At 40.9% G+C, this 144179-nt stretch overlaps 2 protein-coding genes, 1 long non-coding RNA gene and 1 pseudogene across 20 annotated transcripts in view; 2 read left to right on the top strand and 2 right to left on the bottom strand.

Moving 5' to 3' along the window:
• Positions 1 to 1079, top strand: part of LOC129657569 (tropomyosin alpha-3 chain-like) — a 4076-nt gene extending 2997 nt beyond the window's left edge. For all 4 annotated transcript variants that reach the window (XM_055587893.1, XM_055587894.1, XM_055587896.1 and 1 more), the window contains exon 2: positions 1 to 1079. This exon is cut by the window's left edge. The gene's annotated coding sequence lies outside the window, so the exon portion shown is untranslated.
• Positions 1080 to 26029: 24950 nt separating this feature from the next.
• LOC129657567 (ragulator complex protein LAMTOR5-like) lies at positions 26030 to 26299 on the bottom strand (annotated as a pseudogene).
• A 7247-nt stretch (positions 26300 to 33546) lies between these two features.
• On the bottom strand, positions 33547 to 114377 carry NPNT (nephronectin). 15 transcript variants are annotated; one of them, XM_055587889.1, is made up of 16 exons: positions 114240 to 114258; positions 111959 to 112059; positions 94579 to 94825; positions 94412 to 94500; positions 94065 to 94115; positions 73752 to 73844; positions 63676 to 63795; positions 62242 to 62361; positions 60255 to 60389; positions 59826 to 59948; positions 57964 to 58353; positions 45358 to 45444; positions 44681 to 44779; positions 37706 to 37962; positions 36232 to 36322; positions 33547 to 34848 (listed from the first exon to the last, which is right to left on the bottom strand). In XM_055587889.1, exons 7-16 carry the CDS (start codon positions 63746 to 63748, stop codon positions 34604 to 34606), a joined length of 1620 nt encoding a protein of 539 aa, XP_055443864.1. In that variant the 5' UTR covers positions 63749 to 63795; positions 73752 to 73844; positions 94065 to 94115; positions 94412 to 94500; positions 94579 to 94825; positions 111959 to 112059; positions 114240 to 114258; the 3' UTR covers positions 33547 to 34603. The 15 variants fall into 15 exon arrangements, with proteins under 15 accessions (XP_055443864.1, XP_055443865.1, XP_055443867.1 ...); XM_055587890.1 differs by lacking the exon at positions 114240 to 114258 and adding an exon at positions 113510 to 113710; XM_055587892.1 differs by lacking the exon at positions 114240 to 114258 and adding an exon at positions 113144 to 113161.
• A 921-nt stretch (positions 114378 to 115298) lies between these two features.
• On the top strand, positions 115299 to 133372 carry LOC129657568 (uncharacterized). Its single transcript, XR_008716804.1, has 3 exons — positions 115299 to 116019; positions 125366 to 125427; positions 132754 to 133372. It is a non-coding gene; the product is annotated as an uncharacterized LOC129657568 (long non-coding RNA).
• Positions 133373 to 144179: the final 10807 nt, after the last annotated feature.

Genomic DNA, 144179 nt, shown 5'->3' with positions numbered 1-144179 from the left:
GGAACGTTTAAGGGAATGTGAGCACAATACAAAGTGTCTTTAAAAGCATGTTGTGATGTACACATTTTGTAATTACCTTTTTTGTTCTTGATGTTACAACCATTTGTAAAAAAAACATTCCAGATAATTCCGTAGAACTGAAGCAGCAAGCAGCAGTCTAATCCTTTTCTCACTTTTGGAAGGTAACATTTCAGCTTAATGCATATTGCCTTCTCCAGAGAGAAAGGGAAAAGGTTTGGGCCTGCCTTACTGAGAGCCTAGCAGCCCAGAGAAAGGCTCCATTTGGGGAAACCTCATTGCCCTGTAAAAAGTACCTGCCAAACCAGAAAGATGATTCCGGGAGGAGTTAACCAAAAAAAAAAAAAAAAATGCTGTTCAGGTTTTCAGCTTTACGGTATCTTTGGAAAACCTTTTTTTTTTCTTTTTTCATCAGAAGTGACCAAACAATTAAGATGGTGAAACCTGAGACCAAATCCTTGTCCCAGCTCTACCCTGTTCCCAACTGCTCACAGAATGGATCATGTGCCCCTTATATTGAAGTGACCACTTATTTGTTCTCCTGCCTCCTTGAAAGAAAGGAAAGAAAATTATGTTTTGCCACTGATTTAGCCATATGAGACTTGTCTCATCACCCTTTTCTGGGTCTGAAGCTGCTGTCTCTAAAAGTGCCGTCTCACCGTGCTTTGTATCAGTTAGTGCTGGAGAAATCTTGAAAAGCGTATGTACAAAACTTGTAAATTTTTATATTTTGGAACGTTGCTTCTTTGGGGTTGAGGCACACTGGTCACCCCTCTGCCTGTGAGAGCTCTCTACACTCTGTGGGCTAGCAGTGCGCTGATCTTTTAAAGTTTCTTTCCCTACCCAATCCCCCCTTTTTGATGAGGTTTCAGTGAGGTCTGTTAGGGGTGCGTCCTGCAGCTTAATTGGCTTAAAATGTTCTCTCCTTTGGTGTAGTCTCTTTGGGGACCAACTGGGAGAAAAAAAACAATAGTGTAACTGTTTTGATACTGAAAATTGATAAATGTCTTTTTGAAATAAAGAACCAGTCCCTCCAAAATAAATAAATAAATCCAATCTGACAATCTGTTTTTTTAATTTATTTATATTAATTAGAGGCTAATTACAATATTGTATTGGTTTTGCCATACATCAACATGAATCCGCCACGGCGTACACATGTTCCCAATCCTGAACCCCCCTCCCACCTCCCTCCCCATACCATCTTTCTGGGTCATCCCAGTGCACCAGCCCCAAGCTTCCTGTATCCTGAATCGAACCTGGACTGGCAATTCGTTTCTTATATGATATTATACATGTTTCAATGCCATTCTCCCAAAACATCCCCCCCACCGCCGCCACCCACCACAGAGTCCAAAAGACTGTTCTATACATCTGTGTCCCTTTTGCTGTCTCCCATACAGGGTTATCATTACCACCTTTCTAAATTCCATATATATGCATTAGTATACGGTATTGGTGTTTTTCTTTCTGGCTTACTTCACTCTGTATAATAGGCTCCAGTTTCATCCACCTCATTAGAACAGAGTCAGATGTATTCTTTTTAATGCCTGAGTAATATTCCATTGTATATATGTACCACAGCTTATCCATTCATCTGCTGATGGACATCTAGGTTGTTTCCATGTCCTGGCTATTATAAACAGTGCTGCGATGAACATTGGGGTACATGTGTCTGTTTCAATTCTGGTTTCCTCAGTGTGTATGCCCAGCAGTGGGATTGCTGAGTTGTATGGAAGTTCTATTTCTAGTTTTTTAAGGAATCTCCACACTGTTCTCCATAGTGGCTGTACTAGTTTGCATAAGAGAGTTCCCTTTTCTCCACATCCTCTCTAGCATTTATTGCTTGTAGACTTTTGGATCACAGCCATTCTGACTGGCGTGAAATGATACCTCATTGTGGTTTTGATTTGCTTTTCTCTGATAATGAATGATGTTGAGCATCTTTTCATGTGTTTGTTAGCCATCTGTATGTCTTCTTTGGAGAAATGTCGATTTAGTTCTTTGGTCCATTTTTTGATTGGTTCGTTTATTTTTCTGGAATTGAGCTGCAGGAATTGCTTGTATATTTTTGAGATAAGTTGTTTGTCAGTTGCTTCATTTGCTATTATTTTCTCCCATTCTGAAGGCTGCTTTTTCACCTTGTTTATAGTTTCTTTTGTTGTGCAGAAGCTTTTAATTTTAATTAGATACCATTTGTTTATTTTTGCTTTTATTTCCAATATTCTGGAAGGTGGGTCATAGAGGATCCTGCTGTGATGTATGTCGGAGAGTGTTTTGCCTATGTTCTCCTGTAAGAGTTTTATAGTTTCTGGTATTATGTTCAGACCTCTAATCCATTTTGAGTTTATTTTTGTGTATGGTGTTAGAAAGTGTTCTAGTTTCATTCTTTTACAAGTGGTTGACCAGTTTTCCCAGCACCGCTTGTTAAAGAGATTGTCTTTAATCCATTGTATATTCTTGCCTCCTTTGTCAAAGATAAGGTGTCCATAGGTGCATGGGTTTCTCTCTGGGCTTTCTATTTTGTTCCCTTGATCTATATTTCTGTCTTTGTGCCAGTACCATACTGTCTTGATGACTGTGGCTTTGTAGTAGAGCCTGAAGTTAGGCAGGTTGATTCCTCCAGTTCCATTCTTCTTTCTCAAGATTGCTTGGCTATTCGAGTTTTTTTGTATTTCCATACAAATTGTGAACTTATTTGTTCTAGCTCTGTGAAAAATACCATTGGTAGCTTGATAGGGATTGCATTGAATCTATAGATTGCTTTGGGTAGTATACTCATTTTCATGATATTGATTCTTCCAATCCATGAACATGGTATATTTCTCCATCTATTAGTGTCCTCTTTGATTTCTTTCACCAGTGTTTTATAGTTTTCTATATATAGGTCTTTAGTTTCTTTAGGTAGATATATTCCTAAGTATTTTATTCTTTTCATTGCAATGCTGCTGCTGCTAAGTCACTTCAGTCATGTCCGACTCTGTGCGACCCCACAGACGGCAGCCCACTAGACTCCTCTGTCGCTGGGATTCTCCAGGCAAGAATACTGGAGTGGACTGCCATTTCCTTTTCCAATGCATGAAAGTGAAAATTGAAAATGAAGTTGCTCAGTTGTGCCTGACTCTTAGCAACCCCATGGACTGCAGCCTACCAGGCTTCTCCATCCATGGGATTTTCCAGGCAAGAGTACTGGAGTGGGGTGAATGGAATTGTTTCCTTAATTTCTGTTTATATTTCCTCATTATTAGTGTATAGGAATGCAAGGATTTCTGTGTGTTGATTTTATATCCTGCAACTTTACTATATTCATTGATTAGCTCTAGTAATTTTCTGGTGGAGTCTTTAGGGTTTTCTACGTAGAGGACAACGTCATCTGCAAACAGTGAGAGTTTTACTTCTTCTTTTCCAATTTGGATTCCTTTTATTTCTTTTTCTGCTCTGATTGCTGTGGCCAAAACTTCCAAAACTATGTTGAATAGTAGTGGTGAAAGTGGGCACCCTTGTCTTATTCCTGACTTTAGGGGAAATGCTTTCAGTTTTTCACCATTGAGGATAATGTTTGCTGTGGGTTTGTCATATATAGCTTTTATTATGTTGAGGTATGTTCCTTCTATTCCTGCTTTCTGGAGAGTTTTTATCATAAATGAACGTTGAATTTTGTCAAAGGCTTTCTCTGCATCTATTGAGATAATCATATGGCTTTTATTTTTCAATTTGTTAATGTGGTGTATTACATTGATTGATTTGCGGATATTGAAGAATCCTTGCATCCCTGGGATAAAGCCCACTTGGTCATGGTGTATGATCTTTTTAATGTGTTGTTGGATTCTGATTGCTAGAATTTTGTTAAGGATTTTTGCATCTATGTTCATCAGTGATATTGGCCTGTAGTTTTCTTTTTTTGTGGCATCTTTGTCAGGTTTTGGTATTAGGGTGATGGTGGCCTCATAGAATGAGTTTGGAAGTTTCCCTTCCTCTGCAATTTTCTGGAAGAGTTTGAGTAGGATAGGTGTTAGCTCTTCTCTAAATTTTTGGTAGAATTCAGCTGTGAAGCCGTCTGGACCTGGGCTTTTGTTTGCTGGAAGATTTCTGATTACAGTTTCAATTTCTGTGCTTGTGATGAGTCTGTTAAGATTTTCTATTTCTTCCTGGTTCAGTTTTGGAAAGTTGTACTTTTCTAAGAATTTGTCCATTTCTTCCACGTTGTCCATTTTATTGGCATATGATTGCTGATAGTAGTCTCCTATGATCCTTTGTATTTCTGTGTTGTCTTTTGTGATCTCTCCATTTTCATTTCTAATTTTATTGATTTGATTTTTCTCCCTTTGTTTCTTGATGAGTCTGGCTAATGGTTTGTCAATTTGATTTATCCTTTCAAAGAACCAGCTTTTGGCTTTGTTGATTTTTGCTATGGTCTCCTTTGTTTCTTTTGCATTTATTTCTGCCCTAATTTTTAAGATTTCTTTCCTTCTACTAACCCTGGGGTTCTTCATTTCTTCCTTTTCTAGTTGCTTTAGGTGTACAGTTAGGTTATTTATTTGACTTTTTCTTGTGTCTTGAGGTATGCCTGTATTGCTATGAACTTTCCCCTTAGGACTGCTTTTACAGTGTCCCACAGGTTTTGGGTTGTTGTGTTTTCATTTTCATTTGTTTCTATGCATATTTTGATTTATTTTTTTTATTTCTTCTGTGATTTGTTGGTTATTCAGCAGCGTGTTGTTCAGCCTCCATATGTTGGAATTTTTAATAGTTTTTCTTCTGTAATTAAGATCTAATCTTACTGCATTGTGGTCAGAAAAGATGCTTGGAATGATTTCTATTTTTTTGAATTTACCAAGGCTAGATTTATGGCCCAGGATGTGATCTATCCTGGAGAAGGTTCCATGTGCACTTAAGAAAAAGGTGAAATTCATTGTTTTGGGGTGAAATGTCCTATAGATATCAATTAGGTCTAACCGGTCTATTGTATCATTTAAAGTTTGTGTTTCTTTGTTAATTTTCTGTTTAATTGATCTATCCATAGGTGTGAGTGGGGTATTAAAGTCTCCCACTATTATTGTGTTATTGTTAATATCCCCTTTCATACTTGTTAGCATTTGTCTTACATATTGTGGTGCTCCTATGTTGGGCGCATATATATTAATAATTGTTATATCTTCTTCTTGGATTGATCCTTTGATCATTATGTAGTGTCCTTCTTTGTCTCTTTTCACAGCCTTTGTTTTAAAGTCTATTTTATCTGATATGTGTATTGCTACTCCTGCTTTCTTTTGTACTCTATTTGCATGGAATATCTTTTTCCAGCCCTTCACTTTCAGTCTGTATATGTCCCTTGTTTCAAGGTGGGTCTCTTGTAGACAACATATGTAGGGGTCTTGTTTTTGTATCCATTCAGCCAGTCTTTGTCTGTTGGTTGGGGCATTCAACCCATTTACGTTTAAGGTAATTATTAATAAGTATGATCCCATTGCCATTTACTTTATTGTTTTAGGTTCGAATTTATACACTGTTTTTGTGTTTCCCGTCTAGAGAATATCCTTTAGTATTTGTTGGAGAGCTGGTTTGGTGGTGCTGAATTCTCAGCTTTTGCTTGTCTGTAAAGCTTTTGATTTCTCCTTCATATTTGAATGAGATCCTTGCTGGGCACAGTAATCTGGGCTGTAGGTTATTTTCTTTCATCACTTTAAGTATGTCTTGCCATTCCCTCCTGGCCTGAAGAGTTTCTATTGAAAGATCAGCTGTTATCCTTATGGGAATTCCCTTGTGTGTTATTTGTTGTTTTTCCCTTGCTGCTTTTAATATTTGTTCTTTGTGTTTGCTCTTTGTTAATTTGATTAATATGTGTCTTGGGGTGTTTCGCCTTGGGTTTATCCTATTTGGGACTCTCTGGGTTTCTTGGACTTGGGTGATTATTTCCTTCCCCATTTTAGAGAAATTTTCAACTATTATCTCCTCAAGTATTTTCTCATGGTCTTTCTTTTTGTCTTCTTCTGGGACTCCTATGATTCAAATGTTGAAGTGTTTAATATTGTCCTGGAGGTCTCTGAGATTGTCCTTATTTCTTTTAATTCATTTTTCTTTTTTCCTCTCTGATTCATTTATTTCTACCATTCCATCTTCTAATTCACTAATCCTATCTTCTGCCTCCGTTATTCTACTATTTGTCACCTCCAGAGTGTTTTTTATCTCATTTATTGCATTATTCATTATATATTGACTCTTTTTTATTTCTTCTAGGTCCTTGTTAAACCTTTCTTGCATTTTCTCAATCCTTGTCTCCAGGCTATTTGTGATTCCACTTTTATTTCAAGATTTTGGATCATTTTCACTATCATTATTCGGAATTCTTTATCAGGTAGATTCCCTATCTCTTCCTCTATTGTTTGGTTTGGTGGGGATTTATCCTGTTCCTTTACCTGCTGGGTATTCCTCTGTCTCTTCATCTTGTTTATATTACTGAGTTTGGGGTGTCCTTTCTGTATTCTGGCAGTTTGTGGAGTTCTCTTTATTATGGAGTTTCCTCGCTGTGGGTGGGGTTGTATCTGTGGCTTGTCAAGGTTTCTTGATTCGGGAAGTTGGGTCCGTGTTCTGGTGGGTGGAGCTGGATTTCTTCTCTCTGTAGTGCAATGAAGAGTCTAGTAACGAGTTATGAGATGTCAATGGTTTTGGAGTAACTTTGGGCAGCCTGTATATTGAAGCTCAGGGCTGTGTTCCTGTGTTGCTGGAGAATTTGCTTGGTATGTCTTGTTCTGGTACTTGTTGGCCCTTGGCTGGTGCTTGGTTTCAGTGCAGGTATGGAGGGGTTTGATGAGCTCCTATCGCTTAATGTTCCCTGGAGTCAGGTGTTCTATGATGTTCTCAGGATTTGGACTTAAGACTCCTGCTTCTGATTTTCAGTCTTATTTTTACGGTAGTCTCAAGACTTCTCCTTCTATACAACACCGTTGATAAAACATCTACGTTAAAGATGAAAAGTTTCTCCACAGTGAGGGACACCCAGAGAGGTTCACAGAGTTACATGGAGAAGAGAAGAGGGAGGAGGGAGTTACAGGTGACCTGAATGAGATGAGGTGGAATCAAAAGAGGAGAGAGCAAGCTAGCCAGTAATCACTTCCTTATGTGCACTCCACAGTCTGGACTGCTCGGAGATGTTCATGGAGTTATACAGAGAAGAGAAGAGGGAGGAAGGAGACAGAGGTGGCCAGGAGGATAAAAGGGGGGAATCAAAAGGAGCGAGACAGATCCAGCCAGTAATCAGTTCCCTAAGTGTTCTCCACCATCTGGAACACACAGAGATTCAGAGAGTTGGGTAGAGAAGAGAAGGGGGAGGGAGGAGACAGAGGCGACCTGGTGGAGTAAAAGGAGAGTCCAAAGGGGAAGAGAGAAGTCAAGCCAGTAATCTCGCTCCCAAGTAAAATTGGGTAAGGAAGATTGGGTTCTTAAAGGTACAAAATTGATAACAAATACCAGAAAGCAAAGATTAAAATTCTACAGCAGAGGTTGGATTTTCAAAAATACAATATTAAAGAAAAGATGAAGAAGAAAAAACAAAGTCACAAAAGTTATTAAAAAATATATATATGAAGTTTGCTTTAAAAAAAATTTTTTTAAAAAGTAATAGTAGGTTATAAAAATGAAAATTAAAGGAGTAATAGAGGACTTAAAAATTGTAAAAAAAAAAAAAAAGAAATGAATGATCATAAAAATAGTAAAAACATATCTAGGACTTTCTCTGGTGTTGCTGTGGGCAGTGTGGGGCGAGTTCATTTTCGGATAGTTCCTTGGTCCGGCTTATATTTCTCAAGATCTATAGGCCCCTTCCTATGTAGTCGGTACTAACTGCTGCTGCTGCTGCTAAGTCGCTTTAGTCGTGTCCGACTCTGTGCGACCCCATAGACGGCAGCCCACCAGGCTCCGCCATCCCTGGGATTCTCCAGGCAAGAATACTGGAGTGGGTTGCCATTTCCTTCTCCAATGCATGCAAATAAAAAGTGAAAGTGAAGTCGCTCAGTCGTGTCCAACTCTCAGTGACCCCCTGGACTGCAGCCTACCAGGCTCCTTCATCCATGGGATTTTCCAGGCAAGAGTACTGGAGTGGGGTGCCATTGTGGTTTTAATCTATTGTACCTGTCACTTCCAAGGCGGTTCCCTCAGTTTTAGCTTCTTCTATTTGCTGGTCTCTTCAGTGTCTGATTTCCGCCCTGACACATAGCGGGCAGTGGTGGACACTTTTTTTAGGGTCACTTGTTTAGTCGCGCTGTGGGGAGGGAGGAACGCTGCAAACAACTAACACTGGCGTGTGCTCGCAGTGTCTCAGCCACACTGGGCCTGTACCCGCTCACGGCGTGTGCACCCTTCCTGCCCACACTGCTCAGGCTCTAGGTTGCTCCGCCGGGAACCGTCTGAGGCTGGCCCTGGGCTGCATGCACCTCCCAGGTCTAAGCCGCTCAGGTTCAGGCTCTCCGGTAGTCCTCAGAGGTGCAGACTCCATTGGGCCTGCGTTTTGTGCCCTTCCCAGCTTCGAGCAGCTCGGGTGATGAGATGTTTGGCGAGTGCGGTCACTGTGACTTATCGCCTTTCCCGTCCCTCGGTTTTCTGGGTGTACAACAGGCACACCTTCTCAGGTGGATGATGACTGTTCAGAACCCCAGGAAGTCTTAGTTAGCAAAGAAGCCTGCTTGTAGTTAAGTAGATAATGTCTCTCTGGGGCTGTGATTGTCCACTTCCGGCTCTGGCTGCCTGTCACCAGAGGGGGATGGTTTGCAGCCGGCTAGTTCTGTTTAGCCCATTGTTCTGTGCGTGGGCCTGGCGGTGTCTTAGGGCTTTTCGCGTGGTAGCTATCCTACAGTCTGGTTTACTAGCCCAAATTATTTTGCTCTGATTAGCCTTGGGGCATTCAGGCCAGATCCTTACTCTAAGCAATGCAGCCCGCGCCTCCCTGCCCAGCCCCTGCTTGCTAGTGGCGGGTGCAGGCATCTGCGCTGCTTCTCTGCTGGGGGAGTTACTGTTGGGCTCGTAATCTTTGGGCTTTCATTATTTACTTATTTTTCCTCCCTATTATGTTGCCCTCTGTGCTTCCAAGGCTTGCCACAGACTCGACAGTGAGAGTGTTTCCTGGTGTTTGGAAACTTCTCTCTTTTTAAGACTCCCTTCCTGGGACAGAGCTCCGTCCCTCCCTCTTTTGTCTCTTTTTTGTCTTATATATTTTTCCTACCTCCTTTTGAAGACAATGGGCTGCTTTTCTGGGTGCCTGGTGTCCTCTGCCAGCATTCAGAAGCTGTTTTGTGGAATTTACTCAGCGTTTAAACATTCTTTTGATGAATTTGTGGAGGAGAAAGTGGTCTCCCCATCTTATTCCTCCGCCATCTTAGGACTGCCTCTGACAATCTCTTTAAATGGGGTGTTTAGGCCCATTTATACACAATATGATTGCTGTTAAAGTTCCCATTTAGATCTATCAGCTTGCTCTTTGTTTTCTAGTTGTTTCATCTGTTTACTGTTCTTTCTCTTTTTTTTTTCTACTACATTATTTGAAAATTTAAAAAATATTTTATAAGGTGAAACACACCTGACATAAACTACCCATTTTTGAAGTAAACAATTCAGTGGCATTTATTACACTTAAAGTATTGTGCAAACATGACCTCCAGTTGATTCCAAAACATTTTAATCACCCAAAATAAATCCTTTACTATTAAGCAGTTACTCTCCATTCACCCTCTGGCAACCACAAATTTACTTTGTTTCTGTGGGTTTATCTATTCTGGATATTTCACATAAGTGGAATAATAGAATATGCAACCTTTGTGTCTGACTCCTTTTATTCAGCGTAGTATTTTTGAGGTTCATCCGTATTGTAGCATGTGGCATCACTTCATTCCATTTTGTGGCTGAATAATAGTCCATGAATTGGTGCACAACTTGCCTATCTATTTATATATTAATGGACATATGGTTATTTCTATGTTTTGCCTATTGTGAATAGTGCTGCTATGAAAATTTGTATACAAGTATTTGTTTAAGTACCTGTTTTCAAAACTTTGGTCAGAGACCTAGGAGTGAAACTTCTGGGTCGTAGGTTAACTGTTTAACTTTGTGGAAAACAGTTTGGCAGTTTCTCAAGATGTTTGCACCGTTTTATATTCCCACCAGCAATATTCAATTCCTCTACATCCTCACCAACACTTGTTACTTTCCATTTTCTTGAATATCACCTACTTTGTGGGTATGAAGTGATGTCACATAGAGGTTTTAATTTGTATTTCCCTAATGATGAATTGTGATATTGTGATTTATAATAAATATATATATATATATATATATATATATATATATATATATACAGTCTTTGTCCTGTTTCTGGTGCAGAGCTTCTAAAACTCTTGAAATTTCCTAAGTGAGGTGAGCAATAAATGTTCTTTTTCTATGAGGTAATTTCTGGACACCCCCTAAGGATGGGTGTGATTGTCAGGAGAACCAACCAAGTGATTAAAAAGTTGAAACTTTCAGTTCCACCTCCTGACCTCTGGAGAGGGGAGAGGGATTGGAGGTTGAAACAATTACCACTTGCCAATGATTTCATCAATCATGCCTGTGTGAGGAATGCTCTGTAAAACCACACAAGGTCAGGGTTTGGAAGGCGTTTTTGTTGGTGAGCACCCGCTGGACTGGAAGAAACACGAGCTGGAATCAAGATTGCCGGGAGAAATATCAATAACCTCAGATATGCAGATGACACCACCCTTATGGAAGAATGTGAAGAGGAACTCAAAAGCCTCTTGATGAAAGTGAAAGTGGAGAGTGAAAAAGTTGGCTTAAAGCTCAACATTCAGAAAACGAAGATCATGGCATCTGGTCCCATCACTTCATGGCAAATAGATGGGGAAACAGTGGAAACAGTGTCAGACTTTATTTTTGGGGGCTCCAAAATCACTGCAGATAGTGACTGCAGCCATGAAATTAAAAGACGCTTACTCCTTGGAAAGAAAGTTATGACCAACCTAGATAGCATATTCAAAAGCAGAGACATTACTTTGCCAACAAAGGTCCATCTAGTCAAGGCTATGGTTTTTCCTGTGGTCATGTATGGATGTGAGAGTTGGACTGTGAAAAAGGCTGAGCACCGAAGAATTGATGCTTTTGAACTGTGGTGTTGGAGAAGACTCTTGAGAGTCCCTTGGAGAGCAAGGAGATCCAACCAGTCCATTCTGAAGGAGATCAGCCCTGGGATTTCTTTGGAAGGAATGATGCTAAAGCTGAAACTCCAGTACTTTGGCCACCTCATGTGAAGAGTTGACTCATTGGAAAATACTCTGATGTTGGGAGGGATTGGGGGCAGGAGGAGAAGAGGACGACAGAGGATGAGATGGCTGGATGGCATCGATGACTCCAATGGACGTGGGTCTGGGTGAACTCCTGGAGTTGGTGATGGACAGGGAGGCTGGCGTGCTGTGATTCATGGGGTCGCAAAGAGTCGGACACGACTGAGCAACTGAACTGAACTGAACCATGGAGGTGCTGAGGATGGTACCTGAAGGAAAGGACATGGAAGCTCCCCAGCCCCTCCCCATACCTTCCCTCTGCATCCCGCTGTTCCTGGTTATATCCCCTTTTAAAACAAGCAGTAATCTAATATAAAATGTTTCTCTAAATTCAGTGAGCCACTCTGTCAAACTGCTGCTGCTGCTGCTAAGTCGCTTCAGTCATGTCCAACTCTGTGCGACCCCATAGACGGCAGCCCATGAGGCTCCCCCGTCCCTGAGATTCTCCAGGCAAGAACACTGGAGTGGGTTGCCATTGCCTTCTCCAATGCAGGAAAGTGAAAAGTGAAAGCGAAGTCGCTGAGTCTTGTCCGACTCTTAGCGAACCCATGGACTGCAGCCCACCAGGCTCCTCCATCCATGGGATTTTCCAGGCAAGAGTACTGGAGTGGGGTGCCATTGCCTTCTCCGTCTAGCAAACTAATCAAACCCAAAGAAGGGTTGTAGGAATCTTCCATCTGTAGCTGATCAGTCAGAAGCACACATAACAGCCTGGCCTTGCAACTAAAGTCAGAAGTGGGGACTTGGGTGGCAGTCTTGTGACACTGAATTCTTAACCTATGGCATCTGTTACTGTCTCCAGGTAAATGATGTGGACATTTAATATCAGAATTGAGTTGAATTCTTGAAAATCCTGCTGGTGTCCAAAAATTGTTTGGTGTGTGGGAAACAACCCTCCCTCCCCCAACCCACATATACACACATTGGAAATTGAATCTTGGAACACCAAAAGACTAATTATGATGAGTATTTTTTCATGTGCTCATTGACCAGCTGAATAGAACTTTTTTTGAGAAATGTCTATTCAAATTATTTAACCATCTTTAAACTGGATTGTTTTGGTGAGTTGTGAAAATTCTTTACATATTCTGTTTACTAGACTCTTATGAGATATGCAGTTTGCAAATATTTTCTCCCATTTGATGGGTTGTATTTTCACTCTCTTAATTGTGTCCTTTGCACAAAGTGTTTTAATTTTCATAAAATTCATTGTGCCCATTTTTTATTTTATTACTCATGTTTTTGGTGTCATAGCTAAGAATTCATTGCCAAATCTGAAGGTCATGATAATTTACCTGTATATTTTCTCCAAGTTTTATAGTATTAGCTCTCACATTCAGGTCATTGATGAGTTTTGAGTTAATGTTTGTATGTAATATGAGGTATGGAGAAAATGTCATTCTTTTGCATGTGGATATCCTCTTGTCCCAGCTCTATCTGTGGCTGTCCTTTCCCCAGGGTTTATTTATGAACTCTTAATCTTCTTCCATTGGTCCGTGTGTATGTCTTTATACCAGTACCACAGTTTTTATTACTGTAGTTTTGCAGTAAGTTTTAAAAATGGAAAGTGTGAATCCTCCAATTTTGTCCTTCTTATTCAAGATTATTTTGGCCATTTGGGGTTCCTTGAAATTCCATGTCCATTTGAACATTGATTTTGTTGGAGAAGACTCTTGAGAGTCCCTTGGACTACAAGGATATCCAACCAGTCCATTCTGAAGGAGATCAGCCCTGGGATTTCTTTGGAAGGAATGATGCTAAAGCTGAAACTCCAGTACTTTGGCCACCTCAAGAGAAGAGTTGACTCATTGGAAAAGACTCTGATGCTGGGAGGGATTGTGGGCAGGAGGAGAAGGGGACAACAGAGGATGAGATGGCTGGATGGCATCACTGACTCAATGGACGTGAGTCTGGGTGAACTCCAGGAGTTGGTGATGGACACGGAGGCCTGGCGTGCTGCGATTCATGGGGTCGCAAGGAGTCGGACATGACTGAGCGACTGAACTGAACTGATTCCAATTTTTTCAAGAAAAGGTCATTGGAATTTTGATAGGCATTGTTATGAGTATGTAGATCACTTTTAGTAGTATTAAGATCTTGATGTTTTTTAATCCACAAATACAGAATGTCTTTCAATTTATTAAAATCTTCTTAAACTGATAGATAATTATTAATCAATAGTTGATATAAGAAAGAAAGGAAAAATTTTATTCCAATGTTATAATCTGGGTGACAATCTTTCAGAAAGCTCTGAGGACTATTCTACCTGTTAAAGGTCAAAGCACAATTATACAAAGTTTTGAGACAAAGGGTTGTATGTCAAATGATGTATTGCTGACAGTTTACATTGTCCAGATCTACACGTAAGAATGAGCAGTGGATCATGGGTTATCATGGCCCCTTAGCAGATTAAAAAGGAAGGTTATCTCCTAAGGAGGTCTGGTTAAATGCACAATATACCCTAAAGGGAAATGAGGAAGCCCAAACAGGAGAAGAAAAATTTCATGTTTAAATTGCTCCCACCTTGCCATAAAATATAAATTTTATTTCATCACATTATTTAAGCAATGCATTTTTAGTTTTCTGTGTACAGTTCTTTCATCTCTTTGGCTAAATGTATTCTTAGTTATTTTATTCTTTTGGATGTTATGGATGAAATTGTTTTCTTAATTTCCTTTTCACATTGCTCATTGCTGATGCAAAGAAAAACTGAGTTGTTAATTTTGCAGCTTGCAACTTTGCTGAATTTGTTTAACAACTCTAGCAGCTTGTTTGTGGGTTTATTGTGATTTTCTATATGTAGGATCATGACATCTGCATTAGAGATCATTTTGATTTCGTGTGGTCTTGGCCTGCAGTGACTTAAAGCAGGGTTTTGGTTCTTGGCCAGAGATTGATGTCAGATCATGGGGGTGAGAGCACTGAATCCTAACCTAACTAGACCAGTGGCTGGTCTAGTGACAAGGCCCTAGTTCTTCGGCTTTGCAGAAAAGAATTTCCACAAAAATGGAATATAGTGAAACAAGTATTTATTAAGAGAAAAAGAATACATATAGTACATGTGGATAGACACACGGGCAGACTCAGAAAGAGTCACAGAGTCATATACTTACGGTAGTTTGAGTTACTTTTATAGGATATTTCTTCCAGGTTTCCCTTGGCCAATAATTTTAATTTGCTGATTCAGAGTCCATAGTTAGTATATCTTAGGATCCACCCATGCGTATGCACACATCTCTTAGCCAACATAGATTCTACAAAAGAGGCCTGTGGGTAGTTGGTATCACTTAGCATCACTCCCCTTTTGACCTCCAAGGAGCCTTTCTCTGTGTGTGTGTGTGTGTGTCTGTGTAATTGGTGAGGTCTCCTGACTTTGAGACATATGTGGTCTCTTACCTTCTATTTGGGCAGAGCCCAGCTGCCTTTCTCAATTGTCCTGCTATTCTCATCTTAGAGAATAGGTCCTCAGGGGCGTATGAGTGCTGCATGCTAAGTCACTTAAGTTGTGTCCAACTCTTTGTGACCCTGTGGACTGTAGCCTGCCAGGTTCCTCTGTCCATGGGATTCTCCAGGCATGGACACTGGAGAAAACTGAAGTGGGTTGTCATGCCCTACTCCAGGGTATCTTCCTGACACAAGGATTGAACTTGTGTCTTATGCATTGGCAGGCAGGTTCTTTACCACTAGCACCATCTGAGCAGCCAGGTCCACAGGGGATGAATCTCTAATTGCTTTACCTTGTGAGGCCCATCTACCTCCTCTCTCAAATACCCACTAAGAGACCTCAAGAAATCTTTATTGGGAAGATGAAGGGCAAAGGTCTCTTTTCTGTAGCTTCTAAAGCATGGCAAGGGGCTCTTAGACCCTACCTAGTTGGGGTCACAGAGCTCTCAACCTGTCTCATTAAGGGGCCCCAGAGTGACTTCTATTGTTATTTCGGCAGGATCTGCTTTGAGGAGTGGCTGAAGTCCCTGCATCATCATTATCTTATGGTGCCCTGGAGAAAACAAACTGATTAGAGAAGCAGGGGTCTTTTACTAAAAACCAGTAAATGACTATTATAATCAGAGGCTCAAGCAAGGGTAGGAATCTGGTTATGCAAGGTCAGCATATCTGTTAATCTCAGGCTTAAAATTTTAATATCTATCTCTAAAATGGAAAGTCTGAACCTGTTGGTCTCAGGCCTCCTTGTTGGACTGAAAGGTCTAAGTTGCAGATTTGCAATAATATGGAGGACAACAAAGCACTAGGCAAAATATAGCATAAATCAGTATGGCTGAAATGAGGAAGGTTATAAGAAAATGGAAACCTCCCATCAGAAAGTTTTTAATACCTTGTGAGATCCAGAAGAACAAGTTAGAAAACCAGTTTTCAATTCTCCAGCCTGTATTGAATAGCGAGGATTGCTGGCTAATTGTTGAAGCCAGGTTGCTTGCTGTTGAATTTTCTCAATGTCCGTCTCTACCTGAGTAGAGGTGTTAATGTAAGTGCAACAGGAATTGTTGGCAACTGCACATACTCCTCCTCCTTCTGCCAACAGATAATCCAGTGTCATATGGTTGCCAAGTACAGCCTTGGCCAGTGAGTCTAGAGACTTCTGTAAACTAATGAGAGTTAGCGGTACTGTGAGCTATGGCAGGAAGAGTATGAGACAAGTTTCGAAGGACATGTTGGTATGCAGCTACTCTCCACTATGGTAACAAGGTTTACCCGAAGAAACAGGTGTCTCTGTCCAGGTAAATCTCAAGTTAATCCAGTGAACAGTTTTGATGAACTTGGCCAAACACTTAGATTCATTTAAAGAGTGTATTGAGAAAGGAGTAATCAGGGTTCCTGGCATACACTGTGTAGGTGTGGAGTTACTGCATAGGCAATTAGTGGCCCGTGGTTTCTTACCCACCTGGCATATGAAAACATATCCTGGTGGGATACAATATAGACTAGTGGGCTTAAGGTTTCGAGGCCCAGCCGTTCAATTCTATTGTTATGAAAAATGTTCTCCAACCTGATTGTTGTTGAGTCGCTAAGTCATGTTTGACTCTTCTGTGACCCCATGGACTGTAGCCCCCAGGCTCTTCTGTCCATGGGATTTCCCAGGTAAGAATACCAGAGTGGGTTGCCATTTCCTTCTCCAGGGGATCTTCCTGACCCAGTGATCAAACCCAAAGCTCCTGCCTGGCAGGCAGATTCTTTACCACTGAACCGCCTTGGAAGCCCCTCCATCTTTTTTTTTTTTTTTCCCCAAGATGTCAGTTCTTTTTTTTTTTTTATTTTTTAACTTTACAATATTGTATTGGTTTTGCCATATATCAAAATGAATCCGCCACAGGTATACATGTGTTTCCCATCCTGAACCCGCTGAGCCTCCTCGGAAGCCCCTCCATCTTGATACCTGTTCCTTAAATGTTGATCCTTCTTCCTTCGGGTAGCAATTTGGACTCTGAGCACACATAGGTAACTGGAATTCTGGTTTAGGAGGAGACACTAAAGTGCTGGGGTGTGTTAATGCCAATTCTTCGTCCTTCCAGTTTGGCTTTATTTTCTCTTTCTATTGCTAAGGGTAGACTTAGGCAAGAGACATTAGAATTTTTTTCAGTAGGAAAATGAACAATTCTGACCCTGTACATTACTGTTCTAAGCCTTTGGATCTCTGGTAGAAGAGCAATTTCCATCAGGAACTTGGTTAAAATTCCTTATGGGATGGGAAGGGGGTCGTTCTGGTGCATGATGGACTTAGCTTGGAGTAAACAAATTCAGCCTTCTGTCAACTGGGTGGAGGAAATGAAAGTTTGTGCATTGCAAACCAGAGAGCTGTATGTCTATCCTGTGGGTAAGAAAAATAGTCATAGAAAAGCTAAAGCAATTATTAGCTTTATAGCAGCACCAGTCAGGATCATATTTAAATCACCCAGCAAGGGCAGAAAAGTTCAGTGAATTCTGAGAGCAAGGGTGAGGGCAAAAACAGACAATAGTTATCATTTACCAGAATATATCAATTTCTCTGTAAGTGGAATGGAGTACCAAGAGGCAAAAGGAAGACTGTAGCTATGGAGACTTAGGCCTAGGGCCTTTTTGAATAGTAGCTTCAGGTCTTGTAGTGGCTCACTCCTCCACCTGAAATTTTCATGCTGTCCTGGATCCTCTGGATCCTGTGGAGTCTTGGAGGAAGGAGTGGATTCACAGGGATGGGCTGGAATGTGGGTCTTCAGATTCCTGTAACATATCAGTAGAAACAGGTTTAATCCTGGACAGATGAACCCAGCTGGTGAACCCCTGGGGTTTGACTACCATAGGGGTTGCTCAGCAGGACTTGGGAAGAACCCTTCCATTTTGGGAATAGCTGGTCACCAAGGGACTCATTTTTCAAGGTCTTTTAAAGTACCCACTCTTCAGAGTTTACAACAGAGCTACTGGAACTGGTATCTGGAGAGGGCTGTGCTCTGTTGCCATATTCGTATTTTTTTTTTTATTTCAGTTCTTATTTTTGGCTGTACTGGGTCTTCACTGCTGCATGGGCTTTTCCCTAGTTGCATTGCACAGGCTTCTCATTACAGTGACTTCTCTTGTTGCGGAGCAGGGGCTCTAAGGTGCAAGAGCTTCAGCAGTTGCAGCTCCCAGGCTCTAGAGCACAGGAGTGCATGGGCTTAGTTGCTCCATGGCATGTTGGGATCTTCCTAGATCAGGGATTGAAACAGTGTCTCCTGCATTGGCAGGAAGATTTTTTTTTTACCACTGAGTCATAAGGGAAGTCCTGTTGCCATATTCTTGTTTAGGCTTTGGAATTTAGCTTAGGTTTATGACACCTAGAATACACTGCTTCCCTAGTGGCTCAGATGGTAAAGAATCTGCCTGCAAGGCAGACCTGGGTTCCATCCCTGGGTTGGGAAGTCCCCTGGAGAAGGAAATGACTACCCACTCCAGTATTCTTGCCTGAAGAATTCCATGGACAGAGGAGCCTGGCAGGCTATAGTTCATGGAGTCACAAAGAGTTGGACATGACTGAATGACTAGTGCTAGGTTTATGAGCTTGGTTTTCTGGATCACCTAGCATGTTCAGAGTAAGGAACCATCTTCCATATGTCATTTCGAAAGGGCTTAACTTAGTCATTGTTTTAAGAGCTTCCCTGACCCTTAAAAGGGCTATTGGCAGCAGGCAATACCATGCCTCTAGCATATCCTAACAGAGTTTGTACAAGATTTTCTTTAGAGTATGATTAGCCTGGTCCACTTTTCCTGAGGACTGAGGTTTGCAGAATGAATGGCTGCTAAGTCACTTCAGTCGTGTCCGACTCTGTGCGACCCCATAGATGGTAGCCACTGGGCTCCCCTGTCCCTGGGATTCTCCAGGCAAGAACACTGGAGTGGGTTGCCATTTCCTTCTCCAATGCATGAAAGTGAGAAGTGAAAGTGAAGTCGCTCAGTCATGTCCAACTCTAGCGACCCCATGGACTGCAGCCCACCAGGCTCCTCCATCCATGGGATTTTCCAGGCAAGAGTACTGGAGTGGGGTGCCATTGCCTTCTCTGCAGAATGAATAGAGGTGGTAGCTAATTCCTAAAGCTGCAAAAATTGTTGAGTTACTTTCACTACAAACAAAGGTGTATTGTTACTCTGAAGATGATGGGGCAACCCAAATCTAGGAATAATTTCCTTTAGGAGCACCTTAGACACTTCAGTCCCTTCTCTTTTCTAGTAGGGAAGGCCTCTATTCATTCAGCAAAGGTATCTATAAAGACTAGTCAGTATTTGAAGCCCTGAAAAGGGGGCACCTGAGTGAAATCTACTTGTCTTCTCTTGGGTAAGTCCCATGTTGCTGGACTTGGTTAACAAGAGGGGGTGGCTTGACAGTGCCTCCTGGATTATGGATGGTATGAAGGGCACAGGCTTGAGTAACTGTCTCCAGGAGCTCTTTGATAATTTTCCATTGGTCAGAAGTATGAGCAATTTCTGATCTATGTGCCACCAACCATCTGTTCCCTTAATTCCCTCTCTGTCTTGTGCCCAGTGCTTTTTGGAAGTCAAGTACCATGTATAATGTTAAAAGGGGTTAGGGACGGGATTACAGCCACTTTGTTTATGGGCATCAAAGCTGCTTTCTTTGCTTCTCAATTTGCCCTGTTGCTTCCTCGGGAAATGTGAGAAGTTCCCTTTTGGTGCCTGCAGCAGTGAATGACTGCTACCTGTTTTGGTTTTTGAACCGCTTCTATGAGATATAAGATCTCAACCCCATATTTTATAGGGGAATTTCTTACATTTAGAAGTCTCCCTCTTTCTAGATAGCTGTGTGGGCATGTAAAAAGAGGAAGGGATATTTTTAGTCTGTGTACATATTCACAATATTTCCTCCCCTTAGGATTAAGGCTCAGGTTAGAGCTATCAGTTCAGTCTTTTGGGCTGAGTTTGTTAGGTGGCAAAGGTTTTGCTTCTATGACTCTGAGTGCTTACTGCATATCCTGCCCTCCTGACTCCATCTTTAATGAAACTACTGTCCTCAGTAAACCATTCTTCCTCAGGGATTTCTAGACCCCTGGTCTGTTAGGTCAGACCTATAGGCACAATTAGAACTGGACATGGAACAATAGACTGGTTCCAAATCAGGAAAGGAGTATGTCAAGGCTGTATATTGTCACCCTGCTTATTTAACTTACATGCAGAGTACATCATGAGAAATGCTGGGCTGGATGAAGCACAAGCTGGAATCAAGATTGCCAGGAGAAATATCAATCACCTCAGATACACAGATAACACCATCCTTATGGTAGAAAGTGAAGAAGAACTAAAGACCCTCTTGATGAAAGTGAAAGAGAAGAGTGAAAAAGTTGGCTTAAAACTCAACATTCAGAAAACTAAGATCATGGCATCCGGTCCCATCACTTCATGGCAAATAGAAGGGGAAACAATGGAAAGAGTGAGAGACTTTATTTGGGGGGGTTCCAAAATCACTGCAGATGGTGCGGTCCCATCACTTCATGGCAAATAGAAGGGGAAACAATGGAAAGAGTGAGAGACTTTATTTGGGGGGGTTCCAAAATCACTGCAGATGGTGATTGCAGCCATGAAATTGAAAGACGCTTGCTCCTTGGAAGAAAAGGTATGACTAACCTAGACAGCATATTAAAAAGCAAAGATATTACTTTGCCAACAAAGGTCCATCTAGTCAAGGCTATGGTTTTTCCAGTAGTCATGTATGGATGTGAGATTTGGACTATAAAGAAAGCTGAGCACCGAATAATTGATGTTTTTGAATTGTGATGTTGGAGAAGACACTTGAGAGTCCCTTGGACTGAAAAGAGATCTAATCAGTCCATTCTAAAGGAGATTAGTCCTGAATGTTCATTTAAAGGACTGATGATGAAGCTGAAACTCCAATACTGTGGCCACCTGATGGGAAGAACTGACTCATTGGAAAAGACCCTGATGCTGGAAAAGATTGAAGGCAGGAGGAGAAGGGGACGACAGAGGATGAGATGGTTGGATGGCATCAGCAACTCGATGGACAGGAGTTTGAGTAGGCTCTGGGAGTTGGTGATGGACAGGGAAGCCTGGTGTGCTGCAGTCCATGGGTCACAAAGAGTCAGACATGATTGAGCGACTAAACTGAATGGACACAGACCTGGTCAAGGGTTTTGAGGCAAGAATGTGTTAGCTATGGGATTTTGGGGGGCATTAATGTAGTTAAGAGTGTGGCAAGTATTTTTTATGTATAATTTATTTCTTTTTGGCTGTTCTGGGTCTTCGTTGCTGTACAGGCTTTTTTATAGCTGTGGAGAGCGGGGCTGACTCTTTGTTGCAGTCTACAGGCTTCTCATTGCCTACTCTTGTTGCAGAGCACATGCTCTAGGTGCATGGGCTTCAGTAGGTCTGGTGCACGGGCTCAGTAGTCGTGGTTCCCGGGCTCTAGAGCACAAGCTCAATAGTTGGGGCACACAGGATTAGCTGCTAAATGACATGTGGCATCTTCCCAAACCAGGGATCAAATCTGTGTATCCTGCATTGGCAGGTGGATTCTTTACCGCTGAGCCACCAGGGAAGCCCAAGAGTGTGGCAAGTTTTGAGGTTTAGTTCTGGAGAGTCAAGGAGCAAAGCCGCTTAATAATGCAGCCTCCTGTTAGCCAATGGTGGCCTTTTATCTCTAGCATCCCTTGTACTTGATGAGTACATACAGTTGATGAGGGGTCCAGCCTTCCAGGGGCTGTCCAAAGGTAAGTTTGTTAGTTTCTTCCACTAAGAAAGTGGTGGCAACTAGTGTCCAGAGGCAGCCAGGCCAACAGCAGGCCATGGAGTCTAGCTGCTCGGAAAAGGAACCTATAGGTGAGGAACTCCCCCTAACTTTGGTATAAGGACTTTCACGTCTGTCCCCTGCTTTTCAGCCACGTATAAGATGAATGGCTTTTTCAAGGTGGGAAGACTGTGAACAGGGGCTCATTATTGTTAAAAATCTTTTCCTATTCTCCGTTCCAAAGTAACAGTTCTGTATCTGGGCCTTTAGTGGTTTCATATAGGGGCTTAAACATTAGCCTGAGCTCTGGAATCCAAATTCTACAAAGTCCTGCCATGCTCAAAAATGTATGGAGATGTTGCTTTGTCTTAGAGTGCTTAGGCCTAACATAGCTTGTTTTCTATCTGGAGATAACTGTCTACTTCCAGGGTTTATAATATAATCCCCAATATTTAACCTGTTGCTTTGAGATTTGTGCTTTTGTACAAGAGACTCTGTAACCCCAGGTGTCCAGGAAATTAAGGACTTCCATGGTATTTTGATCCATGGAGGGACCATATATTAATATATCAGCTACATGCTATAGAATAGCATCTTGTTTTAGGTGTATTTCCCTTAGTTCCCTTCCCAGGGCCTGGGTGAACAAGTATGGGCTGTCTGGAAATCTCTGAGGCAATATCGTCCAGGTATATTGTTGCATTTGGCCCAAGTCAGGGTTAGTCCAGTCGAGAGCAAACAGATATTGTGATGAGAAATGAACTGGGATGAGAAAGAAGGCATTCTTGAGATCTAGTACAGTAAATGATATAGCGTCCTCAGAGATCTGGCTTAATATGTTGTAAGGATTGGCCACAAGGGGATATACAGTGACCATTGCATCATTTACCACTTTAAGGTCTTGTACCACCCTTTGGCTTAACAACTAGCAGAATAGGAGTATTGCAGTCTGGCAGGGCAACAAGAGGCCACGCCTTAAGAATTTATCCATGAGAAGTCGTAAACCCTTCTTCGCTTTCAACTTTATAGGATATTGTCTCCTGCTAGGTTAGGCAGTTTCTGGCCTAAGGCTAATTCTTATAGGATGGGCATTTATGGCCCTTCCAGGGATTTTTTTTTTGTCCCAAACTGACCGTCAACTGCTTGTAGAATATGGTGGGAATAACACCTTGCTCTTCTGGCTGGTCTGTCTTAGAGTCAAGATAAGGGGCTACTTAGGGCCTCCTACTCATAGTGTGGCCCCGAGGGAGCTCAGAAGGTCTCACCCTCGTAATGGGGTGGGACATTCAAGTACAACTGAAAAGGCATGTGAAATCAACTACTGCTCTTACTGGCAAGTAAGAGACCAGTAAGATAGTGGGTGTGAGGCTTTCCATCAACACCAGTCACAGTACAGTTTTTGGAGGAAAGAGGTCAATGTGAGAAATTAAGACAGTAAGTGATTCCTGTATCAATTAAAAAACAGACTTTCTTACCTGCCCCTGCAAGAACTAGCCAGGGCTCCTCCATGGAGACAGTCATCTCATTGTGGGGAGCCGCCAGAATCCCTGGGCTATCTCAGTCGTCCAGCATGGCCATCTTGAGAGCAGGAGCCCCCGCTTCCCCTTCAGGACTGAAGGCAGCCCCTCTTCCAATGACCTGTTTGTTGGCAGGCTGGGCATGGCCCGGGGAACTCTTTCTGGCAATCTTGGGCCCAGTGGCCAGTTGACTTGCATTTGTAGCATTCCCCCTCATTGGTCTTACCGCTAGCCAGATGGTTAGATGTTTTGCCCCCTCAGATTGTCCTGAGGTAGCAAGGCATGACTGTCAGCAACAGCTATCTGTTGTGTGTTAGCCCTGGCCTGTCTTTTCTCACGTTGGATTCTCTTTTCCTCCTGAGCTTGGTCTCGATTATTAAATACCTCAAAGGCCACATGTAGAAGTTGGGGCATGGGCATTTGTGGGCCAGACTGTGCCCCATATCAGGGGCTGCTACTGCTAGGTCACTTCAGTCATGTCCGACTCTATGCGACCCCATAGATGGCAGCCCACCAGGCTCCCCCATCCCTGGGATTCTCCAGGCAAGAACACTGGAGTGGGTTGCCTTTTCCTTCTCCAATGCATGAAAGTGAAAAGTGAAAGTGAAGTCACTCAGTCGTGTCTGACTCTTCGCGACCCCATGGACTGCAGCCCACCAGGCTCCTCCATCCATGGGATTTCCCAGGCAAAAGTACTGAAGTGGGGTGCCATTGCCTTCTCTGATATCAAGGGCAGACTGGTTAATCAGGTGTTGTCCCAGAAAGGACTGACCTTCAGAAGTGGAGGGATCTATGTTGATATACATTTCCTAAATGGCTCCACAAGCTGCCTGTGAAAAGGGGCTGGGTTTTCCTTTTCTTCTTGGGTCACTCCTTTAAACTTTTCATAGTGAACTGACTTTTTGATAACACTTTCTCATCCCTTCTAATACGCATTGGCTCATGTGCTTCTTGGCTTCTGTTCCCTCCCAGGAATTATTATTTCAAGGGGGCTCCTGGCTTTGGACTGCATCTCCACCCATAGTAGAATGTCTAGGTTGGTCTCCAACAAGCTGGTCAGCATGCTCCTGGGCTGCTGTCCGGATTCTGTTCTGCCTCAGGGGTACAGTAAGTAGATAAAATGACTTGAACATCCTTCCAAGATAAATCAAAAACTGGAGTGAGGGCATGAAACCCTTCAACAAACTTACTAGGGTCTTCAGAAAATTGGCTCAGTTCCTGTCTGCATTGGGCTAAGTTGGTTAAAGAGAAGGGCATATGTACTCTGATTGTTCCTTCACCGTTTGCCACTGCCTTGAGAGAGCATAAAATTAGGATCCTGAGTGATAGGAACTCCAATTAGAGTTACCCCAGAGGGACTAGAGTCTGTTTCTTGGGATAACAGAGGTTGTGGAGGAACATAGGAAGGTGGTTCAGTTCAGTCACTCAGTCCTGTCCGACTCTTTGTGACCCCATGAATTGTAGCATGCCAGGCCTCCCTGTCCATCACCAACTCCCAGAGTTCACTCAGACTCATGTCCATCGAGTCGGTGATACCATCCAACCATCTCATCCTCTGTCGTCCCCTTCTCCTCCTGCCCCCAATCCCTCCCAGCATCAGGGTCTTTTTCAGTGAGTCAACTCTTCACATGAGGTGGCCAAAGTACTGGAGTTTAAGTTTTAGCATCATTCCTTCCAAAGAAATCCCTGGGCTGATCCCCTTCAGAATGGACTGGTTGGATCTCCTTGCAGTCCAAGGGACTCTCAAGAGTCTTCTCCAACACCACAGTTCAAAAGCATCAATTCTTCAGCGCTCAGCTTTCTTCACAGTCCAACTCTCACATCCATATGTGACCACTGGAAAAAGCATAGCCTTGACTAGATGGACCTTTGTTGGCAAAGTAATATCTCTGCTTTTTAATATGCTATCTAGGTTGGTCATAACTTTCCTTCCAAGGAGTAAGCGTCTTTTAATTTCATGGCTGCAATCACCATCTGCAGTGATTTTGGAGCCCCCAAAAATAAAGTCTGACACTGTTTCCACTGCTTCCCCATCTACTTCCCATGAAGTGATGGGACCAGATGCCATGATCTTCGTTTTCTGAATGTTGAGCTTTAAGCCAACTTTTTCACTCTCCTCTTTCACTTTCATCAAGAGGCTTTTGAGTTCCTCTTCACTTTCTTCCATAAGGGTGGTGTCATCTGCATATCTGAGGTTATTGATATTTCTCCCAGCAATCTTGATTCCAGCTTGTGCTTCTTCCAGCCTAGGAAGGTGGAGTCTGAGACTAATCAGAGGGATCAGGAGAAGTAGCTGTCTCTGGAGAAGTAAGGGTTCTGTCAGAAGAAGGAAGAGTTGGGTTTTCCCTCCGAGAGACAGGAGAGCTTTGAAGAGAATCATATGCAATGTCAGGAGAGTCTTCTGTTCCTCCAGGTTTTAAATTACATGAGTTGTATCAGGCAGGATTTTGGTAAAGGACCACAAAAGCCTGAATATAGGGACTCTCACTCTACTTTCCCATCCTGCAACAATAAAGATCCAATTGCAGAGTGATATTATACGTTAGAGACCCGTTTTTTAGGCCATTTTTCTCCATCCTCCAACTTACACAAAGGCCAGGCACTGCTACAATAGAATTTAAGTTTTTCCTTTTTTATCCCTTCAGTTAAAAAAAAAAAAAATCCAATTCTTCCCCCCCCACCCCCCAACCAGGCTTATTAAACATAACAAAATTCTGTATACAAGGTGACCTAAACCTGCTGCTTCGAAACATGATACTTTTTTTATCTAGTATTCGATAAGTATTGATAGTATTCAATCCACAGAATGTCAAAAAGCAGTTTACTCTAAAATTAATAGAAAAGTGCCCAGTGCATATTACATGAATGGTCTAATTACTGGAACTCTAATAGTTCTAGAAGATAATTAAGCATGACTGAGTCCCTGTGACAGGATGCTGGAGAACCACTATGAGTCATCAAGAGGCCGTTTTGTGCACGGCCAGTGTGATGCCGTCGTGCTTCTAACGTCCCCATTATCTAATTCTAGACATACCACAGGAATATCAGTGAGGTCTTGAGGTTAGCTTAGCTGCTTGCCAGGCTAAAACAGATATCACCCCATCATGCTCATCTGACAGGGTTCCGAGGCAGCCCAGATTGAGCCATTGTGAATCTGTGCCTAGCACTCCAACAATGGATGGATTCATCGTTGTGTCCTTCAAGTACTGCTCTAAGGTAGCCTCCATCCCACTGTGCATTGCCTTTCTTCACCACTGGTGTCAGGTCAAAAATTCTGATTCTCAAGTACGCACTGTATATAAGAATATACAGTGTTTCTTCTGGCTCAGAGGGGGCTCCTCCTATGTTGAGTAACCTACACCTGAGAACAAGAGAGCACCTCTAGAATGGAATCCAGCATCTCAGAAACATTTACCAGGAAGCTGTAACCTGGATATCAGGGCGTCTCCCAAATTCCCTTTGAATCTCATGGGGTTTCAAGCATCCTCTATTCTCCCAGTGATTTCTGACCAGACATCTCTGGCCCTCCTTTTGACATTGCACAAGGTGCCTCCCCCAGCATAGCCAGAGGAGGACTTTTGAATTAGTGCAGACCAGTTGTCAGGACTTTCCTTAGGAGGTATCCCTTGTCTATAGAGCTTATGTCCTATGATAAGTCTTCCTACACTGGGATGTGGGCTTCCCAGGTAGTGGTAAAGAACCTGCCTGCCAATGCAGAAGATATAAAAGACATGGGTTCGGTCCCTGGGTCAGGAAGATCCCCTGGAGAAGAGCATGGTAGCCCACTCCTTGTCTGGAGAATCCTATGGACAGAGGAGCCTGGCAGACTTTGGTCCATGGAGTCTATAGAATCGGACACAACTGAGTGACTTAGCACCCACTCATGCATGCCCACTGGGGTGTATTCCTCGTGACTGAGCATCCACAGAATTTGTAATTTAGGCTTCTGGGTAGTGGTCAGCCTGATAAACCATAGCAGTGTGTAGGCTGCCAAGGCCTGGGGTGAAGGGAGTCCAATGGATGCAAAGAGGAACGCTTGGAGAAATTGGAGCTGGGCACTATGGAAGATGGGCTTCCCTGGTTGGCCAGATGTTAAAGAGTCTGCCTGCAATGTGGGAGACCTGGGTTTGATCCCTGGGTTGGGAAGATCCCCTGGAGGAGGGCACGGCAACCCACCGCACTATTCTTGCCTGGAGAATCCCCATGGACAGAGGAGCCTGGTGGGCTACAGTCCATGGGGTTATAAAGAGTCAGACATGACTGAGTGACTAAGTGCAGCACCCAGCAATGTGGAAGATGGCACAGGGTCTAAGGCTTGAGGGCTGAGAGAGAAATTGTCATAGTAAATTTCTGAGGATTGAGTGAAACGAGAGACTAGACAGCAGAAAAACCCCAAATCCTTTGCCCTATCTGCCTGGCAGCTAAGATAGAATGGAATCTGTTTGACATAGACAGTACCGGGTTTGACGGTGGGGCAGCAGTTTAGGAATGACATCCTAAACTCCTTCCCTAAAAGGGCTAGGAGATAAAATGTGGAAGGAGACCTGCTTGTATGAGTCAAGTGGGAAAGAAAAGAATAGTGGAGGGTTCCAGATGGGACAGTGAAAGAATGAGAGTGAGACCGCTTGGGTTCAGAAATCATGTTTCCACCATGTTCCAGAGGACAGCGTTAGCTGTCCACCAACCATTATTTGAATCTGCAAGGCCTGGGGATTCCCTTGCCAGCCACAGTGTTGTTGGGGGGGCCATAATGCTGTGAGCAGACACATTACACCTAGCATCATCTTGAAAAGAAAGCAAAGGGGAGAGCAAGAGAAAGAAAGCAAGAAGTAAGTTAGAGGCCTCAAGCCGCAGCCATGTGAAGCCTGCAGTTTACCGTGATTTCCTGAATTCCTAGTTTTCGGCACCAGTTTTACTTCTTCCTTTCCAATACATTTTATTTCTTCTTGTTGTCTAATTGCATTAACTAGATCATCCAGTAAAATGTTGAATGAATGATTGTCTTATTTTGAACCACTTTTCCCTTCTTTGCATAAATCCTTGACTTTCTGGCATAAATCCCGTCATGATATAGAATCTTTGGAATGTGCTTTTGGATTCAGTTTGCTAGTATTTTGTTGAAGATATTTGTACTCATAAAGGATACTGATCTATACAGTTGACACTTGAACAATGTAGGGATTAATGGCATTCACCCCCTGGGGAGATTGAAAATCTGAGCATCACTTCATAGTTGACCCTCCCACTATAAAGTGGTTCTGTATCCATGGATTTAACCAAACTGAGGGCATGTAGTACCGTGGTATTTATTGGAAAAAAAAATCCACGTATAAGTAGACCCCAATAGTTCAAACCCAAGTTGTTTGAGTCAACTGTATTTTCTTTTCTTGTTATATCTTTATCTAGTTTTGTATCAGTAATGCTGGCTTCATAGAATGAGTTAGGAACTGTCCCTCATCCTCTCTTTCTTGGTAGAGTTTGAAAAGAATTGATGTTAATTCTTTAAATTTTGGTAGAATTTACTAGTGAAGACATTTAGGTGGTCCTGGAGTTTTCTTTGTTGGGTGGTTTTGATTACTGCTCCAGTCTCTTTGGACTTCCTTGGTGGCTCAGACGGTAAAGCGTCTGACTACAATGCAGGAGACCTGGGTTCAATCCCTGGGTCAGGAAGATCCCCTGGAGAAGGAAATGGCAACCCACTCCAGTATTCTTGCCTGGAGAATCCCATGGACGGAGGAGCCTGGTAGGCTACAGTCCATGGAGTTGCAAAGAAACAGAAAAGACTGAGCGACTTCACTTTCACTTTCATTACTTGTAATAAGCCTATTGAGATTTTGTTTTCTTGAGGGTTCTTTTGTTTGTTTGTTTGTTTCCAATTTGTAGGAATTTGTTCTTTTCATTTAGAATATCTAACTCATTAACTGTTAACTAACTCGTTAACTAACTGGCATATAATTGTTCGTAACATTCTCTTATAATCATTTTTATTTTTGTCAGGTTAGTAGTAACAACTCCAGTTTCATTCCTGATTTTAGTTATTTAGAGCTTTTTTTGGTTGTTAGTCAACGGTTTCTAATTTTTGTTGATCCTTTCAAAGAACAAATTTTTACTTTTATTGATTCTCTGGGTTTTCTCTGTTTCATTTTCATTCATATATATTTTCTTCCTCCTGCTGTTTTTAAGTTTAATTTGCATCTTTTTTGGCTGGCTCAGCAGTAAAGAATCTGCTTGTCAATACAGGAGACATGGGTCCAATCCCTAGGTAAGGAAGATTCCTTGGAGAAAGAAATGGCAACCCACTCTGGTATTCTTGTCTGGGAAATCCCTTGGACAGAGAAGCCTGGCAGGCTACAGTCCATGGGGTCACAAAAGAGTTGGACATGACTTAGCAACTAAACAACATCAACACTGATTTTAGATCTTTTCACTATTTACTGTGTTTACTGCAGTACCTGAGCACCGCCTTTGTTGCATCCCTTGCTCAAGAAAGACTTAATATTGTTAAGATGGTGGTAATCTCTGAAATCGGAGAAGGCAATGGCACCCCACTCCAGTACTCTTGCCTGGAAAATCCCATGGATGGAGGAGCCTGGAAGGCTGCAGTCCATGGGGTCGCTGAGGGTCGGACATGACTGAGTGACTTCCCTTTCACTTTTCACTTTCATGCATTGGAGAAGGAAATGGCAACCCACTCCAGTGTTCTTGCCTGGAGAATCCCAGCGACGGGGGAGCCTGGTGGCCTGCCGTCTATGGGGTCGCACAGAGTCGGACATGACTGAAATGACTTAGCAATCTGTGAAATATTCTATATATGGATATTCTATATGGATAGATAGGGTGGGTATTCTATATATGGAAAGTGTATCCTCCTCCATATAGAATTTACGAATATTTAGTTTTGTTGTTGGTTAGTACTAATTCTTAAATACTCCGTTTACTTCATTGCTTTGGTGAAGCTCTTTGGGCATTTTCTTTCAGTTGTGAAGTTTTTGATTATTAGCTCATTCCATTTACTTGAAACGTCTGTTCAAGTTTCTATTTGTTCTTGATGCAGTTTCAATAGTTTTTGTCTAAGACTCTATGTCATCTAGGTTATCTTAGTTCATTGACATAAGTTGTTCATAGTATTCCTTTACAATCTTTTGTATTTCTATAAGGTCAGTGATGATGTCCCCTCTTTTATTCCTGATTCTGTTCATTTAAGTCTTTTTTTTTTCTTTTTCATTCTATCTAAATGTGCATAAATTTTAATTCACCTTTTCAAAGAACCAACTTTTAGTTTCATCGATTTTCTATATTGTTTTTTTTCTGCTCTAATTTTTATTTTCCTTCTTGCTTAATGTGATTTATTTAATTTGTTCTTCCTAGTTTTACAAGGTTCTTTTTTAATATAGGCATTTATGAATATAAACTTCCCTCTAAACAAGGGTTTAATTTATCCCATAAATTTTGGAATATTTTCATTAATCTCAAAATATTTCTTAATTTCCTTGTGATTTCTTCTTTTAGCCATTGTTTAGAAGCATATTGCTTAGTTTCCACATATTTTGAATTTCTCATATTTTCCTTTGTTACTGATTTCTGATTTCATCCACTGTGGTAGAAGGACCTATTTTGTATAATTTCAAGCCTTTTAGATTTAAGATAGTGTCTTATGGCCTAATTTATGTCTGTCGACATCTCTATGCATTTGAAATAAACATATATTCTTGTGTTTAGTGGAGTGTTCTATAGATATTTGGTCTGGCTGGTTTGGGCTTCCCAGGTGGTGCTAGTGGTGAAGAACCCACCTGCCAGTGAAGGAGAGTAAGAGAGATGGATTCGATCCCTGGTTTGGGAAGATCCCCTGAAGGAATGGATGGCAACCCACTCCAGTATTCTTGTCTGGAGAATTCCACGGACAGAGGAAGTGGGAGGGCTACAGTCCATAGTGTTGCACAGAAGTCAGACACAATTGAAGTGCATGCATGCATGCTGGTTGGTTTATAGAACTTTTCAACATTTCTATATCCTTTTGATCTCAAGTCTAGTTGTTTATCCTTACTTAAGCTTTATCTTTCTTTTCCTCAAATTGGAAAATCTCAACTGACCAATCTTCAAATTGACTGATTATTTATTCTACCAGCTCAATTCTGCTGTTGAGTATTTTGATCATTTTTTTCATTTTAGTGATTGTGCTATGATATCCATGTTTTTAAAATAATATTTATCTCAGTTCAGTTCAGTCGCTCAGTCATGTCCTACTCTTTGCAACCCCATGAATCACAGCATGCCAGGCCTCCCTGTCCATCACCAACTCCCACAGTTTACCCAAACTCATGTCCATCGAGTTGGTGATGCCATCCAGCTATCTCATCCTCTGTCGTCCCCTTCTCCTCCTGCCCCAATATTTCTCTACTTAATTGATATTCTCTATTTGTTGAGGCTCAAAAGTTTCTTGAAGGAAAGAATACACTGGAACTAAGTGAATATTTGTAAATATACATCTTGCTATCATGGTCCTTTATACCATCCAACAATGAATATTAACAGAGATGAAAGCCCTAGCCACCCCACCCCCCACCCAGTGTATTATCAGTAAGGGCTTGTAATCCAAATTTGATTCCAACACCAGGAACATGAGCATCACCTGGGAGCTGGTTAGAGATGTAAAATCTCAAGCCCCACTCCAGATTCCCAAATCAAGCTGAATTTTTAACAAGATTGGGCTTCTCTGGTAGCTCAGCTGGTAAAGAATCTGCCTGCAATGTGGGAGACCTGGGTTGACCCCTGGAGAAGGGGAAGGTTACCCACTCTAGTATTCTGGCCTGGAGAATTCCATGGACTGTATAGTCCATGGGGTTGCAAAGAGTGGACATGACTGAGCGACTTTCACTTTCACCTCCCACACACATGTACATTAGAGCTTGAAAAGCAGTGAGCCAAAGGTCCTAGAACCCATCACATTTTCAGAGCCTTCAAGGTATACCAGTATTTACAACAGCAACTTTGCATTTATTTGTATGACTCTAATAAATGTCCATCTTTCTCTCTAGATTGAAACTCCACAAAGGGGGTTGTACCTCAGAGCCAGGCATATAGTGAGTGCTGTAAAATCTGTCAAATAAATCAATGAACTAGACTCTGAGATCTTATAACTTATTTGCTTCTTCCAACTTCAAACACTTTAGGAAGAGGTTTTATTTCTAAAATATTTGGAAAACTTCAGTTTTCTCAGATCTCCTAGAAGTGATTAGGAAGGATCTCTGAGATAAGGAAAAAACTGAGATAAGGAAGCTGAAGTTTTTTATTATCTTTTGCTTAAAGTATATATTTATACAAAATTTGAGCTTCCTAGCCACTAAGGGTTCTCTGAGTACTGGAAAGGAAGAAGCTATTAACATATTCTCTATAATAATTCTGTAGGACTAATTTTTGATCTTTAGATTTGTCTATCAGAAAAGATTATTAGAATAGGAGTAAAATGTCACAAATTAACCAAATCAACACGTTTTTTTAAAAAAGGCTCATAATTCATATATATATATTTATATCTTTATACTCCTTTATATAAAAAGATTTAAGACAAATGTTTAGAAGTAAATGAGACATGAGAAAACATAACTAAAGCAATTTGCTGAGGTATGACATGTTATAGTGATTTTCCGATCTTTCTCAGAAAGCATAATAATGTGGTAATATCTTTCAACTAGAAAATTATTCACAACCTGAAAGTTGAGTTATATTCCATTCAGTGGCAATTTTTAGGACTTCAAGCCTGGGAGGCAGCATCTCAAGTAATCCCAAGAGAACTGCTCCAAGAAGGCAAGGGAAGGAGCCAGGTTATATAGAAGTCTTGCATTAAAGGGCAGGTAGTCTGAACATCAAGATTATTGTTATTAAAGAAAATTAGATATCTCAAGTTAAGGAATTTTGCACTTTTTTTTGTATGGGAAGATGCAAGAGTCCGGGCTCAGTGAAATCATTTCTTTGATATGCAACTCAGCTCCCTGGGGCTTCAATCCCTGGGTTGGGAAGATCCCCTGGAGAAGGGAAAGGATACCCACTCCAGTATTCTGGCCTGGAGAAGTCCATGAACTGTATGGTCCATGTGATCGCAAAGAGTCGGACACGACTGAGAAACTTTCCACTTCACTTCACTTCCCTGGGGCTAGTATCCTGTGTTTTCACATCCTGAGTTTCCTCAGGGCTCACCATAGGGAGTGGCTGCAGGCTAATGGCTGCTAGATGGTAGGTATTCTTTCCTTTCTCAGCTCTGTTTGTTTCTCAGGGCTCACCAGCTCAGGTTGGAGGGCTGCAATCGCCGATGACTGTGACATCCTCTGTTTACTGATAATGGCAATATTTTATTTATCATCTTTGTTCCCAATATTCCTGGTATTAAAGTGGTTCTACTATAGATGGCTTCTGTGAAAACTCAAATTACCTTGATAATTCTTCCAGTTAAAAAAAAGAAACTCAAAGAGACGATTGGTATTATTAACTGTTTTTATTTACAAACAATTATTTTTATTTGGCCGTTTGGAAAACCACTAACATTTTTCACTTTTAGAAAACATTAAATAATAAACAAGATGTTATACAGTACTTTGGATAACTTCTTCGATCAGTGTAGTGCAATGTATTATTGGCACCTAAAAAGTGAAATTTTCTATTTTCCCCTTTCATCTCCCGTTGTGCAGTTATATGACCAAAAAGGAAATGAATCATTAAAAATGGATCTAAAGCTGTATTTCCTGGCCCCTAACTCAAAGGCTTACTGATTTATATTCCCCCTCCAGCCCTGCCTCCACCAAGTTAAATGATGAAAGATTCTACAGTCCTATTGTTCCAAAAACAATACCGTTTTGTGGGGCTTGGAGATTCCAATTGATGAGAGAAACTTCTGCTATTAGGTGAAGGAAAGGTCCTGGCAGTGGTGTTGGGCATGACACTCTTTTTCAGTAGCCAGGTTGAGTTGTCACACACACTGCAGGGAGATTGCACCAGATAAAAATCTCTCTCAAGCTATGTTCTTAGCTATAGTCTCTTTAAAAATTTGAAATATCATCCATTAAGCAAGTGAAAGGGTTATAACTTTACTAAGAAAAAAAATACACACCACCACATTAGGCTGTCACTGAGATACTAAAATATCTGCCCATTATACTCTTTGGGAATAAATAGATTTTACATTTTTTCCTATTTTTTGGGGGGGTTTGTTTTTGTAACAGTTCTAGGCTTGCCATAAACAGAGAGACCTTTTCATGAGCTCAGTACTGTGGCTTTCCCCCTTTTGATTCCTCTCTATTCAGAGGCCAAGAGGGAAATACCTCAGTTAGACCTTAGCTTAAGTCCATGTTACTTAGGCCTGGAAGTTTTCATTACATAGTAATACAATCAAGGTATCTTTGGAGAGATTCTGTAATCTATTACTCTACCTTGAGGTAAGAACACTTTTAACCATCTTAAATTAATAGAAAAGAATGTTATCAAATTTTTGTAAAGTCTCAAAAAAATTCACACTTTTTTTAAAAACAAAAGATTCTAATTTAACAATTGTCCCTGCCAGGAAACACTCCCTCACACTCCAGTCTAAGCCTGTTTCCTCTTGTTCTATTCTTAGTGCATGTGGAGAACAGCTGGTCACCATCCTCTCTGTACCAACCCTTTATATACTTGAAAACCAGCAATGGTTTGCCCCTCAGTCTTCTCTTCTCCATGCTGAATAATCCCAGTTCCTTTAACTTTTCATCACAGATCTTTTTTTCCAACCCTTTAATCATCTTTGTGATTCCTGGCAAAAACAGCAGAAAATATTTTGATTACTTAATCAGAAACGAAAGCCTCAGGAATAAGTTGCCTTTTAAAAGTTCGGTATGTATATTTTTAAACCTACAAGTAAACTTTGCAGGGAGGAAATGTAGTCGGGGGCTCATTGATCTTAGAATTCCAATCTTGTCCTGTTGCCCTAGTGTGAGTTTGAAACCCATTCCAGCACATCCAGCGCCTCAAAGCATGAGATTTGCCTCCTATCCTTTCCTGACACAACAGCACATAGGTCATGATCTAGATCTGCCTAAATTTATACCGGTTTAAAAATTAGTATGAAAATCTATTCAATGGAGCTTCCCCCATGCTTCCAAACACCCTGCTTCCACAAACAGAACCTTTTCTTCAAAACAACCCGAACTTTCATAAAGCTTCTTACAGATGACCAGAAAGAGCCATGTTGTTACGGTAAAAGCTGTTGGTTTTCAAGTGTAACCTGAAACAGTGAGGGTTTTATATGTTAACCTCAGTTTCCTGTCTATTACTGAATGGTCTACTGTCCTTTGTAGTGATCAAACTCGATGCCATTAAATTCACCCCCTATGACCACAACCTGACACCTCTTCCAATTTTCTCTTGCTGCCAATATAAGGTCCTGGAACTGGATGCCATTCCACCGTGTATTTTTTAACTCCAGAGATCACAAGCTGCCTTTCCCTTGCAACTAGAGTCTGTAACGATTAGGAACACGTAACTACGTATTACCAATAACACATTTACACAAAACACAATACTACTAACGAGGGATTATGTGCCCACTTTACATAATTGTCTTCAGAAGAAAAATACAGTTAACAAGAATAAATGCATCTTGATATGTTATACACCCTTCTTTTACAAAGAGAATGGCAGTGAAAGAGTTCAGGAACTATCCATACCGAGTGGAGAGCAGAAACCAAATTTCACAAGCACACTGTACAACACATCTTAGGGGAAGTCAATACTACTCGTGGTACAACACTGAACAGATAACAGAATGGCCATTTGCACAGATTTCTTCTGAAACTTTCTCCCATAATTTGCTACAAGAAACACCTTGCAACCAGGATGAAGGATGGTATAGGTCACACATGCCGAAGGCCTTCTTAAGAGACTCAGCATGAAAGGTTAACACCCAAAAATGACTTTGGACACATCTACAGATGCCCTCCTGTATTTCAAGGAGGGTGTCACTGTTCGTTGGGATTGCACAACAAAAGCAGGCCAGCGGGATGTGGGTCACCAACCAGACTTTCCTGACCCACTCTTTTCCTAGGCCTGATAAGAGGGAGGAGAGGACAGGAGGTGAAGGCTGGAAAAAGAGGAGGGAGCAACATGGGGGTTCATTGCTAGTTCTGGAGTTGCTCACGTTCTTCAGAGCAGTGGCCTTTTTTCAAGCTCACATCATCCAATCCAATCTCCCCAGTGTGACCATGCCTTTTTTCACCTTTGAAGATGACCTAGAGAGAGAACGCACACACGGGTCAAGCCTCCTCTGCTCCTGTCCAACGTCTGCTCATTTACCAAAATAAAGGCAACCTTTCCCCAAAACTAAACAGTAAGCTTAACAGAAGGAAAGACTAGAACCGAGTTGCCAGTGTCACTGATGCTTGCCTTTTGGTAGGAATTTAAGTCATCAGTCGACTGTTCACCAGATCGCCTTACCCAGAATCAGTTCCTCTTTGAAAAGTTATTCTAAACAATAGTTACATTTAGGAATGATTATGAAGTGGAGACTTTGTCAAAGATTACCAAGGTCAGAAGAAAAGAGTGGGATGGAATATAATGGTGTAGAAATTAGGAGCCAAAGATCTGAAAGATCACAATCATGCAGCCTATCTTAGATGTTTTCCAAGTTTTGTTGCTTAAAATGGAGCAGAACCAAACACCCTAATGCAATCACAGCCTTGGTCACTTATGTCAAGACCAAAGTCTTTCCTGCATTTTATCTTCTGTAGAGCATCCTTGCTCCTTTTAAAACAGAAACCTATGTTAGGGTGTGAAACAACTTACTGTTTTTTATCTCCAAACAATGTAAATATTGAGAGAAAATTTCAGAAAAATAGTCAAACAAAATCCAATTCTCTGATAAAAGCTGTCTTCATGGACTCCATCCTTTCTTTTTAAAGCAGTTTCTAGAAACTATACCTCTAGGTATAGATGCAGAATCCCCTAATAATTTTTATAAGTATCGCCATAAAGATGACACGTTTCCCAAATACATTCACTATTTCAGTGGGGTGTTAGAGATCTTTTATTGCCACCTATAACTTGATTACTTCAGATAAAATTTATATATTCAATCGAAGCTTTCCCCACATCCTGTCCTGAATAGAATAATACTTTCCAAACATATTGTTCTGGTTCCCACCCAAGGCTGCTTAACTATGATCTCTGAGCCAAAGAAGGGGAAAAAAAGACTTTAAAGAAACATTTAAAAAATAACCCACTTTAGGGTAGCTCATGGTGCTCATAGTTTGAAGTATAAGGAGTTTGAGTAAAAGGAAAAGCAGGTTAAGCCCACCACAACCCCCACCTTTGAAGTTTTTGTTAACTTTTTTTAACTTTTGCAACTCCTAAATTTTTTTTTTTTTTTTCATTAAAAGTAGGGGCTGTTCACCAGGGTCAGGGGAGAGGTGGTGATCAGAGGTGGCCGTGAAGAACATGTATGAAGGAGCACGGGGTTAAAGAAAGAAGCAAGAGGCAGGGTCACCGCGCCCGGAAAATGCAACAGCCTCCTGCCTGAATTCAGGAAGAGAGGAGGAGGCTTCCACTGCAGACCCCCGAGTTCTCCTCTGAAAGGAAAACCTCCCCGGTTCTGCGTCCCTGGCGGGTCTACTTACGCTCTTGATGTCGGCCCCTCGCAGGGTGATGTGCGTTTGCCTCCAGCCATGGCCACCATTTCTTCCCCACAGGGCTGCTCCGTGGGCACCGTGTTTTCTCACAAACACCTGGAGCGTGCCGGAGTGCAGCCCCGTCACCTTGTGCCTGAATGACAGGCACAGGTCCCCTGCATGCAGGAGGTGGCCGAGAGGGAGCAGCAGGCGGGCGGCCCTTCCCAGCGGGCCTTTGGCTGCTGAGACTGTCAGATACTGTCCACCTGCAGGGGAAGAGCAGGGCCGTGTGTGCGCATGCGCTCAGGTGTCTGCTGGCACCAGGGCGGGGACTGGCACTTCACTTCTGTCCTGGTAAGCCTCAGGCTGTGCCAGTCATTTGTAAAGAATTGCAGACTTTTGAAGGAGGAAGACAGGACTTATCTCTATGACTGTCTTAAATTCTGTGGTTTTCTATTAACAGAGAACCTTTGCTCATGAGGGGCACAGATTATGCCAAGAATGCCTGCAATAGTAATCTTAATGCTATAAATATTTCCAGTTGAATATGATCAGACACACACAGCAAATACACACTCACCACCTCTTGATCCGCACACATCTACTGCCCGGCTGGTGTGGTGGTTGACTTAAGTTGCCAGGGAGAATTTTCTAGGTGGATTTTCTACTTCCCGGCAGTAGAGCCGATGGTGATTTAAAGGGACACTAGATCTGATTATTCTTGCTTCTCCCCACTTAAAAAAAAAAAATATCTCAAGGGAGAAGGATCATTTACAAATGAGCTCACTGTGGTTCTCATACCTGACCTCAAGAAGACGCAGAAGTGTTCTGGGAACCTGCCACTCTTCCCAGAGCATCAGTATTACTTGGAGGCAAACAGTTTAAAACATGTTTATATGAAAACAAATCCATAATAATGCAATTAATATATACAATTTCTATTACGTATACATGAATACAAAATGTTAATAAAATCTTTCCCTTTAGAAAGGTCACTTTGATGATCTTGGATCTTCAGGGCTACAGCTTTTGCTTCCCCCTATTGTTAGAGGAACTGCAATTAAGGGGGAAAGATTTGAGCAGCAGTGATGTGGGAGGGGGTGCTGCTTCTCAGGATAGGGAAAGCTGCAAGTCATATTTTGAAACTCAGTCCGTGTACAAATGACATTCCCCTCAGGCTGTTTTATTGCAACCAACTGAAAAACACACTGATGTCTCGACACTGACTTGTCCATAGGAAGAATGTGGTTGCAATGCTGAACATGTGTATCTGTTTTGGTAGAAACACCACTTACATTTCATTGGAGATGATTTCTTAACACAAACTGTACAAGACATGACAAGGTTTGGGATGTTATTCTGCAAGTGACTTCTCCTCTACCAAGTCCCCTCTGGCCTTTAAAGACCCAAAGAGGTGACCTGTGTGTACCTGTGCAAGTGCTCCACGGGTAGCATCTCACTCAGCCTGCTAACAAGCCTTGAGGTGAATACCTCTTAGCTTCTGCATCTGTAGAAAAGCCTGAGGTTTTGGGAGGTGATGTCACCCAAGGTGTCATCCAGCCACTGTGTAGCTGAGTAACAGTTTGAGTTCAAAACTGCCTGAATACCTGTTCAGCATGGGAATCACCTATCTCCACATTTCCCTCCTCCAGGAAACTGTGAACTCTTTGTTGTAACCAACTTCTCCCCTAAACCCCATTGCATTCCTAATACATGGTAGGTGTTTAATGCCATTTGTTGAATTAATGATGTTCCAAGAATACAGCAAAAAACAACAGAGAAATAAGTCCCTGAGTCATGTACTTGAGTCACCAAAAACAAACACAATTTTTTGTACTCCTTCCTCCTCTCCCTTCCCCAAATGAATCCAAACAATATTTTGAGCCAAAATATTTAGATGGATTTAGAATGTCTCCCTGTTAGTCAGCTTTTTGAATCATCACAGGTATTTTGGTCAAGACAAAGATATAAGGTTATTACAGTTAATCTGTAATATTTAAGAAAACAAGAATTATCTTAAGTCCCTGTGGAATGGATACTATCACCATACCAGATACTGCCTACAAACAAGACAAGCTAACAAAAACCAAGGAATCCTATGAAGAGTCAAATAATCCTTTTATATAGATACTTAAAAATCTATAAATGAGGTTACAATTGCTCTCCCCCTATAGGGCTACTCTGTAGCCACTAGGAGTTTATTTTGTTTTGTTTTTTAACCACAAATAATTTTTTCCCTTTTTAATAAATGGAGCTATTACAAACTTAGAAATGGTAGTGAAGGGAAAAGTTGATTGAGCATTCCAAACTACCCTATTAAATATTTTCACTTCTGATTACAAAATACTGGTTTAAATATAAAATTACATTTATTTTCATGGATTCATTTTAAAGCATCACAGTATCTAAAGTTGGTTTTGGTCGATAATAGATGCCAGATATACAAGTGATAAAATTTTAATTTCAAACAGATAGGAAATGATATCTGCACAAGGTTACTTACTACAGCATTGTCTGAACTATCCAAAGGCTGGAAACAACTGAAACGTCCCTCAGTGGATGGCTGCTTAAATACGTTTAAGGAGTAATGGAGTAACCACCATTAACAAGAGTGAGGGTGCCCTGTATGTGCTGATACAGAACAATCCTCAGCAGCAACAGCTAATACTATTTTAATGGTAACTCTGGGCCAGGGACTGCCTTAAATGCTTTACATATGTTTAGCAGACACTACTGAAATAACTTAACTTGCTCAAGATCAAAGCTAGTAAGTGGTGGTGCCAGGTTACAGCCCAGGCTTCCTGGCTTCAAAGTCCACACTCATGTTAACTCTTAAGATAACACTGTTAAGTGGAAGAAGCAAGGTACTGAAGAGGGGGCTGTTGTGTGGAAAAATCTCACTCTGGAAAGGTAACCAAGAAACTGGCTGCATCTGGCAGCCAGGGTTAGGAGGGAGATTTTATTTTCCTGTTTTCATGTAATTCAAAATAATGTTTCTTAATGCTACAGTGGACATACTTGTACATACATGCTAGCATATAATTTTATATTTAAATGAATTCCCTGTAGCTCTCAGTAGCAGGCTGAGTCAGTTGCCCTTAACTCTTGATCCCTAGAGATTAGGGTTCCAGGAAAAGGGCCTCAAGTTTAGTCTTGACACTATAGGAGAAGGACATGTATTCAGGGTCCCAGCGACAAGTCTATAGCACAACATCATATCTGTCAGGAGCACACACTCCCTAGAGGATGGATTAATTTCACTAAGTCACAATTAAGTTCAAGACTGAATGTGATAACAAAATCTAATCAGCACGAGGAAAGCAGCTAATAAATGCACTTATTTTGCAGCTATTTCTCAAAATTGTAAGTTTGTTTAATTAAGGTTTGTCTTAGAGATATTAGTATCTAAGAATATTTGCAAATCTGGATCTTGCATAAGAAATACACAACATAAAAATCAGTCATAACTGCAGAAATCCAAACATATGTTCCCTTACAAATGGTATAATCTAGATAAAAAGAAGCAAAAAGCAAACAGTTTGGTAATTAGAATAATCACACAAAAGTGATTATTTAAATTGCTTATAGTCTTTTTCTGGCCTTAAGCATGTAATATACGCACAACCTCACCTGGACTTCCTAGAAGAAAAGTAGGCTCAGAAAGTAAGCTTCAGTAGTATTTATCATCTGAGTGTGTTAGAATCTGTATATGGTCAGAATTTCCCAATATGTGCTAAAAAAAAAAAAACCCCACCTGCAATTATGCCCTGACATATAAGTTGTATCATCTTTGGTCTTCTAACCACCTCTTTAACTCTGTCATCTTTGGTCTTCCCATCCATTTTCCAAGATAGAACTCTGCTCTCTGATTTCCGTGGATGACCTGGGATGTTCCATTCTGGTTCAGAGGCTCCCAGGGCTCGAATCCAACCCTTGTCCAATTCTCAAAACAACACCTTGTCATGTGTCGCCCAGTCCAAGGTCTCCACTGACAGACCCCTGATCTCTCTTTAGACAGCTCTGACTATGGGAAAGTTCTGACAGTGAGCAAGTCAGCCCCCCTGTAAGTTTTTACCTACTGATCCAAGTTCTTACCCCCTTGCGGTCACAGAACAATTGAGATAGATGTTGCCGGTCATGTATTTGAAAAGCTGCCCTGTTCCATTATTTCTACTCCAGACTAAACATTCTGGGTTCCTGGGTTTCTCACCTGTTTTTCTATAAGCTTTGAGATATCTTTCCATCAAGGTCATACTCTTCCGAGTCACCGACAATTACCTCTTTTCTCTGACTGGTAAGAACCAAAGTGTATTTTGCATTCTAGAAAAAAATACCTATTTCTATGGAAATGACCCAACTTTCTGGCAGCAGTGACACAGGGTTCACTCACATTGATTTTATCCATTAAAACTCTAAGTCTTTCACACTTACTGCTAAGTCACATCCTTGCACTCCCACAGTTGTGTGGGTGGTTCAAGAGCTACACTATGTATTCATCCCCAGGAGATGCCACCTCTTAAGTGTGGCCCACTGGTCTAATCTTTGGAGGCTGCTTGTGTCGGCACACACAGTTGCTTTCTCCCGTGGCTTTAAGTTATCCACAGATTGGTTAGTACAACTTCAACATCCAGTTCATCCAAGCTGTTGGCAGAAACCTGGAGCAACCCCAGAAAAGGGGCCAGAGCCAATGAGCAGGAGCTGTCTAATTACCCAGGCAGCCACCATTCCTTTCCACTTGTTCTGTATTATCACAGCCAAAGGACTGTTTCAGACCTTTTTCTGTCCACCATTCTAACTGCCAATCCTCTTTTCATTTTCCTCTTGGAGGGCAAGTGGATTTGGCGGGGGCGCGGGGGTTGGGGAGGGAGGGGGTTGGTCACAGCAAATTTAAACGTTTACATATGTGATGAATAATAAAAACTATTGAAAAGTACTAAATTGGTTCTAAAAGACAGTATTTAAATTCTAAAAAGTATTTCACACGGGCTGTTTACAGACAAGTGCAATGAATTCTGAGATGAGTGTGAATTACTCTCCCCAGTGTACCTTACTTAGAACAGTTATTCATTATGATCATGAGCATTATTCACCATTTTATCACATCAGGTTGCTAAAGATCCTTCCTTCTGTAGCACACTACTCCGGGTCAGTGGTCACTCAAATCTCCAGGCCTGAGACCGGCTAATCAGATCATGTACACAATCCCAGGACAGGGAGGCCAGACTGGATGGGGCAAGCCTCAGGAATGCTGCAGGGGCTGTGGGCACTGAACTGCTGAGGTGGCTGCATAGGCAGGATAGAGAGGCCTGGATGGGAAGTCTGTTCTGTAGCTCTGTAGCCTTAGGAAACTGATGTAACCCCTGGGCCTTTGTGAAATAAAAACATTACTTCCACAGGGTAGATAAGAGGATTAAATAAAACTGAGATGATGAATGAGTCAGGACTATAGTAGATATCAAATAAATGTTGATTTCTCCCTTATTCACAGTTATCTATGACATCAATAATAATGTCATCTGTCTCAGAGCTAACCTTAAGTGAGAATGAGAGAGATTGTACTGGTATGTGTGTATGTGAGATTAAAAATTATTTTATAGTTAAATCTAAAAACCCCTCTGAATTTATTGGGTACTTATTTTTTAAGTGAAACTGTTAGTCATTCAGTCGTGTCTGACTCTTTGTGACCCCATGGATTATAGCCCGCTAGGCACCTCTGTCCATGGAATTCCCCAGGCAGGAATACTGAAGTGGGTTGCCATTCCCCTCTCCAGGCAATCTTCCCAATCCAGGGACTGAATCCGGGTGTCTAACATTGCAGGCAGATTCTTTACCATCTGAACCACCAGGGAATTTTTTAAAAGCTTACCTCAAATTTCATTTTTTAAATATCTCTAACATTTCAGTCTTAGGGGATCTAATGAATATATTTTGGCCCCCAACCTTTAATAACTTGCTACTCAAAATGTACATGAGGGATGAACCTGAAAAGTATCCCCAGGAAGTATGAGAAATGCATGAAAACCTACATTTTAACAAGGTCTCTGGCTGATTTGGTGCATACTGACCACTAAGAAGAGCTGGTTTTAATAGAGCATATCCTCAAGCTAACCTTTACATGTTCTGTGCTCTATCTCTATAGCTGGGATAGTATTGAGGAACTAGGCTTTTAAAGCAAGTAACTTTTTTTTTCTTTTTTTCATGATTTGCATCTTTCATTCCCGAGTCTAGAATCGGGAGTATAAAAAGGAAAAAAAAGAACCCAAACTTCTCACCCTTCCATTAAGTTTGACTCATCCATGAAAGATTAACTACTAAAGGGAGGAGGGGAAAACCAACAATAATATGTAGCTTTGTTTCCTGAAGCAAGATGACAAAACATGTTGTAATTTCTGAAACTTTAAGATTCGTAGGACATGTGTAATTTAAAAGTCTTTAATTTTCCGAGTGTCTACATTTACATCTACCTTTCCAATAACATTCACTTGTGGAAAAAGTGGTGGTAATTTATAACGAATTTGTCCAACATCCAAATTAGACTGAAAATTAGATTGTGAGAGAGATCCACAACTTCACAGAAATTTCCACTGTTTCCTTCTACTATTTCTTAAAGAAAGACATAATCAAGAAAACAACCAAGGACTATATGATGGCTGCTGTACCATATTTACCATACTATTTTTATACTTGGGCAGGGGGCACTACACATAACTTTATATTTTAGAATGAGTCTACATGTTTTATATTTACATGAAGCTGTTTTGAGAGAAATTAGCTGGCCTTTTAATAAATTACTTGTCTACTTATAATTCTAATTGCTAGCTAACAAATTCAGTTCACCTAAAAAAATGGAAGATGAATGCTGGACACACTTTCTTTTCTACTGAGTAAACAGAGAGCTGTGGCTCAGTATCCTTGAGTAGCGGAACTGGGTCCTCAGATAGGATCCAGCTGAAATGTGTACTAGAGTTAGACGAATGGTTTTACCTGCTGGATCCCTCACTGGTTCCCAGTGCACGTCACTGTCTTTTTCCCGGATCCATCCACAAAGCCCATGGTCAAAATTACAACTGTGTATCAGAACACCTGCAAGGAAATTACCAGGAAGATGAGTAGACCACAAACCCAAGGGCTAACAACAGCAAAAGTCTTGAGAACTAGGAGTATCTGTCCAAGTGTTCTCTCCTGTCCACATTTAAATATCCCACCAGAAGGTCTGTCCATGAGATCAAAAGGAAATCACATGAATCCCTTCTCAGCACAATGGTGCATCAGTGCTCAGCTGCAAAAATAGAGCACGCCACTGCTGCCAAATTATGACCTTGTTACATCATCACTTATAAAATATGACTTCCTCCTCAGCTTAACGCTGCTTCAGTATTTTTTAAAAGAAGATAATGACGATTCACTGTTTTGCTCAACGGATCTAACTACAGGGGAAACCAAGTGGTAAAAAAAAAAAAAAAAAAAAAAGTACCATTTTCTCAGATGTAACCAAACAATCTACAATTTAAAAGCTGCTTTACTTAAAGCTGATTCATGTTGTTGTAAAGCAGAAACTAACACAACATTGTAAAGCAATTATCCTCCAATTAAAAATGTTATTCTAATGAAATAGAGGGGAATAGTGTCATTATGACAGTACTAAGAATACAGGGATCTACCTGGATCATCCTTTGCTTCATCATCTGCACTGACTCCTCTTTCAATTTCAAATATTTCAAACAAGTCATTTGAAGGCTGCCGTGGAACTGCAAGAGAGATGCATTTTGCTCAGTTTCAATGAGGCACTGACAAAGAGGCATTGCCTTTAACAATGGGGGAAAGACGTAGGTATTACACGCATCTGGAAACTCCAAAATATTTCATCACAGTTCACATGAGGATTCATGAAGTTTGTTCTGGAGAGATCTTATAAGATTTTTCTGGGTACAATTTTATAAATGGGTTTCAAAAGCTTCTAAAATTCAACATACATTAAAAAGTATCTGGAAAATACATTTTAAAACAGCTACCAATTTCTAGCAAAATATCTCTATGACATTCTAAAATTTGTCTATGAAAGACACATTATGGACTCGAAGGCTGTTCTAATGGGGGGAGAGGGATGCCTGTAATTGCAGCGAATGGTTTAACTTTCTAACCAAAGCATGAACTCGTCTCCAGTGAACTCCGCATCTGCGATAGGCTTCAGGGCTTAAGCAGGTTCCCTGGCTCCTTTTAGATCAAATCCAAACCCCTTAGCACAGCGTTCACAATCCACCCCCTAAATCACACAGTACTGCCCGAACATGCTGTCCTGTTCACCTCTCTGACCCCTTGCCCAGCCCGGGATGCTCTTCTTCCTGCTAATTAACCAGTCTAACCTCCCCTCTCTGTTACCAAAAAAATATTTTTTTAGTCGCTCAGGCATGTCTGACTCTTTGCGATCCCATGGACTGTAGCTTGCCTGGCTCCTCTGTCCATGGGATTCTCCAGGCAAGATCTCTGTTCAAAGCTCAGCATAAATACCACTGGCCGGGTGAAAACTCTAATGTTCTGAGTGAATTCAACTCTTCCCCACTGTACTCGGAAGGGTCATATTTACATGCTGCTATTCCACTCTTTCCTAAAGAACTGCAGTCATTTACACACATGTGCGTCTCTTCCTCTGCTGGCTTCTGAAGTCCTGGAGGGCATCAATCGCGTCTTATTCATGTGGCATTTCCAGGGCCGCACCAAGTGACAGGCATTCAGTAAATGTTTACTGAGTGAATGGGAAGATCTTGTCAGAAGCCCATGTACACTTTAAAAATGGATTCATATCCATTTATTTACTTCTTCAATGTACATCTAACTGCCACACATATGCCAAGCCCTGGGGGAGGTCCCAAGGAGACAGACTCACAAGAGCAAGAAGGACCTGGCCCCCTTGGAGCCTGCATTCTAATGGGAGAAGCAAATTTTAAATGTAGAATTTAGGACACTACAACTCCAAATTCTAATGAAAACTAGCATGGAAAAGCACCAGATGATGTCAGGGAGAGTAGCTGGGCTGGGAGTGGAGAGTGTGAGAGAATGCTGGTGGTAGTGGAGGGGATTCTTGGCCCAAGACCAGGGAATCCTCCCTTTTCTTTGCCAGAACTTAAATTAATTAGCTCTATTTTTATAAGGCAGGGAGGAAAGATGTAGAACACCATGGAACAGACATCAGTCAAAAGGGTTCTTTTTCAATAATGTTCCAGTGATTTTTAGCAATAATTTTTAAAATTAAGTAACAAACCCATAATACTTGCCCTGATTTTTTTAGCTTACTACTTTTGAAGTTTTTCTTTTCTATTTTTTTTTTGTGGAAGTCTAAACACTGAAGCCCCTTCCTCATCTCCACCCCCCACCCCCGCCCCCCACTCACATATACCCATCTGAAATACAGACTCAGATGGGTGGAAGAAGAGAGGCTAGTTAATGGACAAGATCTCAGGACAAACTGATCACAAGCGCCCTTGGGGAGGCCACTTTTACACCCAAATGACTGACAGCAAAGTCGTCCAATTCCAGCTTTCCTTTCCTCATCTGGGGTTCTGAGAGGCAGTCCGCCTCTTATGACTAGAAATATTACAGGGTTGTAGGCACACATGTTTCATTTCTCATGACATAGAGAGTTTAAAAAAAAAAAAAACAAATCCATAGAACAATTACTTTTTTGTTCCCTTCTCTTGTTATAGAATATACAAATCATCTCTGGACTGGAATAGCTCAAATTTGACACTACCATATTTTAAGGGCATTATGCTGGGAGGGATTGGGGGCAGGAGGAGAAGGGGACGACAGAGGATGAGATGGCTGGATGGTATCACTGACTCGATGGACGGAGTCTGAGTGAACTCCAGGAGTTGGTGATGGACAGGGAGGCCTGGCGTGCTGCGATTCATGGGGTTGCAAAGAGTCGGACACGACTGAGCGACTGAATTGAACTGAACTGATGAAGGTTTATCAGCCCCCGTTTCTTCTTCAAAGAAGGTGCTTGGAAATATGAGAGAAAGGTATTCACAGTGTCTGGAGGATGCTCAGAAATGAAGAAAGTGGGAGGGATGGAGGTTAAAAGTAAGGGATGAGACCACACGTTTGGAAAACAGCCACTCAGAGAATTAGTCATCTAACAACTTGTGAAGTGCCAGATGGTTCATTAGTATTTTAGGCACTTCGTTTCCAAGAACCATTTAATTTAGCAGTGGATGGTCATGCCCACCTTCATTGCAGTTCACTGGGAAGTATGCCAAGGAATTTAGACCTAAGATGCTCAGCAGCTATTAGTTCTTACAATTTTGTGTGCTGCAGTCTGTGGCTCTGCTAAATTATTCAACGAATCCTCCTTCCTTACATACACCAGTATGGACTGAAGTGTCCCACTGAAGTGTCAAGAGAAGGTTCACTACCCACCCCCTGGTATATTTTACAGTTTATATAAAATTTTAAATGAAATGATTTCCACTATGTACAAGAAAAACAAATGAACAAAGAAAAAAACAGACTAGAAAAAAGTGATGAGATATACACTCCCATGCTTCACACTTACATGGTCAATTAATATATGACCCAAGGAACCAAGAATCTACAGTGTGGAAAGAACAGTTTCCTCAATAAAAAATGTTGGGAAAACTGGATGGCCACATGCAAAAAAAAAAAAAAAGTGAAACTGGATCATTATCACACACACAAAATGACAGAATGGGTTAAAGACTCCCTGGGGAACAGGGGGCTGACCAGAAGACAGATGCATGAACATCTCTGAGAGGAGCTGCTTACACTACGACCTGCAGGATGAGTTACTGTGAGCTGGCGCCCTAGAGACTGAGCAAGTATGAATGTGAACATCATTCCAGGGGCAGAGCTCAAGAGGGTGTTGGGGGCGGTGGTGGAGAGGGGAAGTTGGGAGGGCTCCAACTAAAGCTAGAGGTGCCAGCAGATTCTGGAGGGCCTTTTACAGCACTGTGAAGACTGTGGACTTCATTCTGGTTGAAACTGAAGTCTCGAAGATTGTAACAGAGGAGCGCCAAGATCAGGTACAGCATTCTGGCTGAAGCGTAGAGGATGAACAGGGGGGAGTGGCTGTCAAAGGGCAGTTAGGACCACAATTAACATCAACCAAACAATGTTTTCATATACTCTTTAGATGATTTCCTAAAACCTTCTCTTCCATTAGTCAATGTTTCATCCACCGAAACCTACTTCTTATAATCTTATGAACTAAAATAAAGAGAAGGAACAGGTACTGAAGCAAGTGGACAGCTAGATAAAATGTGGTTGGATGGGGCTCAAGGGCCCAGGATGTTCCTGATGGCTGGGGGACACAGGAGCCCTGAAGCCTGGGAGAAGAACTGGCCACACAGATAAGCAAAAAACTTCTTAAAAGGAACTCTGCCCTGGGATGTTCTATTAAGTATATTTTCCTCAGGGATAATGGTATTAATATATAACCTGTTTTCATAAATGAGGTTTCCCCAAGAGTCAACTGAGTATTTTTACCAAAAAAAACATTAAAAGTAAGCACAGTGACATATATACACTACTATGTATAAGTGTTAGTTGCCTAGTCGTGTCTGACTCTTTGTGACCCATCCGGCTCCTCTGTCCTTGGAATTCTCCAGGCAAGAATACTAGAGTGGATTGCCACTTCCTCCTCCAGGGGATCTTCCCAACCCAGGGACTGAACCTGGGTCTCCCACATTGCAGGCAGACGCTTTACCAACTGAGCCACCAGGGAAGCCCCTAAAGCCTATGTATAAAATAGATAACTACTGAGAACCCGCTACACAGCACAGGGAACTCTGCTCAATTTCCCGTGGTTACCTAAACAGGAAGGAAACCCAGGAAAGAGATTCATGTACACAGATAGCTGATTCACTGTGCTGTACAGCAGAAACTAATGCAATGCTGTAAAGCAAGTAAACTCCAGCTGAAAAAAAGGTAAGCCCAATGAAGGAAATGTAAATATTATCCCGCACACCTACTACCAGACTTCTTTCAAAGAGTAACTACTATAGCAGAATGTAAGCACAATTTATTAAAGGTAGGTTTACAAATTCTGTTTCTGTTCCAGGGTGGCCCCCATGACATTACCCAGGCCAGTTCTGGCATTTGCTGCAGGACTAGAAGATTAAAGATAACACTGTCTTAAATTCTTTCTATACTTAGCGGTTTAGTTCATCTGGAGAAAATGGTACATATGTAACTTCCCTAATATTCTGAAGGCTCTTTCTTGTGGCAGAAGTGGGCATGAATGAAAGGGTTTTAAGAGGCTGTCTCTCGCCTCTCTGCTCCCCTCCTCCTTTCTCCCCTCCCCTCCTCTCCCCCTGCCCCACTTCCCTCTCTCCCCTGCCCTTGTCTTCCTTCTCCAGATGAAGAACATACACAGTACAGCTTTAAATCACCAGAGGGAAGCAAATAAAAAGATTAGAAAAGAGATTCTGAAATTTCCTTAACTACCTTAGAGAAAATTCTCAGTCATCTACCGATCACTAACAAAACGCAAAGGGTTGCTGAGCTGCACAGAAATAAGCCCCAGTGTGCCAAAGCTTTCACTGTGGGAAAAATCCCCGAAGTTCAAAAGACACCTTTGGGCTGAGAGTAAAGAGTAGAACTGGGAAAAATTAAATCTCTAGTGAAAGGTAGGAACATAGACACAGCTAACAATAATCAGCCCCATTTTTGTAACTTCCCTATTTCTCTTCTAGTAAGGTTTCAGGATGACTTGAAGCACTTGCCTAGAGCCACACCAGGAGAAGAGAATGTCTAAGAGATGGCTTTTCTCTAAGTATGACCATAAGGGTGATGACTCATCTCTTCTAGATCACAGATCACTGGACAAGGAATGTGGAGGCAAAGAACAAGGAAGAGAGGAGCAGTGGGAGGCAAAAGACAGCATCTCAGACTCCTTGCCTTTCATCCCCACTCTGTAATCTCTGAAGATCCCTAGGTTTTACCACCAGAAATGTTTTGTCCCTTTGCTTTCTTATAAGCCAAAGGAAGTTAGAAGGTGAGGCCTGAGTCTGAGCCCTAGAACAGAGCACAGGTGGTACCATAGCTGACTCTTTGACTATTGCTGCCCGGATGAGCATAGCACCAATACCCTGGGTGACACAGAAGCCCACCACTGTGAGGGACATGCCCTTGGGACTAATGAATGACTTCAAAGGAAAAGGGAAAGCTTTTATTTCTGATATTTAGAAGACCCATCATACAAGTTTCCCATCTACATAGATTCATCTCTGAAAAGGCTGTCGTTACAATTTGCTCAGTAAAGAAGTTGAGGTGATACCGTCTCTGTTTTAACATTACCACTGTTCAATTAGGTACCATAAATACCTAAAAAAACAAAACAGGATATTCCAATTATTTGGTCCTAAGTAATGAAACATGATAAAAAGCATCTGAAAAATATAAACTTAAAACTAGAAGACAAAATAAGGCTGTGTTTTTATGATTTAAGTGGGACATGTTTTCTTCACCATGTAAATGAATTCAACAATATCAATAGAAGTAGTACAGCTTTTGGGTATTGAGTTCTTATTGTATGCCATACACTATGGTAAGAGTTTTACAAGCACTCTCTCACCTGATTTTCACAACAGCCCAATGAAGCAGATACTGTTATTACCCCCACCTACAGATAAGGAAACAAAGGCACAGAAGATTTGGTAACATGCTGCAAGTCACAGAGTGGCTATGAGCATAGTATTTTTCATTACAACTCTAAATGTGCACAGCAACTCAACAAAAAAATCTGATCTCTGACTTTGCTCATGTGCACCAAAAACTCAATTTATACCTTCTGGAGAGAGCTATTTTTTTTAAACAGCCATCACAGGATCCAATTAAAATATAAATAAAATGCCTTGAAAACTTTCAGAATTCACAGCACTCGACCCTGACCTTCAAGCAGTCCTTCAAAACATTTGCTGAAATTTCATCTTCAGGAAGATACCAGGCATCTTCTCCAGGGTCTCTCTAGGCCTTACGGTCTACTAGAAAGCAAACTAGTTTGAAGACCTTTTCACCCCTCAGCAGAAACAATCTTTTTACTCATCACCACACAGAATCAGAAAAGAGATCATATTTCCATGACTGTGGAACAATGTGATCACACCAGCCACAGACTCTGCAAAATCCGTAAAAGGGAAAAGAGAAAGAACTTGTGGACAGGAGGCAGCCAAGCAGCAATCATTAAAGTGCAAACAACTCTGTCTTACTGATGGTGCTCAACTGGAATTTCAGCACACAGTCACGATCTAGAGTATTACAGCAACAGTGAGTCTGGTTTTCTGATATGGCCACTCTTAAAAGCCCCTGATACATATTACATTATATTCCAGAATCTTTATTCTGCAACACTTTCCTTCTTGATATGGCCCAGATGCTATACGCTATGTTTTAGGCACAAGTGTTAAATTTTAAACAACCACGTGTGCACGCTCCATCACTCAGTCATGTCCAAATCTTCCTGACTCCATGGACTGTAGCCCACAAGGCTCCTCTATCCATGGAATTCTCCAGGCAAGTAGACTGGAGTGGGCTGCCATGCCCTCCTCCAGGGGCTCTTCTAGACCCAGGGATAAAACCCGAATCTCCTGCATCTCCTGCACTGCAGGTGGAACAACCCACAGCTGGCTTGTCTCCATTCAAGGCATGGTTTTGCTGTACTGAGTTGTCATTGTGTTTTAGGGAGCCCTACTCTTCGGTAAAGAACTTGCCTGCAATGCAGGAGACCCAGGTTTGATTCCTGGGTCAGGAAGATCCCCTGAAGAAGCAAATGGCAACCTCCTCCAGTATTCTTACCTGGAGAATCCCATGGACAGAGAAGCCTGGCAGCTACAGTCCATGGAATTCTAAGAGTTGGACATTTTTAACATAGTCTCTGTCTGATTTATACACACACTGAAGACTGAGACATGCCTCCCCAGAAAGTCCAATCTAGTTAATGTGTGGATTAGGACTCTACATCTTAAATAAGTACCCTAAATTACTCTCGTTCAACTGGGCTTCTGATAACACTCTGAGAAAAATCTACTTCCTGATCCCAGTGCTATTATATTCCTTGCAGAGCTTTCTAGCTAAAACTGGACAAATCTGACATGCTCAATTATAAACAAATTTTGAAAGGTTAAAAATAGACGTTAACAAAACTTTGTGTTTTTAAAAACCAGAAAGTTCTAATAAAGTTAACATGATTCACCATCAACATTCCCTGGGGTACTTTTTCAAAACACAAAACTCTCTTGCTAGGAGGGTGGGATTCTACAGAAGACAATGAAGGACAGAGAAGCCTGGCATGCTTGGGGTCAGTCGCAAAGAGTTGCACATGTCTTAGGGACTGAACAACAACCACCCTCTCCTAAGGAATGACTGTTGTAATAAATTACTGTGACCAGTAATTTATTACTGGGAATGGGAAGATTAAAAATCACTGCATGAGGATAACAAAAAGACAATGAAAATCACCCCAAACATCAACAACTGGATAGATCCATGGTTACTATTTTGGTCTTTTTTCTTCCAGACTTTTGTATTCATCCAGACATAGGAAGATGTGTATTTTATACCTAATTGGGATCAAATGGTATATCCAGTTCTGTACATTCTCTTTCACTTAACATTTTTATAAAGTAAGTACTTTTCCAAGTCAGTGAACATTTTTTAGAAAAAGAAATCAATGCATAATATTTCACTGTATTGCTAGACTGGAATTGCATTTTTCCCTAACATCCTTTACTTTGGGTTCTATATAGCGTTTTTCCTTTTTTCTCTGCTTTGGGATCCCTCCTACTTGCTCTGATACCAGATTTTTGTCTTTGGTGTTCACTTGGTCTTCAACCTTTTAGCAATCCCCTGCAGCATACCTCTGATATCCAGGCAGGCAGCCCACCAGTTAAATCTGCCTTTCTTGCTCTAAGTCTGCCCGGTAATTTTCTGTCCTCCCTACACCCCCTTACTACATCCCCACCAGGCTCTTTGAGTCCAAGATCAACCCAGTAGTTTCAGAAACCACATAAATGACAGCTAATGGGATAAGGCTATTGGGTTTGTGGTCTCTAGAAGTCTTAGTTCAGCCCAGCCTGATCTGAAGTGGGCTATAATGAACTCTGAGCCCAACAGTTAAATAATCCCATGGTTAAATCCATTTGGGAAATGATGCATCTTATACGCCTCTTCAAGAGACTCATAATGACCGCTAGCATATTGAAAAGTCCTATACTTAACAAACCTATTTAAGTTGACTAAACCTGCAGGCTTACTCAGTTGCTCAGTCATGTCCGTCCGACTCTTTGTGACCCCAGGGACTGTAGCCCACCAGGCTCCTCTGTCCATGGGCTTTCCCAGGCAAGAATACTGGAGTGGGTTGTAATGCCCTCCCCTCCAGGGGATCTTCCCAACCCAGGGATCAAACCTGAATCTCTTGTGTCTCCTGCGTCAGCAGGCAGATTCTTCACCACTGTGTCACCTGGGAAGCCCTGACTAAACATAGGATCTCTCAAATTCATTCGACTTCAGAACTTTTTTAGGTATACACTTGCCTAATATCCCAGAAAACTAATGTTCTATGAAACACTTTGAAAAGCATCGGTCTGTCCCATTAGTGGAGGAACAAGAATTTAATGCTGTGTATTAGGTAACTTTGAAAGTAAAAGTGTTAGTCGCTGAGTCATGTCCGACTCTTTGCAACCCCACAGACTATAGCTCACCAGGCTCCTCTGTCCATGGGATTCTCCAGGCAAGAATACTGGAGTGGGTTGCCATTTCCTTCTCCAGGGGATCTTCCCAACCCAGGGATTGAACTCAGTTCTCCTGCATTGCAAGCAGATTCTTTACCATCTGGAGCCACTAGGGAAGCCCATCAGGCAACTTCAGTGTTGCTTAAAACAAGCTAGGGCTAGTCCTGCAAATATATCTGATTATAATTCTGTTCACACAATCTGAAAAACCTAGGGTTCCTCACGTTGAAATTATTTAAAAAACATATGCTTAATATTCCATATCATACATAAAAGTTATTGTCTTAATCACATATTATTTAAATGCTCCCCATCACAGTCATTCCTATAAAATACAGCAATCTTTTACATTTCACAGTATTTAAAAATTCACAAACATTTTTACTTGTATTATGTTTGATCCCTGAAGCACTCTATGAGAATGTTAAATACCACTGCCATTTAACAGATGAAAACATTCAGGTAGAAAACACAGTAATCAGTCCAAAGTCACTGAACTCATATATAACAGAGGTGAGAATCAAAACCATATCTTCTGATTCAATGTATTCTATCCTCAACAGTAGCTAAAAACTTCTTGTTTTCATATGCCTCAGTCTTATATTCTTTTCCAATGTCTTTTGACTGTTTCTCAGAATCATGCTTAAAAATTTAGAAGTATGTTAGATTTAGTTTTCCAGAGAATGTTTTATTTTAATAGCTACATTAAGCTTCATCAGCCTAAGAGAAAGATCATAAGTCTGAAATAAATAAGATTATTTGGGGATAGCCTGTAAGAATCAATAGTCTATTGAATAGTTGAGAAATAGCTGAATCCAATATAAAAATCCATTTCACTTCATTCAACAAGTATTTCTGAGAGCCTACTCTGTCCCAGGCATTGTATGACCTGCCTCAGGGGAAAACACTTGCTGATTAGATATCTGCCCATGAATCTGCACTATAACATACCTGGCAGAGGAACCTTAACACTATTTCAGTTCAACACCATCTATTCATTGGATACTTTCTTCATTTCTGGCATAATTATTTCTTGCTGTTGTTGTTGTTCACTCACTAAGTTGTGTCTGACTCTGCAGCTTCATAGACCGCAGCACATCAGGCCTCCTTGTCCCTCACTATCTCCTGGAGTTTACCCAAGTTCGTAATTTCTTAAGCCATCCTTACTCTCCATTGGTCTGAGAATAGACTTTGGCTCTCCTCATTTCATGAATTTTCAGTTGATGTTAGTTACAGCCACTGTTGGGCAGTCTCCAAATAGCCCCTTACTTCGATTGTATTTTTCTTTACATTGAAAGATATATATGTTTAGTGGAAGAGGTTGTTAAACAGAACTTTTCTTTATATTATGAATTAAAATCTTAGAACCACTCCCTTACTTGGAATATATGCTATAGTCTCCAGACAGCAAATTAAGAAGCTTCCAAAATATCCTCATCCATGCTAATTTAACCAGCAGCTATGACTGAAGATGAACTGAGAGTGGAATTTAATTTTTGGCAGGAGTATCCCAAAGCAGCCACGCTATCTGCCGCATCCAACAGTCTTGGCATGGGATCAAGGTAGTTCTTTCTGAGGGCAAGTCTTTAAGATCACAGTCTCTTAAAACGAGTGCTCTCAAACATCATTGGAGCCCTGCATCTCCCCAGTTTTATCCTGCTAAATGCTAGGGGTGAACGTCAATGTTATTTTTAAATTCATGTGTGTTGGTATAGAGAGGAATAATGGGAAGAAAGAGATTTAAAAAAAAAAAGAACCCATTAAAAGGCTCAAAAAGAGGTTGAACAAAGCAAATTTTGTTCTAGTTATAAGGGGACAAGCTCTTCCCCACTTTCAAAACTTCTTTACCTACAGCCTCTATCTCCATTGACACCCATTACAAATCTGGAATCTTGAATCCAACCTGGTTCCCGTATAGATCTAACCACCAGTTCACAGTAGAGACAAGGGGTAGTTGGCCAGTTTTTCTTCTCAGTCCTTGGCTCAACCTGCCAGTTTGCTGGTAGTTTATTGCATATGCTTTGCTGCTTCCTACCCTTGCGCCTCTGTTGTGCCCGTGAACCATGCCTCCCTTTTTTTAATCCCCTTTGCCGCACTTCACTCAAGAAGCCTCCCCATTCCCCAAACTGTCCCTGGCCAGTTAGGTACCCCTCTTCCCTACCTCCACTTCTCTCCCACTAACTAAGTACTACAGTTATCTTCGGGGCAACTGTCTTTTCCATCAGAGTGTATGCTTTTCTGCTTTACCTTCATAAGCCCAGTGCCTAATACAGGGCCTGGCATTCTAAAATGTTTACTGGTTGAATGAATGAACACTTAGATTAAAAGTTAAATGGCATGTGCTATATTAAGCTCCCCATCTCTGAAAGTTTTCAACTAAATCTGAATAGGTTAGGAGAATTCTCATACTGAATAGAAGCTATGATCTACTTATTCTTTTCTTTTCCACTCACATTCTTAGTTGCCCAATTGACAGACTTTTATATAGCTCTTTATAATATGTCACAATAGGGATATATGACTTATACTATGTATAACTAGTTCTTATTCAAGACATGGCCTGTGGCTAACACAAAAGACCACAAACAGCCAAAGCAATCCTGAGAAAGAAGAGCAAGGTGGTAGGCACACACTTCCTGACTCTAAGCTACACTAGAAAGATACAGTCATCAATCAGTATGGTACTGGCATAAAAACAGACATTTAGACCAATGGAACAAAATCAGGAGCTCAAAAATAAACCCAAGCACATAAGGTCAAATAACATTTGACAAGGGACCCAAGAATACTTAAAGGAGAAAATTCAGTCTCTTCATAAATGGTGCTGGGAAAACTGGATAATAACAGGTAAAAAAGAATGAATCTAGACCCTTATACTACTCACAAAAATTAGCTTGAAATGAAATCAAGACTTGAACAAAAGACCTGAAACCACAAAACTCCTAGAAGAAAACAGGAAAGAAAGTTCCTCAACACAGATCTTGGCAATGATTTCCTTTGATGGGACCTAAAGCACAAGCAAGAAAATAATAAGCAAGATGACATCAAACTAGAAAGCTGCTGCACAGCAAAAGAAAGCATCAACAGAGTGAAGAGACAGCCTACAGGATGAGGAAAAATACTTGCAAATCATATATCTGGCAAGGAGTTAGTATCTAAAATATACAGGAAACTCATATAACTTTATAGACAAAAAAAAAAAAAAAACACCACCAATAATTAAATTAAAAAATGGGCAAAAGACCTGGGTTCGATCTCTGGATTGGGAAGACCACCTGGAGGAGGGCATGACAACCCACTCCAGCATTCTCGCCTGGAGAATCCCCATAGACAGAGGAACCTGGCGGGCTACAGTCCATGGAGTCGCAAAGAGCGGGACACAACTGAGCGACTAAGCACAGCACATTATAAGTCAAACCGTTATGCTGTACGTCCTTAAACTTCTACAGTGCTGAATGTCAATTACATCTCAAAAGAACTGGAGGAAAAATCCCCCCAAATGTGGCAACATTTGTGACTTACTGAACACATCTCCTCGAGGTTTCTGAGTATCCGTCTGTATCTTGTTGTCAACTGTAATCTCTCTTGAAGACGTGGTGGCAACTGGTGCTACGGTTGTCGGTCTGGTGGTTGGTCTTTCCGGGGCTGTTGCTGGTGGAGGTGTTCTGAGTTCTGTGGGTGGGGGTGGAGGGGGTGTAGGCTCTGGCATTGGCTTTGGTGTAGGCCTAGCTGTTGGCTTAGAAGTGGGCCTGTCGGTCATGATGGGAGGCATGTATGGTGTCTTCAGAGGCCACCTGGTACTTCTGACATCAGGAATCCAATTACCGTGTCCTCCATCACCCTTTGAGATGGTACCATTTCCCTTTGGAACATGAATAGGACCTGAAGGTTCAATCATTACTCTTGGAATATCTAGAAGAGTAAATATATTTTAATTAGTGCATAACCATCTCTCCTTAAAAAGAAAGATATGAACTTGTAAGAAACAAACACATCAAAATACCTCATGCCAATGAGGCTTACTTTTTACATTTAGAATATTCCCCTAATGTAAGTCACGCTGTTTAAGAAAAAAAAAGCAAATACTAGTGTGTATATATAATATATACATATATATACTCAAACACATATCGCATAAACATATCTGGTGGCTGTATAAAGAATTATATTGTGTTTCTAAAGTGAAATGTATAAAAACACAGTTTTAAGTATTTGTAAAGTAGAAAGAAATAAGAATCAATGAGATTTTTTTTTAATGCAGAGATATTCTAAAATTTTAAAGTATGAGAAATGTATATTTAGAGTCAATGTTAAATGTCCCCATGGTACATGTATATTAGCAATATGGGGAACACATGTATACCTGTGGCAGATTCATTTTGATATTTGGCAAAACTAATACAATTATGTAAAGTTTAAAAATAAAATAAAATTAAAAAAAAATCATGTTTAGAATTGTCTAAAGACTAATACTTTTCTTTTCCACACTTTATATAAATTCAGTTCACACAAACACATTCTCACTAAATGCTCTATTTATTGTTTAATATTTGGTTTTCCTTCCCCTTTATTAATTTATACAATTGCTTTTTAGAAAAATGTCCAGAGATCATGAAGATCATCTGTGGAAACTTTGTCCTTGATTGTATTCACCAAAAGGAATTAATATTTAATCTTCCTGGAATGATCTACTCCAGACTGGGCATATAACTACATGACCCTTCAAAAATCCTTTAATCCTGATTTTATGCTCCATGATCTTCAGTAAATATTTTACTACAGAAATTTTTAATTTATCTATTGCTGCATGAAATGTATGCTAAATTGTGGCCTTTGGTTTGTGAAACTTTCATCTTGGAGGGTATTTTTTTCCATGTTTATCTACTAACATAGCCATACTACAAATAGAATGTATAAAGTTTTAAAAAGCAAAACAGTTCTGAACATAGAGAAAATAAATAAAGAAATGCTTTTTTAATAGCAGAATTGGAGGCATAAACCAGAGGAACAAAAATGTACAAAATATTCAGATTATCCCATCATTTTAGTCTAATGATAATGACAAACATTTATTTCTGATTGTAACAAAATCAAATTCTCAGGAAGGGCTCTAAAATGCCTTACCTGCTAAAGAGAAGCTATTGAGAGAGTTCAGTCAAGGAACTCAATGCTTTTAAGATTAGAGTCTATCACTGAGTCTTTAATTTTTTAAAACACCTGAGCAAGTGATTTTTATTTGTGGAAATCAAAGACTAGTTTTACCAGCTATGAAAAACGATATTTCTTTGATTCTCAATCTTGTTCCTTATCTTCTCTAGCAGTGGCCTTTGTGTAACCCTGTACTTCCTGCTGGAATTCAGAGCTGGGAGAGAAGCATGACTCACACACACAATTCAGTCCATCGCCCTGGTATCCGTCTTTACATTTACACTTGTAGGACCCGTGTATGTTGTAACATCGCGCAAAGCTGCTGCACTGATACTGCCCAAGGGAGCATTCATCTACATCTGCATCAGGAAGTAGGAAAAGAAGAGGTTTATTTGGGAGATAAATAATGAGTCACAAAAAATACATAGTTTCAAAAAAAAAAAAAGCCTCTTTTTTGCAATGTGAATGTTCACGTAAAATCGCAGATAAAGGGAAGAAATAAAGTACATTTGCATCCAGAACTACCGGGGTTTGAATTTCACATCTGCTTAATTTAATTGCCAGTAACCTCCTGTGCCCTTGACATCCCAGTCATCATCATAATTAAGAGATCTTTCCGCTCCACAGGAAAAACACAACACAATGCAATGGCTGGGGTTTATTACCGTGACATTGGTATTTGCCTCCTATGTACATGAGGTCGAAGCCTTTATGACATTTGCAGATGTAACTCCCAAAAGTGTTCACACACTGCCTGTGTCTGGGGCAGGAGGCTCTTCCAGTAGCACATTCATCAATGTCTAGAAACAGAAGCCAATTGCATTTTAGGAAGAGCAACAGCATGTTCAGGTGGAGTAGATTTTAAAATAAACAATTATCTGCAAAAGGTTGCCTGACGTAGCAGCTCATCATAAATGTTATCCGGCTGGTGGCCCTGGCAGGCAACATAAATTCTGTATCTCCAAATTTCAATTAATCCTTACAACCCAAGCTGTCCTCCTCTTGCACCACATCACAGGATGCACTACACCTATATCCCCCTGCTAGCCTGAACTAGAAACATAAGTCATCCTTGACAACCCCATTTCCCTTAATCTCCACATCATCAATCCCAGCTGTTTGTTTCTCTGGCAAATTCTGTGAACTCATTTACTCTGCTCTTCACCTACTGCCATGACTATAGTCCAAGCTCTCCCAGGATAGACTATTATAGGAGCCTCCAAACTGGCCTTTCCTCTGCCAATCTTACCCCCTCCAAAGCATTCCCACTCAATTGCCAACAAACGATTTTATTAAGACATAAGAGGGCTTCCCTGGTAGCTCAGATGGTAAAGAATCCGCCTGCAATGAGGGAGACCTGGGTTTGATCTCCTGCAGAAGGGAATGTCTACCCACTCCAGTATTCTTGCCTGAAGAATTCCATGGACAGAGGAGGCTGGCAGGCTACAGTCCATGGAGTCGCAAAGAATCAGACATGACTGAGCGACTTTCACTCTCGAGACCTAAGAAGGGATTGTTACCAAGCGCAAAACTCTCAACTGTTTCTACTTGCTTTCTGAATCCATTCCTTGTTCCTCACCATGTCTTTGGTGACCCTGTAATAAACAGTCCTCACCTCCCTCACCGGCTGTATCTTAAGCCACCACCCCTCATACTGTGTACTTAAGGGTATGGTCTTCTTTCTTTCCAAACCTCAAAGAAGTCAGCCTCTCTTTCACTGCAGTGCTCTAGAACATGTTCACCTGCTTGGCTGATTCTTCACATGGCCAGCAGCCCAGGTCTTACTTTATGGCTATCCTGACCATTATTTTCTAAAACAGATCCTTTCTGTTTTTCACTCTCTTAGTACCTCATTTTAACAGTTGGTATTGTTTGTAATTTCACTGGATATTTCTTTCTACTCTGTCCCTCCCATTAAAATATCAGTTTTGTAAGGACTAAAATCTGGTCTGCTTTGTCCATTACTCTACATCCTAGCAGTTAACAGTGTCTGGAATATAGAAAGTACTCAATAAATATCTCTCGAGTCCCCAAACACCTCCACTCACTCAGTGCTTACTCCATGCAAGGTACTACAAGCTTAGCTTACTAGATGCTAAGCTCTTTGCATCCATGATCTCATTCAATCCTCACAAGGGTTCCATATGGCATTACTCCCATTTTAAAAATGAGAAGACTCAAGCTCAAAGAAAGGAAGTCTCTTACCTAAGGTTACATATCAAGTCTATGGCAGAGCCAGGTTTGAAATCAAAGCCCACACTCTTATCTTTACTGCCTTCCTAATTTACAGGGGAAAAAATCAAATCTTTGAGTGCAGGACATGCAGTCTAGCCCTGTCTACCAGCTCAGCTTCAACACTCACTGCCTCTTATGTCCTAGAAATACTGAGCTTTTCTTGTTCCCTGAACACTGCGCTCCCTCTCAACGTCAGTGCCTTGGCACATGCGGTTTCCTCTGGCTGCACCTTCCTCCTGCCCCCCACAAGGTTTTCACAGAGAGAGGAGGTCCCCCTGTGAGACATGTGATAGCCTCTCAAGGGCAACTAATTACCTGATGTTATTTAACTGCCCTTTTCCCTTCCCTCCATCATATTTCATTTTCTTCCTTACCCTCAAGAGGCTGCTGACAGAGATGCTTGGTCTTACAACTCACCCACACAGGTCCTCCCGTCAGGAGCCAGCTGGAGGCCAGGAGAGGGGCACTTGCACCGAATTTGACCTTTGACAACATCACAGCCATACTGACAGTTTGCCATGGAGCACGTCAGGGCACCTGGAAAGACAGGGACTGTCTGCCTCCGAGACGGGGAGCATGCCTGGTCCCTAAAATAACTATGTTTTCTACTTATCCTGAAATCAGTGACACGGAATCAACAATGAAGACACAACGGGCTTAATTCTCCAACTATCTAAAAAAAAGTCAAAAATAGGAAGGAGATCTCTTCCCTCAGAGATGATTAAGAAGTGAACCGGTTCTGTTAGTATCTGGGGAAGATCCTTATGCATCTAAAGAACTAAAAGACAAACGTAAAACTTAGAAAAATTATATGGAACTTTTTCCAGTGGCCAAGCCAAATAGAAAATTGAGGTTATTTTTCCAGATTACTCATATTAAGTGCTGGTCTTAGCTAAAACATCCAAGTAAGTGTCTCAACCATCCCTTAAATGTCTCCAGGTACAGCACATTTCCAGTGAGTTGTACAAGGATAGAGGAGTCTAGCATCCCTCCCACTTGTTCATAAGCATGAGCTCGCCTCACTGCAAAAAGTTCCATGCTAAATATGAAATAATAAATAAAATTAGCTAACTTTTTTATTTTATAAAATGCAATCCAATTAGAGATAGCTGATACCTATCGATAATTAACTGATCTAGCTGATAGTTCAGTAAAAATAAAATTCAAGTCATAACTATTAGATATCCTATAACCACAACCTCAATTTAACATTCAGCCTGCAGAGAATTTTAGGCCATTGTCCATTTATAAAACACATCCAAATGATAGTAGGAAACACCATCCATTTCTTTCTTACAAAGACACACGTGAAATCTACTTTTAAGTTATTATAAGCATTTTTTTTTTTCACTTGAACTATGCTTTTTTCAAGAAAAAAGCCGTAACTTAGCCTTCAGACTATTATAAAGAAATGTAAAACTGAAGTGAGTGGTTTATTGAGTATAAACCACTTGTGGGTGGTTTATACTCAATAACCAGGCTGGGTGGATTCCCTACCAGCCAACAGTTTACTGCCCAGCCTTATGGAGAGCACGACAGTCCTCAAATGGTCACCGAAGTTCTTTTTCTACATGGAACAGTTCTAAAACCAGATGGAAGACAGGGAAAATGTGCTAGGAATAACATCAGAAGGCCATTTCCAAATTAATTTGACATTGGCACCCACGGTAAAAGAATGCTAGACATCTACAGTGGGCAGCTCTTCTGGTTTTCCATTCCTCAGGCACACATACAAACACGTGCTCACATCCTGCTTGGGAGGAGGTTAGGAGGCCACTCGCACACACTTGCCGGGCACGGCGTGCAGTCAAGCCCAGAGCACTTATAAAGCAGTTAAGATTCTTGACATACTTGAGCAGGAACCGTCCGGCAGAAGCATGTATCCGCTGAGACAGTAGCACTTGTAGCTGCCAAACGTGTTCATGCACCTGTGCTTGCAGGGCCGCGGCTTCAGGCCACACTCGTTTAGGTCTGCAGAGAACGGGGAGGAAGCAGAGAGATGACAAAACCTCGACACCACTGCGAACCACCGCCAATGCTTCTCTATGCCAAAGAATGAAGGGAAAAAGTCAATCAAGCTATCGTAACCAGCCATAAACGTAAGAGATCGTTTGCTCACAGTGTCTTCATTTTAATGCTGGTTACACTAGAGCCGTGAAGAGTCTGCTAGCAGAGGTGACCATAAGCCTTATCACAATGGAAGGCTGTGTGAATTTCTGGGACTTAATCTAATATGTGTGATCTCTGTTTACAGAGGACAGTTGGGGAGATTCTCCTCACCGACACATACATGGCTTATCATCCCTAGAAAGAGCAGTGTACACACCATCTATCTGACTTCAACATCCTCAAAAATATCTGGGGTTATACTGCTAGATTCACTCTGGTCCATGTGATCTTCCTACTTTAACTTCTTGTCTCTGTTTAAAGAAGATACTGTGTGAACCTATCTTAGTTTGTAGAAAGTATATGGATTTTTAATATTAGACTGCTTTGACCTTCCCAAAGAAAGGCTATTTTTTTTAAGAGGATAGAAGCTCAATGAATTAAAGTGATCACTGTTGAGGTTCCTCTTATTCATAGTCTATAAATTGGTCTCAGATTAAAGAAGCAGCTTCAGTCTCCTACTATAGTAAAGCATTCAAGTCACAAAATAAACTTTAAAAAAGACCCTCCAACATATTTTCATTCATTCTGCAGTTAGGAAGGGCACATAGAAATACAAATGGACAATACATAATAGACTATCATCCTGTATTTTAGGTTTACTGGTTTAAATGTCAATACGAAGGGAGTTTATGAACTTCACGTGAGACTTTTCCAACCCAAGTTGAACACTGCCTCAAGTGAAAATAAATCTCATGACAAATATACACTGAAACACTAATGCCCAAAATACAGATTTCATTAAAAAGAAATATGACATGTTTATTTTGTCAGGACTGCCAGCAAAGGCACCTGATTAGCCTAATTTAATTATCTATTAATCCATGTCATCAAATTGGAAATATATCTAGTTACAAGTTGTTTTCAAATCTAACTAAATTTAAATCTGACCTGCTCATTTATTAAGTCTATACATTTTTAAATACTTAATGTATACATTTTTATATACTTAATGTAACCAAGTACATTGTTTTTTAAAACCATCAAATAGTTATTTCATATAAAAATTTTAAAACTGTTTTACCAACTTGCCGACTTAGTCTATTTTCTAACCTTAACACAACTGTGAGCAGATCCCCACCTGGGTGAAGCCTGGGGAGGTTACATAAATAAACCAGATACCTTCATCATCTCCTATGCTTTCTTTATTTTTAAACTTCATACACTCTTCCCCAGTCAAGGATATTCAAAACAGAATCATAATTAAAATTTTTTTCAAAAAATTTCCTCAAAGAAACTGCTTTGCAAATTATAATATCAACAAAAATTTGATTTTTCCCCCGTTAAAATGAGTAAAATTTTTAAATCAAAGAGAAAAGACAGAGAAAGAAATCCATTCCACTTCTTATATTCTTCTACCTTGTTTTTCAATATTTATTAAAAATTAGAGTCAAGCAGTCTTTTCTCATGTTCTAAGAGTTAATTACAATGCCTAATGTGTCCCTGCCAGAGAAGGCGATGGCACCCCACTCCAGTACTCTTGCCTGGAAAATCCCATGGACGGAGGAGCCTGGTAGGCTGCAGTCCATGGGGTCGCTGAGAGTTGGACACGACTGAGCGATGTCACTTTCACTTTTCACTTTCATGCATTGGAGAAGGAAATGGCAACCCACTCCAGTGTTCTTGCCTGGAGAATCCCAGGGACAGGGAAACCTGGGGGCTGCCGTCTCTGGGGTTGCACAGAGTCGGACACAACTGAAGCGACCTAGTAGCAGCAGCAATGTGTCCCTGCAGATTCACACCTGGCTTTGATAAATCCCTGACTGACATTAGGAGAAGGGGACGACAGAGGATGAGATGGCTGGATGGCATCACTGACTCGATGGACATGAGTTTGAGTGAACTCCGGGAATTGGTGATGGACAGGGAGGCCTGGGGTCGCAGAGCCAGACATGACTGAGCGACTGAACTGAACTGACTGATATTATAGTAAATAGTATTAAAATCTGAATACATTAAGAGAAAGGCTTTGTGCTTTAGAATAGAACAACAAAGAATAGAGTAAGACTGAATTCTATACCCCAAGGGAAACATACTGATGGATATAAAACATGTAAATTAAGAACCCTTAAAAAGCATCAGAAACTTCTGTGGTTTCTTGATGGGATTGGTTAGATGTTTATAGCACCAGGCAGCTCGTATACAAGGCGTATTTATGTCAGTGGAAATGTCTGCGGACACTACAGTCATGAACTAAAGCTGAAGCCCAGCTGAGGCTGCTCCAGTCTTGGTGGATAAAGTGCCCCCCTGAGGATGGCCAGGGGAGTCTTTGCAACTCAGAATGGGGTTGGTGGTGGTCTTCAATCAAATTTACCTTTCCCTTTCCATAAGAAAAAAACACTTAGGGGTTAAGAAGCATAAAACTGAAAGGAAATGAAAAATAAAAAGACCCAAACAAACCTGAGAATCACCTATGAAATGATATGGAAAATTAAATAAACATGCAGTATTTAGGGGGGCAAATATGGAGACACGTGTTGGCTATTTTACTATTATTAAATTGACACATAAGCATCCAAATAGGCTGAAAGCAATTTGAGAAAGCTGTACTCTAACAGCTGGTGACAGGCTGGGTGACACCCCCTGACAGCTGGCCGCTGTCCACGTCTCAGTGACTGCCACCATTGCCCCATCTGCGGTACGCAAGTCTCCTAAAAATTTCCCACTGACCCTTACAAAACCACTGCAGAAATGATGAAATAGAATTCCACAATTATCCATGATTTTCAGTATTTACCAAATATTAGAACTCTAAGGCAGGGCGCTTCAACAGATTAAAAGCATCTAGTGTCCCGTGATGAACTTCCTTTTCCTCAATATTCTTTAGAGTTTCTAGTCTATGATTACTATCTTGTACTTTATTTCTGCCTGCAATGCAGGAGACTCAGGTTCAATCCCTGGGTTGGGAAGATTCCCTGGAGAAGGAAACGGCTATCCCCTCTAGTATTCTTGCCTAGGTAGTTCCATGGACAGAGGAGCCTGACAGGCTCGAGTCCACGGGGTCACACAGAGTAGGATACGACTGAGGGACTAATACCTTATTTCCTTATTGACCTTATAAAATTGCGTTGACGTTTCCTGCTTCCAAAATCTCTAGCGTAATAGCCCTTGTAACATTTTTATTACTATCAAATTAAGTCAGAAATTCGAAAATGACACTTCCAATTTATAGGAAAGGCTCCTACAATAACAAGCAGATTATAAAGAACAAGTAAATTCCCCTTGATCGCACTTTCTCAGATCACTCTTAGAAGTTGACGAAAGGATGTAGGAAAGAAAACTAGTGTCTTTGTTTTAAATTTACTTAAATTTTGCTCTTTCTCTAGAAGTTTGTAATGTAATATACTTCATAAGGAAAATCTATTATAAAAAAATGAATGACTTTATCATGTACCTATCTTATCACATCAATGACAGAACTTTACAATTAAACCACTTACATTCAAATACTCATATTGTTATATATACAATCTTTAAGGAGTGTCTATTACAGTCAGGAGTATATTTAAGCAAGTGGGTGAATTCAGGAGCTTGGATTGGGGTTGGGGGGAGGGAAGCGGGAAGGAGCTGGTCCAGGACAAAAATGCAAGCTGCACAGCATTATAATTACACTTCAGGAAGAAGAAAGAATCAGAAATTTTATTAGCATGCAGACACTGAAAATTAGCTTGAAAATCTGGAAGAGATTCATTGAGTGAAATAATGCCATGGATTTTTAAGGAATATCACCTTTCATTCATTTAATGTAATTTGGACATTTTTTTCTTCCTTTGAGGTTTAAACTATGCAATGCCTCAGAAGTCTAATAAGCTTTTGCATTTTGTCTGACTCAAGTGGAGGTCACAGGCAAACAGATCTCAGTATGTCAACCGTCATAACTCTTACCCCTTAAATTTTCAATGATTCTGAAACTCATCCTATTGCCCGAATTTCTTGATCCAAATCAAGTTCCCTATGAGCACAGGCAATAATAATTTAAATGAATTTAATTCATTCTAAGTTCCTAAATTTATGAGTGAGGGGGAAAAAAGTCTTTCAGAAATACTGTAAAGTTATACTTCCATTTAATTTTTCTACAAAACTCCAGCCTAATGAAGACGTTAATATTTTGGGTGTTTCTAGTCTCACACTGGCCCTGCAGATGACCAGAACAGGAATTACTCTCCTATTATTAATTGGTATGCCAAGATTTGCTCACAATTATAGAGCTACTTGGGCCTTCCAAGGTGGTGCTAGTGGTTAAGAATCTGCCTGCCAAGAAAGGAGATGCAAGAGACACGGGTTCAATCGCTGGGTCAAGAAGATCCTCTGGAGTAGGAAATGGCAGCCCCCTCCAATATTCTTGCCTGGGAAATTTTATGGACAGAGGAGGCTGGAGGGCCACAGTCCATGGGATTGCAAAGAGTCAGACACTACTGAGCACGATGACAGAGCCTCTTAAGGCCTGTGCTGGAACCAGAACTCAGACTTTCTAATATCACAAGAAAGTGAAAGTGAAGTCGCTCAGTTGTGTCCGACTCTTTGTGACCTCATGGACTGTAACCTACCAGGCTCCTCAGTCCATGGAATTTTCTAGGCAAGAGTACTGGAGTGGGTTGCCATTTCCTTCCCCAGGGGATCTTCCCAACCTAGGGATTGAACCCAGGTCTCCCACATTGCAGGCAGATGCTTTACCATCTGAGCCACCAGGGAAGCTGGTTCACCAAAAGAGGGACACTCACATATGGTCTTATTTCCAGGTGACCTAAAACTCTAGACCCCAAATGTGGTGGTGGGGAAGAGGACTTGCACACTTCTAAAATCTATTCAGCAGATGTCATCAAAACCCCAGTCTCAGGTGCTGTGGAATTCCTGACTTCGCCTACATAAGAAAACAGAAGCTACTTTGTTATCTGATTCTCTGAGAAAAAGTTTGAAACTCAGAAGAGAAGAAGAAAGGCCATGGGTACTTGAGGCAGGGAAAGGACAGCAGAGGCGCCAGGCTTTTAGGAGCGCAGAGAATCGGCACCAGCTGACAATTCCTGCCACTTGCTTCACATGCTCAGGACACGGAGGACTGGGCGCTCCTGGGGGAGCCTTCAGGACACCGGCAAGAAGTGACAAGGCTGCAGGAAGCCGTGCAGGTGGGGGGGCAGGCCACCTGAGACGACGCACGCTCACCCCTTGAAGGCAAACTGGTGGCTGGATGATCCGGGGGTTGTAAAAGAGGCTGTTCACTGCCTTGGTCAAGAGGAGTTGGGTAGAGGTGTTCGTCTTCACACCAGGAAGAAGGTAATAAGAGTCAACTTTGAACTGATGTCATTTTAGCCCTAAAAATCTTTGTAAGTATATATTAAACAATTACATAAAGTTGGTGGAGTTCAAAAAGAATGCTTTAGATACTTTACAAAAATAAGGTTCTAGTTCTTCTGGCTTCTCTTTTTCAGTTTTAATTTCTGTGTTTCTTAAAATTTATCACTGCTATCTTGCTTCCGAAGAACACACAAACATTATAAGTTAACAATCCACATCTTCATATCGACTTTTTTAAGCACACACAAAAAAGAGATGGTCATTTTTAAAATGATTTTAGTCATCAACAAAGAGAAAATTCAAAGATTATACAAAAATTGACTATAATCAACCTGCTCTGTTTAGGCACATCTAGGTTTTAAATGACCAACTTAATATCTTTTCCTATATTAGTATGTTGTACAACAGTTTAAAACCTTATATAATCATGCATAAACTTATGATCTGCATAAAGATCTCATTTAAATAAGTAACATGATAGATCATTTATGTATTCATTCAGGTGTAAGAACTAATGTCACATTTAGGTCACTTTTAATTAGAATATACGTAAGAAATCCTGCCCAGACACAGATAGGATTGAGATATCAGGGGTTGGGGGAAAAAAAAGAATATACATTAGAAGCTTTCTGCAAAAAAAAGTGGTGTTGCCATTATTAGCTTACCAAAATATTATGAGTAGGTCCCAAAGTAGGCAATCACATCCTGTTTCAAGACTATCACATTATTAACAGCCAGTTAAATTTCCAAATTAAATGCATATTGGTTTCTGGGGTTGAAACCGCACGTCATTCAAAAAATAAAGCCTTAAGAAACTACCTTAATCTTAGTTAAAGCACTCCAACTATCGTGTTAAGGAAGGCAATCAATTTAGACCTAATTAGCTTACCACAGTTGACTGTCTCGTTCCCTGGTACAAGACACGGATTCTTTTCTTGGGATAAGGAATTCAACATTTGAAACAAAAACCATGTGAAGAGATTAATTACTGATATTTATGAACTGCTTCTTCTGAAATTATTATACTGTAAAGTATGCTGTAAATTCAGCAGGATATCTTTTATTCCTGAAAATATGCAATGATATGATACATTACATGCCCCAAATAATTCTCTAATGGGAAAGTTATGAAAAACACTATTATCTATAATAGTATCCTTTTTTGGCTGAGGAGAAAGGGGATTTGTATGGGTAGAGGCCCAAGGTTGTGGGGGGGAGGAGGGGGCAGTAATCTTCATGAATAAAATTACCAGAGAAAGTAAGCTGGAAAAAAAAATTCTTGCCAGAGTTCAGATTAGAATGAATATGACCAGTCCATGCCTACAATTTTCTATGTGATCTGGCTATGGCAAATCCAGAGTGTGACCCAGAGAGAAGCACAAGTCATGACCAGCAGATTCACACTAATCTTGTACCAAGGTTTCTAAATTAAGCCAGTTCCAAAGTGGGCCTGCCCTGCTCTTCTGCTCTCTGGCAGCTCCAAAAGCACTCATTAAGTGCTTGTCATCCATTCGAGCTGTTCACTCAGCTGTTCAAGCAAGTCTCCAGGGGTGAGTTCTTAAAGTACACAGCTCGTAACACAATTTTTAGTGGATATAATTTTTGCCTTATACCCAAACCTACTTTTAATCAAATGCTAATTTCCAGTTCTGTGGAGATTTATTTCAATTCTAACTCTTCTTAACATTTCTCTCCTCAAGAAAAAAGAAACCAGGGAATTCCCTGGTGGTCTCCTAGTTAGGACTCTGTGTTTCCATTCCAAGAGGCATGGGTTTGATCCCTGGTCAGGGAACTAAGATCCTACATGCCTTATGGTGTGGCCAAAAAATAAACAAAAACACCCTGGGTTTAAAAAAAAAAAAAAAAAAAAAACCTGCTTAATTTCTCATATCTCTGAGGCATGTTTTCCATTTTATTAAAATGTCTGGATAAAATGTCTGGATAAAATCAGTCTAAGTTAATCTGTTATATAGCAGATATAAACACTTACTTCTAACATTTAACAACATTTCTGGGGCTCTCTGGCCTCTACCTGGATCACTGCAGCAGCCTCTCTGACCCTGATAAACAGTCCACGGATACAAAGAATAAAGAGTTATACCAAACAGCTCCAGGGAACTCTTTCAGTTCCTATAGTGTTAGGACCAAGAACCATGATATTCAACAGTCACTAAGCAAATATTTCATGTACACTTATCATGTGCAAATCATTTTGATAAAAATTTTCAGGAACCAAGAAGTCAGAGGGACCCCACAAATGGTTCCTGCTCTCAAAGAATGTAACTTGCCACAATTGCTTATATGGTAAAAAAGGAAAAGAGAGAGATGATCAAAATACGTAGGTTTACTGTAGACTCAAGTTTTATATGGAGAAGGCAATGGCACGCCACTCCAGTACTCTTGCCTGGAGAATCCCATGGACGGAGGAGCCTGGTGGGCTGCAGTCCATGGGGTCTCGAAGAGTCGGACACGACTGAGCGACTTCACTTTCACTTTTCATTTTCATGCATTGGAGAAGGAAATGGCAACCCACTCCAGTGTTCTTGCCTGGAGAATCCCAGGGACGGGGGAGCCTGGTGGGCTGCCGTCTATGGGGTCGCACAGAGTCGGACACGACTGAAGCGACTTAGCAGCAGCAGCAAGTTTTATATTCAGGATTTAACTTGAAATTACATTTTCAGTAGGGCTCACTATTTTTGCAGGTGTAAAATCCCATTTTGCCACTGATAAAATCCTCTTCCCCCAATTATATTTAGTTTGGGAAGGCAAGATTTCAACTCGGTATATTTCCATTTTTCTTAAGAGAAACAGGTATTATTGCAGGGAAAGGTACACAGTCAACTAGTTTTCTGAAAATCAGAGATACCCAGATATGGATCCGTGTTCCAATGATAGTTTTAGTGTCTACGAATCATATTAAAGTTGATGTAGCTCCTGCAAATAAATTTAAATGAATTTCTCCGCAACCTCAACAGTGGCTTCTTTTAATAATCTTCTTTGTATACATTCCTGGCATGAGGACAACGTTTCATGGTGCTGACATATTAATGAAACCTGCGATGCTTTATGTTCAGCACTTTAAAAAAAAAGAAGCATGCTGGCACTCTAAGATGAACACTGAGAACTCAATAATCAGAACTGAACATGCTGCTACTTGAGAACTTACACTGGATAGGAAAAATTAAATGGGTTTTTAAAATCAAATGGGTTTAAAAACATGTCACATTTCACTAACATGGATTTCATCTGGTAGTTCAGGAACAATTACCCATACTTTCAAATTTCAATGTGCCTGATTCTTGTGAAAACTATGTCTATAAATCACAAGTTTACATGACACACTTCAGGGAACATCAGATACTGAAGAACAAGAATATTTCCACAAGATCATTTCTGTATCAGATGAGGTCAACTAAGTATCCATGGGACAGTTAGACCCTATACAAACTGTTTCATTTGACATTTAAAATGCTAGGAAATATTACTTTAAGGAATAAATGAAAAATTTTACTCCTTTTATCCTTGAATCTTTCTAGTGAAATCTAACCCTATCTTTTCTTTACATCTGTTTTTAGCTCTGAATGGTAGAAAGATTTTGGTTGAAATTAAACAGACAAGCCTTGTCAGCCTTGTAATGCAGCAAGTCAGAGGATCACATTTCCAATGTTTTTGCCATCCAAAACTACACTGGTAGAAAGAACATGAGTTATATAGACAACAGCTCTAAGTTGACATAGATCTTTTACCAACTAATTTTTTGAACCTGGACAAAACACTGATTATATACGATGTCTCATCCAGAGGAAAATACTATTTATAGCTTAATTATAATAAATAACATTCTACCTCCTAATGCTGTTGTAGTGATATAAACAGGTAATATATGCAAAATACCTTATCACCATGAGGACTAAATAAAGATCTGCTTTTAAAAGCAACTGACACCAAGTTAAAAATAACTTGTTAGGTTAATCAAAATCTTGATTTCTCAGAGGAACCTCACAAACTGGTCAAAAGTTGAAGGGAACTGAATCACAAAGATCAAAGAGCTCAGAGTTGGAAGGGACCTCAAAATTTCAAGCCAAACCTCCTACCTGACTTTGCGTATTAAAGTGTTTTCACCTCACAGAGATCCAAGGAGGCTGAGAGTTTGCTCAAGTTTTCCAAATAGTTAGTGGAAGACCGAGGAGGAGCAGACGTAAGGCTTCTACTGACGCCGTCATTTTCTTTTTCAAAATGCATTTTCATTATTAATAGTGAATGAAAGGACGAAATTCTTTAACTGCCCCACAATTCAGTAGATTTAACAAGACTTATCATTATTCGATTTTTATCTTTCAGCGAAATGACATCTCACATGTTTGGGGACAATGGTCATGGAAAAGTGGTCTGCATGAGAACTTAAGTTTCTGTATCAGGGAGGGGTAGAGAGGGTTTATGACTGTCTACTCTGCACAGGGTTTCCCTACCTTGATTGCAGGTCTTCCCGGCAAATCCAGGGCGACATTTGCACTTGTTTGGCCCGACACATTCGCCATGCTTGCACTGCGGCTGGCACACAGCTGTGGAGAGAGGGCATCACGCATTATTCCTCGTTCAGCCGCACGTCAACCATGTAGAATCTAGGTCATGTACCAGTTTGATAATCAAAGAAAAAACGAAGAACTTTCAACAGAGTGAGCAGTAAGCACTGTCTAGACTACACAATCACACACATGTATTTTGTGTGTCTGTGTGTGTATTGCTTATGTGCATATTGCTTGGGGCTGGAAATTTTGCTAAACTTGAGGACAGTACTCAAATAGCCAAAAAAGAAGAAAAACTGGAAAACTATATACAAATACAACTGATTTTTGTCAATGGTTATCACTTTACAATAACCTGCACCCATGATTTCAAAATGATTTTCTCAAATATGCTTCAAAACATAGTTCTCAATCCAAAGATATTAGTTAAAAATGAACCCTTAGATAAATATCCAATTAAATAACAAACATTTCTTTGGAAAGGATATTTCCAAGTATACAATGGTTCAAAATGAATTAGAAACTAAAACTCAGTATTTTGGAAACTTCAACTTCAGTATACTTCTGTCATTTTGCCCTTCCTTCACCTTAAGTTACATCATAATCACTCATCAATCTATAATAGGCTTCCTATAGCTTATCACAGAAAAGAGAAAGTTCCATTTTACATTGCCGATCTTCTATCAGCTGAGTTTGTCATTGTTCAAGACCCTAAAACGCTGTAAACCATCAATCAAATCTTTTCATAGTCTTCAATTCCTGCCAAGATACTGATAAGAATTTATTCTGTGTATACAGTAATTCTCAGAGCTGGGGATATTTTGCTGTCTATGGGACACTTAGCACAAATGAAGACATTTTCTATAGTCACACTGGGAACAGGGTACCACTAGCATCTAGCGAGTATATAGTGATGCTGCTAAACATCCTTCAATGCTCAGGTAACTCCCCATAACAAAAATTATCCAGCTCAAAATGTGATGGTGCCAGACTGAGAGATCTTGCTCTATACCAAATCTGTATATGGTACTACACCAGATATTAAAACAGATGCAAAATCATTGTATAGTGTGGTCACTGGTCTCAAAGAGCTTACACTCTAGACACAAAGACAAAGCAATCATGTTTTTATTCAAGGTAACATTAATGAGCAAAAATGGTGGCACACGTGGGATTTGTGAAGAAATCATCACATATCCACATAGAGTTGTACAGAAAGCCTTGAAGAAGAGGTCTTGAGGTGGATCTTGAAGCCAGGTAGACAGAGAGGACAGTGGACCATCCAAGGTGTACAGATTTATACAGCAAAATGGGTCTCATTGATTTAGAGGAGGCTTATCAAGCCAAAGAGATAGGCAAACAGTAGGGGAAGAATAAGAGGTAGACAATCATAGGTGAGTGGTACCAGATCATGATGCTCCCTAAATTCCAGACTGAGGAATATGCACTTTGTCTATAAGAAGTGAACACTTCATCATTATCTTTAGGAGAATTACCTGATAAAAATAACCTGGGAATATTAGCATGGTGATGATACGCAGGATGGACTGGAGTCTGACATGCAGATAAAATGATCTATGTTTGTTGACAGGAAGAGGTGGGCTTCACTAACCCCTGAGGGACGAGCAAATAGGTCTTGAAGACCAAGGGGAGAGGGGTTCAACAGTGATCCCGTGTCTCCAGTACCTGACACCTGCTCCCTGCCATATCAGCCCACACTTTTCTCCATCCTGGCAGATGCTCCCATTTTTGGACAATTCTCAAACATCATCTCCTTCAAAGCACTAACACTCCTATGAAACTGTTGTGCATTTTATCTTTGGTTTTTCCTCATTTCCTCATTTGACTCACCAACCCTCCCCTTGCTGAGCACTCCACACACAGGTTTGTTTGCCAGTCTTACTTTTAGCCCTTTCCCGCCTGTGTGACTCACCCCAAGTGAACCCTGCACCATGACTAATCCTTACTGCTGCTCTATAGGTATTTAATGTAAAATCTTGCAGAAAGAAATGATGAGCAGAGAGTCAAGTATAAGTGGTAGAGAAATGCACTGGGGAAATTCATAAAAATCCGATTTTAGACATGCATGACATTCAACAGAAAGCAGTGAGAAGAAATGAACTATCTAGGAGGTCCTTCCAACATTATGCTTCAGTCAACTGTATACCCGGTAGATGGTTTATATGCAGTTTTAAAAAGTAGTCCCAGAAATAAGCCATCCTTTATGTAAGTTCCAGGCCCAATCAAGAAATGCAAGTTAAAACATTTTAATTTTAAAGGAAAGATGTTCCATAAATCTTAACAATTATATATTAATACAACCTGAATTGTTATCACAGACGTATCCCAAGTGCCATATTTGAAAAAAAAATTAGTAAATCAACTAGACTGGAATAAAATAAATTTTTAAAAAAGAAGAAGAGGGAAAAAAAGTAAACACCTCAAAATAATTAAATGCAAGTCAAGGTAAAAACCTCCCCAAATAACTGGATTTTGAAAATATCTCTAAAACATGAAAAAGAAATTTAGAAAGTAGCACATGAAAAAGTTTGTCAAACAATTACATATGAGGCACCCAGGCTGGGCTGCCTTTTGCCCCACTGACCAGCCTGAAGTCCATCCATTTATGGTGCTTTCAGGTACTTTTCAGAAATAAAGGGTTTTATTGTCCCCCTTCCTTTTTCCTTGTTTGTTCGGAGTGAAGTGCCCTAATCTCGGGCACATCAAATGCCCTTGTTCCAAGAGGCCCAGACTCTTAATGTTTCCTACATGTTTAGGGAGCCAGTATTTTCAAACAGACTGCTATTTACACTTCTACCTAACAGACTATTCACTGAAGGAACCACCAACCTATATATTAGTCAACAGCTATTAAACAGACTAAGATACTCACAATGCTGGGGGTGTGTGTGTGTGTGTGTGTGTGTGTGTGTGTGTGTATATATCCTTACAAAAAGAACACCCTTATTGCACAAAAAGAATTTCTATTATCTTGCTAGCATTAGGTCTGCAATGGAATTCAATACACATGTACTAAATATTGAGTAGATGCAGTTATTCTACTAGGCAAGTGAGGGGGAAGAGGGACTCACATAGGATATGAAAACTAACTTTGAAATTTTACTATGTTGGCTGAAAGTTAACAAGAGCTGTGACAGATGAGACGAAAGAAGCGGGGAGGGGCAGAGGGTAACTGACTGTGGTCCTAGAAAGGCTTCCTGCCGGAAATGTGATCTGAGCAACGCCTGAGAGGCAAGCAGCAAAGGCAGTTGAGATGGGAGACAAAGCCTTTCAGAATCAAGCAAAGGATGAGGGAAGGACAATAAAGGGCATTCTCAGGGGCCACCAAGGCTCTGTGGAGCCACACAGTATAAAGCCATACAGTGCTTAGAACAGCAGATGGGAGCAAAAGATGGGTTGGTGTAAGTCATAAAAGGCACTGGTGGCAGAAACTGCTAGGTTGTTACTAATATTTGTTTTTCCCTTCTTTAAAATAGAGTGGCTTTTTTTTCTGAGTAGGTGAAGGGTTTCTTGTTTAGTTGATGTCATGTCTGACTCTTTCACGACCCCATGAACTGTAGCCCACCAGGCTCCTCTGTCTATGGGATTCTCCAGGCAAGAGTACTGGAGTGGGTTGCCATTTCCTTCTCCAGGGGATCTTCCTGACCCAGGCAGGGATCAAATCTGCGTCTCTTGCTCTCCAGCTCTGGCAAGCAGATTCTTTACCACTGAGCCACCAGGGAAGTCCTAAGTAATGAGTTGAAAGTGAAGTTGCTCAGTCGTGTCCAACTCTTTACAACCCCATGGACTGTAGCCTACCAGGCTCCTCTGTCCATGTGATTTTCCAGGCAACAGTACTGGAGTGGGTTGCCATTTCCTTCTCCAGGGGATCTTCCTGACCCAGGGATCAAACCTGGGTTTCTCACATTGTAATGAGTAACCCATAACAAGTAATGAGTTAGCAATAGACAATTATATTCCCTGTCCTCCCTGACATATTTGGGTAGTCAAGTGACTAAATTCTGGTCAGCATAAAGTATTGGGTGCAGCTTTTGGAACTTGAAAGCTACTTAAAAAGGTGACTGATTGTATATATATCCTCTGTCTTTTTGCCTGGAATATAGAAGTCATGGCTGAACTACAATGGCTACTTTGTGATTATGGGATGAATCTTGAGAATGGGAAAGAGGCTGAACTAGAAGTCATAATATTAACCCTAAATGGCCATTCTAGCCTTTTAGGACACTGGTCTTGTGCCAGTGTTCCTTGCAGCCAAGTACAATTACAATACAGTATAATTACAAGTAATACCTGACTATCCTGGAGCACAAGGCTGTGGAATCTGGACTTACTCTGTGTTTACCATCAAGCCAGCAGATGCTGGATATACTAAGGACAGAACTGTTATGACTGAATCTTCGTAAAGAAACACAACTTGTCAAGTTATCTTAAACCTCCACTATCATTTACTTTAGAAGTATCTAAAGAACTTCACTGCTACATCTAAAAATTAGATGAGAAAACACAGATCCACCTTGACATTAGGGAAAAATGATTCCCAACTTCTATGTAAACAGACCCACCCTTTGACAACCCATTTCACTACAATGTGAGTTCTCAGTGGTCAGCACACACCAACCTTCACAACTTGCTGTGAATAGTAGGTCAAGGAAAAAAAAAAAAAAGCGGACTTTTTTTTTTTTTTAGCAGTCTATTTCAGAATGAGCTTCTCAAAACAACAAAAATAGATGAGACCCTGACTGGTAGGAAACAATGTGTCTGCTGTCGCTAAAGGTTAAGCAGAAGTCAGCACTGTTTCGCTGAGCTTCCTGTGGAACAGGGACAAGAAGTCTGGGCCACATGTGGTCCATGGAGGACCACTGGCATCCACATATGATTTAGCAGCTCAAGAAACCAAATTCAAGTGAGGATCACAGGTAGTCAGTGAAGGACAGATTCTTTTCCCCACAAAATCAGATGTTGGAATTAAGGTCAAATGGGCATATCACACTCAAAATTTACTCTGTAACATTCCTACAACACAATCTCCAAAGTGCCCTTAAAATAACCCCTAAACCATTACTTGAACTAAAGAAACAAGTCTCAACTGGCAAAGCAAACAGAGTTCTTTAATGGCACATGTTCCTGTTTGACTACAATCTAAGATTTTCCTCTTAAAAATTCATCCTAACTGATGTAACTGGGGTTCTGAGAGTTGGACAATGTTTTCTGACACTAAGTTAGACAATGTTATCAAATAAGATAGGGGAAATTAAACTGCCACATCAGTTCTATATAATATCTTATGTAATCTAATCACAGTTGGGAGTCAAGTGCCAACATTTGTTAAAAAAAAAAAAAAAAAAAAAATGAAGACCCTGAGTTGCCCAAGCAGATGTTGGCTCTGGAGAGGGGCAAGGGAAAAGCCAACTCAACCTCAGGTGTTGTAACTTGAGAAGTACTTTCTTAATGTGAAGAAGATCGTCTTCTGAACCTTAAAAATCACTTGTAATCTTCCTATTCTATATCATGTTGTAACTTGGGAAGTATTTTCTTAATGTAGATAAGATTGTCTTTCAAATCCTAAGAATCACTTGTAATTTTTGCAGTCTCCATTATGTTGCTATTCAGACATGGCACCATTAAAGGCAGAACAAAGAAACTGCTCTCCAGGGTGAGTGATTTGGAAACAACAATGACATAAAGTATTTGAGAGCAGGGCAGAAGGATGATGGATACAAAACTGGGACATTTCCTAGAGTGCTCATGACACCTAACAAGCTTCACAGAACTCAGATATGGATACACTCATTTTAAGGAAAGAGGAACACAAAATGAGGAGTATCTTTTTCAAAGAGCAACTGGCCTTGGGAGAGAGAGAGTTGCTGAAAGAGGCATTAAGCAAGCCATTGCTGTATTAAGGGGAGCTGGAAGGAATGGAACTTTTGAACTGTGGTGCTGGAGAAGAGTCTTGAGAGTCCCTAGGACTGCAAGGAGATCCAACCAGTCCATTCTGAAAGAGATCAGCCCTGGGATTTCTTTGGAAGGAATGATGCTAAAGCTGAAACTCCAGTACTTTGGCCACCTCATGAGAAGAGTTGACTCATTGGAAAAGACTCTGATGCTGGGAGGGATTGGGGGCAGGAGGAGAAGGGGACGACAGAGGATGAGATGGCTGGATGGCATCACTGACTCGATGGACGTGAGTTTGAGTGAACTCCGGGAGTTGGTGATGGACAGGGAGGCCTGGCGTGCTGCGATTCATGGGGTCGCAAAGAGTCGGACATGACTGAGCGACTGATCTGATCTGATCAGTCACTTGCTAGCTGCGTGTGTGGAAGGAATGGAGGCAGGATGGTAGAGGGCTCCACTGAAAAGGGCCTTGAGCCTCCTTTGTCTTAGGTACCACAAACCCACAGAGAAGAATCCTACAGATCCCAAGATCTCCAGAGGAAAACAACTCTCCAGCCTCCTAATATCCTGTATTCTAGTGCTGCATATCCTATTTTCAAATCTAAATCCCTTCTGTCGTAAAAACTGGAGGAAAAGTGCCTCTGATTGTTATCATTATAAAAAAACTATCTGTTAAACGATCTCATGAATACAGAACGCAAAACCACTTTATATGACTGATTAAATTTACCCTCAGAATATCCATATAAGGCAAGAGGGAGAGACATTATCCTTATTTTACCAGCAGACAAGCAAAAGCACAGAAAGTTAAGTGATTTGCCCGATTTCAGAAAAAATTTCTTATAATCTTCTAATTCTTTTGGTATTCAGAAAAACTCCAGAAACCTAGGTTTTTGAGTGGATTTGGAAGAGAGGAGAGTGTGGTTATAGTGAAAACACTAACCAGGAAAGGATGAGAGGGATAGAGAATATCAAAGGTAATTAAAGGCATAAAAGTATTTAGGAAGGCATAAAACTTCGAGGAAGAAGTCACAGTTAAGAATACAACCTATAATTTGAGAAAATTTAAGTTAACACTGCCAGAATATTTCAACATAAAATGATCTTTTTACTTCACTTCTTGTTAGGTACAGAAGCTAGATTCTGAATCATTAATGAAGTATATAGAATTGTTATCTCTTCTGATGTATTATTACATCTATGATTTTTTTGCTCTCACATTTTAAGAAATGTTATTTTCATTAAGAACTTAAACTAATCATAAACTACAGTCAAATATTAAGTCAATCAGTTGGTAATTTAGAGTATGAAATTAAAATAAATAAGGATTTCTGTTCTATATAATGTTATTTTCCAAGAGATGTCCGGTTAATTTATTTTATTTTTATCTTTTTGGAAACATCCAATTGAAATTTCTCAAGTGTCTATTTAATCTCTATTTAACCTTTAATTCCTGAAGTAGACCAAAGAAAATAAGTGCCTGCATCTTTGAATTGCAAAACAACTTTTATTTACTATAATTAAGCACTATCCATTTTCATTTAAGGAATCTTCTTCTGAAAGTATTGTCATTTTTGGTTTACTTGAAATTTTAACTTTTTTCTGTTTTCATTGTAGCAGAACACTGAAACTTAGATTAATGCTAAATGAGACTTTAAGAACATTTCATAAAGTGTTATTACTTATCTGGAAGTGTGAAGTAGATTTGGGGGAGGTTTTCTTTAAGGAGGGTTAACTGGAGCTACTCCACGTTCAAGGTCAGGAGGGGTGGCCTCGTCCAAGGTAAGGAGCAGCAGCTGCACTTTGCTGGAGCAGCTGTGAAGAGAACCCCACGTCCAAGGTAAGAGAAACCCAAGTGAGACAGTAGGTGTTGCGAGAGGGCATCAGAGGCAGACACACTGAAACCATAATCACAGAAAACTAGTCAATCTAACCACACTAGGACCACAGCCTTGTCTAACTCAATGAAACTAAGCCATGCCCGTGGGGCAACCCAAGACGGGCGGGTCATGGTGGAGAGGTCTGACACAATGTGGTCCACTGGAGAAGGGAATGGAAAACCACTTTTGTATTCTTGCCTTGAGAACCCCATGAACAGTATGAAAAGGCAAAATGATAGGCTACTGAAAGAGGAACTCCCCAGGTCAGTACGTGCCCAATATGCTACTGGAGATCAGTGGAGAAATAACTCCAGAAAGAACGAAGGGATGGAGCCAAAGCAAAAACAATACCCAGCTGTGGATGTGACTGGTGATAGAAGCACGGTCCGATGCTGTAAAGAGCAATATTGCAAAGGAACCTGGAATGTCAGGTCCATGAATCAAGGCAAATTGGAAGTGGTCAAACAAGAGATGGCAAAAGTGAATGTCGACATTCTAGGAATCAGCGAACTGAAATGGACTGGAATGGGTGAATTTAACTCAGATGACCATTATATCTACTACTGCGGGCAGGAATCCCTCAGAAGAAATGGAGTATCCATCATGGTCAACAAGAGAGTCCGAAATGAGTACTTGGATGCAATCTCAAAAACAACAGAATGATCTCTGTTCGTTTCCAAGGCAAACAATTCAATATCATGGTGATCCAAGCCTATGCCCCAACCAGTAAGGCTGAAGAAGCTGAAGTTGAACGGTTCTATGAAGACCTACAAGACCTTTCAGAACTAACACCCAAAAAAGATGTCATTTTCATTATAGGGGACTGGAATGCAAAAGTAGGAAGTCAAGAAACACCTGGACTAACAGGCAAATTTGGCCTTGGAATATAGAATGAAACAGGGCAAAGGCTGATAGAGTCTTGCCAAGAGAATGCACTGGTCATAGCAAACACCTTTTTGCAACAACACAAGAGAAGACTCTACACATGGACATCACAGATGGTCAACATTGAAACCAGATTGATTATATTCCTTGCAGCCAAAGATGGAGAAGCTCTATACAGTCAGCAAAAACAAGACCGGGAGCTGACTGTGGCTCAGATCATGAACCCCTTATTGACAAATTCAAACTTAAATTGAAGAAAATAGGGAAAACCACTAGACTATTCAGGTATACTGCTACTGCTAAGTCACTTCAGTCGTGTCCAACTCTGTGCAATCCCATAGACGGCAGCCCACCAGGCTCCCCCGTCCCTGGGATTCTCCAGGCAAGAACAGTGGAGTGGGTTGCCATTTCCTTCTCCAATGCATGAAAGTGAAAAATGTAAGTGAAGTCACTCAGTCGTGTCCAACTCTTAGCGACCCCATGGACTGCAGCATACCAGGCTCCTCCATCCATGGGATTTTCCAGGCAAGAGTACTGGAGTGGGGTGCCATTGCCTTCTATGACCTGAATCAAATCCCTTATGATTATACAGTGGAACTGAGAAATAGATTTAAAGGACTAGATCTGTTAGAGTGCCTGATGAACTATAGACGGAGGTTCGTAACACTGTACAGGAGACAGGCATCAAGACCATCCCCATGGAAAAGAAATTCAAAAAAGCAAAATGACTGTCTGAGGAGGCCTTACAAATAGCTGTGCAGAGAAGAGAAGAGAAAAGCAAAGGAGAAAAGGAAAGATATTCCCATTTGAATGCAGAGTTCCAAAGAATAACAAGGAGAGATAAGAAAGCCTTCCTCAGCGATCAATGCAAAGAAATAGAGGAAAACAATAGAATGGGAAAGACTAGAGATCTCATCAAGAAAATTAGAGATACCAAGGGAACCTTTCATGCAAAGATGGGCTCGATAAAGGACAGAAATGGTATGGACCTAACAGAAGCAGAAGATATTAAGAAGAGATGGCAAGAATACCCAGAGGAACTGTACAAAAAAGATCTTCAAGACCCAGATGATCACGATGGCGTGATCACTGACCTAGAGCCAGACATCCTGGAATGTGAAGTCAGGTGGGCCTTAAAAAGCATCACTACGAACAAAGCTAGTGGAGGTGAAGGAATTCCAGTTGAGCTATTTCAAATCCTGAAAGATGATGCTGTGAAAATGCTGCCCTCAATATGCCAGCACATTTGGAAAACTCAGCAGTGGCCACAGGACTAGAAAAGGTCAGTTTTCATTCCAATCCCAAAGAAAGGCAATGCCAAAGAATGCTCAAACTACCACACAATTACACTCTTCTCACACGCTAGTAAAGTAATGCTCAACATTCTCCAAGCCAGGCTTCAGCAATACGTGAACCATGAACTTCCAGATGTTCAAGCTGGTTTTAGAAAAGGCAGAGGAACCAGAGATCAAATTGCCAACATCCGCTGGATCATCGAAAAAGCAAGAGAGTTCCAGAAAAACGTATTTCTGCTTTATTGACTATACCAAAGCCTTTGACTGTGTGGATCACAATAAACCGTGGAAAATTCTTCAAGAGATGGGAATACCAGACCACCTGACCTGCCTCTTGAGAAACCTGAATGCAGGTCAGGAAGCAACAGTTAGAAGTGGACATGGAACAACAGACTGGTTCCAAATAGGAAAAGAAGTACATCAAGGCTGTATATTGTCACCCTGTTTATTTAACTTATATGCAGAGTACATCATGAGAAATGCTGGGCTGGAAGAAGCACAAGCCAGAATCAAGATTGCCGGGAGAAGTATCAATAACGTCAGATATGCAGATGACACCATCCTTATGGCAGAAAGTGAAGAGGAACTCAAAAGCCTCTTGATGAAAGTGAAAGAGGAGAGTGAAAAAGTTGGCTTAAAGCTCAACACTCAGAAAACTAAGATCATGGCATCTGGTCCCATCACTTCATGGGAAATAGATGGGGAAACGGTGGAAACAGTGTCAGACTTTATTTTACTGGGCTCCAAGATTGCTGCAGATGGTGATTGCAGCCATGAAATTAAAAGACGCTTACTCCTGGAAGGAAAGTTATGACCAACTTAGATAGCATATTCAAAAGCGGAGACATTGTTTTGCCAACAAAGGTCCATCTAGTCAAGGCTATGGTTTTTCCAGTGGTCATGTATGGATGTGAGAGTTGGACTATGAAGAAAGCTGAGCACTGAAGAATCGATGCCTTTGAACTGTGGTGTTGGAGAAGACCCTTGCAAGTCCCTTGGACTGCAAGGAGATCCAACCAGTCTATCCTAAAGCAGACCAGTCCTGGGTGTTCATTGGAAGGACTGATGCTGAGGCTGAAACTCCAGTACTTTGGCCACCTCATGTGAAGAGTTGACTCATGGGAAAAAAACTCTGATGCTGGGAGGGATTGGGGGCAGGAGGAGAAGGGGACGACAGAGGATGAGATGGTTGGATGGCATCACTGACTCGATGAATGTGAGTCTGAGTGAACTCCGGGAGTTGGTGATGGACAGGGAGGCCTGGTTTGCTGCAATTCATGGGGTCGCAAAGAGTCGGACACGACTGAGCGACTGAACTGAACTGAACAGTAGCAATGAGCACACATAACACCCATATCTTAGTTTCCAAATACCATTCCACAATAAAACCAGGGCTGAAGCAGAGAGGCTGGAGTATTTTGCTGTGACAAAAAGCAAAGGCATATTCAAAAAATTATAGAAACAAGTGAAAATGACACAGGAGCTACTTGGAAGTGTTCCCACTAGCCATATTTGGCATAATTTGAGCACCAAGAAGAATAAGGATAGTAATTGATAATAACTGAATAGTCAAGGCTCTGGTTTTTCCAGTGGTCATGTATGGATGTGAGAGTTGGACTGTGAAGAAGGTTGAGCGCTGAAGAATTGATGCTTTTGAACTGTGGTGTTGGAGAAGAGTCTTGAGAGTCCCTTGGACTGCAAGGAGATCCAGCCAGTCCATTCTGAAGGAGATCAGCCCTGGGATTTCTTTGGAAGGAATGATGCTAAAGCTGGAACTCCAGTACTCTGGCCACCTCATGAGAAGAGTTGACTCATTGGAAAAGACTCTGATGCTGGGAGGGATTGGGGGCAGGAGGAGAAGGGGACGACAGAGGATGAGATGGCTGGATGGCATCACCGACTCAATGGACATGAGTCTGAGTGAACTCCCGGAGTTGGTGATGGACAGGGAGGCCTGGCGTGCTGTGATTCATGGAGTCGCAAAGTGTCGGACACGACTGAGCGACTGAACTGAACTGAACTGAATAATGAAAGAATCCATGGTCCAGAGTGATTCTAAAAAAGGAGCATAGAGCTCGTCTTTACAGAATGCCAGCAAACATGCAGAAGGAATGACAGAATCTGAAAAGATAATTTTACAACCACGACTGAAATAATTTGAGTAAAAATTATCCATAGATGTTAAAACTTTCACTGGGTGTAAGTTTGTTAGGGAACAGAATATTCAGAGAGTATCAATGTATCACCCCGTGGGGTACTTACTCATTACAAAGAGAAGGTGCCTTTCAGTGGAGAAATCTGGTAGACTCCTTAATCAAGTGATCAAACTTGGCACCACCAATTACAGAATAAACTAACATTATGTGCAATGGTAATGTCATAATACATGATCACCTATGTAATATTTTTGCCAAAAAGGCTTAACCAGCACCTAATAATGAGGAAACTTCAAATTCAGGTCTACAAAAAAAGTAGGTCTAGAACTGTTCTAAGGAATGTCACCTAAATGAAACATCTATGATTGGCTCTGGATCCAAAAAATCCATAAAAATCATTTGGAGATAATTTGGGAAATCTAATCATGGACTGCTTGCTACATAATATTACTGTACCTATGTTAAATTTAAGTGTGACATGGCATGCATGCTAAAGTATGTAAGTACAAAGAGCCATTATATCTAGGTTACTTTCAAATGGCTCACTAATTGTGTGTATGTGTGCAGATAGGGGTGGGGAGAGAGAAAGAAAGGGGGAAAGAGTGTATGTAGCATACCTGCAAATGTGTAATATGTTAACAATTGTACATGAAAAGTACATGGCTATTTACTGTTGCTATACTTTCAACTCCTGTGTGGATTTGAAATTTTTCAAGTACAAAAATGGGACAAAATTTATAAACACATGTAGGATAATATGCATACCTTGACAAATATTACTGAATTACTCTGACAAATATTTTTTAACTTGTGGGCTTCAGTGTACTTAGTGCGCTCTAGAGAAGGGGTAAGGGCACACGTGCTGGAGTTAGAGCCCTGGGTCCCAGCTTTACCTATGCAGAGTATCCAGCTCTCTCTGCTCTGAAATGAAGACTATAGGTTGAACCAGAGGAAAATGTCAGCACCGCCATTTTTTACTTAAAAAGTAGTAAGCCAACAGGGTGCATATAGAGTTTACCCATAGGTTTATGGGAATGATTGAATGAGAAAATCCAAATAAAGTATTTAGAACAGTACCCACCTCGTAGTAAGAGCTCAAAAAAAAAATATCTATAAACAGAATTATAAGAACAACAAAGACGAATTGCTACAGTGTCTAAGAAACTGTATTAAGGACTAGGGATAATAAAATCAGTAAGAGATCAAGTCCTCACCCTCAACTAGGGAAGTCTAGTAAGGAGAGAGAGAAGTAAGCAAAGATATCTTAATAACAGATATGTGTAGAGGATACAGGAGAGGAAGCGGTCAATTACATAGGTTTAAGGGAGTCAGAAAAGGTTTTGGAAAGGAAATAATGCTAACAGATTTCTTTCAAAAAAAGAAACTTATAAAACACCGATAGCATAATGTAAGAATTCATTGAGATTATGATGAAACACAGACTTCCAGGTGGCGCAGTGGTAAAGAATACACCTCCCAATGCAGGAGATATAAGAGATTCAGGTTCAATCCCTGGATTGGGAAGATCCCCTGGAGTAGGAAATGGCAACCCACTCCAGTATTCTTGCCTGGAAAATTCCATGGACACAGGAGTGTGGTCGGGCTACAGTCTGTGGAATTGCAAGGAGTCGGACATGACTGAGCACACAAGCAAGCAAGCAATGATGAGAGACATATTAGGTGAAAATTATATTTGTTTTAGCTAAGGAGATGATGCTCTAATTTTGAATAGGGGTACTGAGCAATCATCAAAAAAAGGCCAGAAAGTGTTAAAGTAACCATCACCACTTCCTTTAGTGACCAAAATCCTTACGTTTAAAGAGTCACTGACAGACAGTGAGTTGAGCCATTTATTAACCATTTTTAAAATGCAACCAACTTTGTGACTATATACAGAAATGCAGGATGTGAGGAATTTTGTCAGTGCGGCTCACTTTTTTTTTTAAAGGAAAGCATTACTTCACTAATTGTTCCAAATTTATCTGATGGAGGACCTTACACAGAAACTTGGAAACAAACGTCCATCAAAAAGGGATTGCTTAAATAAGTGGTGGCACAAGGGCCTTCCTGCCTCCAAGATTGTGGACTTCAATTCAGGTATCATCTGCTATTAGAGGGACCTCACTAAAAACAGGCTTCACCATGATTTCACCATGCCGTTCTCCCCAAACACTCACTGACTCCCCTTCATGTTTACTTGGAGCTCATCATGCTGGTTCTAACTTTTTGTACGGCATTCAACACCACATTTCACAATCTGACTCCTGCCTATCCCACCAGTCTCCTGCCTATCCCACCAGTCTCCTCTCTGGTCATATCCACAAACAGACCAACTAATGGTAGTTCCCAAGAAATCACATACTCCGATACTCCCACGCTTTTACACAGACTGCTGTTCTTCCCTTTGTTTGCTGGACTAACATCTAGACAGCTTCAATACTCAGCTTAAATAATATTTGCTTTAGCCCTTCATTCTGATTTTGGGGCCCTCCTCAGTACCTTCATAAACCTCTGTGCATAACTCTGCCATAAATTATATATATATGTGTGTGTGTGTGTGTGATTCACACACACACCATCCTATATTACCACAAGTATTATTCTTACCTAGCTCCTTCTCTAGACTTTGAGCTCTTTAAATACATAGTATCTGCTCTGAAATTTCACACAGTCTCCTAACAAAGACAGGCATGACAGGTGTACAAGGTGTTAAAAGAATATAGAAGAAAGAATTTCTCAGCAGGCAGGCAGGAGTAGGGAAAATGTCAGGAAAGGCTCGCAAGAGGAAATGTGAACTGAATCTTAAAAGATGAGTAGGAATTCACCATGTGGAAGGGTGAAGGGCCTTTTATTCAGAACAACCAGCATAAGCAAAGCCAGAGGCGCGAGAAGCAGCAGAGGGTCTGGCAGCACAAGGGTAGCCCACTGTGATTGTGTCCACAAGGCAAAAAAGAGTCCTTCTAAGATAAGGCAATCACCAGCTTAAAGACTCTCATACTCAAAGAATCAGTATTCCATCCATAATGGCGAACAATCAGTCAATTGTAAGAAGTAGATGTCACAATCAGACGACGCTTTATGTGTTTTCAAGCGTGTGCATTGATTTAAGAACCTTTCTCAAGTGTTAAGATCTTTTATACAATATGTGGTAAGGTCATAAGAAAGGCAGACAAATTAAATATAGTTATTTCCCCAGTAAACTGTCTTTCCTAAAACTACAATCTGCTTAGTAAGATTACATCATGTTCACATTTTTTATTTCTTTTATATAGAAGTGCCTGGTCCTTATACCTTCAAAGTACTGACTGAGCTAAAGAGGTACAAGATACAGTCCCTAGATTCATGGAACTAACAGTCTAGGAGAACAAATGATATAGATCCACAAATAATCCCAACGTAGAGCAGGATGAGACAGGTGCCACGCCAGCGTTAGAACTCAATGTAGAGAAAGAGAAGACTTCCTGTCACTAAAGTCAGGAATGCAGAGTGAATGCAGCATCTGAGCCACGACCTGAGGCAGGGCTGAGTCACCGTACGTTCTAATAAGAAAGAACATAAAGTTCTAACATGCGTGTGGGCTTCCCCAATGGATCAGCTGGTGAAGAATCTATCTGCAATACAGAAGCCACAGGAGATTGTGGGTTCGATCCCCGGGTCAGGAAAATCGCCTGCAGTAGGAAATGGCAGCCCACTCTAGCATTCTTGCCTGGAAAGTCCAATGGACTGAAGAGCCTGGCAGGCTACAGTCCAAAGGGTCACAAAGAGTCAGACACGACTGAGAGACTAAACACGTACGCACACACACACACACGCATGCACACACACACAAGTGTAGCTATTCATTCCTAACAACAATTCACTTTGAGTATCTGCTTAGAATTAAAAGTGATAGTGATGGGATACAGAAAAAGTTAACCAAAAGGGGAAGAAAGAATGTTTTAAGAGAGTGGTTCTCTTTTTCAGCCCTTGATATAAACAAATGTTGAATTACTCATTTCTTTTGGCTAAAGGCCAAAATGGTAAATTGGAAAGAAACTTTGTCAAGAACCGAAAACTGTCAAGAGAACATTTCAGCCCCCATGCAATACAGTATTTTCCCTCTCCCACATTCCTCGGATACATTTAATGTTATTCTTCTATGGAGTAAATTGTGAGGATTATTAATGTTGACTGAAGGTGATGGTGGGGAAAGAAGGTGCGAGCAGGACAGAGGTGAAGATCATTCAACCCCAGCCGGTGCCCCACTCGGACCCGCCCTGGAGCTCTAGGCCTGGAATCCACCCATGTATCACATCTCTCCACTTCTGAGTCTCACAAGAACTTCATCGATGTCACATCCAACACTGAGGTCATCCCCTGAACTTTCTCCACCAAATCACACACCAGAAACCCGGGCATCGTCCTTGATTCCATCTTCCTCACACCATCTGCTATCATTTCACCGAATGTGAAAAAACAATTACTAAACCAAGTGCTTCACATTTTTTCATTTGATCTTCATAAAAAAAAAAAACCCTATAAGGTTGAGTTCTTGTCTATATTTTACCAAAAAAGAAGCTATTTCCCAGAAAGGTCAGGTAAGTTTCTCAAAAACACAGGTCTGGTAACAGCCGGGTCTGACCAGGAAGCCTGAACTCTCTGCCCCTGTTCTAATACTCATCCCTCCATCCTTTCTTTTTATTATCCGTCAATCCCTATTTTTCTCTGCTCCCACAAGTGTCGCTTAAGATAAAACTCGATGTCTCGCCAGGTTTACTGTAACAGCCTCTAGCCCTGAGCCTCAAAAGGCTCTCTCTTAATTGCCAACCAGCAAAATGTTCAGCAAGTGGCCCCAGAACCCAAGGGCCTACAGATCCTGGCGTCGGTCCTGAAGCAGTGAGTCCTATGGGAGTGCATGCTTCGTCCAACAGAGCAGCACTAGGCAACTCCAGCCCACCAATTCCTTGTAGCAAGAGGAGCGACTGATTTATTAACAAAGCCTGATCACTTTCCCTTGGAAACACTGGCACCTATTTTAAAAAATGTTCAAGCTCTCTGTGAGCAAAACTAAATTCACCTGTATGCTAGATCTGACCCACTGCATGCGTGTATGCTCAGCCGTGTCCGACTCTTTGCAACTCCATGGACTGTAGCCCATCAGGCTCCTTCTCTCCATGGAATTTTTCAGGCAAGAATACTGACACATTAGAATGAGCTTATAACTTCTGAAATATAAATCTGATTGGGTAATTCCCCTGCTTAAAATCTACACAATGCTCCTCTACAGCCCTGGGATAAACACGACTCTAAGATGCCATCAAAGGCCTTCTGCAAGTCAGCTCATTTCTCCCTCTCCCACAGCATCTGTCATCACAAACCCTTCAAACACACACCCCAATGCCCAGATGAAGGTTCTTACATTGCCTGGAATGTGCCCCTAACTCTGGCTTCTGAGGCTTCAGTGTATATTTTTATCTGGCCCGGTATCCCTCACTTGACTTAATCCCGAGGATACAGCTGGGCCACCAGTCCATCACTCTTGGCTGGGACGCTGCCCACTGCAATGGGCTTTCACAGTGCCTATCTCAAAGCACACCTGCATCAAAACACACTTCTCATCCAATATTGTCTTCATCTGCGGGCCTTCCACACAGACAGCGAATGACATCAACGCCTGTAGCTTCATCTTACTGATGTCTGCGGTGGTTGGCCCAGGATGAGACAGGGGATAGCCCTCAGTATGTAGCTACTGAATGCATGAATCACCTGAAGCCCACTGAGTCTGTGAAATCTTCCTTGATCCACTCCGGCAGAAGTAGTTCTTCCTCTAAACAGCCTCAGCTCTTTAATCCCTAACTATTGCCTACTTTAGAATCCAGGAAGGAATAAGAGACAACCATCTTATCGATGGGCTTCCCTGGTGGCTCAAATGGTAAAGTGTCTGCCTGCAATGCAGGAGACCCGGGTTCGATTCCTGGGTCAGGAAGATCCCCTGGAGAAGGAAATGGCAATCCACTCCAGCACTCTTGCCTGGAAAATCCCATGGACAGAGGAGCCTGATAGGTTATAGTCCATGGGGTTGCAAAGAGTCAGACAGGACTGAGCAACTTCACTTCACTTATCAAATCAGCTCCTCCTAAGCAACAGTCCATGTTTTACTAAACTTGGATTAAACTTTTACTAAAGGTCTCTCTCCCGGCCCTTAACTTAGCTCCTTACCTTTAGTAAGCTCTCAAATGTGTGTCAAATAAATCTCTAAGTAACTCTACATGTAATTCTACAATTCAATTCTTCCAGTTCCTTTTTCCTGGGCTAGGTAACCAAAACCATACCTCATTCTGACATCTGCAAATGGATGTTATTAAAGAAGTGGAAAAGGAATGGTTCAGAAGCACAGGCAGTTATCCAATGACAATTTTTACTTTAGACATGAATAATTTGAGAAATTTTCTACTACTTCCAATGGATTATTTCCAAATGATGGGCATGGTAAACAAAATGTAATTTAAAACATGCTATATACCAAGGATGCTATCATGGATCCTGGTAAAATACCATTTCAAAGTTCAAACACTTATCAAGAACTGTTCTTCATGAGGAGGAGGCTTTTTCCTTATGGCCAGCAACAATCCTGCCAGTAGGTTTAAAGATTAGGAAACCGTGGCTCAGAAAACTTAAATAAAATATCTAGTATGTCATGGGAGAAGGCAATGGCACCCCACTCCAATACTGTTGCCTGGAAAATCCCATGGACGGAGGAGCCTGGTAGGCTGCAGTCCATGGGGTTGCTAAGAGTCAGACACGACTGAGCGACTTCACTTTCACTTTTTACTTTCATGCATTGGAGAAGGAAATGGCAACCCACTCCAGTGTCCTTGCCTGGAGAATCCCATGGACGGAGAAGCCTGGTAGGCTGCAGTCCATGGGGTCGCACAGAGTCGGACACGACTGAAGCGACTTAGCAGCAGCAGTATGTCATAGTTGGTGAGTCACAGGAAAGAGTCCTGAACCCACATGTGTTGGGGACAAAACCCAAATTATATTCTTTGGCACTGACTCCTTAACTTCAGCCATAGCTCTGATAGTTAATCCTATAGCTGACAGTAAATAAAAGATACACATGCTTTGATTTTTTAAGTCTCTCTGAACAGAAAAATGGAGAAGGCGATGGCACCCCACTCCAGTACTCTTGCCTGGAAAATCCCATGGACGGAGGAGCCTGGTAGGCTGCAGTCCATGGGGTCGTGAAGAGTCGGACACGACTGAGCGACTTCACTTTCACTTTTCACTTTCATGCATTGGAGAAGGAAATGGCAACCCACTCCAGTGTTCTTGCCTGGAGAATCCCAGGGACGGGGGAGCCTGGTGGGCTGCCGTCCATGGGGTTGCAGAGTCGGACACGACTAAAGCGACTTAGCAGAACAGAAAAAAGTCTTAACATTCATTTCTAGAACTATCAAGTTTGTTCCCAAATGGTTTTATTAAAATCTCCCCTTAAAGACACTTTCTCTGACATGTAAAAATATAAAGTACATTGTCTTTTTGGTACCAAATCCATAAAACAGAATTACACATATTTCACCAAAAATTTCCAGTTAAGTATCATAAGGATGATTTGTCAGGTGACATTGTTCACTTTCAAGAATATTTAAAACAAGAAACTCCTTATGCACCAAAATCATAGCATGAGCACTCCTAGGTGCTAGTACAACATCTTACATATGCTACACAATAAAAATATTTCTTACCTGATTTTTCCATGGAGAATTAATGAATATGAGACACAACTCCCTCAGGTTAATGATAGGATGGTGTTAGTAATTTCATTTGGTGGATTTTTTTTTTTTGCTTCTTTAAGTATTAAAAATATAAACTGTCCTTTAGGTTAGAATGGAGGTCAATTTATTAGATTTGTAAAACAGAAGAAAGCAATTATAAACTGAAATGGAAAAGTTTAATGTAAGAACTGAAAACAAAATTATGAACAGAATAAACACATCTCTAAGGAATACAGCTTCCCCCCAAAAGCAACTCAAGAACAGAACTAGTGTTAAGTTTTATTAATAACTTTATAAAGTTATTATTTAGAAGTATGCCTTTCAAGACATAGATTAGCCGAAATTATTTCAAAAAAAATGTTCATCTAACCTTTGAGCTGGCACCTTATCCTGGCTATTCTCTGCCTTAAGACGTAGAAAGCTGCAAAACAAATGTCCAAAAAAAGAAATTCCAGATCTTTTCTCTGTAAGGAGGCTGGACTTGGGTATTTATCAACTTGTTACATTCCCGGAGACTTACATATTTGCAACTTTCAGTGCTTTTCTGAAACAAACAAAAAAAATCTAGGACATGTTCAAAATAGTAATATTTCAGTCACCATTTTGTCATTAAAAAACATTCTGTCACAAAAATATTCACCAATAATTGAAGTTGTGCTATTCTTTCATAGTTCAAATTCTAAATTAAAATATTTCAGACCTCTAGTGACATTGTACCTTGCAATCCAATTTTTAATCTTCAGAATATTAATGTTTGGTTCCAAGAGACAGTATCCTTTTATTTACATGAGTATTGGACAAAATATCTGAAAAAAAATTAAAACTTTTGATCAATTAGTAACCAAGGCTGGTAGTTTTTTAAATTGATATTATTTTTTACTTACCTGTTTCTTACATACTGTGTTTCCCTTTTCTCTCCAACTTTGAGAAGGAAATATTAAAGTTTTTTTTTCTTTTCCTTCCACAGCATTTTCTTCTGGCATGGCTGCTTTGGTTGTCAATAGCAACAGGAATTAGAGGGAAAGCTCAGCCATTTCACTCGAAGATACAAATAACCCAGTGCAATGAAAGTAAATGGAAGAAACTTGAAACACTACTAGTAATGGTCAGGGTTCGACCAGCCTAGAAATCCTAGAGGTAAGGGAAGAGGTGATTTTATTACTTCTTCTTTGGATCATGCCTTTATAGCATAAAACATTAGTCTTCTTTAAAGCACAAAATATTCGCTTTAACTGTCCATTTGTGTTATTTGTTTGTATAATTTAAAGCAAGGTGAATAGAGCCTTCTTTGGGGTAGTATCAGAAAAAAAAAACTGTAAGTCCAATCTGACTCAAACTAGCAGTTTATCGATCCAGAATGATTGCTTTATACTTTTAAAGGCACACATAACATTTGCTTTTTAGAGTATTATTTTCATGTCCATTGGGTTTACAAGTTAGCATGTTGTTTTTGTTATTGTTCCTAACTTTAAAAGAACTCCTGACCTTGATACATTTCTTAAAATAATGAAATATATCAGGCACAATCTAAGCAAAAAGCTGAAAATAAATCAAAGCATAAATTGCAAATTATATTCTGGATCGCATATTAAGGAAAACCATGACTATGGTTATGTATGAGAAGGAAAAATATAAAAGGATACTGTTTCTTTAATACTCTTTAAATGTCAATTTTGAATAATCTATCAATAAAAAATATTAAATGATTTAAAATAAAAGTGAAATAAGCTAATAAAGAATAGCAAACATCATTATTTTCTAACTAGTTATGTTAGTACCAAGCAGCCAAACAGTTCTGTATAGTTTATTTTTGTCTCATAATATCTTAGTTGAGTCACATTTCTCCTACTTCCCTTAAATCAGTGTTGACACACATAGATTTATCAAGTTTTATGGTATTGGTATCTATTAAATAAGATAATTAATTAATATTAAATAAACCCATTAAATAAGACTTCCAGAATGAAATTTTAGCCGAGGTCCCATCTTCTAAAATTTGCATTTTAAAACTATACAAAACTGCATTTTAAATCAAAGCAATGTTAAACTTGGAGTAATTATTTCCAGGAAGTTTCTGGAATCTATTCTCTAATGATGTGTAAGAAAATGTTCATAGGCAACCATCACCACAATTTTTGTGAAAGCTGCCAAAAATAAATGCCCTACATGTATTTTTTGTGTGGTATAAACCCCTCGGTGAAAAGCACTAAAATAGGATTCATTCGTAGCACATAATATAGAAACGCCTGTTCATTTTCTCCTGATGATCAGTTTTCCAACAGCCACTATAAAAAGCCATAGTGTTTAATACATGCAATCTTGCCAGCTCCAAGCCACCCAGTGAGAATTCTCAACTGCAGAAGTCTCTCCTGAGACTTGCCCCAGACCACTGCTTCAGTACACCTGAGGGTTCCCAGTGACACTCTGACTTTACAGACAGGTCTCCGTGATTATTAGGCATCCTTAAACATCATAAGCACTCTGATGACTTTATAAAATTGTAACTAACATAAACCAGAGAAGCTAAACAATTTGGGGATGTCTTTTCTTGCCTGCTAAACACAGGTCACAGATTTGGAGTCCATTCTGGGCCCTGGGCAGAGTTAGGTAAAATAAGGGATAAGAAACCCAAAGGAATTGAGCCTCTGTATTATCCAAAGGGATCCCTATCTTACGGTGTATCATCACACAGCCTCTGAAGCATGATACACGCACTTCCTTCAAGGCAATAAATCCAGGCTCCCAGATGAAAGGGACTGGTCCTCCCAGACTTTGCACCTCTATCTTCCAACCTTAATCTCCAGCTGGAAAAAGCAGTAACTCTAAGATGTTCTCTATGTCCCAACCCAAAATTTCATGTATCTCTCATTGTCAAAAAAGTTAATATTAGCCCAGGAAACACTATTTATAGACAGTTCTCCAACTCTGCATGTTTATTAAAGCAACATCCAAGACAACAGATCCCATGAATAGAATTTTGAGTAACAATCTGGAATCTTTCCACTCCTTTATAAGTATTTAAGTTACAAAATTCATCAAACCTCAACACAAGATTAGAGAATAGAACATTTAACAAATCTACAAATTATCTCTTCATAATTTTGTATTTTCATTTTAATTGCTTAAAAAACAAAACAAAACAAAAACACAATTCTGCCTTAATTAGGAAATAAGCTATACAGGACCATACACAAAGATGTAATTTTGAACCATACACAAAGATGTAATGAACTTTTTAATTCATCAGTGATTTAAAAACAATCTAAGGGACAAAAGAACTTGAAACTAACCTTATCAATATGAAACACCATGAAATATTTATGTAATCAGATGAACTTAGGACAATTTATCTAGTAGAAACTATCACCATAGTAAATTATATAAAATCATGTACCCTAACCCATGTATATTAAAAAAAAAATACATTTAAGTATAAGCTGCAATTTGTGTTTTTCTATTACTTGCTATTTGTTGGCATGAAAGCATTTGGACAGTAGATTTCAAGTACCTACAAAACCTTAACAGTGAAAGAAAACAGGAGGTCACAAAGGCTTTAGAAAAATATTTTGGGTGGCATGAAGCTAATATTCAGAAAGTCTATCCAAGGAGTTAGTTTCTGTGCTAAACACACACCTCTGACCGTTTAAGGATTTTTCATAGAAACTGAGTTTGAAAACTCTGATCTATGAAAACAAGGCTAAAGTTTTGTAAAACAGCATTGTTTTCAGCAAAGTTAAGCATAAATCCAAAAATATTAGTTTCTTCATTTGTGTACATCAGTGCAAATTTTAACTGTGATGACATAGTTCCTAAAAGTTGAGAATAAGTCAGCAATATTTACAAAGGACAACTTTAACCTTGTGATTTAATGATGTTATAATAGGAAAACAATGTCAGATTTGGAGAATTTATATCGTTAATCTACAGGACAGTTAAAGACATATTGACCAAATTAAATGTTCAGTTTTAAATTTTATTTGATTCTAGAATACCCTTATTTGAATCATCTACAGCAAATCTTTAGTCTTAACTTGTATTTCCCTGGCATCTAGTACCTATGAAGACTGTCTCCAGCCTTTGGTTAAATATGGCAAAAAAAATGAGGGCTTCTAGCTAAATATAATTAAAAAGAAAACTGTTTCTTCTACAAAATCAACTACAATTAAGCTAAGAAGCCAACTTAATTATTCATATCTCTTTTTGCTTCAATCAGATAAGAATAACAAATTGACTTGTGCTTCATAGGCTAAGGTAAAACTACAATTCTTGAGAATATTTATGAAAGAATATGTAACAACACATGGGTATCTGACATTATTTTAACATATAATAGTACTTTATCACATCTAGGCTACAATGTATTCCTTTATGCTGGCTTTGTTAGGAATTTTATTAGTAATTATATTATGACCATAATTATCTGAATTAGGCACTACCAGTAACTTAAGTGGTAAAACTGGAAAATTTTAAATGAAGCTTTAGTGCATTAAAATGCACTAAATATAATTTAAAATGCACAAGTTTCTTTATATTTGACATTACTTAACTGAACTCTGTACCTTGCAATGCACCAGTTTTTAAGTAACTAGATCCATATTTTGCAACCAGTTTGCTCTGGTCAATTTCCAGGGATACACCGTCAATCCCATTAAGTCTATGCTAACAAGTTGGTGATGGACCAGGAGGCCTGGCCTGCTGCGATGCATGGGGTCGCAAAGAGTTGGACACGATTGAGCGACTGAACTGAAATGAACAATATTTTGCTATGGGCAGTGATTGATACCACTTTTAAATTTTTTCAAACCAAATTATCTTCGCTTAATTCTTTGAGAACTGATCATTTATTAATCCCCACAAAGAAGTGTAAGATCTTGGCCCTGGCAATGTAAACTCCTTGGCTCCCCTACAGGTTGATACAAGGTGGCAATTTTTGGACAGGTTAGATTCTCGGTTGGTGCTGATCTTTGAGGGAAGGCATTCAAAACCCCTTTCTGTGTTTCTCCTAAAGAGGTGGGGGACTTACTGGATTGGTGCCCTCTCAAGATACATGGTGAGTCCTCTTCTTTTTTGAGAGAGAGAGAGACTGATACAGAGTGATTCTCCTGGGCATATGTGTCCCCAGAGTTTCAGGTTCCAACGCCACTGGAGCTTCAGGAGTCCCTGAGAATTAGCCTTTCCTCATGTGTGTGTGTGCTAAGTCACTTCAGTTGTGTCTGACTCTTTGTGACCCCATGGACTGTAGCCCGCCAGGCTCCTCTGTCCATGGGATTTCCCAGGCAAGAATACTGGAGTGGGTTGCCATTTCCTCCTCCACAGGATCTTCTTGACCCAGGGATCAAACCCGCATCTCTTATGTCTCCTGCACTGGCAGGCAGGTTCTTTACCACTAGCCCCACCTGGGAAGGCCAGGCAGGCTTTCCTCAGGCCCCAGTGAAGGTAAGTTTGTGTCTGGATGGTGACCTGAGACCCTGTTTTGAGTCTATTCAGGTCTAAGTAGCTTATTTAAAGCAGCCTTCCATGAGATGCAGGTGAACTAAAATAAAAACTAAGAGTCATTTTGGCTCCTCTGCACATGTATAACAATCAGGAGCTTTGGGGAAATGAACACTGGTCAAAGATTTTGTTGTTTCTTGGCTCACTGGCCCTTATTCCATGTTACAGCGTAAGTAGGATAAATGATGCATTCGTGCCTCACCACTTATGCCAAGTCATAATTTGCGCAAAAAGGAGAAAGTACATACAAAATGATAATGACTTTCACACTGATGTTCAATGAATACAAAAATAATAACTCATTAAAATTGATACAAAAAAATTCTCCCACTGATTTCTTTGCAGAGCCTCTGATTATACTGGATCCTGCTGCTGCTGTCCCTTCAGTCATGTCCGACTCTGTGCGACCCCATAGACGGCAGCCCACCAGGCTTCCCCGTCCCTGGGATTCTCCAGGCAAGAACACTGGAGTGGGTTGCCATTTCCTTCTCCAATGCATGAAAGTGAAAAGTGAAAGTGAAGCCGCTCAGTCGTGTCCGACTCTTAGCGACCCCATGGACTGCAGCCCACCAGGCTCCTCTGTCCATGGATTTTCCAGGCAAGAGTACTGGAGTGGGGTGCCATTGCCTTCTCCGATACTGGATCCTAGGAGACATCTATCTGTATTCCATTCCCAGTGCCTCTAGGTACCAACTCCATCAAATGCTGACTGATCTTAAAATACATGGGCTAAAAAAGTAAAGATATATGGTTAGCTTTTAATTAATATTACAGAAAACTTGACATTGTTAGAGATCCTAACTTGAAACTGTCTGGTCTAACCAAAATCTAATTGGTTCATCCAATTAGTCCATCCAAAATCCCATATAGTTAACCCATTGCTGCCAGATATTCTGGAATGAATCAAGCTGAGCCATCAGAAAGCTCAGTGTGTGACTCAAATTATACCATATATATATATATATTTTTTAAATTATTTTCCATTATAAGTTATTACAAGGTATTGACTATATTCCCTGCACTATGCAGTAAAACTTTGTTGCTTGTTGCATACTTATTTTTTAAATTAGAAATCTAGCATTCTATTCATGCTAAGTCAAACAAACACACAAAAAAAGGAAAGAATTCTACTTTTTAAAATTCAGTAATGTGTATCTTTTTGCCAGTTTTTCTAAATGTCCCATGGACATCTAATAACAACATATGAGAAACAAAATTTTAAATATATTTGTGTAAGATATAAGATTAATATAAATATAAATAGAAATCTATTATGTTTAAATTATTAATGACATCATTCAAGATGCTCCTATTCTTATTTTTTTCTGTACCTGATAAAATATTCAGAGAAATGTTAATGTGTCTTACTCTGATCATATATTTTTTTCTTTTCCCCTATATTTCTTCTGACTTTTGCTGTACATATCTTTTGTTCCTTTGTTGTTAGGCGTCTAATGGTTTATGATGTCTATCTTCTTCATAAATTGTACCTTTTATCATTAAAAATATTCATCTTTGTTTCATTTAAAAAGAAAGAAAGAAAAAAAATGGACAGCTCAGTGTGTATAATGTTTCTTAAGCTGCATATTGAATAGTTTTCTACGAACTGCACTTCTCGAGTAAAGGCCTCATCTTAGGCTGGCCTTCTTTTTTGGAACAGCTTCACAAAACCACCACTAGTTCATGGTAAAAATGTTGCTGTGGCCCCTTCCACTCCATCATTCACCCCTCTTCTCTAAATACCACATGAAAGTCTTTCAGAACTGTATGTGGTAAAAGCCATAATTTCCCCCAAATAACTGGCTTGCTTCTTCCCTAACAAACAAGAAGAATTATATGAGCAATGAAAATTCCCTTTTCTCTTTGGCTAGGAAAAACTAAGAGCCAAATTGTACAACAGAATTTGACTCCTATGGCTTACGTGTCTGCATTTATTAACTCTCCTCCCATCTTAAATTTTGTTCTATCCTTTTTCTTCCTCTAGACTTTGTTAATTCTATTTTCCTATTTTAAGGCACTCATTCCTGGAAACCACATCCTTTTCCAAACAAGGTAGGACATAAAACCATAGAAATAAATCCATTCTACTTGTCTTTTAAGGTATCTTCTAAGGAGCCAAAAATAGAAAGTGACTAAATGGAAGGTTTATGTTCAGTAATATTATCCATGACTTAATCTCCTTTAAGTTACATGTTTTATACAAGAAATTTTATAAAAATAAAATGAGAACTATTTAGTAACTGTACTTACATAAAAACAGAATGACTCTCTAATTCCCGCACATCTGTATGTATACAATAGTGATGATGAATATGTAAAGGTATTCACTACAGCTTATTTTGTAAAAACAAAGCACTGAAGACCATCTAAATATACATAAATAGGGGATTTTTTAATTAATTAATTTAAAATTAATTATGGTGCATCCACATCCAATTTACCTTGGTTCATAGACCTAAAATTCCAGGTTCCTATGCAATATTGTTCTTTACAGCATCAAACTTTACTTTCACCACCAGGCATGTCCACAGCTGAGCAGCATTTCTGCTTTAGCCCAGACTCTTCCTTCTTTCTGGAGCTATTTCTCCACTCTTCCTCAGTAGCATACTGGACACCTACCAACCTGAGGGGCTCATCTTCTGATGTCATATGCCTTTTCATACTGTTCATGGGGTTCTCAAGGCAAGAATACTGAAATGGTTTTCCATTCCTTTCTCCAGTGGAATGGAGGAATTTAAATTAGATGACCATTATACCTACTGCTGTGGGCAAAAATCCCTTAGAAGAAATGGAGTAGCCCTCATAGTCAACAAGAGAGTCTGAAATGCAGTACTTGGGTGCAATCTTGGAAAACAACAGAATGATATTGGTTTGTTTCCAAGGCAAACCATTCAACATCGCAGTAATCCAAGTCTATGCCCCTACCACCCACTTCTTCATAGAAAAAGTCTATGCCTTCTTCTTTCAAAGAAGCTGAAGTTGATCAGTTCTATGAAAACCTATAAGACCTTCTAGAACTAACACCAAAAAAGAAGATGTCCTTTTCATCACAGGGGACTGGAATGCCAAAGTGAGAAGTCAGGAGATACCTGGAATAAAAGGCAAGTTTGCCCTTGGAGTACAAAATGAAGAAGGGCAAAGGCTAACAGAGTTTTGTCAAGAGAACGCACTGGTCATAGGAAAACCCTCCTCCAACAACACAAGAGAAGACTCTACACATGTACACCACTAGATGATTAATACCAAAATCAGACTGATTATATTCTTTGCAGCCAAAGATAGAGAAGCTCTATACAGTCAGCAAAAAACAAGATCTGGAGCTGACTGTGGCTCAGATCATCAGTTTCTTATTGCAAAATTCAGGCTTAAATTCAAGAAAGCAGGGAAAACCATTAGACCATTCAGGTATGGCCTAAATCAAATCCCTTATGATTATACAGCATAAATGACAAATTGATTCAAGGGATTAGATCTGATAGAGTGCCTGAATAACTATGGACCAAGGTTTGCAATATTGTACAGGAGGTGGTGACCAAAACTATCCCCAAGAAAAAGCAATGCAAGAAGGCAACGTGGCTGTTTGTAGAGGCCTTAGAAATAGCTGAGAAAAGAAGAGAAGCAAAAGGTAAAGGAGAAAGGAAAAGATATCCCCAAATGAATGCAGAATTTCAGGGAATAGCAAAGAGAGATAAGAAAGCCTTCTTAAGTGAACAATACAAAGAAATAGAGGAAAACAATAGAATGGGAGAGACTAGAGATCTCTTCAAGAAAATTAGAGATGTCAAGGGAACATTTCATGCAAAGATGGGCACAATAAAGGACAGAAATGGCGAGTACCTAACAGAAGCAGAAGATATTAAGAAGAGGTGGCAAGAATACACAGAAGAACTGTAGAAAAAATATCTTCATGACCCAGATAACCATGATGGTGTGATCACTCTCACTTAGAGCCAGACATCCTGGTGTGTGAAGTCAAGTGGGCCTTAGGAAGCATCACTATGAACAAAGCTAGTGGAGGTGATGGAATTCCAGCTGAGCTACTTCAAATCCTAAAAGGTGATGCCATTAAAATGCTGCACTCAATACATCAAATTTGGAAAACTCACCACTAGAGTCTAGAAAGGGTCTAGAAAGGGTCAGTTTTCTTTCCAGTCCCAAAGAAAAGCAATGCCAAAAAATGTACAATTGTGCTCATTTCACATGCTAGCAAGGTCATGCTCAAAATCTTTCCAGCTAGGCTTCAACAGTACGTGAACTGAGAACTTCCAGATGTATAAGCTGAATTTAGAAGAGGCAGAGGAACCACAGGTCAAATTGCCAACATTCACTGGATCATAGAAAGAGCAAGAGAATTTAAAAAACCTACTTCTGCTTCATTGACTATGCTAAAGCCTTTGATGTTGATTACAACAAACCTTAGGAATTCTTAAAGAGATGGAATACCAGACCACCTTACCTGTCTCTTGAGAAACGTATATGTAGGACTAAAAGCAACAGTTAGAACCAGACATGGAACAACAGACTGGCCCCAAACTGGGAAAGGATTACATCAAGGCTGTATATTGTCATTCTGCTTATATAACTTATATGCAGAGTACATCATTTAAAATACTGGGTTGAATGAATCACAAGTTGGAATCAAGATTCCTGGGAGAAATATCAACAACCTCAGATATGAAAATGTATCACTCTAATGGCAGAAAGCAAAGAGGAACTAGAGAGTCTCTTGATGAGGGTGAAAGAAGAGAGTGAAAAAGTTGGCTTAAAACTGAACATTCCAAAAACGAAGATCATGGCATCTGATTCCATCACTTCATGGCAAATAGATGGGGAAAAAGTGGAAACAGTGACAGACTTTATTTTCTTGGGCTCCAGAATCACTGTAGATGGTGACTGCAGCCATGAAATTAAAAGATGCTTGCTTCTTGGAAGAAAAACATAACCAACCTAGACAGTGTGTCCAAAAGCTGAGATTACTTTGCCAACAAAGGTCCATCTAGTCAAAGCTGTTGTTTTTCCAGTAGTCATGTATGGATGTGAGAGTTGGCCCATGAAGAAGGCTAATCACTGAAGAACTGATGCTTCTGAACTGTGGTGTTGGAGAAAACTCTGGAGAGTCCCTTGGATAGCAAGGAGATCAAACCAGTCAATCCTAAAGGAAATAAATCCTGAATATTTATTGCAAGGACTGATGCTGAAGATGAAGCTCCAAATACTTTGGCCATCTAATGCAAAGAGCTGATTCACTGGAAAAGATCGGATGCTAGGAAAGATTAAGGGCAGGAGGAAAAGGGGATGGCAGAGGATGAGATGGTTAGATAGCATCACTGACTCAATGAACATGAGTCTGAGCAAATTCCAGAAAATAGTGAAGGACAGGGAAGCCTGAAGCGCTGCTGTTCATAGGATTGCAAAGAGTTGGACACGACTCAGCGACTGAACAATAACATGGTAATCCATATTTAGAAGAATGAGCCAGGCTTACATGAATTGATAAGGACTAGCCTCCAAAATGTAGTATTATATGAAAAAAGAAGGTACAGACTAGGTTTACTTCATGCCATTACTTTATGAACAGGAAGACTTTTGATTAATCTATTATAACATAGTCATATGGTGGAATATCAATGCTATGTCACTTCAGTCGTGTCCGACTCTGTGCGACCCCATAGATGGCAGCCCTCCAGGCTCCCCCGTCCCTGGGATTCTCCAGGCAAGAACACTAGAGTGGGTTGCCATTTCCTTCTCCAATGCATGAAGGTGAAAAGTGGAAGTGAAGTCGCTCAGTTGTGTCTGACTCTTATCGACCCCATGGACTGCAGCCCAACAGGCTCCTCCGTCCATGGGATTTTCCAGGCAAGAGTACTGGAGTGGGGTGCCATTGCCTTCTCCAATGGTGGAATACTACACATTCATTAAAAAATGATCAATTGTTTCATGTACTGATGATAAAGAAAGACCTTCAAGATGCATTTTTAAGAAGGTAAAATGGGGTATATAGTATGCTTTCATTTGCATTAAAGAGGTAGGGGTGGAGATACACAGGAATTTTCCCACAAATATGTAAAATATTTCTGAAAAGTATACAAAAACCTGGTAATATTGTCTAACAAGGGGTATTTAAGGACCTGAACACACTCTTATAAAATAAAATATATATTTTTTAAAAATTAGTGGGAAAAAATTTTAAACCTGCACAAAATTGCTGGGAGAGACACAAAAATATCCACTATAGTTACGGGAGTGGGAAGTAATGAGAATTAAGGCTAAGAATGCTCCTCCTCTTCCCTTTCATCTCCCCTGTGGATATCTTCCATTATTCACCGAAGGAAACTGCAGAATCACTCAGCATCACTGGATTGTCATTTTAAACGCATGCGGTTGGTTCAATTGACTGAAAATGCAGATAACATGAACTCTACATCTGAAAACTGCCATTACAATTGCCACAGGAGGGGAGGGTGAGGAGTACACCTACATTTTTCAAAGCTTATCAAAAAATTTTGAAGGCGGAAACAGTGTCGTTTCTGGGCTAGAAGCGGCTCCTTGGGACCAGATGTGCATATGCTTCCAGGCAGCATCTCCATGTGGCAGGTATTTGAGGGCAGATGAAGCAGCTGAACTTCCAGCCACTAAAGTGCTTCCTTTCACTTGACCTGATATCCCAGGCTGAGAAGTGCTAACATTTCTGGTCTATAAAGGTTAAGACCCGCCCAGATTAACTGAAATGGGGATCTTAGGAGCATGCTAAGTTGCTTCAGTCAGGTCCGTCTTTGTGCAACCCTGCGGACTGCAGCCTGCAGGCTGTGTCCAGGGGATTCTCCAGGCATGAATACTGGAGTGGGTTGCCATACCCTCCTCTAGGGGATCTTCTCGACCCTGGGATGAAATCCCCGTCTCTTATATCTCCCGCATTGGCAGGCAGGTTCTTTACCCCTAGCACTACCTGGGAAGCCCTCTAAGGAAATTAGTAGCTCTCAATAGTAAGATATAAAGATCAGTTCTAATCAAGGGAAAGAATGAATGAACAAGGTAATTTCTCTGAACCTTGACTTGCAAGAAGACTCATCCTCCAAAACCACCTATGTGAAAAAGTCAAACTCCTTCAGCGCTGATTTTGGTGTGGAATCTACATTCCAGGACCACTTGAAGTTACCTAAAGTACATGCCATTCTTAAATAACTTTTTCATGGAAAGTGGATGGTTTGGTTTATCTTGAAGACTACTTCCTAAGGATGTGGAAATTCAGATTGAGGGCTGAAAGTAGTTATAAGATGGTCCACAGTCTAGCATTTATTCCTACCTCCAAAAATAAACCATGACATTTTGCATTCTCACCCCAAGATTAGAGGAGGAAGCTGATAAACATTAAGACAGTGAAGCATGCTCAACTCCATTAAGCTGGTCCAGGACCTGCTGGCAGTCTTCAACACGGCTCTGAGCAGCACAGCCCACCTTGAGATTCCCAGCCACTCCTGGGGGGATGTATACAGTTGTATGGGTATAGAAAACTGCTTCATCCATAAAATGGATTCATGTCCAACGCAGGCTGCCACAGCTGTTCACCACTAAGGGAAAGGCACTCACTAGAACAGTGTGGGAACACTAGAGGTGGCCTTCAAAATCACTTCCGGTGTTTCTCGTTTACTCTTATTTTAAAAAGGATTCAAAATCCAAATAATCCCAGAAGGGTATAATCTATGTATTTTGTGACTAGGGACATGAAATCAATGACTAACATAGGGAGCGAAAATGAACAAATCATGTTCCTTTTATGAGGCTGGATTTCTGAAACCAGACGTGAATGAGGAATAAAATATGAATTTTAAGTGTTTCATTTACTGTATCAAAATTTTCTGCTTCAACTAATAACCATTTCATTTGACATACAGCAATAATACATTCAATAATTTGCTCATCATTCTTTCTAGTGATGCACAATCATTAGCCATAATGCATATCATCCAAATGAAATTATTGGAGGTACAACTCCAAAACAGTTTCAGAATGAATTACTGTTTCTCAGTCCTTGAGTTAGTCCTTGAACTAACCTGTAAGTTTATCAAGCACTTTTAAGAATCCAGAATTTTCACTTTACATGGCAATTGTACAGTTGTAGCCTGTACTAGGAGAAGGCAATGGCACCCCACTCCAGTACTCTTGCCTGGAAAATCCCATGGACAGAGGAGCCTGGTAGGCTGAAGTCTATGGGGTCACTAACAGTCGGACCCGACTGAGTGACTACACTTTCACTTTTCACTTTCATGCATTGGAGAAGGAAATGGCAACCCACTCCGGTGTTCTTACCTGGAGAATCCCAGGGATGGGGGAGCCTGGTGGGCAGCCATCTATGGGGTCGCACAGAGTCGGACATGACTGAAGCGACTTAGCAGCAGCAGCAGCAGCCTTTACTAACTTCGGGGCGGGGGACGGTAGGAGGAAATGAGGTTTAGAACTAGTAAAGTAAAATCAAACTTTAGGTGTGGGTTTTATTTCTCACCAAAATCTCCAAAGAAACATAACAAAATTCCCACAGTTTTTCCTGGTCTTAAGAATAATTGCTCAAGGACAGCCAAAGAACTCAGAAACTTAATAGCTTTGTTGAAACCTAGAACTAGTTGCATTTTGAATTTTTCTTCACACCTTTACAAAGTGCTTTCAACAGAAACACTATTGTTACAGCCACATAGAGAGCCAAACCTCCCAGGAAACAGAAAAACAACCATACAGAAATGCAATGTCTAGATCCTGTATACTTTAAAAAATAAAGGAAGTTCTCAGGTGGGATTTAGAGCTGCAGGGCACCTTAGAAATCCACTGGTAAACTGGGAAAAGTGCTGCTGAGAAATGTTAAATAGCCAAACAGGTACAAAAGTCAGAACTCCACTCAGTTGTCTCAAATTGTCTTGTGCTTTTAGTTAAGAACTGTTTCCACGGCATGCATGGCTTTTTAAAATCAGAGAAACACAGAGAAACCTTTATTACTGAGATCTCCACTTGTTAGGAGTAGAGAAATTGTTAAAGTAATTGAAATGTCTCATTAACATGATGGGGAAGTTAAGGAAGTTAAGCAGAATAACTACAGAGCAAGTAACAAGTAGTTTGTGATCCTCTGAGTGATTAACGTGCTGCGTTCTGTAAACATAGACCCATCCGGTGTGCTGCAAACATAATAGGAAACCTCCCTTTTCCAGTCCAGAGTTATATCAATAGTCAATAAAGGTAAAGTCCAAGACAGTTAATTAGAAACTCCAATTTTGAATCCTCAACATGTAGAGATCTGTTTGAGTCAAGAATACGAAACAAAGAGTCAAAGGATAGAAGGAAGATACAGGTATGACCTCTGAAAGCACAGTGAAAACGTAACCTGCCTATTTCTGGAACAGGGTGTGCTTTCCCCGGCCAGGTGGAAGTGTTGGGTGCCATGGGCAGGATGCAGGATGGTTCCTGTGCCTGCTGGGGAGCATCTCTGGTCCCTCCTTTCTTAGTCCCAGAGGAAAGCATGGGAGGTCTGGCGGAACTGTGGCTGGACTTGCAGGCTGAGCCATGCAAGCCCCATGCCAGGTGAATCGTCCATGAAAAGGTGGGCAGCAAGTGAAAATGAAATACAGCATCTTTTGGGTAAATACATATACTTGACTCACATAAATATTGAACCAAAACATCTCACATTTGCTCAACCAAATGGAATAGACACCACAGGGTCAGTGCTTTAGCCTGTGAGATCTCCCCCAACTTACACCTTTCCTAAGGGATAAACTGGGAGGTACTGCACGCAGGAGGGAATTGCTCCCTTTTGCTTTGCTGGGCTGATTTGAAGGAAAATTTCAAAGTGAATCATTCAGAAAAACAAGACCCAGGGCACCTTGTTGAGGAAGGGAGAACGCTCCTCATGGGAAAGGGACTGAGATTATACAAGGGTCAGAAAGGCAAAAACATTTTTCACATTAAATTTCCCAGAAGCTGTTTGGAATTTTTATAGGTAATCCATTACCAGATGTAACTGTTAAAGAATAGCAAGTCTATTTTCCTCGAATAAATATAGTGACAAGGGTTTAAATTTCACAAAAGCTTTCTTTAAAACCAATCAGGAGTTTTCCTTCTGTCCCCGACAAGCCTCTTTTTGGTGCTGTTCACTCCCACTTTGAGCAGACTCACCCTCAACATGCACATTTCTCTACCTGTTTATAGCAAAACAAAGACAGAGGGATCTCTGAACTGGTAAAAGATGCTGGGACCATCTGAGATTCTGCAAAAATAAAACACAGGCAAGGAAGCATCCATCGGTAAAGATCCATCTGGCCCTTTTTAAAGGCATTTTATTTTATGGCAACAAAGAGAATCTCAGAACCATTTTTTTAAAATATAGGCAGTATAAAGAACAAAGAATCTAATGGCACATAAGGACCCATCCCACAACACTGTCAACACCAGTATTCCTTTATATTTAATTTCACCAGACACACATAATAGGGTATACCTGGAGTAGTTTTCCATGCTTTACAAATGATAATTTACTTCAACTTTGTTACGGTCCTAGGAGGTATTGTACTATTTTAGATCCATTTTAGAGATGAGCAAAACAAAGCAGAGAGGGACTGAATGATCTGTTAAAGGTCACACAGCTAATAGGTGGTGGAACTAGTTAAACCCAGGGAGTCTAGCTCCAGAGTCCACATTTCCTCCATTATGCTGCCTCTCAAATTTTCATCAAATCTAAGATAAACTGGGATTTGTGAAGGATCACCTTAACACATTTATCACCATTTCAATAACTAACTCATGCCATGTTGCAGCTTCCTCGGATCCAATGCAAGAAAGAAAAAATAAATACTATCAAATACTATATTTGACTGCTTATGCAGTCTTTCAGAAACAAAATGAAGGTACAGAAAATTAGAGTGTCCCGTATCTGCTGGGAAAACTACTGCACAGAAAATGAAATGCCAGGCAATCACTTGGATGTTTAAATTTTGTCATACCACCGGACTCTACAAAGGTCTTTAAACTCATTCAAATTCAGAACTGCCAAGACAGTGTATATCAGAGCAAATTTAATTCCAAGATAAAGAGACATAAAACAGCTCTTTCTGGGGGAATTCCACAGTTGATGAACCTCTAAGAGAGTTTTCTCCTCAAAATTCTTTAAGCACAGCTGGCAGAGTGCAAATATCCTCCCACTTGCCTCTGCCGACTGCCCTGGCTCGCTGCCTTCACGGAAGGTGCGCTCCGCCAGGCAGCCTTGTCCTGGGTGGGGCTGGGGGCCTGTGCACACCCCAGAGTCCTTTGGGGGTGTTCAGAAAACAAAGGCAATGAAGGAGGTGGAAACTACCTTCCTTCCTGCCAAGAAGCTACTTATCTTTTATTCAGGAGAGGTGTGTATATTGATTGGGTCAAGAGAAGAGTCCTCTCTTCACCTTTCGCTTATCAACACCTGACTGATCTTCACATTCCACACCTGTGGCCTCCAGCTGTGCAAACACCTCTGTCCCAGTGGCAAAGTGGCGCCATAGACTATAGTCCATCAGGTACCATTCTTCTCTCTGACCATCTTCCCTTAAAAACAACGTGAAACAGACCAACCAGTAGGGGCACAGAAGCTTTACCTTGTTCTTTTGTTTACCAAAAACTGGAGTTACCACCATCTGCCTTAAATAAACTCGGCAGTGACCCAGCTGTGCAACAAGTCTGACCCAGAGGCTTGCAAGGAGCGGGCAACCAACCATGAGTCCCCTCTACTTTTTGCTCCCTAACCAGAAACATCAACCCAGGGCTGTTACTCTCCCTCTTTCACGAAGTTAGGGGCAGACATCCCCAAAGACTGAAATAACTAAGAAATGCCTAGCTCTCCAAACTGAAATTTACCTGATTCCTCACCTCGCCAACACTTCTCTAAGGCAGGCTCCTCCCTTTGCAACTCCAGCCTTTTTAACCACCCTTCCATATTTCTCTAAGCCCCTTTTTTATTACTGTTAAAAACAATGGAATACATCGAAATGAACTCAGTTCCACCATCTAACCAGACATACCAATCTAGGGATCCAAAGATATCGCAGAAATTTACTTGAATGTTTTGTGAATTTTTTGTTAGGGCAATTGGGAAAGATAAAATTTTAAGATGTAGATAAAAAAGTGGGAATGAATTTCTCAAACTTCTGGGGTGTGGCTCTGATTTCTACCATTAAATATCCATCTGTGATTATGGAAAAGGTAAAAAAAAATCAGTGTTCTGATTTGGCACTTATTACATGATGTTGACTACTCATAGAACTTCAAAATGATTTTTTTTAAGTGCTATTTGATTATACTGGGTGGTCCATTTAGAATCCAGTCAATATAATCTCACTTCAAAAAAAAAAAAAGATTTACAAATAGGCCACTTTATACAACAGCTATGGCAAGGAATTTACAAGTGCTGCAAGGTTCAGAGTTTATTTAGTGTAAATACAGTCTAGACTCATTATCTTACCCCCATCTCACAGCCCACAGCAAAGAGTAAGCCTGATGGGAAAACAAGAGCTGGAGGTCCCGAGGACAAATGCTAAAATGAGCGTCCTAGGTACCTCTGTGAATAACAAAACTGGCACCTTACTTTAGGAGGGGGGATTCCAGTTGGAAAGGGGCAGAGTAAGAGGTCAGGGGCAACTCCCACGTCAGAACCACACCAGGAAGCCTTGCTCAGTAAGGAGCCCTCCGATGTGCACAGTGAAGCCATGACTGACAGTGGACAGCCCGCCCCCCACAGATGCTGACGTCCGGGCTGATACTCACGCTGACACTGTCCCCAGGGCCGGCGGGCCCAGCCCCAGCAGCAGTCAATCCTCCCACCGTAACGACACAGGCCAATGGATGACACTATTTGCCTGGGCCACCTACCAAACAAAAAGATGCAAATTAAATAAAGACACTCTTGAAATTAAAAATAATTTCCTCATTACTTTAGAAAAACTTTTTAATAGCACCCAACAATTTTCTACGAATCCTTTTCATGCCTGAAGAAATTAAACAACAGAACACCTTCAGAGAAATGGTTCTGCTATGATCTAATTTCAAACATCAGACAGACATATATACAACAGTGCAAGAATTGAGGGGCAAAAGGAGGGGAAGATCCTTTCTTACAGGGAAATAGCACCAGCTAAAACCAAGAATTCTCAAGGCTGCCACTCACAGGATGGTTTCTGAAGTTTGAAATAAAACAGATTCCTCAAAGGCCCACACCTGTTACTGAGGGGAAGGCCAGTTTTGGCTGATTCATGGTAAACTGAAAAGTATTAAATCAGACATGTCAAAGCAGAAAAAAAAAAGTCTGCCTTGTATAAGGGGGTACCTGTGGGAAGGGGCAGAAAGAGGGGAGGTTTCTCAAAATCAAATGGAACAAAACTCTTTTTGAGATATGACTCTTCTGCAAAAAAAGTTTTCAGAAAAAAAAAATGGACTGGAGAAAGAAGACTAAATGAAACCAAGGAGAGTTTAAAGTGTAGCTAACATCTCAAGTGTCCTTGTAGTTTGAAACTTTCCTTCCTGCATCAACAATTCGTGTTACCGTCCTCTCTAACATAAATAAGGACTAAAGCAAACACTGGATTTCAGGATCCGATTTACTAACCAGATTCCACTTTGACACCTTATTTGGTACATTGGTTCCTTGTTTAGATTCACATCTACCTCGACGACTCTCCCCGCCCCCACCCCAGAGGATCAATATTTTAATCGTCTGTTTTAGATATTTTTAAGACTACATGAAAATGTATGCATAGTCATGTGATTATTTCTTGTTGCAAGAAACGCACAGGATATCCGAATGTGGGGAAATCATTGCTTTAATAAAATAAAACAGCCTCTGGCCGCTACCCACTTTTTTTTTTTTTTAACTTTACTAATCTTTTCATTCCCCTTGCCTTCATCTCCCGCTTCTGCCCCCGAGCCCAAAGGCCAAATAACCCCGAACTTTACATTTCCTGAGACTAGGTGATAAACAAGCGGCTGCGCTTTTTCTCTCCAGCGCTCCACTGGCTCCCCTCCGTTCCTTCCAGGCACAAGAAAGCCAATCAATCGTGGAATTGATTCGTTCCAAGACTGCAGGTAAAACAGGTGCGGCAGTCTCTCGGGCTGCGCGGGGGCGGGGGTGAGGGTCATTGCATGAGGGCTGACTGGGTGGCGGTGGGACCCAAGTTAAAAATCTCTCCTGGCTCCTGCTGCCTATTTTCTGCTTAAGCAGCAGCGATGGGCGCTCGGGGCAAGTCTGGTCTGTAATAGCACCGAGGTGGAGTAACCAAGCACGCCCTCCCGACACACACACATACACATGCATGCACGCACACACTCGGGAGCCGATCTGGCAGCCGGGGCGAGGGCTCCTCGCTCTGCGGTAGGAGGAGCGGCTGAGTGACAGGGGAGCGGAGCAGAGCCTGGGGTTGTTGGGACCTGTCAGAGCACGCAGCAGTCAGGCTCGCCCGAGGTCTCGGGAGCTGTGTGTGCTTACAGGCACCCACACACGCGCGCGCAGCGTCCTCCCCCCGGCCCCTCGGTCCTTATTTTGAGTCCTCCCTCCCACCAAGGAAACCAAGTGGGGAAGCAAACGGGTCTCCCTCTGGAAACACAGTGGCTTCCTCTCCCTACTCTTTGTGTGAGTCATCGTGACAGCCCCCAGGCGGGATGTGGCCCGGACCACCTGGAAGTTTCCCCACTGCAGAGCTGTCTAAAGCAAGAATTTCCCACCCAAGGGATGTCCCGCACGTCACCGCCTGTGGGGCAGCTAACCCGCGCCCTCAAAGCCCAGATGCCGGGCTCCACCTCCCTTCTCCCGCAGCCCCGACTAGGGCTCGGCGGCCCACCCCGCAGCGCAGCCTCCCCGGGTTCCCGGACGCGCAGGGGGCGCGCCCTCTAGGCCTTGGGCAGCCACTGGTGGAGACGGCTGCTCGACGGCTCTCCTCCCGCCGAGGCCGTGCGGTGGCCCCGTTTCTGGCCCGAGAGCAGAGAGATGGGACTCCAGGGCGGTGTGAAATTAGCGCTGGATAGAGCAGGAGAGGGTCCTCGGGGGGCGACTTACCTCCCGTCGAACTCCGCGGCCGCCTGCAGGTAGAGCGAGGACCCGAGCACCAGCGCCAGAAGGAAATCCATCTCGGGCGGCGAGTCCCGGGCGGAGGCTCAGCTGCAAGCGGGGAGCAGGTGGCGGGTGCTGGGGGCGCAGAAGAGGCGTGCTCAGCTCCCCCAAGGAGCTGCGGCCGCCGAGGTTACTGCTGCCCCTCTCGGAGGAGAGCCGCGCTGCGCGCAGCCGGAGCAGGTCTGATTGCAGCGTCCCGAGCCCCTCCGGCTCCCTCCCCGCGAGGGGAGGCGCTGCCCGGGAAGCCGCGCCGCCTGCGGGGAGGGGCGCAGGGGCGGGGGGCGCGCGTGCGCTCGGCTTGCCGCCCTCGGGTCCCCGGGTGAGGGGTGGAGGGCGCCCGGCCCTTCGGCGGGAAGCTCGGGGGCGGGGGCACTGCAGGAAGGCAGAGTCTCTTGGGGACCAGCCAAGCGGGGCGAGCGCCAGGCTGGGAGAAAAGTTGCCAGCCCGGCCTGGACCAGGGAGAGCAGGGTGCTCAGCAGGAAAGTCTGAGCCGGGGAGGAAAGGGGCCCCGGGCGTAGGTGCGCGCTCCGCGGGTTCTTTCCGAACAGGTGGGGACCGCAGGGGCGAGCCGTAGCTTTCACCGGAGGGCGAAGTCCAAGATGAGAGGTTTGTGGGGCCAGAGCTGAGCTGTGTCTGCATTTAAGCGAAACCGCAGCACGACTTGGACAAATTAGCGAAGGCAAACTCTGGGAGTTTGCTTCTCCCGCAGAGCTGGCAGAGGCAGGGTTTTTAAAAAATTTGTAACCAACCGAACGAAATGCTTGGCGTCTTCGAGTTTTGAAGAGAGGTGCAGACTGTTTCCGTCTCCGCCAGCTCGACTCTGAGCACAGTAGGAGGATAGCAGCGGCTGCCCCTTTAGGGGCACATGCCCGCCAGAGAGGGAGAGCAGTTACTTCTTAAGTCTTGTGGTGCCTGATCCTCGGAGATCATTTAGAGAACCATTTTGAGCAATTATTGCTCTGTTACTGCTGAGTGAAATGTATTGTCGAAGGGCTGTGTTCAAATAAAAACACGCAATGATTATACTAAAATTCATGTTAAAGCATCAGTCGGATCAAGTCACCTCTCATCCCACACCCAACCCGGAATGACAGCCCGGGGCACTGATCTGGCATCCCATACCTCTCCGACCTAACTAACAGCCTATGCCCTCCCTTCCTCTAATCCGTGGTCGCCCATGCCTTTCTTCCACACTCAGGCGTTCCTGCCTCAGGCCATTGACGGTCACTTCCACCTGAACCCAGAGAGCTCTTCTCTGTGTGGTTCTCACCCTCACTTGTCTTTGCTCCTATGTCACCTCTTTTAGGTGACCAGTCTTGACCACCCTATTTAAAAGTGCAACCTGTCCCCTCCTGATGTCCCCTGCCAGTTCTCCTTTGTCTTTTCTGCAAACCACTCATCTTCTAGTTTCCTGTGCCTGTGCTCTCAATCCTGTCCGACTGTGCGATGCCATGGACTGTAGCTTCCCAGGCTCCTCTGTCCATGGAATTTCCCAGGGAAGAAGACAGGAGTGGGTTGCCATTTCCTCCTCCAGGGCCTCTTCCCGACCCAGGGATCGACCCTGCCTCTCTTGGGTCTCCTGCGTTGGCAGGCAGATTCTTTACCACTGTGCCATCTGTTTCCTATATAATTTGCTTATTCCTTATTTTGCCCATCTTCTTCCTGCTAGAATGCAAACTCTACAAGGGCAAGTTTCTTTGTTCGGTGTGTTTCATGTAGTGAAAAGGTATGTTTCATTCATGCTCATAAATGTTTATTGACTGAGTTTGCTACGTTACAAACTTTACCCCAATCTTTATTTTCTTTTTGAGATTTCTCCAACTTTAAATTTTTTAATGGAAAATTTTGTGGCAGAGTGACCTCACTATCCTGATCTCTTAGTGTGTATAAACACAGGCATTTTCTGCAAGAAAAGGAAAAATAATGGTTTCAACTTAAATGACTCTTTGATTTCCAAGTTGTTTTCTGTTAGCAAAACAAGTTTCTATTTTAATCTCAGGAAACATCCATGCCATTTTGGGCTTGGGAAATTATTTTAGGCAAACAGCTTGGTGTCATCCATTTCAGATCTTTCTAATGAACTCCAAAAATGTAGTAGTCAAAATATTTTTTCTGCAGAAAATAAAAATTTTTAAGTGTAATGTAGGCTTGGTTCCAGGTTTCAGTGGCTGCTCCTTAGTCTTTTTCTTTGTTTTATAGGTTCCTGGGTTGAGCAATGGATGATTAGAGAGAAAGGGGCCAACCAACAGGCTAGAAACTGGAGTTGGAAGGAAAGGAGGATGAGGAGTAGGTGAAAACAGGATGTATATCTGGAGTAAGATTGTAGTACCCCCTCTATTTGCCTTTTTTTTTTTTTTTGTATCTTTTCTTTGAGCTAGAAAACACTCCATTCATCTTCCTTCTTTTTTTTTTTTTTTTTTAAATTGGAATATAGTTGATTGACAGTGTTGTGTTAGTTTCAGGTGTGCAGCAAAGTGACTCAGCATCTCCCTTCTTCATACAGACACACTTTCCACTTACCCTTTGGATCCAAGCTTAGCTGACACTTACCCAGGAAGGAAGCCCGTGTACTTTTTCACTTGGCTGAGACTCCTGTAGCTTGTGTTTCTACAGCCCTTTGCGTCCCCTAGAGTAACGCGTCAAGCACTGGTGGAACTGCTTCTCTACCACATTGAGGTTCCCCCAAGACACTAACCAGCAGGAGGGCAAGAGCAGTGTCACTATATCCCTCGTGCCCAGCACGGTACCTGGCACGGGCTGGATTGACTTCTGCTTGGTGATCGTTAGCCTCTCCCTCAAGTCAGCTGTAGTTAATTATATCATTCTTTGTTGAATCATGGAGCAGAGGGGGTTCTAAAAGAATTGCAAGGTCTAATCGGGTAGCCTGATGCAGTTAGGACCACCAGTGCCCATTCCAAAAAAGAAGCGGGGTTCCCATGGGAGTGACATACTGCTATCTCAGTCTTAAAAACAAACAAGAAACATACTGAACAGCGTGCTTTTTGCAATATCTGTATGTTTCCAGTAGGATGACATTTTGGTTAGGTTTCACATGGGATAATGCCACCTTGGAAGGAGTAATCCCAATATCCTTGCACAGAAATCATAATCTTTACTGGTCACAATGTGGCACAGATCAACAGCAAAATAGAACCAAGTAACACAGCTTCCCCCACCCGGAAATCAGAAGCTCTTAATTATTGAGTCTTTTTCTCCCCCAGTAAATATTTACTGAGACCCTACCATGTATTAACCATGTCTATGTGCTAGGACTTCAGCAACAAGACAAAGTTGTGCCCAGAAAAGGTTAACATTGCAGTTGGGGAGCAAGACAATAGGTGCTATGGAGAGAGGGTAAAGGTGTAGAGACTCAAGGAAGGGTAGGTAGTAGAAAGAGATGGGCTGTGATTTTAGGTCACCTCTCAAGTGAAGTGAAGTGAAAATCAATCAGTCATGTCCAACTCTTTGTGACCCCATGGACCATACAGTCCATGGAATTCTCCAGGCCAGAATACTGGTGGGGGTTGCCATTCCCTTCTCCAGGGGATCTTCCCAACCCAGGGATCGAACTCTTGTCTCCTGCATTGCAGGCAGATTCTTTACCAGCTGAGCCACCAGGGAAGCCCAAGAATACTGGAGTGGGTAGCCTATCCCTTCTCCAGCGGATCTTCCTGAGCCAGGAATCGAACCGGGGTCTCCTGCATTGCAAGCGGATTCTTTACCAGCTGAGCTACCAGCACCTCTGGGAGATGACATTTGAGCAGCATTGGGATAAAGGGGGTGTGGGTCACAGGAAAGAGAAAATGTGTTTTCTCTCAGCTTCTCATTGTCAGTGTCATGCAAGACATTCAGCATTTTATTGCTCCTCCTGTCCCATATGCAGCGGTGCTTAGGGACAGGATTACTGCTTCAAAAACTCCCATAGAGCAGTTCTCTTTTTAGGAAAAGAGAAGGATGAGGAGCACACAGCTGCTCATTCACAGCAGTCTTGACTCCCAGCTGAGCAAGAATTTTGGCGATGCAGTGCCCTGGCCATGGAGGGAGGGCCTTGGTCAGACAGTCAGGTCACCCCTGCTTCTACTACCTGATCCATGAACCATGTCAGAAATGACTGTTGGAGCAGATACTTTCCTTGGGGCTGTACATCATTGTCAGTTCTTTTTCTACTGATACAGATTTGAAGGCCTGACTGTTTCTTTAAAGAAGCTAATAGAGCTATCACATTTTCAGGCCAGAATTAAGGTTTCTGTGGCTTTAAGATTTCCTTAAAACCCTAATAGGCTTCTAATTGTTTCCAGTCAGTTCCCTGTGCAGATAACCATAACCAAAGTCTTTTCTAGTCCTAGTTCTTAAGCCTGCTTTATTTCTTTGCTTCCTTGTGTCCATACTTAACTCTTTCATCTTAATGGAGGCCACCTTGAGGCTAGCTTAAATAATAGGGTTGTTTGGGAAGGTGACACCCTTACCTTGATCCTCACCACAAGGCGTGGATCCCTATATTTATATTAATGTTCAGGACATAAAAGCAGTTGTCTTTTTCAACCCTGGGAGGCCTGAAATTTCTGGACATTCTCATTTCCTGCCATTTCTGCTTGCAAAAACAGCTAGTCCTTGCCTGAGCCCACCTCTTTCTTAAGATACCTTATAAAAGCAACAAGGAGCGGCACATATACAAAGATTTTCATTTTTTAAAATGATATCCCCTTTATCTGGATATATACTGTACCTTCCAAGTGAGCATAAGTAATGATTTTACAAAATGACATGTGTCACAAGCTTTCCAGCCTACAAACAGCAGCTGTACAGTTAATACCATAACTGTAGCATACCACCTCTTCAAAGAAGAGATAATTCCAATACTATGTAAATTCTTTTAAAGTATCAAAAAAGAAACACTTACAAATTATTCCTGAGAAGTCATTGATATCTACACCCAGAAAAAGTGTTTTCATATATGCACACATATACAGATATGACTATCAAAGCAAAAGCCCTAAATAAATGATTAGCAAGTACAGTCCAGGAATATACTGAAAGAATCCATTGCAATCAAGTTGACAGAAACCTTTATGTGGGTAAAGGGCTAACAAAATCCTTTCCCCTTCTGCATGAGAATTTGACCTTATGCTAACTTTTTAGCACTGTTCCCCTGGCAACCTGATAAAGTGATTTGTGAACTATGTTGCTATGTTGCTGGTAAAAATGGACCCCTGATTGGTAAACTGCATTTAGACAAGGAGAACCACCTATGCCTGATGCATAGCATTGGACCGACCTGAGTTCAGTGCCTCTTCTAACTGGGCATGTCCCTTGCAGAGGCCTTGGACATTAGGCCAATGGAATTGTCACGAGAGATGGAACCAAAGATGGATCACCATTGGTTGAATCTGCAGATGTGGGCCATATACTGTGCCACAATCTTTTATTTAAGGGTCTTGAGCATCTGTGGAGTTCGGTCTCCATGGGGGTCCTGAAATCAGTCCCCTGTCGATATGGAGGGACCACTGTCTTTAGTGCCAATAATTCTCATCCATCTTCAAATAATTCTGCAGTGACAATGGAAGACTTTGATGGGCCTTCGGTTCTATTTTAAACATCACCAGAAGAACTGAAATAGGCATGAATGGCTCACCAACAAATTAGAAAGAAGTTTCGAGAGTTATGAAATAGTCATGTTAAGTTTCCTAACTTTCAACTCTTTTAAATTTGTATCGTAATACTGGAGTGAGTTGCCATTTCCTACTCCAGGGGATCTTCACGACCCAGGGACTGGACCCACATCTCTTATGTTTTCTGCATTGGCAGGTGGATTCTTTACCACTGCACCACCTGGGCATGATCTGATGCAGATTTCAAAAAATTTTATTCATGTTTTTGTGTATAAAATAGACAGAGTCTTCTGTGCTGTCAATACATTGTTAGTATCACAAAACCAGGAGGGGTAACACTAGCCAGCTCCTTTAACACGTTACTCACAATCTCTTTGGCTTAACAGAATTAAATTCCTTTCATTTGTGCACAGATTTAATGAAGGTTGGACAGTTTTCCTAAGTGGTCCTTTGCAAGTGGCTCTTCAGGGATCTGGGCTCCTTCTGTCCTGCGGTTCTGTCTTTCCAGAGTTCTTCTCCTGTAGCCACAAGGCCAAGGGAGAGAGAGAGCCCAGGCAATCATTTCTGGGGGTTGTGGCATTCCACTGGCTACTACCCAGTTACATGGCTCCAACTTAACTGTGAGAGAATTTGGAAAGAATATTTTTCCAGTGTGCCAAGGAGGAAAATGAAAACTTTTCATCTAACACCTAGCATTGCCTTTGCCTCAAGAAATCAGTGAACTTTGTATTTAACTACTGCCAGAAAGGAAGCCTAACATTTAACTATGACATCACTGAAAAATCATTATACTTGGAAATCATTCTCCAAAATTCACTTAGTCAATGATTTTCATCATACAGCGGGCCAATATATCTACTTAGGAATTCTTAATATATAACTCACCCAATTAAATTAGGTAAACTGTATATAATACCTAATCAAGCAGCTGGTACATGTAGTAAGTACTCAACAAACACTGACTCAACTCAAGGGAAGGTTTTACTGCTGGGAATTAAATGCTTCTCTAAGATTTTCTTTTATGGCCAAGACAGGCATCTTCAAATACTTGCCTTAACATTTTCTATGCCTCAACCAGCTCTGATAATGCTATGTTGTGAATCTCTAATCTCAGTTTTGCTTTTATCAAAGTTTTTGAGCAAATTCAGCTGCCTAAAATCCTCTTGCATCTCACTGCCACATGGGGGAAGTACTAGTTAAGCTTTTCACCTTTCCTACTAAATTATCAACCTACTCTTCTGGTCTCTAAAGCGTGGCTCTGTTCTCAAACAACATGGAAGACCATTCTTTAGGCAAAACTTTGGTGCTTATAGAAATCCTTCTTAAATGATGTTTATAGAAGCTAGTCTAGGTAGGGGGTGTGCTATCTAACAACCCCTGTGGTTTCCCAAACATTAACTCAATCAAGTTAGTCTCTTGGAATTTAACCTGGAACCTGGAAGACTTACTAAATTGGGTTTACAGCTTTAATGGGTTTATTATAGGATATAGCTAAATAAGATCTGCACCTGTACTTTCTGGAAGATTGTCATGGATGTTATCTGATACATCTGTCTCCATCCCTTAAAGTAGTTAATTTCTTACAGAATTTCAGGCCAATAAATGTGTTTCTTTGGAGAAAATTTTGTCTTCTATTTTCTGATGAATACTTACTGTATCAAGTTTCCTTTTTAAAAGTGGGTTCCAGAAAACTATGGAGACAGTAAAAAGATCAGTGTTGACAAGGAGAAGGGGATGATGAACAGAGCACAGAGAATTTTTAGGGCCGTGGAACTATTCTGTATCATACGATGATTGTGGGATACATGCCATTATACATTTGTTGAAACCCACAGAAAGCACAACACCAAGAGTGAACCTTAGCGTAAACTATGGACTTTGGGCGATTATGACGTGTCAGTGTAGGGGCACGGACGGTGGCAAGTGCACCACTTTGGTGGGGACACTGATAATGAGGAGGGGACGGGAGTGTATGGAAAATCTCTGAACCCGCCTTTCCGTTTCGCTGTGAATCGAAAACTGCTCTAAAAAATAAATCTATTAAAATTTTTTAAAAGAGAGGGTTTATAATTTTACCATGAATTTTCCTCAATAGTTTAAATTTTATGTGGCAGTTGTGTTTAATGTATTTACTTTAAATTATGGGCGATTAAAATATTCATGTAAACGTGGAAGATAAATTATGTATGTATTTATTATTATACAATATATTATATGATATATATGTAATATTTAATTATTATAAAATTATATATATTTTTAATATAAATTATATAAATACAATTTTAAAGTGTCTACTATGAAGCTCAGAGTTAAATTCTGCCTCGAGTTATTTAAACTCTTGGATTAGCGTGTGTGCTCATTTCTTGCATTCACTAGTCCCAATTTTCTCTTTCTGTTTTACTTCCTAACATGCTGTGATATAATGGGCTTCCCTGGTGGCTCAGACGGTAGAGAATCTGCCTGCAATGTGGGAGACCTGGGTTCAATGTAATAAATGTCTATTTAGTCTTTGTTCTGGTTCCTGGCACAGAGCTTCTAAAACCTTTGTAATCACCTGAATAATTAAGGGTGAGTGGAGTGTCTTTTGTTATTCACGATAAGTCCCTTTTGACCACATTGTTGTTTAGACCCTAAGTTGTGTCCAACTCTTACAAACTCATGGACTGTAGCCCACCAGGCCCCTCTGTCCATGGGATTTTCCAGGCAAGAATACTGGAGTAGGTTGCCATTTCCTTTTCCAGGGGATCTTCCCAACCCAGGGATTGAACCCGTGTCTCCTGCGATGGCAGGCGTTTTCTTCATCGCTAAGCCACCAGGGAAACCCCATTTTGATCATACTTGTGTTTAAGTTAGTGAGGTGATTCTCGATGGAACTCTAGATACCTTAGGATGGGGGCTGGTTGCTAGAGGAACCAGCCATGTGACTAGATGGTTGGATCTTTCAGGCCCATCCTGGGATCTCTGAGGAGGGGAGAATGGCTGGAGACTGAGTTAATGGCTAAAGATTTAATCAGCCATGGCTACATAAGGAAGTCACCATAAAGGCTTAAAGGACTGGGGTTCAGAATGATTCCAGATTGTTGAAGGCATCCATATACCAGGAGGGTAGTGATCTGGAGAGGGCATGAAGCTACCCCCCTTTTCACACATATGTTGCCCTTTGTATCTCCACTTAGCTGTTCCTGAGCTATATCCCTTATAATAAACTGGTGACAGTAAGTAAAGTATTTCTTTGAGTTCTGTGAGCCATTCTAGCAAACTATTAAACTTGAGGAGAGACTCATGGGAACCTCTGGTTTATAGCTGGTTAGTCAGAAGTTCCAGTGACAAGCTGGGACAGGTGACAAGTGTCTGAAGTGGGGACAGTCCTTTGGGACTGAGCCCTTAACTTGTGGAGTTTTTTCTAACTCTGGGTAGTTAGTGTCATAATGAATTAAATTGCAGGGCACCCAGCTGGTGTCACAGAGAATTGGAGAACTGCTTGGCATGGAAAGCCCACACATTTGGTGTCAGAAGTATTGTGAGTAGGAAGAAACAGAGTTTTCTTTTATTATCCTTATTTTATATTATCATTTCTTGAGGTTTTTCTCCAAGTTCATTTTGGAAAGAAACAAGGCCAAAATAAGTTCAATAAGTAAAAAGATAAAAATATAGTCTCCCAACTATTAAGATTTAGGTTTGATCTAAAAGCTGTAGCTTAATTGTTGTTTTAGGATTTTCCATCAAAATTTTTTTTCCCCTGCTTCTAACACTGAGTTATGTTCTCCAGAAATTCTTTAAATTTTGAATTGTTCTAGCTTACCTGTAAATAGATAGTTCACATTCTTTGTAACAGTTCACGTTTGCACCCCCCCCATTCAAACAATAAAATCTGTCTTCCATAGAATAGATTAAGTTTTTCTAAATGAAGGTGTGAATACAACTCCAAGACCTCACAGCTGTTTGTTGGGAAGTTTCTTATGTGAAACCTAAATGAGTGAAGACCATGTTTACTCATCTGTCCCAGATGATAAAGAACCCACCTGCTAATGCAGGACATGTAAGGGATGTGGGTTCGATCCCTGGGTTGGGAAGATCCCTTGGAGGCGGGCAGGGCATCCCACTCCAGTATTCTTGCCTGGAGAATCCCATGGACAGAGGAGCCTGGTGGGCTACACTCCATGGGGTCACAAAGAGTTGGACACGACTGAAGTGACTCACGCATGTCCCGGCTGGAGAAAACAAAACACCATACAATATACCGACAAGCTATATGGTCTACTGAATGAGCCAAGCCCTACTCCCCAGTGCAAATAAGATGAAATATAAATTTGTGAAAATTGAACAGCTGAAAATATTGCTTGATGAATGTTTTTAATTACAGTGTCTTCAACTCTGGTAAATGTGCATATTAACTACAATGTATTAATTTACAAAATAATCCATCAAAGAAATCAAATCACTCTAGCAGTATTGTCTTGTTTGTTTAAATACATATCTGGAAATACTGTGACTGGGAAGAACTTTACTTAAGGAAAAATTAATGCAGGATAGCACTTAATGGTTGTTCAGGCTTCAAGTTTAATTTTACTCTGATAAATACCAGTTGAGCTCTAACTGGACCTCTCTGAACCTCAGTTTCCTCTTCTATTATAAAAGAATACTAATGTATTGTGTATACATAATTTCCTGTATATTATGATGTTTTGACATCATAAGAAACCATTCTGGCTGCAGAGAGACTGCCCCTCCCTGGTCTAGCTGATTCTTACAGTTGGCAAATGGCCCAGCCTGGAGCATGACTTTGATATGCAAACTAACCTTTCCAGAGCCCTATCTCTTCTATCTGGTGCATATTCAATCCACCCCAGAGGCAATATTCCTCTGCTTTAATTATCCCAGGGCTAGGTGCCAGGAACTAGGGATCACTCTACAGGTCAGAGCCAACAGACTATATTCCAACTTGCCAGTCCTAAACTGTTTACCCTGCCCTGCCTTGCCTTTTGCATGATCACCTCAATAAAGTAGCCTAAGTGCTTCCCCCACCCCAACTCCTGTCTTCTGCCTTCTAACCACCCTGTTTTTTCCCATTGGCCTTGCTTGGTGTGCCTCCTGCCTCTAGGACCTGTGAGTATAATAAACCTTGTTTCTTCCTGACTATCTCATTAAAGAATATAAAACAACCAACATGTGTCTTGCAGAGTTACTGTGAAAATATAATGCCATCATTACCGTCCCTAGTACGGAGAAAACCTTCAATGAACAGTTGCTATTAGGAAAAGTAAGCCTAACATAGGAAGTATTAATATAATTCCATCATTAATGATCTGGACCACCATCCATGCTCATACTTTATCTGAATATAAAGCTTTGGAGGGCCTGCCCCTCTGTCTCTTGACACAGCATCTGAGATAGAAAGGAATGCTGGACCATTTCTGCATTCTTATGAACATGTCTTTTTTTTTTTTTTTTTTGCCACAGGGATTTCCTGTCTCTTACTGTCATAGAGGCTGGAAGCAGAGGCTCCTGTCTTTCAACAACAGGTATGAATTCTGCCAACAGTCTAGCCAACTAATGCTTCCAGATAAGGAGGGATTCACCTGGACTAGAGACATAAAGAGTTTATTATTTTAATGAATTAAAGATGAAAGTGGAACATACCAACTCAAAAGAAGGGAACGAAAACACTGACTGGGTTTGATACCCAGGTTCGGTTTCTAGGAGCAGCACCAAATGCTCCCCATCAGGCGGGAGTTGTTTTCTTGGCTCGTGTCAACCCTTGGCGCGAGCAGCTCAAGTTTCTTTATAGTCTCGGAGAGAGATTTATTTTGAACAGGTATCTACTGCCTAACTCTTGTGTGTGTCTCATACTGTGTCATAGCTATGTCCTATCCAGCCTTTCAGGCGAGCCTCATCCCTTGGAGTCATTTAATTTGGTTTTGTTTTCTAAAAACAAACAAAACAACCCCCTACAAAACCTATAAAAAAGATTATGGTCACCATGCTGTTGCCTTCTGTATGGTAGTGAGTCCATCTTTTTTACTCATCAAAAGTAACCCCAGGATGAGCTAGGAGAAAGGAGATTAAAATCTAATAGGTCAGACATATGCTATTATATATAGAATGGATAACCACAAGGTCCTACTGTGTAGGACAGAGAACTGTATTCCATATCCTATAAACCATAACAGAAAAGCATATTTAAAAAAGAATGTATATATATATATAACTGAATCACTTTGCTATACAGCAAAAATTAATACAACATTGTAAACCATCTATATGTCAAATAAATTTTTTTTAATGTTAAAAAAAAAAATTACAGATAAGGAGTAAAGGCTCCCAAGGACTTTAGTAACATCCTGGAAACTAAAGGGGTCATACAACTAAAGATTCTTCAAATTACTGATAATGGGATTTATGAAGGAATGAAGGAATATGTTGGCCTTACCATCTGTGGGAAAGGTGTGGGGCTCCTTAGGGATGTTTCTCTCCTTTCCCACTGACCTACCTGTGTCTTTAACATTTATTTTCTCCACTAAAAGTTTGACAAGTTGTTTGGAACATTATCACATTTATTATTAATTTTTTGGAAATAGTCATGCTGCTTGAAATATGAAAGGTAAGAACATCAGATATGCAACAAAATCAAAGACAAGAGTTCCAGTTCTAACAGTGGTGGACAAGGATGTTTTGAACCAACCCTCTCTTTGAGCATTAGAAATGTTACCTAGGTGGTAAGGAACTGGGTTAGTAGGGTCTGGATATGGGGACAGAGGGAAGCCCAAACAAATGAGTGTGAAATTCATTGCTTTTCTTTTCAGTGTGTGTGTGTTTGTGTGTGTGTGTGCACACACTCAGTCATATCCACCTCTTTGTGACCCCATGGATTGTAGCCTGACAGGCTCCTCTGTCCATGGGATTCCCCAGGCAAGAATACTGGAGAAGGTTACCATTTCCGACTCCAGGGGATCTTCCCAATCCAGGGATTGAACCCACGTCTCTAGTGTCTCCTGCATTGGCAGGCAGAGCCTTTACCACTGTGCCGCCCAGGAAGCCCCTTTTCTCCTTCATGCAAATGCCAATTCTAAAAGTGGGACCTGAGAGACTGGACCCTGAGTAGAGCTTTCCGCAGATGTGTGGGTCATGGGAAGAAATATTAGCGGCCAGAGCTTGCCGAGGAGGATGGGACCTGGTAAACCAGCAACCCCCTCCCCTCCAGGGACTGTTTTGGAATCTCAAAGGATAAGAGTATGAGTATGGGTAGAGACTATGAATAAGAGTATGCTGGATGGGTAGAAACTAGCCTCACAAAGACCAGAGCCTGATTGCCTAGGTGATCTGTGTCTGCTAGTCCTCTAGCACAGCTGCTTGCCAGAGGCAAACCAAACCCTTTCTGGAGGGAGATAACATCGCCTATGACCACAGATGATCTCTGAATGTTTTATTGCAAAATCTAGCAATCAGTTAAAAAGTATCAAGCACATAAATAGATGAGACTCAAAGGAAAAGAGAAAAGGACAGAAATGGGCTTATAGGGAGTATGGACTTGAGAGTTATTCAGTAAGAATTTTTGAAAATTAGGATTAACACGTTTAAGAAATTAGAAGGCCAGAATGATAAAACTGGGAGAGAATAGGAAATGAAGATAAAAGTTAAAAAGGACAATTCTAGAATTCAAAACACAATAACTGATATTAAGATTACAGTGAATAGGTTTAAATAACGATTAGATACAGTTGAACAAGAATCCGGTAAGTGAGAAGAAAGAATCGAGGTTGAATCATGGAGAGACAAAAGGATGGAAAATACACAGAAGAGTATGAGTGACATCAGGGATAGGTGAAAAAGTCTAAAATATATGAACTGTAAACCCAGAATGAGAGAGAGAGACAGCAGGACAGAGAGAATGGGACAGAATAAAGGTATGCAGAGATAATGACTGAGAATTTTCCAAAATTTCTGAAAAATATCAAGCCAGATTTAAAAAGCATCATGAACCCCAAGTAGAATGTTATAAAGAAAACCATATCTAGATGATACTGGTAAGATCAGAGATAAAAATCTTAAAGCAGTTAAAGATACACAAAGTTTACTGGCTATTCTTACTTCCTTTCCTAGGGTGGGGTAAAGAGGAGAGTTTTGTGCGGAGGTCTGTACAGAACATGGGCATTGAACTTGGCTTTGCTTTACTCTGTGTTTCTGTCCATTCATTGCCAGTTATACTTAGGGGACACCGAAGCAGCATTCCTGTTTCAGAATCCTTACAGCATTTTCTTATGACAGTGGGTATTCACTTGGAACTTAAATTCTGCTCTGCACTGTATATATAAGTAGGTTTGAGCACTTGTGATGGAGTGGGTGAGTGCATGCTCAGTTGCTAAGTCATAGTCGACTCTTTGTGACCCCAAGGATTGTAGCCCATCAGGCTCCTCTGTCCATGGGATTTTCCAGGCAAGAATACTGGAGTAGGTTAACATTTCCTTCTCCATATGATGAGGTATGGAGAAGGCAATGGCACCCTACTCCAGTACTCTTGCCTGGAAAATCCCATGGACGGAGGAGCCTGGTAGGCTGCAGTCCATGGGGTCGCTAAGAGTTGGACACAACTGAGCGTCTTCACTTTCACTTTTCACTTTCATGCATTGGAGAAGGAAATGGCAAACCATTCTGGGGTTTTTGCTTGGAGAATCCTAGGGACGGGGCAGCCTCATAGGCTGCCATCTATGGGGTTGCACAGAGTCAGACACGACTGAAGCGACTTAGCAGCAGCAGCAGCAGCAGCAGCATGATGAGGTAGATCTCATTATGATGCCCAATTTTAGGTAAGCAAACCAGGGCTTGGAAAAGTTGTCATGTGGCTCAGATCAGAGGGCTAGTAAGAAGTAAAGCCTGACTTCATGACTCTTGCTCCCCTCACCTATGTTATCCAGTGGAAAGTGTAAACTTCTGATGGGACATTACAACCCAACTTTCCATTCTCTCATACCACTTATCCTCAACTTGCTCAAATAATACTAACAACCCTCGCAATGATGACTGACTTTCTTGAGCACATACAATATACCAGCACTCATTTACTTCTCACATCCTTCTTGTGAAGTAGGTAGTAGTATTCTCCCATTTTACATATTAAAACACTGAGGCACAAAGAGGTTAAGTAACTTGCAAGGTCCACAGCTGTTCAGTGGTGAAGCTGGAATCCAAAACTAGGCAGTTTGGGACTTCCCTGGTGGTACAGAGGTTAAGAATCTGCCTGCCAAAGCAGGTGCCACCAGTTCGATTCCTGGTCCACGAAGATCACACATGCCGTGGAGCAGCTAAGCCTGTGTACCACCACTACTGAGCCCGAGTGCCACAACTACAGAAGCCCATGTGCCTGGAGTCTGTGCTCTGCAACAAGAGAAGCCACTGCGATGAGAAGCCCGTGCACCACAGTGAAGAGTAGACCCACTCACTGCACCTAGAGGAAGTCCATGCAAAGCAATGAAGACCCAGCACAACCAAAATAAATAAATGAATAAGGAAAGAATTTAAAAAACAACAAAACAATTGGGCAGTTTGGCTTCAGAGCCTGTTTCTGACCATCATGTTTCCTGCTCTTTGTGCATGCGTGCTCAGTCATATGGAGAAGGAAATGGCAACCCACTCCAGTATTCTTGCCTGGAGAATCCCAGGGACGGAGGAGCCTGGTGGGCTGCTGTCTATGGGGTTGCACAGAGTTGGACATGACTGAAGCGACTTAGCAGCAGCAGCAGCAGCTCAGTCATGTCTGACTCTTTGTGACCCCACAGACTGTAGCCCACCAAACTCCTCTGTTTGGGATTTCCCAAGCAAGAATACTGGAGTGAGTTGGCATTTCCTCCTCCAGGGGATCTTCCTGACCCAGGGATCAAAACTGAGTCTCTTGCGTCTCCTGCTTGGCAGGTGAATTCTTTGCCACTGGGTCACCTGGAAAGCCTTACTGTTATTCATTAACGGAAGTAGAGGGAAAGAGAGTGAACCGTGTCCACCAGGACAAGGTTGGAAGCATCGTAATTGTGGCTGTTAAAACAGCACACACCTTGGCTATGAATAACCTTATTTGTAGAGACATCAAGAAAAGGCAAATGATCTCACAGGAAACCTCAATCCATCAGGATTTGGGGCATTCTTCACAACCTATGCGGTCATGTGTATTTTCCCCACAAGGTGAATGTTTAACTCATGTCTTTACCACAATTATTTTTATCACATATATTTCATTCTCTTATTTGTGTATCTCCCCAAGTTCATTTTACTTTTACCTATCCCTTAGGTTGGGGCTTCCCAGGTGGCACAATGGTAAAGAACCTGCCTGTTAATGCAGGAAATGCAAGAGACATGGGTTCGATCCCTGGGTTGGGAAGATCCCCTGGGGTAGGAAATGGCAACCTGTTTCAGTATTCTTGCCTGGAAATCCTATGGATAGAGGAGCCTGACAGAGTACAGTCCATGGGGTCACAAAGAGTTGGACATAACTGAGCGACTGAGTGCGCACATCCCTTGCTAAGTCGCTTCAGTCGTGTCCAGCTCTATGTGACCCCATAGATGGCAGCCCACCAGGCTCCGCCGTCCCTGGGATTCTCCAGGCAAGAACACTGGAGTGGGTTGCCATGTCCTTCTCCAATGCATGAAAGTGAAAAGTGAAAGTGAAGTCGCTCAGTCATGTCTGACTCTTTGCGACCCCATGGACTGCAGCCCACCAGGCTCCTCCATCCATGGGATTTTCCAGGCAAGAGTACTGGAGTGGGGTGCCATCACCTTCTCTGACACATCCCTTAGGTAAAAGATAAATGAACTGACTTTATACCAGAAATAGTCCTTTGCTGGATCCCAAATAAGTTGAAGCTGGACAAGAATGCTAAGACCCCCAGCTCTTGTTTAGCAAACTTTAGAAGGAGAAAATCACCATGACAAGAACAGGCCTACTGCTCAGGGAAGATGGTAAATGTTAACAGATGCCAGGAGGAGACAAAGCCAGTCAATAGCTGCTGTTCTTCTCCTTCAAGGAAAATGAAGCATGTTCACATTGAAAAGAGTAGGGCAAATGTAAAGTGAGGCATAAATTTTACAATGCACTCTCTATAAAGGAATTAAATTACAAATTATGATGGTATGATTTCCTCCAAGGCCATATATATCTAATCCAATACTGTAATTAACATTGAGTTTTAAATGTCGCTAGTCTCAGAAGAGTGAATCCACAAGTCTTGGGTGGAAGTATTTCAGAGAGGATGTCATTATCAAATACTCCCTTGCTGTCAATGGAGTCAGACATGTGGAATTTCTAAAACAGGAAGGCTTCACCCGAGGTCTTAGGGCTCATTTAGTTGCAAGGAATACAACCTCACTCTGGCTACTTCATGTTAAGAAGATTTATTATACAGAAGCTCCTCACAGAATTCAAGACAGGAAGGACAGTCGAGCCCCGTCGGGAATTAGACTTGGAAACTGAAGAGGCTTTGGGGCTATGCAGCTGTTCTGGGGCTGCACGTTCTCGTGCGCATTTTTCTGTTTCCCCTGCCTTGTCCAGCCCCTCCCTGCAGACCGGCGCTCTGTGTGAGCCACACACACACGGCTGTTGATAGCTATCACAGCCTCTCATTCCACAGGACCCTGAAGCCCTCGTCACCACCAGCACGTGACCTCCCAGCCTGTGTCTCTCAGTGCAAATTCTCAAGAGAAAAATAATCAGACTGGTCTGGTTCATGGATCACCTAATTAAGAAGGGTTGGGTTTATTTGGTATAAACATAGGGAAGATAGGCTCAGAGCTCTAGTTGGCCAAGAGACAGAGGGGTTCTTCAAGAAGAGAACCGGGAAGAAATCTCAAAATGTGTCCCTAGTCACTATGATCTGGACCTAGGGTTTCAGTGTCCTGGAACCCTCTCAGTATCTTGAACAACCACCAAGGACAAGTTCAAATACTGGGACAAGCTTTGGGGGAAAAAAAACAATTAAAATGGAAAAAATAGTATATAAATATATGTAAATTATTCCCCACCAAATGAGATTTAAGCTCATGAATTACTCTCCATCAATGAAATGAATGAGATGGTTGGATGGTATCACGGACTCGATGGACATGAGTTTGAGCAAGCCTTGGGAGTTGGTGAGGGACAGGAAAGCCTGGCGTGCCCAGTCCATGGGGTTGCAAGGAGTCAGACATGACTGAGCAACTGAACTGAACTGAATGAAGCGAAATTCTAAAACTGAAATAAAAACTTTTAGTGACACATTTGATCATTAACTGAAGATTTTTAGGACAAATACCAATGGAGTTGTGTACCTAAGATCAACATAATGTGATACATTAGGCATACAATATCCAATATCCAGGTATATGCAATAAATATTGATCAATACATGATTTTAAAGCAAAATGCTTTATTGTGCTATAACTTGTCTGAAACAATATAAACATTTCAGAAGCATCATCAGAGAGTAACATTTTTCATTTTCTCTCTGATACCTTCACCTAACCCCATTGGAGTTCACTTTTATTTATTTTTTTTTATTTTATTTTTTTAAATTTTATTTTATTTTTAAACTTTACATAATTGTATTAATTTTGCCAAATATCAAAATGAATCCGCTACGGGTATACATGTGTTCCCCATCCTGAACCCTCCTCCCTCCTCCCTCCCCATACCATCCCTCTGGGTTGTCCCAGTGCACCAGCCCCAAGCATCCAGTATCGTGCATCGAACCTGGACTGGCAACTCGTTTCATACATGATATTTTACATGTTTCAATGCCATTCTCCCAAATCTTCCCACCCTTTCCCTCTCCCACAGATTCATAAGACTGTTCTATACATCAGTGTCTCTTTTGCTGTCTTGTACACAGGGTTATTGTTACCATTCACTTTTAAACCAGAGCAGGGCGTGGATCAGAAAGTTTCAAGACAGCTTCTGTTGCCACCGTCATCCCCAATAGGATCAAAGCCAGAGCCAAATACTAGCCCCACCCAGATTTGGGGGCCAGACAGAGGGGACTTCATGGAATGTAACCAACTGGCTTGACTTCAAATTCCCAGGGCCATTGTTTCAGGATTAGAATTTATCTCTGGTAGTGGAATAGTTTAATACTGAAATATTCTCATTTTTGAATACTGAATGTTTTTAATAGTCTATTTCCAACTAAACATTTAAATATTAATTTAACATGCAATAGTAAATATTAAAATGTTTATATTCATTGTTTAAAAAAATAGTGGTAAATCCTATTCAAGCAAAAAAAATCATTCGATTATACAGTTGTCAATATTCTTTAGAAGAGTTTGAAACTTGGCTTTTTAATTTTAGTCTTGCAGGTATAATTAAAATAAAATCCATTTTGTCCATTAGTTTGATTTTGCATTCTGTTTGAAGCATGTATGATTTTTTTTTTATATCCAGTTTCCATGCCACTTTGTCACTGTATTGTTATTTTGTTTGAATCCTTTTACATTAAACTTCTGTGTATTGAGTGGTTGTCATTTTCAGCCAAAATTAAAAAAAAAAAAAGTTTCATAGTGTTCTAACACTTGAGGCTATCTTATTTTAAATCCAACTTCAGTTTTAAATGAAAGACAAACAGCATTTTTCCAGAGGGGAAAGAAAATATATCTGTAATTCATTGGCCATTGGCACTTGGCATACACTATTTATTCCTTGGCCTTTATTTGCAGAGAGGGAAGTGAAGTTGGACAACTAAGTAGAATTTTTCATTTCTTTTCTAGAAAAAAAACAACAGCACTGGTAAGTCAGTACTATTCCTGGTTCTCAGATGAAGAACTTGAGACTTTGAGAGGTTAAGTAGCTCTCACTCAGGGCCACATAGCTAGTAAGTGACAGAGTCTGCTTGCTAAGTCAAGTGTGTCTGATTCTGAAATCCATGCTGTATAGCACCTTGTGGCCTCATGATTCCACAGTTGTAGATCTGCAGGTATTCCCAGGTCAGAGAACATGTATGTTTGAGTTAGTTACAGCCCACTTCAGTGTAAAAGCTCCATGTTAAGTGTTATGTGTATGTAGAAGCAGGCTGGGGCTGTAGGAAGGTGATTATTTCAGTCCATCATTACAAAATTGCACACACTGTAGCCTTGTGACAATGCACTTTCTCTTGCAAAAGAGGAGAAAACAGCTGATAATATAATGACAACAGAGCCCTGTGCACTAAACTCTCATTAGGTTTGAATTATTATAGCTAGAGGTAGACCCACAGACGTTGTACTGTAATTACATGAAAGGAGCACCATAAAGGCTATTTCTCTTTTCCCCCCCACTCTCAATTCACTCTCAGAACATACGCCAACACCTGGTTCAGACTACACAGTGATCACATCATTGCCAACCCAGGACTCACAGTTACAGCAGCAGAGGCCTCCTACCCTCCTTCATCTCTAGTTTAACCTGCTGTTCCTAACCCCCCACCCTGGTCCTCTGGCCCCACTTCTCCAGACACATTTTCATAAGCCTCAGAAACTACCTGGCAATATGGCAAATACTGAAGGTTCATCTGGGAGCTGCACTGGGGACCCAGCGGCATCTCTCACATCCCAGTCTCCTTAACCCCACCCAGCAGGGCCCAGGCTCCTTTGGACCTGATGTCCTAGACCTCTGCCTCTGGTTTGCACATCCTAGGCTATTCTATTCTCAGTGTTCCAAGATTAATGGTTATTACAGTTTGTAAAAGGAACATTGTTTTTTTATTGGGGGATTCTGGAGATCTTACTAGGAAAACGTCTCAAAGCCATTTATACTCTACTTGACTGGGTAAAGACTGAGAACTCAGAAGATGTCACAGCATCTTCTATAAATTGAGGTAAAGAGTCATGGATGGGACTAGTTAAAATCAGGACATTCCTTTGGCCTCTCAACCAAAATGTAGCATCTAAGTGACCACTGATGTGCTGTATCAGACCCAGGAGGCTGCTGCCAGGAAATGCCTTATCCAAGCACCACCTGAGAAGGAGTCTGAGCTGTAGACTCAGGTTTTTCCTCCTAATCTCCCCTCAGAACCTCCTTTAGGTTCTGTTACAGGCTTCCTTTTAAGAGAAAGAGCCATGCATGTCTGCTTTTGTTGGATGATAAAAAGTAGCTGTGACAAAGACATGATGTAGAAGCTGCAATGGAAACACTTTAAATAACTATTTTCCTTCAGTGATGAGAAAAAGAAATATTTTAGGGTAATAATCTAAAATTTTATATTTGTGATTTTAAGTAGTGAGGATAACTAAATTAATATAAATAAATAATAGATTTATGGTTATTTCGTCTATATCCCTACAAGTTTATATGCACAAAAGTGAAAGCGAAGGTCGCTGGGTTGTGTCAACTCTTTCCCACCCCATGGACTGTAATCTGCCAGGCTCTTCTGTCCATGGTTACTGGAGTGGGTAGCTGTTCCCTCCAAGGGATCTTCCCAATGCAGGGATCAAACCCAGGTCTCCCACATTGCAGGCAGATTCTTTACCATCTGAGCCACCAGGGAAGCCCAAGAATACTGGAGTGGGTAGCCTATCCCTTCTCCAGCGATTCTTCCTGACCCAGGAATTGAACTGGTGTCTCCGGCATTGCAGATGGATTCTTTACCAGCTGAGCTACCAGGGAAGCCCTTATATGCACAAGTGGGACCAAAAAAATTGGGAAAAGGAATATCTCATGGAAAAATGTGGATCCCATCATTTGTTATTAAATGATTGCTTTTTTAATCTCTCCATCTATTCAAATGTTTGCTTCTATCTCAGTAAATCTTAGGTAGGGAATAATATGATGACAAATAATAATTATTATGACACCTATATGTAAATGAGTTGGAGAATGAAGATCTGGAAAGGTGGATACTGTAGTTACAAAAGAGTACAGAGAGTTGAAAAAGAAGTGAGGTTTTTAAGAACTTTAACTAAGAAAACTTCAACAAGCCTTAATGATGGACCAAGCATAGAGCATGGCATTATAAATAATGAAGTGAATGTGATCCTGAATTTGAGGACTGTTCTTTGGGTAGGATCACAGTAGTGGCAATGTTAAGACTGGCCTGGATCTAATTGTCTCTATCCTGACTCTTCACCCTGAATCCATCTAGTTAAAGACTGCAGATGAGGACAGGGAAGTCAGCTTTCATGACGCAGTAGTTTGTCATTTTCTCCAGGTGGCAAAACCAACTTCTGTTCAATTCCTACACCTTCACTTAAGGGAGAGAAGAAGCCTAAGATGTGAGAGCTCTGAGCAGAAATGGGAAGAAAACGATGGATTCCCTGGCAAGCCTTGTCCCCAGGAATCCTGCACAGCACATGCCAAAGGTTATAACCCTTCTCATAGGCTGACAGTTGTTAAATTTGATATTAAGGTCAATTGGATTGTACAAAGATAAAGGTCCTTTCTTGCAGAAACTCCACTGAGCCCTTAAGCTCATGTTGCCTTCAGCCCTTCTTCCTCATCTTGGTCTATCTGGTATATCTAGACCAGATATATCTACCTGGTATAAATATCTCCTGACTTAGCCCAAGCTACTGGGAACAATTCTTCATTCTCACTCTGTTAGGAAAAAACTGTGGGTAGGAAGTAAATCCCAGTAGACACACTAAACGACTCCCCTCCAAACTCATGCTAGGGAGACTCATAATTATACTTATATTGTTTGGGAGACACTCACAGATACTTTGGAAAGAAGGAGAATTTGATGTTAATGGGGAGGGAGGAGGGAGGAGGGTTCAGGATGGGGAACACATGTATACCTGTGGCGGATTCATTTTGATATTTGGCAAATCTAATACAGTTATGCTAAGTTTAAAAATAAAATAAAATTAAAAAAAATAAAATAAAAAAAAAATAAAATTCAAAATTAGCTAACTGCTCAAATACTCCAAGGGATGGCTTATATGTATATTGGTGAAAGAATGCCTAGATATAAATTGTGAGCTAATGAGTTAGGGTACTATTTAAAACATTATGGCTCTCAGTTTTCTCAAATTAATACAGCAGATATTCAGAAATGCAATTTTAAAAAGATTAGATGAGTTGCGCTGTAGTTTTGAAAGTATTGTCCATACATGGTAAAATAAGTAATAAAAGCAGCACAATACAATACGCAATTAAAATAAGACACTGTTCTCCTTTCCTGCCCCCTTAGTCCTACCTCCCGGAACTAACTGTATCAATCATGAACGCCTTCTCAGAAAGCAACAGGAACCCCTAACAATGGTGGCTGTTGCTGATTTACATGAAATTCAGGGGTAGGTGGTATTGGGTTTGGCTCTGTAGTTTGCGACATAACCAAGAAGCCACGCTTGTGTCACAGTGTACCAGAAATGCCGCCTCCTGTTGCCACAAGGAGGCTAATACAGCCCTAGGCAGTGCATTCTCAACTGAAAGATTTCTATGCAGGAAGCAGTGGGGTAGAAGCAAAAAGAGCTTTCTTCTCATGCACCCCTTCATTTTATGAGGAGGGACATCCTCCCAGAAGCCGTAAGCAGACTTCCTCTCATCTCTCACTCCCAAACAAGAACTGTCTCCTAGCCCTAGACCCACCATGGGCAGAAGAGAATGAGATCCATGACTGATTTAGGTCCATTGTAACTTCTCCCCTGGGTTGGCACATGGCTGCCTCAACAAAACCAGTGTTCTGTTGGCAAAACAGAAAGGCAGTGGTTATTTGGCAGGCCACCGGTGATGACCACAATAAAAATGATAAATTGGGTTTTACTATCTGCCCAGAAATTTTGTATATTCTGTATTTAAATAAATACACTATAAGTACTATGTCATGTATCATTATATGGGTATGCCATATACATGGTCACATACATGTTTATATGTGTATACACAAAAATATCCACACATGATACTTGCTTAGTATCTTACATTTTTAGATAAATGAAGTACTCTATGCATAGTGCTTTGCATACAACTAACACATAGTTGGCTTTCCTGGTGGCTCAGATAGTAAAGAATCTGCCCTCAATGCAGGAGACACGGGTTTGATCCTTGGGTCGGAAAGATATCCTGAAGAAGGAAATGGCAACCCACTCCAGTATTCTTGCCTGGAGAATCCCGTGGACAGGAGAGCCTGGTGGGTCACAGTCCATAGGGCTGCAAAGAGTCAAACATGATTGAAGCGACTTAGCGCACACACATGCGCTTTTAAAAGAGAATGTGGATCATTTTCTAGCAAACACTAAATTTTATTTTACTAGTACTTTAAAAGATTATGCCAGCACCTTTATTAGCTGCATAGCTCCTTTTAAGTGAGATAAGAATTACTGTGGTCAGCAATAAATTCCATTTAAACATAGTGAAATAATTTTGTGAATAACTGCTAGGTGACTGAATGTTTACTTTCTGATGACTATCTAGCCACAAATATTTTCTAATCATGTTAATGTGCAGGCAGAAGTAAGAAGTTAGATATTAAACATTTTTTGGTGTATTTGCATAAAATATTGTGTTAGCAAATGAATTTTGCATTATTGACAGGCTTTTTCTGCCTTTTCATACTGTTCATGCTGATGCTGAAGCTGAAACTTCAATACTTTGGCTACCTGATGCAAAGAACTGACTCATTGGAAAAGACCCTGATGCTCGGAAAGATTGAAGGCAGGAGGAGAAAGGGACGACAGAGGATGAGATGGTTGGATGGCATCACCAACTCTATGGACATGAGTTAGAGTAAGCTCCAGGAATTGGTGATGGACAGGGAAGCCTGGTGTGCTACAGTCCATGGGGTTGCAAAGAGTTGGATATGACTGAACAACTGAACTGAACTGACAGGCTTTTTGCAAGAAAAAATAACTTCTCTACTATTTGCCTAATTTATGCTGCAAGAGAATATGAGAGTTGTCTGAGAAATTCTTATTGGAAGAGAAAGCCATTATAGATAATTTGTGTGTGTGTAAGTCACTTCAGTCATGTCTGCTCTTTGAGACCCCATGGACTGTAGCCTGCCAGGCTCCTCTGTCCATGAGATCTCCAGTCAAGAATACTGGAGTGGGCTGCCATTCCTGTCCAACCCAGTGCTTGAACTCATGTCTCCTAGGTCTCCTGCATTGGTAGGTGGGTTCTTTACCACTAGCGCTACCATAGATACTTTAAGTAAAAGCAAAACATTGTCTTCAAGTATTTGACATAATTGGATGCAAATCTGTGGGAGAAAAGGAAGCAAAGGAGGGTGGTCTCCTTAGTTATCTCTGAACTAGTGTCCTGACCAAGAGTCTCAGGTAGGTGAGTACTGTAATGAGTCTGGCTTCAAGTTGTCTTTCCGTTGACCTCTTATAGTCCGTAAGGCCAAGTTGTAAAATGGCTTGTATTTAAGGTAAAAGCTATATCTTTCAATCCAAAATACATAAATAGCTCACACAACTCAATATATATATATAAATTCAATCAAAAAATAGGCAGAAGACCTAAGTAGATATTTTTTCCAAAGAAGACTTAACAGATAGCTAACAGGCACATGAAAAGATGCCCAACACCAATAATTATTAGAGAAATGAACATCAAAACTACAATGACGTACCACCTCATACCGCTCAGAGTGAGCTATTAAGGGAAAAAACCCCAAAACCACAAATAACAAATGTTGAAGAGGATATGGAGGAAAAGAAACTATTGTACCCTGTTGGGGGGGGGGGGCATATAAATTGGTGTATCCACCATGGAAAAACAATAGGGAGTTTCCTTACAAAAACAAAAATCAAACTACCATATGACCCACAATTCCACTTCTGAGTATGTATGCAGAAAAAAATGAAAACACTAATTCAAAAAGATACATGCACCCCAGTGTTCACAGCAGCACTGTTTACAATAGCCAAGCTAGAGAAGCAAACCAATTAATTGCCCACCCACAGATGAACTGATAAAGAAGATGTGGTAGATACATATACACAGTGGAATATTGCTCAGTCATTAAAAAGAATGAAACTCTGCCATTTGTAGCAACATAGATGGACTCTGATATTATGCTTAGTGAAGTAAGTTAGAAGAACACAAATACTGTATGATATCACTAATGTGTAGAATCAAAAAAATACTACAAATGAATGTATATGGAATGTGCATGGACTCACAGACATGGAAAACAAACTAGCAGTTACCACTGGGGAGAGGAGTAATTTAGGGGTATAGAATTAAAAGATGCAAACTACTCTGTACAAAATAGATAAGCAACAAGGCTATATTGAATAGAACAAGGAATTATAGCTATTGTAATAACTTTTAATGGAGTATAATCACTAAAAACACTAAATCACTATACTGTATACCTAAAATTAATATAATATAGTAAATCAACTATAATTTTAAAAAATTTTTAGCCATGTTGGCATTTTAACACACCACACACACAGAAAAACTGTATCTTTTTGTCTCCCTTTCTCCTTGTTTCTCATCATTTGTCCTAAAATAGATTGCTAAGTATGAAAATATGATTATACATAAGTTATTTAATGGCTAAGACTTCATGTTTTTTTACTTACAAAGCAAGTGGGTTGAATTAAATAACGGCTAAAATCTCCTCCAGGTCTAAAATTCCAAATGAAAATCAGTGATTCGAGAAGTTATTGGTCATCAGAATCAACTGGAGCCCTTATAAAAATACAGGTTCCTGGATTCAACCTTCGGACATTCTGATTTATTCGTTCATCAAATGATTATGGCAGGCCATAATGTATGTAATGCATTACATCCTGGATACACAGTGGTGAATGTAACAGAGAGAGTCCCGCCTTGCCCCATCCAGCCTCTACAGCAGAACTGAGACTGAGGCCAGTAATCTGTGTTTTAAAAATGCTCTCCAGGCAATTCTGACAACTGGACAGTTTAGAAGAGCAATGTTTCAGACCAAATGCAAACAAGAGACATTTCTGGGGGATTGTTCTAATTCTGTTTGGGATGAACTCAGATTCACACTCTCAAAAGACTTCTATATGAAAAAATCTTTAGCTTCTCCAAAGTGTGTGTGTGTATCTTAGATTGAAACATAAATGTTAACAAGAAGAAAACACACACCAGTTGTAGTTACAGAATGCTAGTATGGGTGAGATTTTAGCAAATTAACATTGTTAATTCATACACTAACTACAGACACCAGCACAAGTTAAAAAAATAATATTTGATTTGAAATATTGAGAGTTAAAGCTCAGATGCTTATGCAAATAAATGAATTATTCATTTTGAATTCTATTACTGACTTTGATTTGATTTCTGAAGAACTTTAAAGCCTTACCTTCTTTAATGTCCAACTGTTTGATATTTGCTTAACTGTTTGACTTAATGACCAATGAATGTTGAGATACACAAATAGACAATTTATGCTTGCTCTGATCACACGACTCTATTTTTCTTTAAATAATGCCAGACTTAGCATTTACCAAAAATGAAATTAATGAAAGAATCCCTGTTTGTGCGCCACTAGATTATAAAACAATTTGACCTAACTCCAGGAAGTTAGGTAATTCTAGGAGGCCATAAGGATAAACGTTAACAAAGGAGCAATGAATAGTCAACCTTTAATTGTTTCATTTTTAAGTTAGTCAGACTCTTTATTACAAGTTTTTTTCCCCCCATCAACATCTACATTCCCATATAGCCATTAAAAAAGAAAAAGATACCATTTGAAGCAGTCCATGTCTACTCATTGTAGTTTTTTGTATCAATCAGGGTTCCAGCAGGTGGTTCAAATGAAGAGGGATCACAAGCAGCTGAAGGCTGGGGGAAGGGAATAAGGAAGGGATGTGAGAAGACAGTTCAGTTCAGTTGCTCAGTTGTGCCTGACTCTTTGTGACCCCATAGACTGCAGCACATCAGGCTTTCTTGTTCATCACTAACTCCCAGAGCTTACACAAACTCATGTCCATCGAGTCAGTGATGCCATCCAACCATCTCATTGTCTGTCATCCCCTTCTCTTCCTGCCTTCAATCTTTCCTAGCATCAGGGTCTTTTCCAAAGAGTCAGTGCTTCGCATCAGGTGGCCAAAGTACTGGAGTTTCAGCTTCAGCATCAGCCCTTCCAATGAATACTCAGGATTGATTTCCTTTAGGATTGACTGGTTGGATCTCCTTGCTGTCCAAGGGACTCTCAAGAGTCTTCTCCAACACCACAGTTCAAAAGCATCAATTCTTCAGTGCTTAGCTTTCTTTATAGTCCAACTTTCACACCCAAGGAGGTGGTTAACGTGGAGGAAATAAGGAAAATCCCCAGACTCTTTAAGAAGACAGTTTATAGTGGGTGTTTACAACTCTGCGGCATGCTTCATGCATAGACTATTTACTTGGTGGATCCAGGACTGTCTTCAAATCTAAATTCTGTTTTTGGTTTCAAACAACTTTTTATTTTCTGTTTTCACTAAACTCTACCTGCAAGAATTACATGTTTTTGTGCTGCCTCCTCTTCACATTAGTTAATATATTATTAGTAGTAAATTGTAACAAAGAGCCAAATCTAATACAAAAAATTATTTTGGATTAACTGTAAATTGCTCCTTTAATTAAGTAAGGATAATCCAGAATTTTATTTTGGTGATTAAAATAATAGGATTAAATCATAATTCAGCTTATGCGTACATTCTCTCTTATTATGGGGAGTTGGCCGTGTGGTTACAGAACCTCCGTCACTTGCGTGGGTGTGGGCCTGAGTCAACACTCACACAAAAGCTTGTCTCCTTGAATGCCTGGGTAATTGAAAATGCCAAGACACATTTTATAAATTCAACAAGGAAAAGAGTAATCATCGTTAATGTTGCTGAAAACCTGGAGGAAAAATTGGCTTTGATAGGCTGCAAGATGAAACGACAGCAGCTCAAATGTCATTGCCTAGAGGAGGACAACCAGAGTTAGGCTAGCTGCCACTCATGTGACTTCACGAAAGGTTACCCAGAAGGGATGGCACCCACTGCAGGAAGCAGAAATGTCATTGTCAGGACCTGACGTTCTTGGAGTGCAGGATATAAAAAACCAAAGGCAATTTGTTCCAGAATTTGATAGATTGTGCATCATATAAACTGATCTATACATCCGGAAAGCAAGAATACCTTTCCCAAGAAAACACGTGAAAAAGAGCACGGGAACACTAGTATCAAAAAGAAAGATGCTAGTTACTAGTTTTAAAGGCAAAATTTCCAAATTCTTTTTCTCATGTGTAAAAGTCACCAAAGGTAAAAGGCAGAGGGTGGGCTGTAGGAAAGCCCATTCAATTCCATTCTATTTGCAAGTTTAAAATTTAAGGTAGATTTTGGCCATATGTATATTTACAATTATTTTCAAGTAACCTTAGCAGACTTTATCTCACAATTATTTCATTGTGAAATAATTACATTGTGAAAAGTTTAAGGCTTGATTTTGTTTGCAGCAAATACGTTTCCCAGTTTTTAAAACAAATACTTTCATCCTTCACTCCCTTCCAAGAACTCAATGGCTTCTCACTGCCAATAAGACTGTCACATGATAATGTATTTAGGAATTAGTTAATGATTTGGTTCTCTTTACCCAAATAGATTCAATAGGTTCTCTTTACTACAAATAGATTCAAGGGTTTAGATCTGATAGATAGAGTGCCTGAAGAACTATGGATGGAGGTTCGTGACATTATACAGGAGGTGGTGATCAAAACCATCCCCAAGGAAAAGAAATACAAAAAGGCAAAATAGTTGACTGAGGAGGCCTCACAAATAGCAGAGAAAAGAGAAGCGAAAGGCAAAAGAGAAAAGGAAAGATATACCCATCTGAATGCAGAGTTCCAAAGAATAGCAAAGAGAGATAAGAAAGCCTTCCTAAGTGAACAATGCAAAGAAATATAGGAAAACAACAGAATGGGAAGGACTAGAGATCTCCTTAAGAAAATTAGAGATACCAAGGGAACATTTCATGCAAAGATGGGCTCAATAAAGGACAGAAATGGTATGGACCTAACAGAAGCAGAAGATATTAAGAAGAGGTGGCAAGAATACACAGAAGAACTATACAAAAAAGATCTTTGTGACCTAGATAACCACAATGGCTCTCATCTACAGCCAGACATCCTGGAATGTGAAGTCAAGTGGGCCTTAGGAAGCATCACTGTGAACAAAGCGAGTGGAGGTGATGGAATTCCAGTTGAGCTATTTCAAATCCTAAAAGATGATGCTGTGAAAGTGCTGCACTCAATATGCCAGCAAATCTGAAAACTCAGCAGTGGCCACAGGACTGGAGAAGGTCAGTTTTCATTCCAATCCCAAAGAAGGGCAAAGCCAAAGAATGTTAAAACTACCACAATTTCATTCATCTCACATTCTACCAAAATAATGCTCAACATTC

The sequence above is a fragment of the Bubalus kerabau genome, chromosome 7 (genome assembly GCF_029407905.1).
Source record: "Bubalus kerabau isolate K-KA32 ecotype Philippines breed swamp buffalo chromosome 7, PCC_UOA_SB_1v2, whole genome shotgun sequence".
Classification (NCBI taxonomy): Eukaryota; Metazoa; Chordata; class Mammalia; order Artiodactyla; family Bovidae; genus Bubalus; species Bubalus kerabau.
The sequence above is the reverse complement of the archived record's forward strand: the minus strand, read 5'-3'. Positions and strand labels throughout refer to the sequence as shown.

Excerpts from the sequence above, each read along its gene's own strand:
- NPNT (XM_055587877.1), bottom strand. The coding sequence starts at position 114,310 with ATGGATTTCCTTCTGGCGCTGGTGCTCGGGTCCTCGCTCTACCTGCAG. Across the intron at positions 62,362-63,675 it reads GCCGGACGGTTCCTGCTCAA|GTGCCCTGACGTGCTCCATG; the intron begins GTATGTCAAGAA and ends CTGTCTTTCCAG. Across the intron at positions 59,949-60,254 it reads AGGCAAATACCAATGTCACG|ATGTAGATGAATGCTCCCTT; the intron begins GTAATAAACCCC and ends TTCCTGATGCAG.